The following is a 144,179-nucleotide window of genomic DNA, read 5'->3' on the forward strand; positions in this document are numbered from 1 at the left end:
ATTTAAATAGGCTGAATAAAATTTTCAGGAGTAAAGAGTTTGCCAAGTGATAGTGACAGAACAAGGAGTAGACCAATCCTTCTCCTGCCCTTGTGTGGCAAGGGGTAGGAAAGAAGAATCAAGTCGCCTTGCTGAAAGTTCCAAGAAATGGCATCTCTGGAAGAAAGTTAGGTTTTATCTGAGAATTTAGATATAGAAGGAATGTGAGAGAACAATCTAGAAACCTAGGACCAAAGCTTTCAGTCTGGAAGCATGTTCTGTAGTGATGTCAAAATCAAATAGAAACAGATCCTGGTCTGCCACATATTGACTTAAAAAAACCCCATAAATTAAAATATTCTATGTTGTATTGTATCTTTCCCTATTTTGTGAAACATTTTCTGATTACCTTCTAATCAAGTTCAAGCTACACCTGCAGGAAGCAAGTTTGACATTTCTATTCTAATCTAATCCCCTGTTTTATATAAAAGGAAACTGAGACTCAGAAAGGTTAGTTTACACGACAACCAAAATTATAGAACTAATAAATTGCAGAGCAAGAATTCCAATTCAGATCTGCCATCTCTAAATTTATCTGTCTTTCTACTTGACCCACTTTTGGTTGTTGTTGTTGTTGTTGTTCAATAGTTTCAGTCATCTCTGACTCTTCATGACCCCATTTGGAGTTTTCTTGGCTAAGAAACTAAAGATGGTTTTTACCATTTCCTTTTTCTAGTTCATTTTACAGATGAGGAAACTGAGGCAAACAGGTTAAATTAGTGTCTGAGACCAGATTTGAACTCAGAAATATGAGTCTTTCTGACTCTACGTCTGGCACTCTAAGCATTTTGGTGCCACCAAGCTGCCCTTTGACTTACAACAGGGGGCCTTAAATGACACTGAAAAGGAAAGGCAGAAAAGGAGAGGGGCCAGGGAAGGCTAGTGCTGTGCCTACTCTGTCCCAAGCTTAGAAGGACAGCACCATCTGTGAGGCTAGCTGAACTGGCAAGGCTGTTCCAGGTTGCATAGAACAGAATCAATTCAAACTTGCTTCAGACACCTACTAGCTATGTGCAAACTTTGTGCAAACTTTGTGTAAGCCATTCAACCTCTGTTAGCCTCAGTTTCTTCATCTGCAAAATGACCCTCATAAATACCACCTACCTTATGGATTTTTTTATGAGAATCAAAAGAGTTGATATATGTAAAATGCCTTGTAAACCTTTTTGTAACATTTAAAAGTTATTATAAGGAGCAGCTAGAGAGTACAATGGATAGAGTACTGGACTTAGAATTAGGAAGATCTGAGGCAAAAGATCTGAATTCAAATCCAGCCTCAGACATGTACTGTGTGACCCTAGGAAAGTCATTTAACCCAATTGCCTGTTTCCTCATCTGTTAAATGAGCTGTTAAAGAAAATGGCAAACCACTGCTTAATCCTTGTCAATAAAACTCCAAATGGGTTCATGCAGAGTAAGACACAAATACAATGACTGAACAACAAAATTATTAGGTGCTCGTGATCCTTAGCTTTGGTGAGTTCCACCTGATGTCCTCCAGACTTTGCCACATGCTCTGATTCTGGACTCTCAAAATCTTTGATATTGTTAGATGAATTATTTATAATACTAGGACCCTCAGATCTTTCTATTTTTCTCACAGATGAACTTTTATGTACCATCTCTTCCAATTAGAATGGAAGCCTTTTCAGAGCAAGGACTATTTCCCTTATTTCTATACATATCCCAAGAACCTATATAACATGATATTTAGCACAAGGTAAACACTGAAGACTTGATATTTATGCATTTTATTAGAGACTAAACAGTTTCCAAATTTTACTAATCCAGGACAGTAGAGGGTCATCAAATTTGATTCAATTCCCCCATTCATTCATTCATTCATTCAAAGAAATGTCCTCTTGGTGCCTATTCTGTATCTAAAATGACTATATCACTTTAGTCAGTATACATTTATTTTATTTTACCTTTTATTTTATGATTTTGGTTTATTTATTTTATATCATTACAATAATTTTATTATAAGAGTAAACATACCCCACCCCCCAGAGATGAGAAACCTCAAGAATAGAGAGAGAGAGAGAAAAAAATGTACTTCAGTATGTGTATCTGTGTTCAGATTCCAGATTTTTGTCTCTGGGGTGATTTGCATTCTTTATCCTAAGTCCACGAGAGAAGTTGCTTCAGTATTTTCTCACAGTTGCTATTACTAACTGTATTTCCCTCCACTCTGTTCCTCCCCACTCTCATTTTTTTCTATTCTCTCTCTCTCCTTTCATCCTGGCCCTGTCCAAAATTGTGCAGTATCTGAGTACCCTCTCCCACAATCTTCCCTCTCTTCTATTACCTATTTCCCTCCCTCCCCCCTCCCATTTCCTCCTATCTCATCCCTTTCTTCCCATTTTTCTCTAGGGTAAGCTAGATTTGTAAACCCTATCAAGTATGTATGTTATTTCCTCTCTGAGCCATTTCTGATGAGAATGACGGCTCACTCATTCCCCCCTTGCCTTCCCCTTTTCCACTCCATTGAAAAAGCTTTTTCTTGACTCTTAATGTGAAATTTCTTAGCTCCTTCTTCCTCTCCTTTCTCTTCCTCCCAGTACTTCCCTTTATTACCCATTGACTCATCTTTTTACTATATTATGCCATTATATTCCTCTCCTTCCTGTGCCCTGTCTATATATGTTCCTTCCAACAGCTCTTATAAATGAGAAAGTTCATATGAGTTATCACTATTTTCTTTCCATGCAGGAATACAAACAGTTCAACATCATTAAGTTCCTCATAGTTAGACCTTCTTGTCCACCCCCTGTATGGTTCACCAGAGTCCTGTACTTGGAGATCAAACTTTCTGTTCAGCTCTGGTTGTTTCAATAGGAAAGTCTGAAAGTCCACTGTTTCATTGAAAGTCCATCCCCCCACCCCCGCCAAAAGAGGATGTTCAGTTTTACTGGGTAGTTGATTCTTGGTTGTAAACCAAGATCTTTTGCCTTCTGGAATATCATATTCCAATCCCTACAAGTCCTTAATGTAGATGCTGCCAGATCCTGTGTAATCCTGACTATGGAGCCACAGTAGTTGAATTGTTTGTTTCTAGGAGCTTTTACTATTTTCTCTTTGACTTGGGAGTTTTGGAATTTGGCTATAATATTCCTGAAAGTTTTTCAGGAGGTGACCAGTAAATTCCCTCAATTTCTATTTTGCTCTCTGCTTCTAGGATCTCAGGGGAAATTTTGCTGTATTATTTCTTGAAAGATGAAGTCTAGGCTCTTTTCTTGGTCATGACTTTAAAGTAGCCTAATAATTATGAAATTATTTCTTCTGGATCTCTTTTCAAGATTGGTTGTTTTTCCAATGAGATATTTCACATTTTCTTCTAATTTTTGGCTTTTTTTGTAAAAGTTTTATTTCTTCCTGATTTCTGACAAAGTCATCAGCTTCCTTTGTTTCCATTCTGCATTTGAAGGAGTTATTTTCTTCAGAAAATTTTTTTAATCTCCTTTTCCAGCTGGCCAATTCTGCTTTTTAAGGCATTCTTCTCATTTGCCTTTTGGTTTGCTTTTTCCATTTGGCCCAAACTGGTTTTTAACATATTATTTTCTTCAGTATTTTTTGTATTTCTTTCACCAAGCTGCTGATTTGGTTTTTCATGATTTTTCTGCATTGCTCTCATTTCTCCTCCCAATTTTTCTTTTACCTCCCTTAATTGCTTTTCAAAGTCTTTTTTGAACTCATCCATAGTCTGAGCCCATTTTCTATTTCTCTTGGAGGTTTTAGATATGGAAGCTTCAATTTTGTCATCATCTGAGTATTTGTTTTGATCTTCCATGGGACTAAAGTAATTTTCTATGGTCAGATTCTCCTTTTTCTGTTGTTTACTCATTTTCTCACCCAAGTCTAATTTACAGGACTTCCAAGACTTTGGGGTTTTTTTGGGGGGGGGATACCCCCACTGGGACCTTTATGCTCTCTTGCCTGTGCTTTGATATGTAGATGACCACAGGCACTCCCCTCTGCCCTGGAGCTCTGAGGAGGGGTCCTGCTATCTTAGTATGGAAGGCCAAACTACAACCTGGATCTGAGTGTGCACAAACAGCACAGTCCTGCCCCAGGGATTTTTGCAGTCTTCCCTGACCCCCTTGCCATCTGTGGGCTGTGGTGTGGAAGTACAGGCTGGTTTCCCCCAATTCTTGCTGCAGGTTCTGTGGCCAGTGCTCCTCACTCCACACTCATTCTGATGTAGCAGAGTTCTCTCACAGTCCCTTCAAGCTATTCCCCATGATGCCTGGGCTGGGCTGGGTTAGGCTGTGGCAGAGCTTTTTTCCAATCCTGGCCCTGGTGAAACATACCTTTCCTGTAGAACTTCTAAGTTACCCTGGACTGGGAAAATGTATCACTCAGTCTTTCTGTGGGTTCTGCCCCCTCTAAATTTTGGCTAGAGCCATAATTTGATGACTTTTAGAGTTTTTTGGGGAAGGAGCTCCCAGGAAATGTTGCCTTCATGCAGCCATCTTGGCTCTGCCCTCAGTACACATTTCTTGTTGCAATTAGAATTACGATGCAGATTTGCACTTTGCCCATAGAAGGAGTAGACTATATTGACCACCACATGCCATAAACCCTAGTTTTAATCCTCTCTGTGTACACAAGGATAGAGAGTGAACTGCTGAAGGTTTTCCATTATCTTTAAATGTGAATCCACTCAGAACTTTGTTAAGAATCTATTTTCACTTCCCAGTGAAGAATGGAACCTGGGTTTCCATTTCTCTACCAATCACTCACTCATCCTTGGAAGGTACCATAGTTGGGCAACCTGGGGACATCATTGCTACAACAGTCTAGTTCTCAGTCTCTAGGGACTTCTGAGTTGAGTGCCATTAAAAGTCTTTGATCTATTTATTTTTGAGTTTTCCTCTGGACTTCAAAGAATGGTTTTGGAGAACAGCAAAGTTGTTTTCCATTACCCCTTTGGGGGAGGGACTCACTTTCTACTGACGATTTGGAACCTCACAGGAATCCTTCCTGAGAACTCAGTCCATTTCTCCAGACTGGTTGGCAAGATTTATAGATGGAAATGATACAAACTTCAAAGTCTAAGATATGCCCTACTCAGCAAAAACTGACCCCAGGGAGGCCTCAGCTGCTCCTCTGATGTTAACAGACACCTGGACAAACATAGAAGATGGATCATGTTGCTTTATTCCTTGTTCATCTTTCTGGAGCAAAAATTTGTCAGAGCAATTCTCCTCATTTTCAGATTATAGAGCTGCTTTTGTGTTGGGACCCAGGAAGAGAGTATGTGTGTAACATTCAAAGTTTCTTAAAATTGGAGTTTTTTCCCATTTAGAGTCACAGTCAGCCAACCCATCTGCCTTTGACTTCATTCTCCATTATGCTGGCACAAAAATGATCTCATAACCCCTTGACCCATAGCTCAGAGGCTGTACTCAAAGCTACTCCACCTGCCATGGGAAATTCTTAGCTGAGAGTCTGTGTTAACATCACAAGCATCTCTAGTATAGTGTATTATTCACTTCTTTCATGAGAAAATTCCCCCCTCCCCCATGTTTTCCCCTTGCAACCCAACCCATTTCCTATAGGATAAACTAGATTTGCTTTTTTAAGACTTCTAGGACTTAATCCTAGTCTACCTTTAGGTCCATCTTTAGCTTTACACAGCAATGGGCAGGCTGTACCAACACACACTGGGGGAACATTTCCTTCCTTCAGGGCAAAGTCAATAGGATTTCTCCTTGAGAGAGGGCCTGTACACCCAGCCCTTCCTTGAGCTCATGTTCGCATACGTCTCTTCACAAACATCCTCCTCTAGTTAGACTGTCTGTCCCCTCTATGCCACATTGTGATTTTTATCTATTTTATCGCTATTTAATTTGTATATACAGATATAAAAAATATTATAAAATATTATACATTATACAATACAATTATATTATGACCATTTATAATTAATTATCTATAATTATATAATTGATTACATTAGTCCCATATATGTATATATGTGCTACATCACCCTTCTACCTATTGTCCTATATCTTCCCCTTCCTTTCAAGGGTTCCTCTTGAGAAAGTCTCTGCTTACTCTCTTCTCATTCTTTTTTAAACCCTTTTCAATCTGGCTTTTGATTTTATCATATTACTGAAACTCCCCCCCCTCTATTACTAAATTGAATGACCTTTTTCTCTATCCCCATCCTTCTTGGTCTTTCTGAAGCCTTTTCTCTTGGATACTCACTTCTTTTTAGGATTTCACTCTTTTCTGATTCTCCTTCTCCTGTCAGATCACTTTGTCTTATTCTCCTTTGCTGCATCTTCCTCTGGATTATGACCATTAATCCTTTAGACATCTCTCAAACCTCTGTTATAGAATCTCTTTTGTTTTTATTACATGCCACTACTGCCAAACTCAAATAGAAATTTTTGTTATTGAATAGTTTCAGTAGTATCCAACTCTTCATGAACCCTTTTTGAATTTTTTTTTGGCAAAGATACTGGATTGACTTGAAATTTCATTTTTTCAGCTCATTTTACAGGCTATGAAACTGAGATAAACAGTTTACTCTGGAAAACTGAAGTTGTTCAGGCTCTCACAAGATAGTGAGTATCTGAGTTCAGATTTGAACTCAGGTCCTTCTGACTCCAGGCCAGTAGTCTATCCATGTATCTTCTAACTACCAATAATTCATACATAAAGATCTTTACAAGCTGCATATTGGCTTTGTTTTAAAATGTAAGACTATCTCTTTTATTATATTTTTATTTATTTTGTTAAATATTTTCTAATTACATTTCAATCTACCACCCTCAGTCTTATGGAAGTCAGTTGTTTGATATCTCTGCTCTATACTGTCTCAATGTCATCAGTTCCCATGTTTTCAATTATCACCTTAATGCAGGTGATTCCAAGATCTATATATCTGATCCTAATCTTCCTTTTGAGCCACAGTCACACACCACCAAATGCCTCTTGGACATACCAAATTGAATGTTCTGTAGGTATTTCCCTCTCAGTGTATTCAAAACAGAACTTATTATTCCCTCAAACTCTTCTTTTTTCCAAATTTTTTTTTTATTCTTGTTAAGATACACATATTCTCAGTCTTGGCCAATATGATTATTTGTTTTATGGACTATAAATATTTGCTACAAGTGATAGTATCTATCTAGAGCAGGGTAGAAAAAGTGGGTTTGTGGATACTGATAGATATGAAAAAGAATATCAGTAAAACCCTCAAAAATCACAAAACAAAAAGAAGTAAAGGAGGGACCACAAAAAGCAATTTTGTTATTATCTTATTAAACTATATGTATTTTTAAATGCTATGCAGCAAAAAAAAAATTACTTTTATAAATCTTTACCCTGTTCTTTTTTGTTGAAATGTTTTTATTTGTTAATGGTTATTGATATCAGGAGCCAGTACAAAAGTTGAACTTGGGGGTGGCTAGGTGGCATAGTGGATAAAGCACTGACCTTGGAGTCAGGAGTATCTGGGTTCAAATCTGGTCTCAGACACTTAATAATTACCTAGCTGTGTGGCCTTGGGCAAGCCACTTAACCCCATTAGCCTTGCCTAAAAAAAAAACAAAAAAAAAGTTGAACTTGGAGCAAAGTTCAGTGTCACAGAATTGATATTTTCAGATTTTGGTGTTGGAGAAGACTTTTGAGAGACTCTTGGACAAGAGGGGGAAAATTGGTTAATACTTAAATTAATTAAGGCTATTCATTGAAAGGTCACATAATGAGATAACAGGATTCATTGGAAAGACCCTAATGTTGGGAAAGACTGAAGGCAAAAGGAAAAGGGCAGAAGAGGAGATGGGTAGATCATGGAAACAATGAACATGAACTTGGACAGATTTAGGGAGGTAGAGGAGGTTGGAAAGGCCTGATGTTTTATTGTTCATAGGGTGAATGAATGAATGAACAACTTTAAAATCATAATTTAAAAAAATATTTTTTTAATGAGAAGTTTAGATTAGTTGGCCTCTAAGATATCTTCCAACTCTAAATTTTTTGACTTTGTGTAAAGATCTTTTTCCACTAGGAATTTCCCCAGAAGGGGATTTCCCCTGAAAAAATTTCCCCCACTGTCCCAAAGAGAAATTCCCAAAATTTATAGCCATTCATTGGGTCAAAGCACTGAATTCTGATTTATAATGAAAATATAGGATTCTAATATTGTTTTAGAGGGGTGATGCATTTAGCCATCATTAAACATTGATATTTTGGCAATGATTAGTTTACCAGATTGGCTTCAACAGAGTCCAGGACAATGGGACAGTGTGGTATTATGAAAAGAGCACTATATGAATACCATAAAAGCTATTTTAGGGTTCCTTAGATCCAACTCAAAAAGCAATCATTTACTAAGGACTGACTTTATGAAGAAACAACACCAGACTCTGGAGGAAATGTACAGCACACATTATAAATGCCTATAGTACAAAACAGACAATGACAATTATCTGAAACATATAAATTACTATCTAAAATAGCTGTATAATTTAGTCAATAACTGAATTCTAAACCTTTAATATAAATGCAGCCATTTGGAGAGCAAATTACTGAACAGTACAAAAGCAGTTCATTTTGGCTGGAGCATGACTTCTGAAGACTAGTTCCTTGTTCAGTCATGTCCAACTCTTTGTGACCCCATTTGGAGTTTTTTTGGCAAAGATACTGGAGTGGTTCTAAATTTCTTTCTCTAGGTTATTTTTTTCCCCTCTAGGTTATTTTACAGATGATGAAACTGAGGCCAAAAGGGTTAAGTGATTTATCCAGGGACATAACACCTAAAAGTGTCCGAGACCAGATTTAAACTATGAAGTCTTCCTAATTCCAGGTCTGTACTCTATCCACTGTCCCCTGAAGAGTAGCAGATATTATCAAAATAAATAGAAATGAGCAGAAATGTGGGGAAAAAAAACTTTACCGATCATAATGAAATCAAAATTATAATCAAAAGGGAAAATATAAACATATGGCACAGGTTTACAATGCAACTGAAATAATTTAATTCTAAAGAAAGAGAAAAATCATAGAAACAATAAGTTCTTATATTAAATAAAATGATAAGAAAATAAAATTTTTCAGATGCAATTAAAGCAGTTCTTATCAAAAAATTTATCTCTATGTTTATATATCAACAAAATAGAAAAAACAACTTAATTAGACATTAATTTACATAATTAGGAAATATTAATAACTCTCCCACAAGCATAAAAATAGATCAGAGTTTTAAAAATCAAAGAAGATTTAAAAATCAAAATGTAAGACAAAATAGGTTATAAAGATGATACATATGGACAAACCAATAATTAGGTAATTTTATTTTATTATTCAGAACTGTCAAGACTAATTTACTAAAACCTGTATCAGTAGCTCTTATTCCCAATAATATGCCAACAAAACTTATTTAAGAAATGGAACATATACAAAAGGGAAAAGAGAATATAAACTCAGAAAGAGAAATTGAACTGATCATTATGAACTCTCCCCAAATTCCCTGAAATCAGAGAGATTTATAGATGAATATTAGATTTTTGAGGAATAATCAACCCTTTGCTATATAAACTTCTCATAAAATTATTGAAATATCTTTTTTAAGACAAATGCAATCTTGACAACCAAAATAAGGATAGATTAAAGTAGAGAATGAAACTATAGACCAATTTCACTGAAATTTTTTTTTTGGTTCAGTCTTGTGATTTCATCAATGTAGCAAAATCCCTATAAGGAAACTTCTTCCAATGGTATAAATTGCCAACTTGTCTATAAATTATAAACTCAGAGAGTTTCCAGGGAGTCAAGAGGTTAAATAACTCACCCAGAATAACACAGCTAGAATGTTTTAGAGGCAACATTTGAACTTTGCTATTCCTGATTGCAAAACTGTCAGTCTATATTACTCGACTCTCACCACTAATGAATTGATGCAAAAATAATTAAATAAAATATTAGAAAAGTGGCTACCACAATAAATAAACTCAAACATATTTTGCATATAAATTTGTTTATTTATTTCTTTATGGATATGTACCAGGATTACATAAATAATTTAGTATATCTTTTAAAAAAACCTATTATTGGAAACTAGACTTATGATTTCATCCATACAGAGAACTTCCAGGATTGGAGCTTCCCCTTTGGGAAACTTAACTGTAACTCATCATCTTAGAGAGTGCCTCACTGAAAAGAAAGTTATTTATGCATAATCAAAGAGTTAGTTTAGGTCAGGAATGGAACTAGAACCCAGATTTTCCTGGCTCCATGGTTGGTCCTCTATTTACTATTCTATATCACTTCTCAGAAAGATCATATTTTATGGGAAATCTACAAAAATGTTATATTAATTACAAAAACAAATTTCACCACAAATTGATTTCAACAAAAGACTCAGAAAAAAAACCTTAGATAAAATCTATCACTGATTTATTTTAAAAAATTAAAAGGCATAGTAACAAAAAAACCTTGTTTAATATGATTAAAAACATCTATATAAATATTATTTGTCATGATAAATTATATTTATTTTACCAATATTTGTATTTATTGTATTTGTTGTACCAACAAAATATGAAAATAAATTGAAAGAATGAACATAGGCAAAGAGGAAGCTAAATTATTTTTATCTGAAGATTATATGATGATTTGCTTAAACAATTTTGGAGATTAAAAGAAAATAATTAACAAAGGTTATTATTTCAATGAATTAACAAGGTACAAGAGAAGCCCACAAATATCATCAATTTGTCTACATTTTACTAAGTAAACCTTGGAAGAAACATGTAAAAGAGATGACATTGAAAATGATTGGAAATACATAATGTAGTTGAATGTTTAGCTATTAAGATACCCATTATTTGTGTAAAAACAACTACAAAATGTTCTTTATAGGAAAAATGGAAGAGTTAAAGAATGGAACATTCATTATTCATGAATGGGTTAAACTAAGATTTTTTTAAATTATGATATCACCTAAATTAGTTGAGCTATTTCATTTTATACCAATCAGGCTATTTTGAAGAAGTAGACAAAATAATAAAATAAATCAGTTGGAAAAGCAAAAGAGAAATTCTCTTCAGAAGTAATAAAAATAAGAATGAAAGCCATCTTGGAACACTAGATATCAAACTATATTGTAAAATAGTAATCAAGAAAATTAGTTGATATAGGTTAAAATATAGAAAATAGGACAGACTAAGTAAGGCAGAACTAGATGCAATCATGCACAGTAGCCCAATATTTAAGTAGAACCAAAAAGCAGAAATGATTGGAATAACAAATATATTTGACAGTAATTGCAGGGAAAATTAGCAGTTTGGCAGAAATTAGGGATAGGATAGATTCTTAAAACTCCAGTAAATTCCAAATAGATATGTGACCATATCATATAAAGGCCACTTCGAGGAGGAAGTGTGTATTTCTCTGTCTCTCTGTCTCTGTCTCTCTGTTTCCTCTGTCTCTGTCTCTCTCTCTCTGTCTCTCTGTCTCTCTCTCCTGTGTGTGAGACAGAGACAGAGACAGAGAGACAGAGAGAGACACAGAGACAGTATAAAGAAGTGCCTTTGATATTTTTTTCTAGAATTCTTAAACAAACAAAGGACAAAGGCAGTAAAAAAATAGGAACCATTATCAAGAATAAAATTTTAAAAAGCTTTCACATAAAATCACTTTCTCTAAGATTAAAAAGAGAAACTCTCCAAGGGGGTTAGGGGTTGGTTGTGGGAATTCTCTGTATCAGAAAAAGTTAATATCGAAGATTCACATATGTGTGTGTATGTGTATATATATATATATATATATATATATGTGTGTGTGTGTGTGTGTGTGTGTGTGTGTGTGTGTGTGTGTGTGTGTGTATAGGGATTTGACCAAATGAAAAATTAGACCTCCTCAAAAGCTAGGTGGTTAAAGCCTATGAACAAATGGTTTTCAGGACAGGAAATGCAAATAATCAACAATCATTTTAAGTGCTTTCAATCACTAACAACAAATGCAATATAAATTAAAACAACTCTGAGGTTTCATCAGACACCTATTAAATTGGTGCAATAAAAGCAGGAAACAAACAGGGCTTGGGGGATCTGGGTGAGAAGACAAGGACATTAAAATAAACTGTTGGTGGAATTGGGAATCAGTCCAACTGTTCTGGAAAAGAATTTGACAAGAAATTATGGAACTGTTATATCCTCTGACCCAGAAAACCCAATCACTGGTCTTATGCCCCTAAGGTGGTAAATGACAGAAAAAGATCTTATATATAACAGCATATTCTTAGCACATGCTTTGTTGTAGCAAAAACCTAAGGGAGAGAAAGTGAATGTTTCACCTCCACCTCATCAAATTGGACAAGATGATTAAAAAAAAGTGAAAATAGTCAAAGTTAGAGGGATTCCAGTGCTTAGCACAGTGTTTGATACAAAGTAGATGCTTAATAAAGGGTTATTGACTGCAGAAAGTCAATCATTTAACATATTGTTGGTAGAACTTAGTCCTTCAAAAGGTAGAGCAACCAACAAGAAGAAATTCTCTTTCAAGAGTCAATATAGTAGAATATTCAGGTAGATTGTTGGAATCAGAAGGATTTGTGTTCAAATCCCATCTCAGAAACTTACTAATTGTGCAACCGTGGGCAACTTATGTAGCCCCTCTGTACCCTAGTTTCTTCCTCTGTAAAACAAAGAGGTTGAACTCTGCAACTTAAGTGTAATATAGAAAGATCTAATTAGGTCTAATAGATTTAAAAGTATGATCTGATTAAATAGGGAGATATAATCCCTCTGTATTCTGGGTGCCACCATTTGAGAAAGTATTATAAATTGGAGAGAATCTAGAGGAGATAATTGGGATGGTAAATGGCCATCATTTGAGGATTGCTTGAAGAAAGTGAAACTGATTAGCCTGGAAAAGAGAAGTTTCTAGTGGGACCTGTTATCTTTGTTTAGATATTGGAAGGGCTATTACAAGAAGAAGGGACCTGACTTCTCCTATTTGGCCCCAGAAAGCAGAAATAGGAGCAATGGGTGGATTAAGCAATTGAAGTTTAATGTCAGGGAAAACTTCTTTAGAGTTGTCCAAAAGTAGAACATATTCCTCTGGGCAATAGTGGGGTCCTCCCTCCTTGAAAGTCTTCAAGAAAAGTGATGACTATTCATCAAGTTATAGTTGGGGAATTCCTTTGGGAGATTAAGTTGGACTAGATTGTTGCTAAAGTCTCAACTCCAAAATTCTATGATTCCATAAGATATATCTTGGTCCAACCAATCTGGAAAGAAATGTGCAATTATGTGGTAAAAGTTCAAAGTTCAAAGTTCAAAAGCTGTTCAAAGACCTTGATTCAGGAACTCTATTCATGAACCTGTACTTTGTCTAAGTCAAGCAGTCATTCAACAAACATTTATTCACTATGTGTTACAAACTATATTAAGTACTGGGGTGCAAAGATAAACAACAACAACAAAAACAGTCCTTGCCCTCAAGGAGCTTACTTTCTAATGGGAGAAAAGAAGACACAAAAGCAGGGATGGTGAGAAAATTTGTCATCTTCCATCATTCTTATCGCATGGAAGGCTCTGGTAGGAGCCCACCAAGGTAAGAAGGGGATGGCAGGGCAGGGGGATGTTCAGGGTGAAAAAGTAGTTGAGGCTGCTTGCAAAGTCCATAAATAATAAACCCAGAGGAAGTAAAAGACAAAAACAATGATCCTATCCATACTTTTTGTGGTAACAAAATTGGAAACAGTTGTTTGAGAACAACTGTGTATAAACTTGTGTGAACAAATTGGATATATGGATATCATGGAATGCTACTGTGTATAAGAAATGACAAATAATCAAGAATTTGGAGAGACATGGAATGACTTGTATAAATTGACTCAGAAAGAAATCAGAACACTTAGGAGGGAAAATGTTGTTATTTTTGTTGAGACATTTCAGTCATATCTTATTCTCCATGATCCCATTTGGGGTTTTACTGGCAAAAACACTAGAGTGGTTTGCCATTTCCTTCCGTACTCATTTTACAGATAAGGAAATTAAGACAGGCAGTGTTAAATGTCCGGTTGAGAGTTACATAGCTGGATCTGAGGTTGGCTTTGAATAAAGGACCTGACTTCAGGGTCTGCACTCCATCTACTGTACCACCTCATTGCCCTAAGAAAACAATATACACAATGGCCATCATGATGTAAATGAAAATAAGACACAAAGATTACTACATTAAGGATAAATATCATCAGTGTCGAAACCAGAGTTAAGATGCCTAATATGTCAGACACCACTATATCCATTTGCTCTACTGGTCAGTTTTTTTTTAATCAGCTTTTATTTGTTACATGGCAGGGATTAGAGGTAGTGAGGGAGATACATACAAAAAAAGATTGTAATTTTTTAAAAAATCTAAACAGATATAACATTTTAAATCTTTTTAATTTATTTATTTTTCCAACAACATACAATAATTTTCATCAATTACTTTCTGCATTTTTCTTCCTCCCTCTTTTCCCTCCCCTTTTCCCTTGACAGAAAACAATCCAAAATAGGCTTTACATGTATAATTATGCTAAACATGGATTCATGCTAATCTTGTTGTGAAAGAAAAATCACCACCAAATGGAGAAAAAATTTAGAGGGGGGAAAACATAATATATGAGACAATTTTAAAAAAATTGAAAAATAGTAAGCTTTGGTCTGCATATAAACTAAACAGCTCCCTTTCTGGATATGGATGATATTTTTTTTTATCACCTGTCTTATCTTTGATTATTGTACTTCTGGAATGAACAAGTCAGTCATAATTGATCATCATCCAATGTTGTTATTAGTGTGTATAAGGTTCTTCTGGTTCTTCTCATTTCACTCAGCAATAGTTCCAGTTTTTTCTGAAATCCCATCCCTCATGATTTGTTATAGAACAATAGTATGCCATCACATTCGAATACCATAATTTGTTCAGCCATTCCCCAATTGATAGGCATTCCCTAAATTTCCAATTTTTCGCCACCATTAAGAGCTGCTATGAATATTTTTGTACATGTGGGATTTTTAGTCTTTGTCATGATCTCTTTGGGATACAGATCTAGTGGTGGTATAGCTGGGTCAAATGATATGCACAGTTTTATTGCCCTCTGGGCATAATTCCAAATTGCTCTCGAGAAAGGCTGAATCAGTTCACAGCTCCACTGACAATGCATTTGAGTCAGTTTTTCCTCATCCCCTCCCACATTGATAATTTTCCTTTTTTGGACATATACCTTAGAGTTGTTTTAATTTGCATTTCCCTAATCAATAAAGATTTAGAAATATTAATATCATTTTAAAAAGAAACAAAGTATATGCCAGTTGATTGGAAAAAGGCTGAGTAAATTGTGAGATGGCCATGCAATGGAATATTTCTGTGCCAAAGTTTCAATAAATATGAGAAATTCAGAGAAATATGGAAGATGTGTATGTATTGATTCATATTTAAGTAGGACCTAGTGAACAATATAGTTAGTGATTATAGTAGATTATGAAACCAACATTAAAAGGCAAGTTAGATTAAAGGAAATACATAATCTTAGTTGAAGAAAACTGAGAATGAAATGGATATTCTTCCTCTCCTAGAGGTGGCAGATAAAAGGCACAGAATGTTGCTTACAATCTCATTTTATCTGTTTTCTCAGTGTTGTCTAATTGAGTTTTTGTTTTTTTTACAGAGGAGGATTTAGTGGGCTGGACAACTACTCTGGGGAATAATTATGAGATCAGAAAAATAAACAAAAGCCATCAATGTTCTTAATCTCAAAAAATAAATAATTTTTATTCTTAAAGGCTAAGCAGGTGAAGAAGCTTTAGTATTTTGTTCAGAATTCTTTCTCCAAGGTCCTCCTCTATTTATAGTTAGCAGAAATAAGCAAGTGACATCAGGAGCCTAAGAGGGTCTGGGTTGGTCTGTCTAGACCCAGTGTGAATTGTGATTCCTTTTGAATCTGAATTACTCTTGTTCCATCAGCAAGGGAAAGTTCAGCATCCATTCAGGAGGGCAGCATTGAGCCCTATTTGTTTCAATGGTTCATTTATTTCAGTGGGGGGTTGGAGTTTTTAAGGGTTTTCTCTTTTTTTAATGCTCTTTTTTTAAGGGTCATAAAGAGCTTTAAGATGCCACGCATGAAAAGATCTGGATAAATGCAACTTGTACTGGATTGTAAAATACTGTATTGTAGGGAACTCAATTCCTCAGATGAGACTAGAATTAGTAATTTCCTTGACCAATGGCCTAGTGGAATGCCAACACATTGCAAATTGGAAACAGTGATGGTCCCCCCCAAGGGAGCTGTGCTGCCTGCAGTTTTAAATAAGGGCCCTGGGAATGTGTGCAGAGGCAAACCAGACATCTTTATGAGAAATTACATGTTTGATCCTGATTGAATTTTCCTGACTTTTGCATTAAGATGAAATTACATCATTTTTATGGAGAAACAACTCCCTCCCACCACTATAAAGTGGCACTTTGGGGGCCAGGACCACTATTTTCCTGGCTAGCTGTGTCAGTAAATCATGTAAAAGTACTTTTCTCTGAAAGCAAGGGCTCTGAATTCTCCAGATACCCTCCTTCCCTACCCTAGGCTATATGTGACCCTCCACATGTGCAAGAACTCAGGATGCCCTTTCCTCAAAGCAACCCTGGGAATTGACTGGTATAAGGATTATTATTCCCATTTTATGAATTAGGAAACAGACTTGATAAAGTTAAATAATAAGGTTAAGGTCATATAGGTAGCAGGTTGCAATTTGAATTGAGAGCATCAGCCTCCAAATCCGACACTTATGATTTGTCCTTCATACTCAAAGAGGACTAATGGTTTCATGATGTTAGGGTCAAGATACAGTGAGTTTGAGTTGAGATTGATCAGTCCAGTATGAGTTCAGAAGACCCCACCACAGATAAGGCACAAATAGTCCTTTTGAGCATATGGGATGGAGTTGTCTCTAGATTTGCCCATCTCTTGTTTCCTTAAAGTTTTGTTCAAAGTGATCCTGCTTTGCACAAGGAGCACAAACCTTTGTAGATGTGAGAATGCATAACCAGGTGATCTTGTGCCAGTGTCTCCTCTGTCTCATAATCACATTGCTTTGGGACTGAGAGAAGGTCTGTATATCAATTCACCTAGGATATCTTTCTCCTCACCATATGATCCCTCTCTAGCTCTCTTTCATGTAGGATCCCTCCATATTAGTGGGTTTCTAATGTCTAATTCTATTAGGCTGGTTAATCAACAAACATTTATCAAGTACTCACTAAGGAGAGGTCCAGCCCTACAGGTGGACCTGAGTTCAAATCTTGCCTCAGACACTATGTGATCCTGAGCAAATCACTTAACCCTACTTGCCTCAGTTTCCCCATCTATAAAATGGACTGGAGACAGAAAGAGCAAACCTCTCCAGAATCCTGGCCCAGAAAACCCCAAATGGAATCAGAAAGAGTCAGACAGGATGGAAAAATGACTGAACAACAACAAAAATGTGTCAGTTATAAAACCTGGGAATAGCAAGCAAGAAGGGCAAATACTATCTCTAATCTCAAGAACATCAAATTTGAACGGGAAGGGGGTGGGGAGTAGGGAGAGGGAATAGGTCTACAATTGTCCATATAAAATATACACAGTAAAAATAGAAGACACAAGAATTATGGGTAGGGGACCAGAAAAGATCTTCAGAAGGTGGTATGAGCTGAATTTTAAAGCAATCCAGGGAATGGAGACATCAGAAGTTAAAAGGTAAAGAGGAGAACCAGTGAAAACACCAAAGTGGCAGATGGAACATCTTTTGGAATGGACTGCTAGAAGACCAGTATCACTCAAAGAGAATGTGGAGGGGAGTGAAAAAAGAATGAAGTAAGAAAACTTGAAAGGCATGAAGTTGTAAAAACTTTAAATGGCAGAGGAATTTATATTTGATCCCAGAGATATTATAGAGATACTAGAGCTTTTTGAGTGACATGGTCAAATCTGACCCTTAGGAAAATCACTTTGGCAGCTAATGGGAGTGAATGAATTGAGTGAGAGAGATTTGAATCAGGGAAACCAATAAGGACACTGTTGGCTATGTGATTAGAGAGAGTCCTATTTCCTATTTGATCATGCAAGTCCCCCTACCTTGTTCCTTCCCTCTGCCTACCTAAATCCTCCTCAACCTTAAAGAACCTATGTCTTCTTCCATGTCCTCCATGAGACTTCTAATTAACTCCCCCTTCCTTCTACTAGACTTCAATTTAGCAAACACTCTAGAACTTACTTTTCCCCCTCAGTTTCTGTTTTGTGAATTTTGATAAACTAAGTAAGCTGTAAATATCCTGTGATAAGGAATATCCTTTTCTGCTCCTCACTTTCTCTCAGACATTTACTGGCTGTGTGACTTTGGACAAGTCATTTACCCTTGTTTGCCTCAGTTTCCTCATTTATAAAAGGAGCTGGAGAAGGATATGGCAATTCATCCCAGTATCTTTGTCAAGAAAACACTAAATGGGGACACAAAGAGTTGGACACAATTGAAAACAACTGAACAACAAATCCATCATAATATCTTGTCATCATGCTGAGTCCTTGTTGAGCTTCAATAAATAACTTCATTCATTCAGCAAAAATTCATTCAACAAATTCATTCAATAGACAAACATTTATTCAGCAAACATTTCATTCAATCATTCATTTAATTCACATTTGTCCATTAATAAGCATATCTGGACAGTCCAGATCAATCTGAGTATATAAGGTTATATAGTAATTTATTTATAAGCTTCTTATAACCAGGAAGGGAGGTGGGTAAGTGGGTGTGGTATCTAATTCTCTGGAACCATTTCCTGGAACCCTTACTCCACAGCAAATGCAATTGAAAAAGCATACTTGGATGAATTTGTTTTTAAAAACCTTTAGTTTTGTTTACTAGCATTGTCAGCAACTCAAATTTAAATTCTGGACCCCCCAAGAAAAGGCTTTCAAAATTATTTCCTTGCTTTCCAGTTACTGAAAGATCAACAACTATCTGAGGAGAGGAGGGTCTCCACTTTTGTATCTGACCTATATCTAGACAAATTCAGAGGCTGCTAGGACAGTTCAGACCCATAGCTACCATATTTCTTTCCTACTTATTCTGGCTCCATGAACACTTTGGGAGTTTCTTGGCTTGAGACTTTTCAGTGTCTTTTTTCTATGGACAGAAATAAGGATTTTTTAAAAATTCCTTGAAGTAAGAAAGAGCAAAAGGGTTCCTATTAAGAAAATGTTATTATTGCTTGGGACATTGTTATTGAAGTCAACTGTGACATTTTGCACTTGTTTGGAAAAGTTCTTTTTTTTGTCCCTCTCCCAACCCCCCAGCCTCCCCTCCCTTATGCTAGCCTTTTGTATGATTCTTTTGGTTTTTCTGATTCTCAGATGGACCCACATTTTAAATAACATTCCTTCTTGAATTTATGCATTCATTTCCTCAGCTTCTGTGCTTGGTTGGTTTCCAACTCCCATCCTTTTTCTTGCTAATGCTTTTTGCTCCCCCTTTCTTTGTTGACAGGCCAATATCCTGCCCCTTCCTCCCTTCACCCTTCATTCCCTCAGGCCTGGCTGATACACACTCCCCATGAGTGGGGGAAACAAGCTGCTATTTGGGCATGTAACACATCTTCATAAACCCAGGGGGAGAACTGCAATAGCCCCCTCTACTGACAATGAATTTTTATTAGGAAACAAAGTCACTTTTATCTACAGGAGTGTGAATTGAGGGGTTCCGGGAATGCCTCTAAACTCCAAAATATCTCCCTCACTGACCTGTGCCTGAAATTCTACCATTATAGCTTCCTTCCTTTAGGCTAAAGACAATGTCTATTATTTTGTTGTTAGTCTTTTTTTCTGTCAAATCTGAGTCCTTGTGATCCTCATTAGGATTTTCTTTGGCAAAGATACTGGAGAGGTTTGTCATTTCCTTCTCCAGCTCATTTTTACAAATGAGGAAGCTGAAGCAAACAGAATTAAGTGACTTGCCCAAGGTAATACAGGCCAGATTTGAACTCAGGAAGATGAGTTTTCCTCATTCTAGGCTCTCATTCTCTCCACTATACCACCTAGCAATCTATCATCTATTATACTTTGACACTTTAAATGGAACTGTGACTTTATCAGTGTGGTTGTCTCTTCACCAATGCTAATTATATCCTTTCTATGCCTTCTCATTCTGTGTAACCTTTTCCATAATTTCCCACAAAAACCATATTTAGGATATATTCATTAAACAGGGTTTTCTCTCATTCTCTTGGTATCTTGAGGGTGTCAGTATTACATCTCTGGTTGTATATTTATTATTTCATTCTAACTGTATTATCAGCCCATATCCCTTTCTAGATATTTGTGACTTTCTCATACCATGGTAGTATGCTTTAGACTGTCTATTCCACCATAAACCTTTTCTTGATCTTTTGTTGTTCAGTGATATCTGATTCTTTGTGACCCCATTTTAGGTTTTCTTGGCAAAGATATTGGATGGTTTTCCATTTCCTTTCCTGACAAGAAAATTGAGGCAAACATGGTTAATTGACTTGTCTAGGATCATATGGCTACTGTGTATGTGTATGAGACTGAATTTGAACTCAGTTCTTCCTGCCTTCAAGTTTGGTGCTCTGATGCTCTAGTTGCCTATAGCCTTTGGAGTCAATTACTTCTAAACTGATGGAAATTCATGACTTGAAGCCATTTGGCATGAATGAAAGATTCTTACTAGTAAAGATATGGCCTCTGCACAAGTGTATAATTTGGGTTCATTAAAAGAACAACACAATTTATGATGCAACTTGATCTTAGTGACTTTTGATCCAACTCAAGTTCATCTGCCTCAAGACATCCTTATTCATTTTTCATCTACTTTTTTCTCCAGTAAAAATGGCTAGACCAGTTTCATTTGGATTACTGTATATTCATTGAGGAGTTCTACAGTATAACAAGACCTGATTCAAAGAGTCCAAAGGTCTCTACAGATAGAGTATTTGAATTATCTCATCATCAACATGCAATGTTCTTTTGTTTGAACTTTTTGGGAGACTTTTTTTATGATACCAGGGAACACCATAGGCTGGCTAGGCTCCTTGACTAATCCAGTACTTGGCATTGTACCTGACCCGTAATATTATTAAATAAATATAAATATTATTAAAACATAAATATATAAATATAAAATATAAATAAAATAAATATTATTAAATGTTTTATTGATTAATGCTTCATTTAATACCAGTATTCAACAGATCTTGAAATATGTTATAGACATAAAACCTTTCATTGATAACTCCCCACCAAAAAGGCAAGTACCTCAGAAAGGGATAATACATTAAGCTGTCAGTTATTAAAGCACTACTGAAAATAATTTCATCAAAATCCTTTCAAAGAACAACTATGGAGCTGAAAGAGCTGAAAGCAAATGTGATACAAGAAGGTGAGAGGAGCAGGTCCTCAGCACAGGGCATTGCTGGGGAGTGAGATAGATGCTGAAATGAGGAACCCTGAACATGTGGATGGGGGGAATGACAACACAGTGAGGGAAAGAAAGGGAGGGAAAAGGTGGTGGGAAGATGTACAACTGTCCCATCACAATTGTCCTAGCAATAGTGTATCAAGCATAGGGAAAAAAGTGCTTATCTAAAATGAGGATGAAGGTTTTAATGGCATAGTTTACCCTATTAGATTAATTTATATTGTAAGCACCTCTCAGATATGGAGAAGAGAATACTGATAAGGAGAGAGATTCAGAGAAACCTAGAAGAAACATAATCAGGGGTCACTTTTTCAGTACCTACATTTCTGTAAGTAGCTACTTTTCTTAGAGGATATGCTTTTATAGAATAGATTCAGATTTTTGGAAATGTAGTCCAAACCCTTCACTTTACTTGTGTATACACACATATGTATATATATGCATATATGAATAACACATATGTTTCTGGATATGATAAAGAGCCTAAGGGATAGTATTAGGGAAAATGGGAATTCAATATGCACAGAAAACTCCTATTTCAATTGACTCCTTCTGCCATGGAGGCAACAGGAAGTGAGACACATTCATTTGAGAGGACTGAGTTCTTGGACAAAGTCACCACACAATATATAAATCATAATCTAGCATATGGCAAAGTGCAAAAGCTTTAAATAAACAAGGAGAGGAAAATGAGAGGCAATTAGACAAGTGGAAGTTTGGTCTTATTTAAAAGCACAGTTAGTCTTCAATTTGAATAATTACAAAGAAAAAAGGTGACAGTGAAGTGTTGGACCTGTGCAATAACATTTTAAAAAATATGGAAAAGGGTGGTCTTTTATGCAAAATGTAGCTCAGAAGTATCTATCTAGGGAGCCCTCTGACTATTGGAGCTACTAAGGCTAAAGTTTTGCTGGAACTCTAACTAGGGTGGGGTATTCAGAACTTTGTCCCAGGACATTGAAATTATAGGGTATTTCTTCAAACAACGGAGCTAAGTACCTACCTTATCATGAATAATTAATTAAAATGGGAAGTTATCTATTTGCACCAATCCAGCTCTTCTTGACTTGATTTCATCAAGTTCCTCCAGTATCCACAACAAGGAAGGCCTTTTGGTCTTCCCATTCTACCACTAATTTCTCCTCAACAAAGTATTGAGGGTGTGATTTATGCTATTTGCCCTGTGTTGAACTCATAATTTCTGAGAGTAACTCTGCCTTCACCAATTCTGTTCCTTTTATAGCTTCTATTGCCTTTTCTAGCTCTGGAGATCCTGCTACCAGAGCAAGAGGCAGGAGGGATTCATCAGTCTCAATACTTGCATTAAAAGGGTTTTATAAACCAGTTACCAAAGGGCCATTTATAATATTGTTCCTTTGGGAAAGTGCCTTTCAAGTTCATGGAGTAATAAACGTTTAAAACTGTAAGGAGCTTTAGAAATTACCTGACTCAACCCTCTCCTTTACATATGAGGAAACAGAATTGTTACTGAAGTATGGTAACTTGCTTTGGTCAAATAGAATTAGTTAATGGCAAAACTGGGATTCAACTCCAGGTCATTCACTATTAGCCTAAGATTCCTTGTACTATTCAATTCTAAAACAGCCAATTTTGAAAGGAGCACAATCTATTTGTACATTAGTTATTGACTGTAGTTCTATTGTTTTTTTAATTTTGAAGTATGTTTTTCATTTTGTTCATAGAGGATTTTAAAATTTAATCTCTAAAAATGAGTTCAATGAATTAATGGCACCATACCTGTGATGATCCAGTCAGGGGAATCATTGAGATTTCTTTCAAGAACTGTAAAACTAATACATCTAACTATTTTTGGAGATAAATATTTTCAACACAAATCATCTCTACACAATTATTTGATTAAACTTATAATTTTACCCTATGGATTTAAAACATCTCAAAGGTTTTGTTATGTTTTGATTTCATCTAATCTGAAAGAATGGATTGTTTTTTATTATTAAATTGCTTTAGAAAAAAATTAATCTCTAGCTTCTATGGGAGGTTGTGAGATAAAGAGAGAGAAAAGAGAGAAAAGACTGAGATAAAAAAAAGCAGCATTAGGAAATCACATGGGTTACTTTCAGGACTAAGGAAATAGGTCAGAGGTTGCCTTTGAGGAAGAGACATTTGACAGTATTGGGGAGAAATTGAAGAAATATGATTTCCAGACCCAGATATTGGTTCAGATTCCATTTCTTAATTGAAAAAGAAGCAGGATCAGAGACAATTAAGAAAGACATAAAAAGATTAAGAAAAAATCAAGCAGTATTGTGGAATTGAACCTGAAATGAAGACTCAAGAAGAAAAAGGAAAAGGTAATCAGTAAGGCAAGGAAAGAAAAAGTAACTTAGACAATTAGAGGATAAATTAAATGAACAGAATGTATTGGTGTCTGGGGAAAACTGGTAAAAGATATTGGTGTAAGGTTGAAGGAGAGGTGGGTGTGAGTGAGGAGTTGTTGAAACTGAAGAAAGTTGAGTAAGGCTGTCAAACTATTAAGAGGTGATAATAGGCTGTAAAAGCTTTAACCAAGTGGTTAGGATTAAGGTGTTTCCACCTGCAAATAGTTTTAAAAAAGAAACACCTGCAAATAGTTAAAAAAGCAAAGACTGAAAGTCTACACCAGTATGGAGAGTAGGAAAAATTGTACAGTGACTTGCATTGAGTGTGCAATGTTTCTATTTCTGCCACAGCCACAGAATACAGACTATTATCTGTAATAAAAACACAGGCTGATCTCCCCCCTGCAGGAGGTAAAGGGACTCTCCACACTTTATCTTGTTGGGGAGACTAAAGGGTTCCTAGAAGAAACACATGTGAGGGTTCAAAGTGGGAGAAAGAGATCTACGGCAGAAACTGGGAGACATGACCCTCATCAGAATGTTGAAGGAGAGAATAGTGTTATCATGGAAGAGAAAGGGAAGAAAAAAGTCAACTCTCTAATGAATTTAAATACAGATTTGAGATTTTTCTTGAAGATAAGGGACCTTACTCTGACCTTGTACATAGCCTCCAAAGAACTATATAGAAGCCACAGAGGGAGAAACCATCTAGTATTTGCCAAAGGAAGAGAAAGTATTATTTCTTGGTCATTCACTGTTAATGGGTTCTCAGTATTAATGCTTCTATTTGATATGATAATAATTCCCAGGGCATAACCAAGGAATAACAGAAAATATCTGAAAACTTATCAAAACAGATTACAACTATTCCTTCCTTGTTATTCATATGGACACAAACAATAGAGAAGCCAAAAAAGTCATTCATTCATTCATTCAGTCATCCAGTCAATAAATAATAAGTGCCTATTATGTGGCAGGTATTATGCTAAACACTAAGGGGTATGGGGAGAGGAGAGGGAATACTTGTTTGATCATTTCTGTCATGGGTCTATTCTTCATGACCCCATTTGGGGTAAAGAAACTAGAGAGATTTCCTATTTCCATCTGCAGCTCATTTTATAGATGAGAAAATTGGAGCAAACAGGGTTAACTGAGTTATCCAGATTCACACAGCTAGTAAGTGTCTAAGGTGAATTTGAATTCAGGTCTTCCTGATTCCAGAACCAGTAATCTCTATTCTGTTAAAAGCAAAAACAGGATCTGCTTTCAAGGAGATCACAGTCTAATGGGAGAGATATATAAAAACATTATGTTCAAGTAAGCTATATATAGGATAAATTTCCACAGTTATGAAGTCTTGGGCAAGAAACCAAAGAATATAGGAGTATAAGTTCCTCACTGTTGTCATTTGAAAGCAAATGACAGACTAGAACATTTTATTTGGAAAATAAATAGCTGGCTAAGAAGTTGATGTTTGAGAAGGGTATTTGGATTTTTGGTCCAAGATTTACAATATATAGTTGACAGATTGCTGGACAAATATGGAGTACACCTAACAAAAACTGGAAGAATTTATTTGCCAGTTATCTTACTAATGTAATCAAAAGGACTAAAAAAGAAGGAAGGAGAAGACTGCCTATGTATATCTCCCAAGATACAATAGATAGAAGCTACAAAAGAGAGGAAAACTAAGAGCCAATGTGTCCAGAAGTCTACAGGAGAAAACTTAAAAGAATGGGATAATGATAAAAATATATAACATCCATTTGAGAATGAAAAGAATTTAGGTAATAAAGATGAAGTCACAAAAAAGGGACAATTTGACCTTATATTAAGTATCACTAAAACTTAGAGGGCTAAAACCCATGACTGAACTCTGAAAAGGTCTATTCTAAAAAAAATGAGTTTTTTTTTTTCAAAAAGGGAGGTGGGGTAGAGGAGTATTGTATATTAAGAAGCTATATTCTTATTAGAAATTCTAGAAACCAGAGAGGGGAAGGCATAATGAGAATATTTGCATGGAAGTCAATGGAGAAAGAGGCTGAAGTGATTAGTAGTCTACAGACCACCTAGACAGAAAGAGACAAGGAGTTTGAGAAATAGATTACAAGAGGGGTGGTTAGGTGGCACAGTGGACAGAGCGCCAGTCCTGGAGTCAGGAGGACCTGAGTTCAAATCCAGCCTCAGACACTTAATAATTACCTAGCTGTGTGACCTTGGGCAAGCCACTTTACCCCATTGCCTTGCAAAAACCTAAAAAAAAAAAGAGAAAGAAATAGATTACAAGTCTTGAACTGAGGTATAATATGGGATTGGAGGGGGGCTTAATTTTATCCAGATATTTGCAAGAACTCTTTCACTTGAGAAGTAAGACAAGTAAAGTTTCTTTACACACTTTATTACAAACTTCATCCATCAAAAAATATAGGGAAAATTCTGTTCAAGATCCAATTCTGACTATCAGGAACAAACTGATTTGCTGAAAATGAATTAACTAGAACCTTGTGGGTAAGTGATCACTGCTTCTTTGATGAATGGGATTGTAAAAAAGATGGTAGTGGGCTAGAAAAGGATAATCCTAGATCTCCCCCTCAAAAAAAATCTCCCTCTGGGATTAGAAATACACCATTTGGATAAGAAATAAAAATAATCACTGCTAGATTCCCCAACTCAATCAAGAAGACACAAAGGTCCACCTGGGGTTCTGTAGAGATTCTGGGATCAACAAGTGAGGTAGGTCAAAAGCACAACCCAGAGGACATAATTCAGGCCTTACCTGGTTCCTTCTGGTTGATCCAGAATTCCCTGCCTGAGCCCCAAAATGTGCAATGCCTGAGCCTAACCTGAACCAGCCCCAAAGACCATCCCAGCAGGAGACCATGTGACAGAGGACCTCAGGAGAATTTGGGCTGTCCAAGATAATAATGGTTCATGTATGGTTATAAGAAAAAGATTCTAGTTAAAATGTATACTGTACAGTCCCTGAAGCTTCTTATGGCAAAGGCCCAATACAATAATGGTACCTGAGTTCAACAACAAGGCAAAGGACCCTAGGTAGAGCTTATACTTGGGAAAAGTTCTAGAGTTCTGTGAGAAGAATTTCTAGTCAGAATACCTGAGCAGCCACTGAGACCATTGATGGAAGGACCTAATATGGTTCACTATAATTAGGATCACTCAGACCCTGACCATACCAGTCAGTTTAGAAATCTAGATATTGAGGCATTTGAGATAAACAAATGAAAAAAGTGCTGAATACTGTGAGGAAATATTTTGATTTAAGAGGTGCTCAGGAATATAGTGACCACCAAAAGTCCAAGTAAAAGCTTAGAATTTAAAAAAAAAGTCCTGATCACAAGATTTCAAAAGAACCTAGAAGAAATGAAATACGAGATATAGAATGGAAAAACTAGAAAGAAAAGAATAGCAAAGAAAATAGATACCTCAAATTAAATGGCAGAAAATCTCACTCAAAGTAGAATAAGCCAACAGAAAATGAGCCAGTAAAACAATAAGAATTATTCAAATGAAACCAAAATATAGAAAAGAAGAACAAAATGTAAGATGGGTAATAGGAAAAGAACAATTGGCCTAGAAAATAGATCAAGAGATAATCTAGGAATTATTTGACTATCTGAAAACCATGAACAGAAAAATGTCTGTACATCCTATTTCAATAAATTATAAACTGAATTCTTAGAACCAGAGGAAAATGTAGAAATAAAAATAAAAATAAAACTCTACCAGTCACCTCTAGAGAAAAACTCCAAATAAAAACTCCCAGAAACATCATAGCCAAAATCCACAATTTCCAGGTGAAAGAAAAATACTACAAGCAGCTAAAAAAGAGTTCAAATAGTAAGTAATCTTTATAAGGATCTCACAACATTTATTATTTTCCTGACTGCAAAGAAAGAAAAGCTTGTAATAAAATATTCCAAAAGGCAGAAGATAAAGATTTACAACTATGGATTACCTTTCTGTCAAAATTAAGTATAGTACTAGGGAGAGGGAGGAATAGACCATAAGGAAGAGAGGCTTCCCTACCATTTCTGATGAAAAGACCAGAAGTGAGAAGACAATGTTAAATGGAAATGCAAGTGCAAAGAAAATAGAAAGGAATACTTTATTTTTTCCCATTGGAAGAGACTATATGGAATTGAATTATTTATATATTAATTGAGCAATTATTATTATATTAATTGGGGGATAAGAAACGAAAGTCTTCTCAGAACCTGAATATCTTTAAGATCATAAAGATAAAAATTATAGAAGTTTTATGGGTAGTTTTATTCTGTTCTAATGGTCTTAGGAGAAGAAAAAGCTGTGAGAGAAGAAACTATTTTGGGGAAGAAAGGAGGCAGAAGCAGTAGGGGGGGAGAGATACTATTATAGAATAGAGGTGCCTAAATTGAAGATTAGATAGACTTTCAAGGATGGAGGAGTAGGGGGAAAAAATCTATATTCTAGGCTATCTACTGTCATCCTGAGCCACGCCTTGCTTCTGGACTCCAATGACTAGAAAAGAGAGTAGGGTTTATGTCTTTGCACATCTCACTTAAATTCAATACATTTGCAAGCCAACATATGACCCTTTTAATGTCATTGGTCCCCTGAAAACAAAGGATGAACAACAATCTGTGAGTAGTAGAAGCTGCTCCCTAGGGGATCCACCAGGTCAGTTCCAGTTGGTCAATGCTGTTATTTCTTTCTCCTCCTCCTCCTTCTGTTCTGACCTGAAACTCCAAGGGTCTTCCCCTCCCTGATTGATTTTTTTGTGAAGGCAAAGTAGGCCATCTTTTACCTCAATTCTTACCTAGACTTTAACTACTGAATGGATGTTGTCTTCAAATTCATGTTTGTTGCTTCCATGACCCTAGCTATACATCTCATCTTCTGCCATCCCTTTCAATATTTCCCTATATCAGGGTCTTTTCCAATGAGTCCTGTCTTCTTATAACACAGCCAAAGTAGTTAAGCTTAAGTGTTTGTCTTTCCAATGAGTAGTCTAAATTAAGTTCTTTAAGTATTGACTAATTTGAGCTCCTAGCTGTTCAAGGGACTCTTGAAAGTCTTCTCTGGGACCAAAATTTGAAAGCATTGGTTTTGTGGCACTCCATTTTTCCTTATAGTCCAGTTCTCACAGTCATACTGGAAAAAATATGACCAGTTGATATCTACACTATTAAAGTAGGGGACTTTATTGTATTCCTTTCAGATCTAGATAAATCTAATCAAATGATAAACAAGAAAGAAGTTAGGACCTAAATATAACTTTAGTGAAATTAGAGAAGATAGATCTCAGAGAATTGAATGGGAATATCAATGAATTAATATGTATTTCGGAAGTACATGACATCAGAAGTCCAGGAGAATGAAGAAAATACATTATTATTCTTTGATCAATGAGGTAATAAACTTTAAATGAATAATTAAAAAATTCCTTTTTGGACATAGTCAATATGGGAATTTATTATGCTGTATTGTTTAGGGTTTTATTTTGAGGGATTAGTTTTTAATTTGCTCAGCAGAAAAGGGATATGCTTAATGGCAGAAGCATATTTGTTTTTTTAAAAAATGAGTTTACAATACAGAAATTCAGAGTATCTGGGCATAGGTTGTTATGTGACCCTGATTTTTGGGAAAACAAATTATAAAGTATATAGAAGAAAGACATGTAGGAGGATCCCATGGACTAAAATGGTACAGGTGAGGTCTGGTCAGGAGAGATAAGGCATTGTCTAAGAATGAAATTATGAAGATGCAGAGAAAAAAAAATTTCCAACAAGGCTGCCAAATAGGATTTTTTCATGATACTGATATGCCTAAGCTGGGAACAGCCAGCAAATTAGACTTGAAATGAAATGTATAATCCTTTGCAAATATGGTGGTGGTAGTAGTATCCCACAGGAGTGGAACATTGCATTTTGGGTCATATTTTTGCAATCTGTTGATTAATTTTTTGATATTTCCCCCATTCTCTCTTTTTATTTTCTTTAAAAATTTTTTATTATAAAGAATGGCTTTCTGGGAAGGGAGAGGAAGAAGGATACAGGCAAGATCTAAATAGTATAAAAACAAAAGATATCAATAAAATTCATTTTTTTGTTTTTTGCTTTTTTTTGGCAAGGCAATGGGGTGAAATGACTTGCCCAAGGTCCCACAGCTAGGTAATTATTTAGTGTCTGAATTCAGATTTGAACTCAGGTCCTCCTGACTCCAGGGGTGCTTTATCCATTGTGCTACCTAGCTGCCCCAATAAAATCCATTTTTAAAAGAAATTTACAAAAGATGGAAATAAGGACAATTAACAGAGGATAAATTAAAGAATGTGGCATGATCTGATTGAAAAAAAAGGTGTCAGTTTCTTCAGGGGCTTCTCATCAGCTAGTAGTTTATTTTTTACTGCTATGAAGCATTTAATATTGGAATTGTTATTGGTGAAAAAAGGATAAATATTGCAATATTGTTGTCTTTCTCTTCCTATTATGTTTTTATCATCATTATTATTTCATTAATGCTAAAACTATAAGTACAGTTATCATTTGGGCAGTCTATTTTTCTAAATAGAAGAAACTTTTCATTCCAAAAGTTCAACAAGTTTTTTTGTTTTGTTTTGTTTTCCGTTATTGTAATCTTGTGAAAGTTCAAGGAGAGGCTGGATCAGCATTTGTCAAGTATGTTATTGGGGGAATTTCTTTCAAGTATGTATTAGGATAAATGAGCAATAAGGTCCTTTCTAACTCAAATTCTGTGATTGTTTTACCATTTTCATTTGCTTCATGTACTACAAGCAAAATGAATAATTTCCTCATTTATGCATTTTTTAAAGGAACTGATATCTTGCCTGAGAAACATAGAAATCAAATTAAAGGCCCAAATGTCTTTTATTTTTTGTTCAACCACCTTGGTGGTTTTCTTACCCTGAATATACTTCTGCCAACTTAGCCTCCTTTTCCCCACTGATGAATTCCTTCTGGGGCCTTTGTTTTGTAGAGGACATCCTAAGCTGTCCAGTCTTTAGCGATTCTAGCTCTGCTTCTTTAGTTTTCCAGACTTCAAAATCATGTAACTAGCCCCACCCCAGATACTTTTATTACCCTCCCCTCCCCACAGCTTTTAAGCTCCCTTTTGTGTATTGTCTTTTATCATTAGAATATGTTACACGAACTGGTCTGGGAAGATCCAGTTCTACCTTGGAAGAGTCATTAAAGGACCTTTGGACTATGTCTAGATTGCCTAACATAGAATCCATATTTGTCCCTATCACAAGGGTGGGAATAGTTTTCTTCAAGCGACTTAACTCCATCTGTAAACTGACAAGGCTAAGCCATCTATTCAATATTTCCATTTATTTTTTCTGCTGTTTTCAGCAAATCTTATTTGCTATGTCTAAACTAGGATGAGGATTCATTTATCCACATCATGGGCACCACTAATTGAGTTAGTGAAAGGGAAAGGACCCTTCTGCTCCCTCCTTTTAATCCCAGTTCTGGATCCAAGAAATGTGTCCTGAGATGGTCTGTTTCTATTTTGTCCTTCTCAGTTTCAAGTGCTAGAGGGGACATGGGTAATATCAGTGAGGAAAGAGGTTCCCTTTTGTGACTTCCTTCAGTCTCTTCACTGTCTTCCTAGATGTCACAGTGGATAGAGGCTCTGAAGAACAGGAGGCCCTGAGTTCAAATATGGCCTGAGATGCTTGATACTTAATAGCTGTGTGACTTGGGGCAAATCACTTAACCCCAACTCCCCCCCGCTCCAATCCAGGGCCATCTCCAGTCCTGATTCATAGCTTGCCAGTGGATCTAGATAGCTCCAGACGAGAAAGGAAAACACTCCCTCACTCAAATCCAATTTATCATGGCATCACCTCCAGGTTGTGATGGTCTTTTTCCAAGAATGAAGGACAAACCACCTTATCATCATCAGTTCCAGTCTTTTCAGAATTCCTGAGTCTCCTCATGCTCTTTCATTTCTTTAGTCAATTTGTGGCTTCTGGTTTTCAACTTTGGGAGAGGAGATGGATCAGATTGCTGAAAGGAAAATAAAATTCTAGGAATAAACCAACATGAAGGGAAGTAGCAGTCTCCTCCATGTTGTAAAAGAAAGAAAACATAGACCTCCCCCGCCAAAACCCAAGGTTAAAAAAACAACATTTTCTAATGTTTCTATGTATTCAAACTCTATCAGTTCTTTTTCTAGGGATAGCATTTTTTTTATCATAAGTACTTCATAATTTTCTTGGATCATTATGTTGCTGAGAATGGCTAGCTCATTTACAATTAATCATTTTACTGATTTTGCTGTATAAGTTTCTGTGTAGAACATTTTCCCAGTCCTCCTCATTTTACGTAGCAGATAGATAAAATTCTCAAGCAATAGAATTCTATTTTTGAGAAGAACAGAGTGGCCAAGCTTCTTGCTGCAACCTCCTTCTTACCCTACTGGTGGCATTTTGCTTGGAGAAAAGTAATGGGATGAGATTTAATTGACTTCTTTTCTTATGCCCTCCTCACCCCATAGCATTACAGCAATTAGCATTTCAAAGTCAATGGGGTTCAGCTACTGGAGAGCTTCAATAGAATCTAAGGTTAGCATCTAGGCTACCTCCCATTTCAACTTCCAGTAAGACTTGTGTATGTTTTCCAACTGATAAGTTTCAGTATAGGACACTTCAATTAATGAGCTTTCAATTAAGGAATGCAAAATAGCTAATAAACCTATAAATTGCCATGAGAGCTCAGGGTTGGTACTAACTCTTAGAAGAAAAAATTGAATAATTGAGTCTTTCTTCATTTTAATTTACCTGATTTTATCCTAGAGAAATGAGTTATATGAAATTTATCTGTATGAAGTTCTATGCAGAACATTGTATATAATTCAAAGATTGCTAGGAGTACATTTGTAAAGAAAAAACACAATAGCAAATTGAGATTGGTAAGAAATAATATAATTTTTTCATAGTAATTAGTATTTTTAATATACCTCCAATTTATTCCTATTACAATTAAAGATCCTTTAGTCTCTTGGGCCAAAATATCATTATCGTTCCCATTAAGCCATATGTATCTCTATTTCTATCTCTATCTCTATCTCTATCTCTATCTCTATCTCTATCTCTATCTCTATGGACAGGACCTGTGATTTTAATGGCAAGGGATTCCACCATGTAAATTTCAACCCCATCTATGACTTAGTAGATAAGACTTATAGAGCTTCCTAAGACTCAGGGAGATTATATGAGTTATTCATATTCACACAATTAATAAATATCAGAGGCAAGATTTGAGTCCAAGTCTTCCCAACTCTGAGTCTAATACTTGGGTGAGTCAACAAGAATTTTTTTAAGCACTTACATTGTGGTAGGCACTATGCTAAGTACTGGGAATAAAAAAGCAAGAAGAAAACAATTTCCACCATTTTCTAATGGGAAAAGGCTACACAGACAAGGAAACTGAAGTAGGGGCTGGGGGTAGAATGAGAAGGTATCCATGAGGAGGAATAATGGAAAAAGTCCCCATTCCATCCTTTTTTCTTCCTTTCCCTCTCTCATTCTTCCCTCTCTTCATCTTTTCTTTCTAATGTAGTAAACAGAGCAAATACTTTTCCATATACTTTTCATAGCAAGACTTAGAAGATTGAGGTTCTAGTTTCCATTAAATATGAAAGATATAGAAATGGCAAAGCATATTCAGACAGGGAACCATACCATATGAGGCAGTGCAGTGTGATGAAGAGAATACCAGAGTTGGATGTGGAAGACCTGGGTTCAAATCCTACCTCAATTACTTATCAGTTGTGTTTTCTTGAGTAAATCACTCACTTTTTCTGGAAATCATTTTCCTCATCTATAAAATGAGGGCTTGAACTTAAAGACCTCTGCATCTCCTAGATTTAAGTTTCTTGTCCTATGGCTGAATCTCTGAACTCTATGGATGGTTAAATGAATTGGAGTGTATGACCTAGAAGAAGAAAGGATACCTTTGTTTAAGTATTTGAAGAACTATCAAGTGAAAGGATTGGATTTCTTTTTTATAAGTTCCAAAGGACAAACTAGGTACAATCTGAGAGAAGTTGTTAAGAGGAAGATATAGAAAGATGTATGGAAAAGCTTCTAAAGAATGTGAATGTTATCCAATAGTGAAATGGACTGATTTGGTTACCCATTTTTGAAGGTTTTCAAGTGGACTCTGGGTGATTGAATACTTGACAGAGATGTCATTGAGAGATTTACTCTTTAAGCCTGGGATATATATTCAGTACTCTTTTAAGCCCCCTCAAAGTCCAAGTTTCCATGAATTGGTGATTCCAGACTAGCCTTTTGGGATTGTTGTTCAATATTTCCAAAGAAAATTAGAGTACAGAATTTGCTACTATTTCCTAAGCCTTATCACACATCTAAAAGAAGGATGAAATTCAAAATTGAGAGCCTAACAGATTATTAGACAATAACTTTAAAATTTTTTAGGGAGGAAGGGATCATAGAAATAATTTAGTCAAGTATCTCATTTTATGTAGGAAAGAAATTGAATTCTGGAGGGCTGAATTCAGTAATCCAACAAAATTCAACAAAGAGAATCAAAAAGTATTTATTAAACATCTACTTTGTTTCAGGCATTTTGCTAGTCACTAAATGAAGTGACTTACCCAAGGTCACACAACTGATCTGCATCAGAGTCCAAGCTTCTGACTTCTATTCCATTGTTCTTTCTATAAAATCATATTATTCTTAACAACATTATACAGTATGGCTTTTCCTAGGAAACAGTTTTGGGGAACAAAATAGAAAAGTTCTTTCTTAGTTAAGAATGGCCTAATATCAACAAGAACAGCTGTGTAGATAAGTTAAAAAGAATGTCAGTCAGCTGAGTAAATAAGAGCATTTGGGTCATTACTAACTGTGTAACTCTTTGCTGAGCAACAGCTTGGCCTAATAGAGAACTAGAAATTTTTTCCAGTTGTGTCTGACAATTTGTGAACTCATTTGGGGTCTTCTCAGCAAACATACTGGAATGGATTGCCATTTCCTTCTGTGGCTCATTTTACAAAAGAGTAAACTGAGGCCAACAGAGTTAAGTGACTTGCCCAGGACCATATAGCTAGTAAGTATCTGAGGTCAGATTTGCACTTTTTCTAACTCTAGGTCCTGTGCTCAAGAATTCACTTGACTGGAGTAAAAAAGAATTGAGTTCAATTCCTGCCTCTGGATAAGAGTATGGTACCCTGGACAAGTCACCCAACACCTAACACCACTTTGTATCCCTTAGCAACTTTTTAAAATTATAAGTTAAAAAACTGATGCCGATCTCCATTGGTATTGTAGGTTTCATCAAAAGGGGGAAAAAACCCTCCTTGTTCAAAACCTTGTAATTATGGGAGTTAATAGGGGTGGGCAATCTTAAAAAGTTGTCAAGGGTACTAAGAAATTAAATAATTTGCTCAGGGTTATACAGTCAATAGATGACAGAAACAAGACTTGAACCCAAAGCTTAGAGCTGAGAGAAGGAAAGGTATAAAGTCAGAACGGTGAAAGCCCAGTTAAGGCTATTATAGCAATAATACTTGAATTTAGAGGAAGGATGAGTCTTGTTTTCCAAAGGTCAGGTAAAAATCAGGGGTCATCTAGTTTAATGGACTTTGCTTAGGGAATACTGATTCTAAATCTATGATCTATGACTTTATTGTGTCTATTGAATCTTTTCTATTTTTACCATCCTAGTCCTCTAATGGATTTCTCAAATGCATTGTACATCTTAGCATGAATCCCTTGGGGAAAGAGATAGAAGTTCCTTCTGCCTTCTTTGAGAGGAAATCTAAGCCAGTCACATCTCTTCCTTTGATAAAATCATAGTGTTTCCTTACTCACCAGGCTTGTTAATTGAAAAAATAGTTAGTGAAGAGGGCTATTGTGGAGCAGATTCACTGGCAAGAGCAAAATGCTGGGTAGCTTCTAATGTGTTGTAATTTTCTTAGCAAATGAGAAATGGATTCAGAGGAAGGAACTGGTGTTCTATAAGCTTAACACAAGGCAAAAATCATCTTCTACAGCTTTCTATTTAGTTTTGCTTCTCATCCTTTTTATAATTTCTCCTCCTAAAACACAGTCCCATATACGTCATTACATTTTTAGAAAGATTTTCTTTATTTCAAGTTTTGCAATTTTCTCCCCATTCTTGCTTACCTCCTCCCACCCCCACACAGAAGGCATTCTGTTAGTTTTTACATTGGTTCCATGTTATACATTGATCTCAGTTGAATGTGATGACAGAGAAATCATAACTTTAAGGAAGAAAAATAAAGTATGAGATAGTAAAATTACATAATAATATGGCAGGGTTTTTTTTCCCTGATTTGAAGGTAATAGTCTTTGGTCTTTGTTCAAAGTCCATAATTCTTTCTCTGGATACAAATGGTATTCTCCATTGCAGATAGCTCAGATTTGTCCCTGGTTGTTGCACTGATAGGATGAACAAATCCATCAATGTTGATCATCACCCCCATGTTGCTGTTAGGGTATACAATGTTTTTCTGGTTCTGCTCATCTCACTCAGCTTCAGTTCACGTAAATCTGTCCAGGCTTCTGTGAATTCCCATCCCTCCTGGTTTCTAATAGAGCAATAGTGTTCCATGTCATTATATTTTTTCACCTCTTCTTACACACAGAGATATTCTATATGGAACAGGAACAACAGAAATATAGAATAAAATATTATGGAGTGTATCAACTAAATAGTCTCTTCCTATTGTCATATAAAGGAATGGGAGGCTTTTAAATTCACTCTCAGAGCTAAAAGGGATTTTAGAGATCAACTAGTCCCCCTCTCTCATTTTACAGATAGAGAAACTGAGACCCAGGAAATGAAATGACTTACCCAAGATCATGAGGTATTTTGTAGTAAAATTAGGACTAGAACCCAGATCCCCTTACATTTGAAAAGTTGAAGTTAATTGGAGATGGTTAGCTTGGGAAAAAAAGAAGAGTTCAAGGGAATGAGAGGACCCTATTTAAATTTTTGAAGAGATGTCATGTGTGGAAGAAAGTTTAAATTGCAATAGGAACAACTGTGTAAGTTGAAGAGATTCAAATCTAGTCTTGAAATCAAGATAAATTTTCTAACAATTGTAGTTGTCCAAAAGTGGAATGAACAATCTGGGGAGGTAGTGAATTCCCCATCATATGAGTTCTCCAAGCAAAGTCTAGATGATGATTTGTTGGAGATGTTACAAAAGAAACTCTTGTTTGAGCATGGGTTGAACTAAATAGTCTCCAACTCCTCCCATCTCTTAGATTTTGTGAAAATTAATTAAAAGAATTATTTTTTTTCCAGGCAAAAGCCTTCCATTATTTCACCCTAAAGAAATGTTTTCTGCCATAAAAGAGGAACAAGTTCAAGTTGAGCAACCTTTCAAAGTTCATCATCTTTTCTTTAAAGGGTCAAAGATGCAATTTAATTCAATTCAATAAATCGTTCCTGGGTATATCCTACAAGCCCAGAACTGTACTAGGCAATAAAGGAAAGATCTGTGTGTTTCCAATGGTTACACTGATACTGATCATGACTTTTGCACTTTAGGAAGATAGTTTACAGGTCATGGTTCATTTATTAGTAATGAGCTTCTTTCAACTTTGAAAGGCCTGATCTTCAAAAGCACATAATGACAAGGTCTCTTTTAAAGCTTTTTCAGCATGGTGGAACATGCTTCAATGGAAAAAGCCTCTGAAAATGTTGAATTCCTACCATGCCAAAATAAGGTATAACCAAGGCTCCAGTGGAGGACAGAGATACCAGAAGAAAAATGCAGTCTTGCTCTTAAGGAACTTGAAATCTAGAAGATAACTGAAATATTTGATTATAAACAGTATTTTGTGGTCAAGTGCTATGGACTGTGAAACGTAAGTCCAATAACAATTCACAGAAAAGAAAAAGGTTATTGCATTTGGAATTTGGAGGAAAAGATTAGCCAGGATTTAAGCTGAACCTGGAAGAATTGGAATGATTTAAATAGATGGTGAGAAAGAGGAATTCTAGGTTAGCAATCATCACTTCTAAGTTTGCATTTGGGAAAGAGGTTTCCTTTGTAAAGTCATGTGAGAATTAATACCCATGAACCTAGTCATGCCCACACTTCCTGAATAAACTGATAATCACAGGCTAGAAATATTGAGCTTTTATGAATTGCATTATAAAATCTCTAGTATTCATGGGGAAAGTATCACAAGCAATAGCAAGTTAGTGGAAGACAGAAAAATAGCTGCTTTTTTTTTCTTAATTAGGAGAAGTTGTACTGACTTGAAGAGATCACTAGCCTTGAAGTCAGAATGACTGCTTTTGAGTCCCAGCTCTGCCACTTACTTCTTATTTGACCTTTAACAAGTTATAATATCCCTCAATCTCAGTTTCCTCCTTAAAAAAAAGACAAATGTGAAGGAGAACTAATAATAATAGTCCTAGCTACCTCAAGGGATTATCATGAGGAAAGTGCTACTTTATATAACTCAGCTGCCACTTATCCAGAAACAAGTACCACAGGAAAAGTCCCTAGAGGCATACTTTGGGGTTGAATTTAATTATTTATTGAGCAACAAGAGAGTGCATGGCCCCATGTTGGACACTGTAAATTGGTCCAAATCCAGAATTCATATGAGCCTTGCCTTTAAGTTGTTTACATTTCAAGCAGTACAGGATATAAAACAGACAAAGAACACAATTCAGATATATAAGAAAATGCACAGGGGAAAATGTCAATAAGTATTGACAATAGTTTTGCATAGTTATATGGTATTTTTATTGTTAATGATGTTAGAACCTTCCCTTTCTCACACAACTGTCTCCATCAGGAATGATCAGTTGTATGTACCAAAGATGGAGATGGTCTTTGGGTTTCTTCTTGGGAAGAAATATTATGTAAAAGAGAGTCACTAGGGTTTCTTGAACCCCATCAACTTTCCAAGAGTTCTAACATTCCTTTGCATCATATCCAGAATCCAGAAGATCCTGTTTCTTTCCCCAGGGATTTCATCTCTACTTTTCCAAATCTCTAAGCTTATTTGGGTCCCTTCACTTCAGAGAACTGCAAGGTATCTGTCTTCCTCTTGACTCCAAAAGATAATATCCTTCTCCACAAGAATATCCCCCATGTTCATTCCCCATTCACACTCAACCAGTCAGGAAACCTTGTTGAAGATGATCCAGTATGACTAAAAACTCACTGATTGATAGTGGTTTGGAGGTGATTGACTCATAGTTGTATAAGTAATGGGCAGGACTTTGAGACAACACCCTAGAAGAATGAATGTTAGCTAAATATTTGATTGATTGCAAAGTTTGAGGTTAATGTGTTACAAATAACAACAGAAATATTGCCAGGCAGTCATATTATGGAAGAGTATTCATCTAGGGAGATGGGATTAAGAGGAGAGACCATCTGACAACCAAGGTAAGACTTAAGTACTAAATTGAAAAATGAGTGAGTAAGTAGGACAGAAAGCCCAATATGATATTGTGACTGATATTCTTCTCCTGCTCTATAGAGAATCTTGTTTCATTGAATATTTTTATTTGAATTTTAGCTTTGGTTTTACTTAGCAAAAGAAACATCAATTTGGACTCATGAGCAATGGATTTCGGTAGATCATCCCCAACTACACCAGGGACCTTGGAGGTATTTGATAAAAGCACAAAAGACAGCATCACTTATAGTAAGTGTAGTGATCCCCTCACAACTCCTAGTCCCATTTTCTTGTCCATATCCCAACTTAGTCTCTCTGTTTCTCTGTCTCTCTGTCTTTCTCTGTCTCCCTCTCCTGTTTTTTTTTTTTGTTTCTGTGTTCAATCTCAAGTCACCCTACCCCTGGCTATCATTCATTTGCTTTCCTAATCAGACCTTCCTAGACAGATGATTTCCCTTTTCTTATTCTACCAGCAATATCCCACCATCTTTTTAAAAATTTGCATCCTGAAAGCTGTGAAATAGGAACACAAGTTTCTGGGGAATACAGATCCCCAAATTAAATGATGGTATACATCCCCTGGCTCTATTCACAATTGCTTAGCTAATTAAATATTTCTAACTTCTACTTGAAGAGAATAAAAAGGAATTTTTCCCAGAACCTCAAAAATATAATGAACCATCATTCAGACATTAAATGCAGGCAAACCAATCCATCATAGTCTCTGTGATTGGTATATCTTTATGAGTCAGGGTCAAAAAATATAGAAGTTGGAAAGGGGATCATAGATGTATTGTGCTTTTGCATTACTTAATCAAAAATAGATCTTTGCTAAAATAGTTTAAATTCTTTCATTTTTCTTTGCTTTATTTTCCTGTAAAGGAAATATCTAAATATCAAAGTTTCTTATCACAGGGTAATTTTTGAAGATGATTAAAGTCACCATGGTTCAGTGGTTAGAACACTGGACTTAGAGTCAAGTAGACCCGGATACAATACCACTGCAGTTGTAAAACCTCAGACATTTAGCCTGTCTATGCTTCATTTTCCTCATCAGAAAATAAGGAGTGGGGGGAGTAGACTCAATGACCCATATGATTCCTTCCTGCTTTAAAAATCCATAATCCAATAATCCTGCAAACTATTGAATCATACCATGGTTATCTAAGATATCTTTCTGTTTCCATCTAAGTCAATATCCAAACTATTCAAGATAAGGATGTGAATACTCTCTGCCCCCCCCATACATACATACATACACCATTTTAAAAAAAATAAGAGTGGAAAAAGGTAAATGATAGGATGAGTAATCTAATATCCATTTAATCAACCTCACAGCCAAGAAATAATGTCTCATCTCTACCTTAAGCTTGTTTCCTTTTGTTTAATTCTTTATGGAGATGGGGGAAAAAAGCTGGTCAACAGCCCAAGCAAGAAGGGATTCATCACATCTCACCCTCTCAAGGGCTGGTTGCTTTTTAAGGGGACTCAGTGTTTCCTCTGGCTCTATAGTAGCACTCAGGGGGAGGAGAATATTTCCTGGTTTAAAAAGGACCTGGAATGCCATTCAGTTGCATTCCATGGGAAAGAATGAAAACAATCTCACTGAAAACTATGATTAAGTCACTTCCTACTTCAGCTGAAACGTGTGGCATTTCACTTAAAACCTGAGTAACTTTCCATTAACTTGGTTGGAATCTATAGTATACTTTATCTTTCCTCTGTACTTGCTTCTTTTCTTCATTTCTGCTTCTAAGAGGTTGGAGGGGATTTAGAATCTGAGATGACCTTAAGTAACAGGTCAAATAATGAGTACACCATCAGGATTAGGAAAAAATAGCTCTAACTTCAATGTGAGAAACATTTATTAAGCATCTACAGTGTGAAAAGCATTGTGCTACACAGGAAAGACAAAGATGCAAAAATGTGTGTCCTGAGGATACACTAGCTTACAATGTAATAAGCTGATACAAGATACAAGTACATAATTATGCTACAAGTTAAAAGTGCAAAAGAGAGGTCCAAATAAAGGACTATAGACTGTGGTGATTCAACAAAGGAAATTTGAGGGGGTTTTATTTCTAAAGAAATTTGGTGTGGTTGATAGAGAGCTCAGCCTTTGAGCCAGAAAGATACAACATGAAGTCCCAACTCTACATGACTGTGTGATCCTGAGCAAATCATTTAACCTCTCTGGGCCCCTAGGCAACTTTCTAAGACTCTAAATTGTCAGGAAATGATTAGATCTGTGTTTTAGGAACACTAATTTGGCAGTTGAATAAAGAATGGGTTATAGATAGAAGAGACTGAGGACAGGGAGACAGTAAGGAGGTTTGATGAGATAATAAATGTAAAGTGCTGGGTTGTTTAATATAATTCAGTTTTTCTTAGTAAAGGTTGAAGGGATAACTGAATCAGTGCTGAAGAGTTCATTGTCTTGATAGGCAGTGCCTTCTACCACTGCATACTTCTATTAGAAAATTCGTTCTGAACTTGACCCAAAATCTGCCTGTGTAACTTTTACCTATTGACTGTAGTCCCATTCTCTGGACCAACATGGGATTAGTCTAGTTTTTACTCTTAGTCTACCTAAATGTCTAATACAAAGATGTCAAACCCAGGAAGGCAAAAACCAAAGGAGATTTAAATATAATTGGAAAATGTTTAACAAAATCAATAAAAATACAACAAAACATAGACAATATTAAATTGTGGCTTCCTAAGTCCACAGGAATCCATTTTTTTTTTAGGTTTTTGCAAGGCAAATGGGATTAAGTGATTTACCCAAGGCCACACAACTAGGTAATTATTAAGTGTCTGAGGGCAGATTTGAACTCAGGTACTCCTGACTCCAGGGCTGGTACTCTATCCACTGCGCCACCTAGCCACCCTAGGAATCTATTTCTATTTGTCACTAGTCTAGTGGACAAGGTATTCATTAACTTTGGAGGCTGAAGGATCTGAATTCAGATTTTACTTCAGGTTTTTACTTAATGTCTCTATGCCTCAGTTTCTTCATTTTCAAAATGGAATGAGATGTAGTATTTAATGACCTCGACATCTCTTCCAACTCTAAATGATTCCTTTGTTGGGAGTTCAGATATTTATTGGACTGGAGCTGTTATATTCTTTACTGCTTCTTTCCCATCCCCTAATTTCTTCAAGTCCTTTCACAAAATCAACATACCTCATTTTTAAGCCATTCATCATGGGGCAGAGTTTTCAGACACCTCAGAAAGTCCAAGTCTGGAAAAGGCAATCTAGAGAATTGGAAAAGGAGAACTTCCCTCTCAACAGCAGTTTCCTTTTTCCCCTGAATGGGAGTAGAATGGAAATGGGGTTGTTACAACATTAGGCAGGGCAAGTGATCTTTACTGGAATTTTGTCCAGAGCTGAAGCCAAAAATAAATAAGGAGGACCCAGGGCACAATACAATCAATGAATCAATCTGTGTTGCAAACATTAGAAATACAAATAAAATAGCAAAAATAGTCTCTACCCTGAAGGGTTTACTTTTTAAGGAGAGGTTGCCATATATTTAAATAAGTAAATGTATACAGAACAGAAGGAAATAAACAAAAGAGGAGAAAGCACAGTGGATGGGGGGGGATTAGGAAATACACAATCACTTTTTTGAAACATATTTTTAATGACAAAATTTTGTTCTTTATGGCACATATTTATTTGTTTTGTAATGTTAAAACAACCATATATGTACACACATGTGTATATGTATATATGTGTGTATAATATGTGTGTGTGTATTTATATGGTCTGACCAAAATTAGAAATACCTTGATGAACAGTAAAAAAGGAACAATTTTTAGATCCTGTATACTGAGCCACATTTTTCAAACTTTCCTGGGCCTGCCTTTCTCTTTTTGGGTCTGACAAAATTACTCAGAAGGGCACCATGATTTTGATTATTCTGCTTTCACCCTGATCTTAAAATAAGCCTTCTTTATGTGACCCTTTTAGTACCTGGAACAAGTGACAGCTAGTTATCCCTAGAAAAGGCATTTTGGTTCTAACTCACCTAAAGTGAATTCTGCATCCCAGTGTTAACAGAAAGGTCTGTGATTGCAATCTAATAAAAGACCTCCTTCTACTGCATCCATTCCTTGAGTGGCCTTCCATGACTTTCAACCTGACTGCTAGAATTACACAAGATGGTTTTATGGGTTGTTTTTCTGTCTTTTTAAAAAACTTAAAAAAAAATACCAATGTGGAAAACTTTCTTTCAACAGCAGTCCATAAACGCCACCTTCAGGAAGAAAATGTTTTTTCTTTATCCAATCAGATTCAGTGAACCTTCTTATCCTACATCAAGGCATATTGCTGCCTTTTATTCTGCTGTGGTTTACTTGGTATCTACCTTTTTTCCCTTCAAAATTAGACTTAACGAGTACTGAGAAAGAAAAAAAATTCTTGACAGAACTCAACATCTATCACACCTTTTTTTTTTTTTTTTTGCAAAGCAAATGGGGTTAAGTGGCTTGCTCAAGGCCACACAGCTAGGTAATTATTAAGTGTTTGAGACCGCATTTGAACCCAGGTACTCCTGACTCCAAGACCAATGCTTTATCCACTATGCCACTTAGCCACCCACCCCTTTCTTTTCTAAAGGAATTGGAATGATATGAGAAAAAAATTGTTAATGGTGCTTTAAATTGGTAGAGGACCACTCTCCCAGGGAAATGGTTTTTGGAAGTAAAAAGAATATCCTTTTGCCATCTCACCTTTATGTTACCTTTTTGTTTTTATTTTAAATTTTATTGATGCTATTTTCTTAGTTTTAAATCACAGTGATTTCTGGACATATCATCCCATATCTCCTCCTAGAGTTTTCCTTTTTTAACAAAAAAGAATAGTTAAACAAAATCGATCAATACAGAGACTACATCTGACAGTATTTACAACTTTATAGCTGTCAAAATAAATCAGTTGTATTTCATTATCTGTTCTCCTAGACCAAGATTGCTCATTGCAATTGTTCAGTGTACTTTTATTGTTATTGTTATTTATTTTTAAATATAATAGCATTTCTATTGTGCTTTAAGGTTTGCACAGCTTTTTATATATGTTATATTATCAGAAGTTCATAACAACTCTATGAAGTAGGTACAATTATTAACTATTTTACAGAAACTGAGACTATGAAATTAAGTGGTCTGCTTAGTGAGTGTCTTGAGCAAGATTCAAACTCAGATCTTCCTCACTTTGAGTTCAATGCTCTATTCATTAGTTCTTGTGAGTTGTGATTGTTTTCCTGTTCTACTTTCTTTACTACACATCATCAGTTTATGCAGCTCTTCCCCTGAATTCTTTATATTTGATCTGTCTTATGGCACAATGATGTTTTATTACATTTATATTCCATAATTTCTTGATCTGGCTTTTATTTTTTTATTATATTTCAAAGTCCTATCTGAATTTGTGCAGAACACATTACATTTTACTATGGTTTACATCATAAAGGTGAATCTGATTTGTTTCCTTGATTTATGGGGGGGATAAGACTGAAACCTTCTAGCTATAATTCTCTATAGTCAAACCTCTCTGATATAGCCTATTAATTATTCTATTCAAAATTTGCAGCAATTCCATATGTGTTAAACTTTTTATTTGCCCTATCTTTGAGGGAAATAGGTTTACAGATCAAGTCATCAGTGTACATGAAGGAATACTTAACTTACTCTGGAGTGAAAAGTTTGATGCTGTTTCCAAATATTTCTAAGGAAGAAAATCATTTAAGTTAAGTTTGATTAGTTCAGTACTTGGTTCTAAATGTAATAACAGTCAGAAAAAATGCAAAGCTGGGGCAATTGGACTTTTGACTCTGGCTACTACATTTAGAGATGTTCTATAGTACTTGCAGGTTATCAGTAGCAGAATAAAACTATTAAATACTAAGATAGAAACTGGAGGGCTGGTGAGCTCTTCCTCTGCCTTTTGCTGTTCCTCCCTCAATATGGAGACCTCTGAAGGAATAGTCCAGGATTTCAGAAAAGTATAATGGCATCTCCTAGATCATGTAGTTAGTGGCAGAGCCCAGAAGACAGTTCAGTCCTAGGAATTCTCCACACTATGTTGCCCTCTGGCATTTTGTTGGACTACAGTTAAATAATATTGAAAGGGGAGTAATAGGATCAGAGGTCTAAGTGCTGGCATAATAATTATAATGACTAGCCACTAGCACATAGATTATACTTTGTAAGGTTAAATGATTTGCTCAGGGGTCACATAATTAATTAAATGTATGAGGCAGAATTTGAACTCAGATCTTCCTGAATTCAAGTGTAATACTTCATTCACTATGCCACCAAGTTGTCAGAAGAAACTTCAGAGGACATGATATAGACCCGGAATGGGAAAACTATGACCTATTACCTGTTTTTTTTTTTTTTTTGCAAGGCAATGGGGTTAAGTGGCTTGCCCAAGTCCATGCAGCTAGGTAATTATTAAGTGTCTGAGGCGGGATCTGAACTCAGGTACTCCTGACTGCAGGGCTGGTGCTCTATCCACTGTGCCACCTAGCTGCCCCATTACCTGCTTTTTTAAGGTTCAGAAGTTAAGAATGGTTTCTGTATTTTTAATTACACTGCATTTAAACTTTATTAAATAAACATTTAAACATACCAAATTTCAAAATTTAAAAACCATTCTTAGCTCCTAGACTGTATAAAAACAAACTTCACAAATCATAGTTGCCTACCCCAATGTAGATTGTTTCTCCATTGATGAGGAATGCAAGACTCAGAAATAAGATGACTTGTTCAAGGTCATACAGAGGGTAAGTTTTAGAGTTGAAATTAAATGCCTAGGCCCCTAACTACAAATCCAGAGTTCTCTATATAAGCACCCCCCTTCCTCTCATTTATATAAAAATGACTATTGCTATCTTCCATAAGACCAGCGCTCTTCTTTACCAAATGGACTTGAAATGTGTGACCAGATGAGTCCTTAGGATGTTCTGTAGTACCTTTCCAACAGGGGCAGTGCTGTGGCAAACAGGAGCATGGACCTACAGTGAGCAGGGAGGCTACATCCCAAATGCCTAAATATCTCCTTTTGAAATTTAGACAGAAAAAAAAAATTAAAAAAAAAAAGAAATTTAGATAGGACAGGACTGGTCAAAAGGAGCATACTTGAAAAGAGAAACAGGAAATGCCCACAAGACTTTTTGTATTTGAGAACTTAACTGAATATTCTTTATGAACATGGCAAATACATTTGAGGCGTACACATCTCAGTATTTTATGCCTTGCTTTAAACTAGTTTTAAGCAAGGTCTAATGGTGATTCTGGCTCAGAATTAGGATACAATGAGACACTCATGGACCATAAAATACAATAAGAATTATTTAACTGATAATGAAGGTTAAAAAATTCAATTTCTAACATGATAAAGAAAGTAATTCAAATAAAATAGTCACTCTCCTCTGCCTTTGAATTTACCATGGCAACTGGTCTTGCTGCCATAGATCAAAAATGTTCTTCCCAAAGGATAGTGGGAATTTTGCTAAAAGCATTTAACACCAGCTCCTCATAGTCTGGGTTTTTTTTAGGTCTCTAGCAGCAAGTTAGTTGAATGGCTTCTCTGTCTTTTTTTGACCCTTTCCTTTTTCTTTGCAAGGCAATTGGGGTTAAATGACATTCCCAGGGTCACACAGCTAGTAAGTGTCAAGTGCCTGGGGCTGAATTTGAATTCATGTCCTCTTGACTTCAGGGGTAATGCTCCAGACACCTAGCTGCCCCTATTCCCTGCCTTCTTAAAGGATCTCCCCAGCCTATGTAAAACAAGCACTTTTTTTTTGTAACAATATTGATCATCAGAAGATTGTTGAACAAAAATTAATATGGTTGCATTATCAGAGAATCTTGTATGATATAAACATATGTATGGGAGGCACCTTGTTGGAGAGACTTTATATATCACACAAAAACTGATTTATTTCAAGTCTTTATAGACTTTTGGATTTAAATGTGACTTCTCCCAAAAGTCTGAATTTGGGGATAGAGGAAAGGGTCATTAATTTTGGGATAGGCACTTTTCCTTCTTGGAGACTCGTTTTTCTTCTCATAAAACAAAAAGCTTGAACTAGACTATCTCTAAGTTCTCTTCCAAGTCTATTCCTGCATGAAACTTTCAATAATTTATCAGTTTATTAAAAATAACATTAAGTATATATTGTATTAGAAGCAATGGATTGGGGAAGATTAAAAATATTGATAGAAGATCCCTTCATTTAGTTCTAAGAAGGAAGGAAACAGCATATATATATATACATATATATTAGTACCAACTAGTGTCAGGTGCCATAATAAACACTTTATAGCCATTGTCTCATTTGAACCTCCCAATAATTCTGGCAAGTATTATTTTTATCCCCATTTTACAACTAAGGAAATTAAGGTAGATGGAGGTGACTTTCTCAGGGTCACACAACTGAGGTTCAGGCCTTCCTCACTTTCAGTCCCCACTCTCTATACACTGTATCACCTATCACCTTGCCACCTCAATTCAACAAACATTTATTAAGTTTATTATGCAAGTACTTTGTGCTAGGTAGCAGGGTTACAAGTGCCCAGGTAACTTACATTCAAAGGGGCACCAATATGACTACAGAGAAGTATAAGTCTGGAGAGCAATGGAGAAATCTAAAAAGAAAACAAACAGAACAAAATGATCCAAGAAAATTGAATTGCAGAATGTACAGTGTAATAGGGAAATGAATCACATGCAAAGTGAAGTTCTGTATGAGTTGTTTTGGTTTGGTTTTGGAAGGCAATGAGGTTGAGTGACTTGCCCAAGGTCACACAGTTGGGTAATTATTAAGGCTGGATTTGAATTCAGGTCCTCCTGACTTCTGGGCTGGTGCTCTATCTCTGTGCTACCTTGTTACCCTGTTGTATGAGTTTTGAGAAAGGTGATTACTTCAATAATCAGAGTTATTAGAGAAGGTTTCATAATGGAAGTAACTGTCTCAGAAGCAAATGCCATTATAGACCTGCTTACATAGATCCTTAGTCTAGCTAAACAATCTTGCTATACAAATATTTATAATATACTCCATAAATATAGACCCTAAATTTTCTTGAAGTCTGAGCTCTTGTACTTGCCATTAGTGCATGCTTTGGTACAATTTCAATGAAATGGGATTTATTGTCACATTAGAATAACCAGAAAGCCTTGTACCAAATTTCTGGAAAGATCTTATGTTGAAAGTTAGATTGTCTCAGTTACCCATTGTTCCTAGCCAGTATTTGGGAAAGGAGGAGAAGGAGACACCAAGTATGTGGTTTTTTGTATTACCTACTCTTTATCATTAACCCTACCTGCAAATTGTTCCCTACTTACTATCTTAGAAAAGAACTGAGATTCAAGGACCTCACTGACTTTGCTGAGGTGGACCTATCTGGATTATCTTAAAACTAACTACCTATAAAAACTCTCTCTGCCTTGAAGTCACTACTGATTTCCAGGGATCAGTCTGTTAATATGTTGCCACCTAGATACACATATAATAAAATCCTTTTAATTCTCTTTGTCCTGAGTTTTGCCTTGTTAATCAGCTTGAAAGCCCAAATGAAGAATTTTCTGTTCAATTGGATTTATTGAACTTTTCCTTTTTGGGTCAATGATAGACCTAAGGGTAGAGCAGCTAGAGGCTTTTCCTTCAGTCAGTCAAGGAACAGAAATGAAAACAGTAATCAAGTGTAGGTTGATATTTCAGAACCTATCCAGGGAGAGCTAGTTATTGGGAATCACCAAGATTCTTTAAGATTGTATAGTCTAAGCTGAAATCCTCTGTACATTCTGAATTGAAGTTGTGGAGAAGCAATAAAGTTTGGCACAGTACTTCACAAGTAACTCAGCTATCTCCTCTAGCCTTCACTTCTTGTAACTTATTAGCTTACAAATCATAAAAAGTGACAATGGAAAGGAATGGGGACTAGACTCAAAATAACTAAATGGAGAAGTGGTTTGTTATAAGAATACAGAGGAGACTCATTATTTATATATATATATATATATATATATATATATATATATATATATATATATATATGTACATATACATCTAGAGGCTGTAGGTGGCACAGTGAGTAGAGCACCAGCCATGAAATTAGGAGGACCTAAGTTCAAATCCAGCCTCAGACACTTGAATAAGTTAACCCTGACTACTTCCCATTCAGTGTCATCTCCAATTGTTGTGATTCATATCTAGCCACTGGACCCAGATGACTCCAGAGGAGAAAGTGAGGCTGGTGACTTAGGATAGCGCCCTCCCTTACTCAAATCCAACTCACTTGCATGTTATAGTATCTCCTCCCTGAAGTCATGATCTTCTTTGAGAATGAAGGACAAACAATAACAACATACACACATATACTTATACATACGTGTGTGCATATATATGCACATGTGCATAATCATATATATCATGTATATAAAGTATGAGTATTTTGACATTTATTTTTGCTAAGCTAATAATTAAATGAATCTATTTTTTATTTTTTTATTTTATTTTTTAGATTTTTCAAGGCAATGGGGTTAAGTGGCTTGCCCAAGGCCACACAGCTAGGTAATTATTAAGTGTCTGAGGTTGGATTTGAACCCAGGTACTCCTGACTCCAAGGCCAGTGCTCTATTCACTGCACCACCTAGCTGCCCCCTAATCTATTTTTTTTTAAAAGAACGTGGTTGGGAATCTAGATGTGGCATTTACTTTATACTGACCCAAACTTGCTAGAAAGGGACTACATTTTTGAAGAAGATCATTAAAGGACTGGAAGGGACCTCAGACATTATCTAGTCTAATCCCCTTATTTTACAGATGAAGAAACTGAGACCTTCAGAAGTTAAGTAACTGGTAAAGATCACATAGTGCTGAAATTTATTCCCTGGTTGCTCTTATTCTTTTTTTGTTTTAAGATTTTTTTTTAAGATTCAAGGTAATTGGGTTAAGTGACTTGCCCAGGGCCACACAGCTAGCTAATTATATTAAGTATTTTAAGCTGGATTTGAACTCAGGTCTTCCTGACTCAAGGGCTGGTGCTCTATCCACTGCACCACCTAGTAGCCCATTGTTCTTATTCTAAATCTTACATTTTCCCACAACGCCATTGTTGGGTCTGAACAATGATATTCCAGCCTTTATAAACAACTATAATATACTTGGTCTGATACAATCATCAATTGTGTATTACACCTTTTATATATACAGGGATCTGAGATAGCTATTGGTAGTATAGTTTGAATGCTGAACTTGGAATCTAGAAGACGAGTTCAAAACTAGCCTCAGATACTTATATAACACTGAGCAAATCACTTAACTCTTGCTTGCCTCAGTTTCTCCAAGTATAAAATGGGGATAATAGCAACAGGGGTGTCATGAGGATAAAATAAGATAAAATCTGTAAAAATAAAAAAGTGCTCCTTATAGTATTTGGAACTCAATGGGTACCAGATGGGTACCATATAAATGATTATTCCCTTCCTCTTCCTTTATTCTGATCTTCTTATTCCTTTGTGAATATAGATTTTTCAATTCACTTCTAAGTCAAAATTGAGCTTGCTTTCAAAAAGTCCTAGTGACTTGAGCTCATACTCTTTTCTGATTGACAATATTTGAGTGAGGAGTCAAGGAAGAGAGAATTAGATCTATTCTCTCCACTAAGGTCAATGTGAAGCCACAAGCACATGCTTTCTTGGTCACCATAATCACACCCTACACCTCACATTCCCATTGTAACACCCAAGTGAATGGCAAGACCAGGGGACTGCAGATGAATTTTGAGAATTCAGGCAGCAGTAACTGATGAAGCACCATGATTGCTGTTGATTGATGCTCAATGTTCAACTTGGTCTAAGTTACTTCAGGTCCTACACCTTCACCTTCAATAACAAGATCAGTCTTCTTGTGCTAAGCTATTTCAGTTAGTTGTGTCTGACTTTTGGTGACTTTATTTTGGATTTTCTTGGCAAAGATCCTGGAAAGGTTTGCTATTTCCTTCTCCAGCTCATTTTACAGATGAGAAAACAGAGGTAAACAGAATGAAGTGACTTGCCTAGGATCATACAATTAGTGACTGAGATCAGATCCCAGATCTTAAAGATTGTAGTATTCTCCTGGGGAGGAATGAGCTGTTATTCTAATATTTTGTGTTCTCTATATTGGCCATAAGGAGGATGCTGCAAAGGCTATGAGATCCAGATCAGTTTTAGGCTGGATTCAAACCTTCTATCCCTGGAGGGTTGGGAAGAGGCCATTTGCTTGGGTATGCCCAGCTTTTGAGTGTATCTACTATTCATCCATTTTCTTGAAAGCATAGTATTATAAGTAGATTCTTTTTGTTCTTATAATGATATAAGGTTACATGATGAAAAATAGGGGTAGGGATAGGGGCTATACTAGTGATTGATATAAGGAATCCCTGGATAATTAAACCCCTTCTATAGATGTATGTTGGCATCTGATCTATAATTTATACTCTTAGAGGGTTGCTTAATTGCTCAGGTAACTCTTCATTCTCCATCAATCACTCTGGTTTTGATTCCAGGTAACACCATACCCCTAAGATAAACTGATTACTTGAAATCTCATCACCATGCTGATTGATTCAGTTTTTCATACTTAGGATCTTAGTTCTTTCAGTTGCCTCTCCCCTATGATTGAAGGACTGGATGGTACAAATGGGAAATTCCTTCTAAATTCTTCCTTTATAGAAGGCTCAGAACTTTCCAGGAAACTCCAGTTTTCAGAAGCTCTACTTAGTTTTGGCCCCACACTAAGTACCCTTTAGTGGTCATTCCATTCCTATTTTTTTGTGTGTTATCTTCCCCCATTGAACTGAAAGCTCCTTGAGAAGTTGTTTCCTTTCTTTTCTTTTCTTTCTTTCTTCGCAAGGGGATGGAGTTAAGTGACTTTCCCAAAGCTAGGTAATTATTAAGTGTCTGAAGTCACATTTGAGCTCAGGCCCTCCTGATTCTATCCACTGAGCGACTTAGCTGTCCTGAGGGGTTGCTTTTCTTTTTAATATTCATATCCTTAGCACTTATTAAAGTGCCTGGCACATAGTAGATGCTTAATATACATTTATTGAATTGAATTGCCTGGGGTATTGAGAGGTTTGGTGCTTGAAAAGTGCTGCTCAACTAATGGGTCAGTAGTAGGACTTGAATCCAAGTCTTCATATCTTTAGAGCTAGCTGCCTCTCAAGTTACATTAAGACTCATCCACACAGGGCAATCTGGTGGGTTAGGACCGAGAGTGTTATTGTGAGAAGTTGTAAACCTCTGTTACCCTTCAGAAGTACTCTATATTTATTTGCAATTTAATTTGCATTTCTTTACCAATGCAAATTTTGCCAATGCAGTACAATATATGCATTAGGGTCTGGAGAAGTTCCAGTGTGCCTCAGTCAAAAATGGTATAATATGTAGTTATTTTGCCTAAAGAGAGGGAAGATGGATTGCAAGCAACATATTTCAAAAAATAATAAAACTGGAAGGAATCTTAGAATCAATATTTACTACCACCCCAACAACCAAAATTTTTATATATGGAGAAATTGAAGGGAAAGCAGCAGCGTACTGAGGAAAGAGCACTAGCTCTGAAGTCAGAGCATCTATATTCCAATCCAGTGTCTAAAACTTCATATTTGTGGGCATTTCAGTAAGTTGTTTTAACTCCCTAGTCTTCAATTTTCTCATGTGAAAAACATTTGTGGGGATTGGAGTAGTTGGTCTCTGAGGTCACTTTTAGCTCTAGATTTAAGTTCTATGAATTCCAAAGAGGTTAACTGACTAGTCCAAAGTCATATATATAGTAAGGGACAAACCTTGAAATAAAACCCAGGTCTTCTGCCTTCTAATTATTCCATGCCACCAACACATGTATCAGAACTCATCCACATTTTTACATATCCAAATTGTGCCTTGGCATAATTGAATCCATAAATGAGGTTTATTGTATTTCATGCTAAAATCATTAGCCAAAGAGAAGTGGCAATAGGAGGGAAAGCAATAGATGCCACGGTGGCAGGGATAAGAGCTCCTAGCACTTGTGTTGCTAGCAAAAATCTGCCTGTTTAAAGCAAAGAGGAGCCAGCATAAGTGGCCTGTGATTTTAGACCAACCCCATCCTTGTGCAATCAGAGAGGACGTGTTTAAGTAGGACAGAAAAGGGAGCAGGGAAAAATCTCAAATAAAATCCAGTTAGTGCAGTCACAGGGGACATGGTGTTACTGAGCTGCCTCTCCTTGTGTGCCATTCTATGTACCCATCAAATAATGCTCGTGTAGATTCCCAAGATCATGTCTTGTCTATTCACATCTGCATTGCAGTCAACTCAGAGGTTTGGGGAACATGAACATCACAAGAGAATTGACTGATGACAAGTTGAATGTCCACAGACACAGCTGTCTGCTGTCTGCCTGATACATCCTTCCAAGGCCAATTCCCTTTCCTCTCTCTGGGTATGTCAGTGGCAGAGGCCAATGCCTTTGTCAATCTGACATTACCACAAAGAACATAATTTCTATTCTGAGGCATTTTCAAATAAACACTTACTAACACTTTATATTTCCTTACCTTCAATAATAACTAGAGGTGATAGGAGAAATATCTGTACTGAGGATTTGTTTGAGTTTGGGGTCAGGATAAACTCAGTTTAGAGAAAAAGTCTGTTTTGCTTGCTCCTTCATAGCAAAGAACTTGACATACAAAATAGAAGACTGAGTATTTTGAAACAATATAATGAAAGCATAGACATAGCACTTGCAGCTTTGCCCAGCCAACAATCATTGATTTTTCCTGCTTAATAACTAAAATCCACAATATTATAATGAAATCACACATTAACATCTTTCAATCAATCACCTGGGATGCAAATCATGTAGCCAATGGCTGTCCAAACAACCCCTCAAGCCTGATTATTCTCCTGAGCATCAATCTGCTTACTATTCCATTTATATTATTTCATTGGAACTAGCCATTCCCTGTGATATCGTTTCACCCAAAATCATGCTTTTGCAGAAACATTTAATGATGTTAGGCAGGGTGTGCCTGTGTAATAATAGAAAGAGAGCCAAACTTTCCAGATTTTCCTAATTACCCTTACCACTTTTTTTCTTACACACCCATCTTAAAAGGCAATTAAAAAAATAACATTTTGATCCATTATTCAGAACTCTTGGATCAGAAAGGAAAAAATGTTAGGGGACATCAGGTCAACATGTGGGCAATAAAGGCCCATTTTTCTATTGTTCTTAAGATTTCTATCCTCCTCTCTCTGTCTCTGTTTTCCTGAGGGACTTTAATAATGGATGCAAGTTTATTGTTCAGGCCAATACTTTACACTGAAAGAAACCCTGCAAGAATGCATAAACAAAATTTTGTCCTTTTTTTAGACAGCCCATTTCAGAATATAAAATAAGATTTGCTACACTAAACAAAAGAGGAGGACAATAAATACTTGTTAAATTGAACTGGAATATATTGAATTGATTTGAAAAATAAGGCAACACAGGAGAGTGGAAAGGCAATGAGCATCTATTAAGTGTCTACTGTATTCTAAGAACTATGGTAAATATTTTATAGATATCTCATTTGATCCTCACAACAACTCTGGGAGATGGATGCTATTAATATTCCAATTTTACAACTGAGGAAATTGAGGTACTCAAAGATTAAGTGACTTGCCCAGGGTGACACAGATGGTAGTACCTTCAAGGGAATTTGAACTCAGGTTTGTTCCTGACTCTAAGCTCTACCCATAGAGTCACCCAATTGCCTCTCAGACTATAGATCAAGTTTCAGTTGTGCCACTTACTACCTATAGCAATAAATCAACCAACATTAATCAAGCATGTATAATATGCCAAAAAGAGGCAAAATTTAGTCTTTACCATTTACAATTTAATGAGAGAGAAGACTAGCAAATAATCATATACAAACAAGTCACATGTAAGAGATATAGGAAGTACTAGAATTAATAAAGATGGGAAAGGCTTTTTTTAAGAGGTAAGATTTTAGTTGGGACTTAAAGAAAACTTAGAGAAAAAAATTGAGGAGGGAGACATTTCAGGCATGGTGGATAGCCAGAGAAAATGCCCAGAGCCAAGAAAAGGAATGTTTTGCTCAGGGAACAGCAAGGAACTCAGTATTATGGATCAATGAGCATGTGGAGGAGAACAAGCTATAAGATGACAGGAAAGGTAGGAGGGGGCTAGGTTAAGAAAAATTTGAGTGTCAAACAGAGCATTTTGTGTTTGATCCTGTAGGTGATAAGGAACCACTGGAGTTATTAAACAGGGGAATGACATTATCAGACCAGCACTTTAGGAAAATCTCTTTAAAAGCTGAACGGAAGATGGGTTGAGGCAGGGAGAGACTTGAGACTGGCAGATCTACCAGCAGGCTTTTGTAATAGTCCAAGTGATGGGGGCTCCCACTGGACTGGTGGCAGTATCAGAGTGAGATTACAAAGGTGAAGTTGACAGGTCTTGATAATGGACAGTGAAGGGAAAGGGAGAAAGAGTGAGGAGTCCAGGATGACTCCCAGGCTAAAAGTCTGAGGGCCTGGGAGAGTGGTGTTTCCCTCTTTGGGGATAGGGAAAGGAGTAGGTGAGGATAGAGGTCATTTGTCTCAATATGAAGACTGTAAAGAGGCAAGAAAAGATCTAAAAGAACTGCTACAGAATGAAGAAAGCAAAACCAGGAAAATATAATTACTATAACAATGTATATAGACAGAATAACAACCAAAAAATGAAAAGGAAGACTCTAATTATAATAAAACAAACTTGGCCAGGAAAAAAAAAAGATGAGAAAATGTTTCTCCCTCCCTTCATTACAGAGGCAAAGGAGTTATGGGTGCTGAATGGTGCATGTATTTTCAGACTCAGTTAATATAATGGTTAGTCTTATTAGACTTTTTTTCTTTTAAAAAGTCTTTATTATAGAGGATAGCTCTTTCAGTAGAAGAAAGGGAAGGGTTACATTCATAGATAAACGTGATATAAAAGAAGAGGATAGTAAAAATTTATTAATTGTTCATGAAGGAAGTAGAAAAACGTTTAAATTTAAGTGAATAAATTAGACATTTATAGATCAATGAGTAGGAGATAAGAAGTGGGAGTTTACAATAAGCAAGAATGAAAAAAGAAAAGTGAGGAGAGGACCAGACTCTTAGAATCATAAATTCTTCTCATAGCTGGAAGGAATCATCAAGATCCTCTAGTTTAGGGGGTTCTTATTTTATGTCAGGCATAGATATACTAGATATTCTAGTGAAGGTATAAACCCCTTCTCAGAATCCTGCTTTTATATAATTGGAGAAAATACCAAATTGCAGTTAGAGGTTAGTTGAACATAAAGATGTAGTTTTTCCCATCCAACTTCACAGATGTCATAAAATCTAGCCATGGATCCCCCTGAGATCTCTTGTGAGTCCCTATTGAATAATATAAGATGCAGTCCAATCCTTTCAGTTTGTAAATGAGGAAACTGGAACTCAAAGCATACCAATAGGGAAAAATCAGGTTTGGTGGTCTTTTAATCTGGCAATATAATGCTGATATCACATACCCTACAACTGTACCTCCATTTAGAGCATGAATAAGAGGAGAACCAGGGAAGGAGTGGCTAGACTTGAATTAGGGAAGAGAAAGAGTAGTAAAGAAAAGAAATAGATGAAACAGATGAGACTGGTAAAGAATAAAGAAGCACAAACTTCAGGAGCCAGAAGTCTCCTTCTTGGACCCTTGGACCCTTCAGATGGGTCCAAATCTATCACAAGCAAACATCATTTGGCCTTTGGTTACCTAAACTGAGGCCCTTGGCCTGTGTACTCTGGTCAGTGAGATTATCTTGAAGTTAGTCCTGGTCAACGAGCATTTATAAAAAATCATCAGCCTCTATGAGAAAGGACAGCTAGGTATCTCTGCCAGGGAGAATTTTTCTGAAGAGGCTTTGAGGTTATATATCACATTGATTTTTCTGATATTCCAAGCCACAAGATCAGGCAGTACTGTGGCACAGTGGATAGAGTGCTGGACTTGGAGTCAGGAAGATCTAAGTTCAAATCTAGCCTCAGATATTTACTAGCTGTATGACACTGGGCAAGTCACTTAATCCTGTTTACCACAGTTTCTGCAACTGTAAAATGAGCTGCAGAAAAAAAAAAAAAAGGCAAACCACTATAGGATCTAAAACCCCAAATGGGATCATGAAGATTCAGACACAGCTAAAAATGACTGAACAAACCATTATTTGTCATTGTGGGATATAGCAGAAGACACACTTTTTATACTTTGAAATAATTAATTAAATAAGACCAATTAATGAAAAGGAAACAATACAACTTAAATTATCTGAGATCTAATTAGAGACTTCCCAGGTTGGGAGTGGGGAGAATGAACAATTTCCTGAATACAGAAAAGTAAGTGTCCCACTCCCCAAGTATCTATAAATAATTTAAGGAAAACAGAAACGTTAGGTGGTGCAGTGGGTAGAGCACTGTATAAAAGAGAAACAGATTTTCCTGGAAAGCCATGTGTAAGACAGATTTTTATCAATGAAGTCTTCTAAATGCATCAAGGGAGCTTTGTGTTACGGAACTCTCTAGTCAGCATTACTTAAATCCGAAGATCTACCTACTATTCTATCCAAATAATTGGTCTTGTGGGAAATGGTTCAGTGCAGATAGTACTTACCACTTATTCAAACTCATTTCTCTACTATTGGATGATATACTATGTTTCTTATCAATCAATAAGCCTTTGTTAAGCATTATATGTCAATATAGTGTTAACTATATAATAATGTTAACTATATGCCAAACTTTATGCTAAAAGTTGTGTTTTTTTTAAACTAGAGGCTAGGTGGTAGATAGAGTAGATAGAGCTTCCCCCTGGAGTCAGTAGGACATGATCAAATCCAGCTACATAAGCTTAATAACTACTTAGCTGTATGACCTTGGTTAAAACCATTACTTAACTCCATTACTTTGCAAAAAAAAGAGATTAAAAATAATTCCCATTCTCAAACTGAGGAAGAAAAATGTGTAAATAATCATGTAAATAAAAGATCTATATTGTGTAAATAGGAATTAATCTCAGAAAGAAGGCACTAGGAAAGGCCTCTGATAGAAGGTGGAACTGAAGCAGAGACCTATAGGAAACCCAGGAAGCAGAGGAGAGGAGAGAAAACACTCCAAGTATAACGGATAGCCAAGCAAAAGGCATAGAATTAGGACATGGAGCAGTCCATGTGGAGTAAATGTGGAATTAATTCTCATGCTTGATGTCCCTCAGATCAGTGTCATAGAATTTTAAAATAAAGGAGAATTAAATATAAGAAAATCAGAAAGAGCAGAAAGGGTTTTTAAAAACATACAGGTTTAAAAAAGAGACAGACTATTTTTATATAATGTGCCTATAAGCTGTTTCCTGTGTAAATCTTGAGTTAACCTCAGAAAGAAGTGTGGAAATGGCTTACCCTGACCTTCCATGTTGTAAAGACTCTGGCCATGGAGTTCACCACAAAAGTCATAGATATTGACTTTTCACAATCGACCAGGCAGAGTTTAGACCTGACAGATATAACAAAACTGAAGCCCAGAATCAAACTCGATTTTTACTTTTTTAAAAATAGTTATTTGATAATTCTATTTGAAAAGAATCTTATTCATTCACTTTGAATCAATCCAATCTTGATCATGACAGACAGCCATATGCCTAACTTAGTAGGCAGTCATTCATGTGGTATAAAGTTGAGGCACTCCTAAAGATCTGTGTCAAACTATATCTCTTACTACTGGAACTGTAAGAAGACATTTTATCAGGCTGGAGGACTCTTACCTTCCATTTTTAGATTAGTACAGTACATTTGCTCCAAGAAGCCCCAGGATAATATCCTTAAAGACATTAAACTAGACAAGGTTTCTTCTTGTCCAGGAAGAGTTAGCTAGCTCACCTTTTCTCTTGCAACTGAAGAGTTTGCTTCATTTAGTCTGGATGGGTCTCAAGAAGAGAAAATTTTGATAAGAGGATAGGAGAGTTATTCCACCCCCCTCATCCTTGGCAAATAAGGGCACACCAAAAAATGAGCAAAGGGAATCAAAAAAGAGGAGTAGATAGAGGTTTAATCGAATCTTGAAGGAAGTTGGGGAAGGCAGGGGATGGAGATGAAAAGGGAGAGTTACCAGCATGGAAGATAGCCAGTGTAACCATTAAGAGTCAGGAGATGGAGCATTCTCTTAAAGTAATAGACAGAAAGCCTTCAAACCCTGACATGGAATACTTTTCCCCCCACTCTTTTTCCCCCAACTGTGAGGTTTGTGTTCATCTCTAGTTTCTGGCTTCCTTCACATATATCTAACACTTCTTTGTGGTGACTGACTAATAGGCAAAAGAAGTGGCATGTTAAGAATGATACTTACATACTATCCAGAAGGTGTCAGACTTGGATCTCTGAATGTTGAAAACCAAGTTTCCCCCATCTCTGAAAGAAAACTCTCGACTTATTTTAGAGGTATTTCATCAGTATGACTGGTGGATAGATGACCTGAAAACTGAAAATGAGGCAGAAAGTAGGAAATAAAAGTTTCCAAGAAGCAAATCGTGTATAGGTTAAGTAAATCTATTAATAAAGACATTCTGAAACAGAGAATGACTTGAACCAAAAACCTGTCCTAATAGGGCATGTGCTTTTGACAAACAGAATGGAGCGAGGCATTCTGGTATGGTAGGAAGTGTAATAAACTGGGAGATAAGGGACATGGATTCAAATCTAATATGACTTGCCCTAACTTCAGTTGATCATCTTTAAAACAAGGGGTTCAAACTAGATGACCTCCAAAGATCTAGCTCAAAATAAATGATTCTATATTTTGTTTTATTTTTCTGAAAGCATATCCTAGAAGACTCAGGTTTAAAGTTGATGATCCAACTTCTGAAAAACAAGAGATTTTATTACAGAAATCATATGAATCTAGCCTGCATGTAAGACTTTCTGAATACTGACTAGGGGTATGTATAATCTTTATTATTTCTTTGATCTGAGTTGTACCCTAAGTTGTACCCTAAGAATTCTCTGCTAATTATACTGTAAAGAGCATAGCTCTGTTGTGCTGGCCGTAACAAACACACTTTTATCTAAAAGACTAATTCATGGAGAACTCACACAAGGAATGCACTCACTGGAGGTCAGAAGAAACTTTATAAGAGCACTTCTATGAAGAATTTTATTATCAGTTGGGAGACATGGGAGACACTGTCACACAACTGCCCAGGATGGTGTGCCAGCATCAAAGAAAGGGCTATGAACAAAGGAGAATTGCAGTAGCACAAAGGAATGTGAAATGCGTGAATCTAGAGACAACTCCACTCCAAATATTGAAAAGAGTTATTTGTGCTGAACTTGCAGGAGAGTCTTCTGAGTTCTGTTAGACTGATCAGCCACAGTTGGACAAACTGTACCTCAACATCATGTTGCCATTGGTCCCTTTAAGTATGAAAGATGAACAGAAACAACATCCCTAAGAATTCTGAGAAGTCTTGACAAAGCTAGGATTTCATTGAAACCCAATTTAAAGAGCAAAGGATATTGCTTCTTGTAGTGTGCTAAATGTACTTTTAAAATAACTAATAAAATGATTTTCTTTTTTTCAATTAGCAAATTTATTTAAACAGGTCAAATAAAACATGTACCTCCTTGTCTCTGCATTTAGAAGAATGTAGTAGTAAAGTTCTGCTGATGATGCAGAACTCTGTAGAGTAAAGGGAACTTGATTTGGGGGTTGTGAAACTGCTATTAAAAAAATCTTTCAAAGAAATCTCTGCTATCCCCAGATCTTTAACTGCTTTTGCTACCTTCATGGCCATTGGAACAAATTGTTCTCATCCATCCATTCTACCACAAGAAGTCTTCATATGCTAGAGATAATCACATACCATCTCCCTTCACCCCCCAACTCACCAACGCTCTTTTTGTTAGTAAAGAACTAGAAGGAAAGTGGGGGAATGGGGAATAGAAAAGTATGGTACTGTATGTGAATGTTGCTCAGTCATTTCAGTCATGTCCTTTGTGATCCCATTTGTGGTTTCCTTGGCAGAAATGCTAGAATGGTTTGTCATCTCCTTATTCAACTCATTTTTCAGATGAGAAAAATGAAGCAAATAGAGTTCACTGACTTACTCAAGATCACACAGCTAGTAATTAATTGTCTGAGACCAGATTTGAACTCAATGATTTCCTGACTGGCACACTATCCATTGTGCCACCTAGCTGCCTGTATGTGAATATGATGAAATATTGTGCCCTGATATTACTCAACAAAATGGTGTGCCCTTATTTGCCAAGGTCTTAAATAAAATATTATATCCAAGATCAAATGTAAAGTCTTCTGTTTGACATTTAAAGCTCTTTACAACCTGGTCCCTTCCTGCCTCTCCAGTCTACTCACACTACACTTCTTCATAAACACTAAGATCCAGTTACATTGTTCTTGTTCCTCACATTGGACTGTCCATCTCCCATACCTTTGCACTGATAATCTTACTTTACTCTAGAATACTCTATATCCTCACCTCTGCCTTATTGTTAGCAAGGCATCCTTCAAGAATCAGCTCAAATCCTACCTGTTAATGAAAGGCCTTTACCCATACTTCCAATTACTAATACCTTTGTCTATGAGATCACCTTCATCTTTTCAGTCTATATCTAGACTTTACTTAATTCTTTACACATTATCTCCTCTATTAGAATGTGAGTGATTGGTTTATGCCTTTCTTTGTATTTTCCAGTTCTTAGCACAGTGCCATACAAACACTGAAAAATACTATTTGACTGAGTGATTGACTGGAATGACAAAGAATTCAAGAAAGACTGTATAAATGGATCCTGAGTGAAGTAAGCTGAATTAGGGAAAAAAAAATTTATTTTTCCAATACATGTTAGGAAAGTTTTTCAACATTCATTCACTTGCATATTAATGAATTAACATTTACACTTTCTATTCCCACTTCCCTCCTCTCAGTGGCAGTCTAGTAAAGGTTGTACATATACATTTGTGTTTAACATGTTTACTTATAAGTCATTTGTGTATAAGGAATTAAGGCCAAAAGAAAAAGAAAGAAAACCATGGGATAGGAAGGAAAAACAAGAGAAGTTTTTTTTTAATGAATATAATATCAATTAAGATTCTGTAAAAAAATATTTTTAATGACCACTGTAACATAAAGAAAAGCATGGAAAAGTTCCAGAAGTATGATCAAATGCAGTGACTAATTGTAATACAGAGGACTGACTGCTGTTGAAGCATGTTTCCCTCCTCTTGGTAGAGAAGAGGTATAATAAGCACAAAATGAAGCATACATTTATGACATGATCAATGAGTTAATTTGTTTTGTTTAACTATATTTCTTTATTATTGGGGAGGATCCTATTAGGGGAATGATGATGATGATAGTTGGGAAGTCACTTGAAATATTGCTAATATAAAAAACAAAGCATGTATCAATAAAACATTTATTGATAAGAAAATTCTTCGTTGATCTCTGAGATAGTCCACCAAAGTAAAACTCTCTTACTAAGGCTGCATACTTCATTCTACATACATTTATTTTGAGCCACTCTCTCTCTATCCTCATTACTATCTCCTGACTTTCTCAGCTGAAGTCCCACATTCTTCAAGAAGTCATTCTCAACCCCCCTTAATTTTGGTTCCTTCCTTCTTTTGATTATATCCAATTTATCTCATATATTTCTTGTTTCTACATAGTTTCTTACATACTGTCTGTGCCACTAGACTCTGAGTTTCTTGAGAATAGGGATTGTCCTATCTTTCTTTTCAAATTAGCACAGTATCTGGAAAACAGTAAGTGCTTAAAAGTTGACTGTGTACATAATCTAGTCCACTTGAAATCAGGGAATTATGAACTCAAGGTCTTAGAAATTCTGACATCCCCTTTTAAGACAGAAACTTGGGACATTGGACAACCAATATCCAAATTATCCAGAATCTTTTCCCTCTAAAATCCACTGCACTCTTGCTACCCTGGCAGCTGAATAGTTAGATGGAAAGATATTTAATTTCCTTTGCAAAAAGAACTTAAAATAGGGGTGGCTAGGTGGCACAGTAGATAGAGTGCTGGCCCTGGAGTCAGGAGTACCTGAGTTCAAATCCGACCTCAGACAAAAAAAAAAGAACTTAAAAATTTAGAAGGCTAAAGAAAAGAGAAACTACAAGATCTTATTTTCCTTTAAGATCAGCAAAGAACATATTCGCCTAGGAAAACCTAAAAACTTTAAAGTTTTTATAAATCTAGAAGGGACCATCAGATCTGGAATCCTGTATAAATTATGTCATTCTAGGAGACAAACTCCATTTTCTGTATAAGAAATGCTTAGGGTCTATTTTCAGTTCCTCTGAGAAGAGTGATACCCATATCTTCTCAATCACAAAAAAATTATAATGTGAGAAAGAGACTAGAAAAGCAGATAAACGTGTGTGTGTGTGTGTGTGTGTGTGTGTGTGTGTGTGTGTGTGTGTGTATTTATGGACAGACAGATAGACAAATAAACAGACCAGCTCAGAGAGATATGATTGACAGACAAAATGTATCAGACAGACAAATGGATAGATAGATAGATAGATAGATAGATAGATAGATAGATAGATATTCAGACTGATAGATATAAAGAGATAGACAGAGATAAATGGATAGATAAATAGAAAGACCAGTGCAAATGGATAGCTAGATATACAGACTGATAAACATAGATAATCAGAGATATTTCTTTATTATAAAGGAGGATCCTATTAGGGGAATGATGATGATGGTTGGGGAGTCACTTGAAATAATCACTAATGTAAAAAAACAAAACATGTATCAATAAAACATTTATTGATAAGAAAAGTCTTCATTAATCTCCGAGATAGTCCACCATGGTAAAACTCCCTTACCTGGCAGAAAGAGTATTTGATTAAATATTTCTAACAGGTGTTGGTTCAAACATTGGGGATACAGATATCAGAAAGTGAGATAGTCATGCCCTGAAGGAAATTACATTCATTCTATTGGGAGAAAACACATCAAAGGGTAATAGAAAATAGGAAAGGGAACGATACCCTCAGAGGAAGGGGTATTGGTAGGGAAGTTTGGAGACATCAGGAAGTAGCATAGTGGTCTGGGCCAGAAAAAGCAAAAGCAAAAATGCCACCTCTCTGAGCCCAAGTGCTAGATACAACAACAGGTGGTTATAAAATCTACATCTGCTCCCCACCCACAAGAAAAGAAACCCATTCACCAAGGAGAAGAACCCTGGGCTACTCAAGTAAATCTAGGATACAAGTGGATGAGAGAAGGAAATACTGATGAAAAAGGCCAAGGGAGGTCCAGATTGATTATAAGTAGTTTAATAATGAGAGTGGGATATTCACATTGGGACAATCTGGAACAGTAACTAGAGAAGATTTTGGAATTCTCATGACATGTTTGATTTCCCACAAAGATCTCCCCAAATCCGTATGGTAATTATAAAAATCATAAAAAGAAAGGAGGAGTTATAGAATGTGTTAGTGTAGATAGGCTGATATTTTAGGGTTCATTCTGCTCATCTCTGAGTTTGGGTCCTAGACACCTGGGAGCCTATCAGTTCTGCTTTGACTGGCATTCTGGGCATACAAATCTATGAACTGATCATGCCCTGGTCATGCTCTGGTCAGTATGATTTCTTTTGGCTTATATTAATCTTGGTTTACATTATTCCTAGGATTCATTGATAGAGATTATTATTATTATGATGATGATGATGATGACTTTTACTGATAGAAACTTTAATTGGGAACCCACATTATTCATGACCTTTCTTACTAGAATCTTTTCCTAGGAAATTCACTTCATGACTTTCACTACTTATGTCATTCACTACTTATGTCATTCTAGGAGACAAACTCCATTTTCTGTATAAGAAATGCTTAGGATCTATTTCCAGATCCTCTGAGAAGAGTGATACCCACATCATCTCAATCACAAAAAAATTATACACACACATGCTTAATAGGATCCACACAATTATGGCTTTTACAGTTTAAGGAGTCTACATTATGACTTTCATCAGTAGTGACCCCACACATGGGGGGGGGAGAAGAGGAGAGACAGAAAGAAACAAAGAAACAGAGCTTGAAGGAGAGACAGAGACAGGAGAGACAGAGAGAGAGGGAAAAAGGAAGGGAGAAAGAAAGGGGATGGGGTAGGGGGACAGCATGATAGTATAGAGACCAGCCTTTTCAAAGCCAACGAGACCTGGATCAAGACTTGCCTCTGATACATTCTGGCTATGAGACCCTCCCCAAGCTACTTGTGCTCTTAAAAACTCTTAACTTACAGAGGAACTGGCCTGCATCCATATGGAATGTTTCCTCTCTTGGGAGTTTTCTATTCAGACAGTTACTATTAAATATACATTTATAATATTATGTATAACATATATAATATTATATATCATGTAATATATAATAATATATCACATTAGATAATGATCACATATTGTATAATATTTCACATGTTATATAATATATAATATTATATATCTCTCATATGGTTGTATGACCCTGGGCATAGTGACTATTTGCTATTCCAAACCTCTAAACTTTTCCATTAAACTAGTTAGCTGCAGTTCAGTGAACCTACAGGAAGCTACCAGCTTTGGATATTGATCCTCTACTAGAAATCTCTAGAAGTCTGGGCAGGACAGTGGGCACAGAATGTATTCTGAAAGAGCCTCTTTGTTGTGATATCTGCAAAGGAATAACATAGATGACCTTTGAAACTTGGGGACTACCCAGTCTAGCATCAAACAATCCTATTACAAAAGCAAAGACATTTACACGGATTAGGAAGATTGTATAAGCAACCTAAATTGATTGTAACCAATGTTGCAATGAATGAGAAAGCCTTTTGAAAAGGTCCAGAAGAAAATGTGGTGAAATTATTGCCCACAGAGCAACAAAGCCACAAAAGCACATCTAGAAACTCCTCAAGGATTAGGCAATTGACACACTGAGGTCACCCAAGGCTTTCTTGCCTTTCTTATCTGGCCCTGTACCATTTGGGTTTTTTTTTTTTTTTTTGCATCTGAAATGGGAGATAAAAGGGTACCAATCATACTGGCTTAAAGATTCCCAGCAGACTAATATGACAAAGAAATAGGGAAGCAGACTTCCTAATAAGAAGAAATGCCTAGTACTTCAGTGGATAGAATACAGGAAGACCTCAGTTCTAATATTATCTCATATATTTACTAGCTGGATGACTGGGCAAGTCACTTAATGTCACCTCTGTTTCCTCATCTATAGAATGAGAATTAGTATGTTACTGCTAGGATCAAAGGAGATACTTGTAGAAAGTTCAGCACAGTGTCCAGAACCTGCTAAGTACTAAATAAATATAAGTTGTTTTGCTGTTCTTATCACAGAAGGTATTCAAGAAAATTCTGGATGACTCCTCATATTGTAGAATACATTCATAGTTCAGGCAGAGGTTAAAATAGATGAACTCTGATTCCTTCCACCTCTCAGAGTCCTAGTTTCTATGACAGCGCTCTTTTGTCTATACCAATACATTCTGTATCAGGGTTTAGAGATTTAAATTTATACAAACCAATGAGTTGTCACCTAACTGACAACTAGTTTGATAAGGAATCTCTTAAATTGTCAGTAATACTTTTATCTTGGGTCATGATTTCATCTCATATCTGGATAGATTCACAATTTCACTAATATGGTTATTCCCTAAAGAGAAGCTTTTATATTTATTTGAGTTCACAAACTCCCACAGATGTACTTCCCCCATTCATTATTAGTTGATTTCAGTGTCAGTCAATTAAATTTGCTTTTTAGAAATAAGTATTTACTATAATAGCATAGTTGTACAAAACACCACTCCATACACAAAATCTATGACAAACTTTTCTACCAGTATTTGTAGAATCTGAGAGAAAGTGGGCTCATACTAAGATCACACATATGAAATATGGGTGGCAAAATGTAATTCACAGTTCTTGAAAGTTCTTTTTATAAAAATCCTCAAACTGGGTTCCTATTGTTTATGTATGTTATTTTCCCCTTTGACAGTCTGGTGAAGCTCATAGATCCCTTCTCAGAAATATATTTGCTTCTTGTATTCATAATAAAAGGAAATGATAAATTTAAGTTAGAGGTTAGTGAAAATAAAAGTAAATTTTTTGTCCCTTTCAAATTCACAGAACCTCTGAAATCTACCCATGAATCCCTGGTTAAAGCCCCCGTTTTAGAACCTTGAAGATTCAAGGCAGATGCATTTCCTTAACAAAGCCTTTCCTCATCTATTGTAGATGCTACTATAAGATGTTCCAGGAATGCTTCTAGGACAAGATTGTCCAAAATCTTTTGGTTCTCCAAAATTATCAAAGCCCTTCTTTAGTAAAGATAAAATGAAGAGATAAGATAAACTAGTGCTGATGACAAATGTTCTTTTCCAAATAATTCCTTCTCAGAGATTTGGCCATCAGTTTCCACCACCAAGTTGGTTTGAATTCTTGTATCCTGAATTGGTCTGCTATTATATACAAAAATCCTTAACATTCCTGATGATACTTTCTATACAAAGTCACTCCAATTCAGGTGATAGCTTTCAAGGGTATCTCAGTTGCTCAGAACTTTTTGTATTTAGTCTAAAGTATCTGAATGACAGCCCCACCCTACACACCCTAGTCCCAGACTTAGCACAGTATCATTCCAACACCCATGAAACAATTAGTGGAAATTTCCAGTCTCATTCTGCTGTAATGGCTATCCATGCCTCTATAATTTCTGCAAGGCTTTATAGTGTAATTTACCTTACAGGTCCACGTATCAGCCTCCACCATGGGGAATTTGAACTTTCTTTGAGTCCAGTGTTTCTCCTGTACTGGAACTGTGCTGGAGCAGGGTCTTGATTTAACTCAATTCTTTAGAAGAAAGTACAAGAGAGAGCTAATACATAGCTCCAAATGATTAACTAAATCTATGCAGTTTGCAATGCTAGTGTTCCTAGCTATGAATGAATGAATAAAAACATTTATAAATAATTTATTATATGCCATATGACACAATTCCTGTTCTTAAGGAACTCACTATCTGAGACATACTTCACATAAAAGATGGAACATCTGCAAGGTGAATGGAAAGATCTTCTGGTCCTTAGAACAGAAGTGCCTAGGAATCTGGAGGACATTGCTACAGGATAGGTGGGAAGAAACCAATATAGTATGGGTTGGTCTATGGTCTTTATAGTATAGTGGCAGGGCAGATGGACAACCCCCAAATGTACATCCCCCTTCAGTATTACTTGAGATAGCATTAGTGGTTTTAATCCTAGCCCCATTAGTGGCAGCGCTAGCCCTGCAATCAAAGGAGCTGGAAGAGCTACTCATGATCAATGAGAAGAGGAGAGTGGGCTCAAGAATAAGAGTGGAACCAGGGTTCTGATTTCTCTCCCATAGGGTGAAGAATGTACAGATGGGAGGGAGAAAACAACATTTGTAAGGAAGTTATAGGTGGGGATGGGAGGGGCTTCCAACCATAATCCATTCACTGACCATGCCCCAGCATAGGATCCAATATGAATAAATCCTGCTGTCATTGGACCCTCCTGCTGCTCCTATTGGAATTAATACAATAGAAACATCCGACCCACCACCAGTAGAATGAAGCAAATATTCACAACCATTATTTGGATTTCTTTTCCAGTGTTCATTCTTTAATATCATTTGCATTTTGCTGCTCATTCTTTAATACCATTTGCATTTTGCTGCTCTTCAAGTAGCAAAGTGATCTAGTTTGCCAATGATCATTTGATTGTAACAGGTGCCTACTGCTACTTCTATTGTCACAGATAACTTATTCATCCTTGATCACAGGTGAATTGCAATGAGATAGGTGCATATGGTAACCTGACAACCAAGATATGGCACTAAACAAATGAGGGATCCACAGAGTCAGAGATTGATATTTATGGATTATTCCTGCTCCTGAATGACCAGAGAAGACAATGAACTTTCTCTCATACTACCTGGGTCCTCAAACAAATATTTGCCTCACAAATCAAAGTTCTCAGATTAGATTCCCACCCCCTGATTCACACAATTTCATTTCATTTTAACAAACATTTATTAAGAACTTTTTCATGGGTCACCATGCTCTGATCACTCTATCCCCCACCAAAAAACAAAACAAAACAAAACAACAAAATTATCAACTGGCAATCTTTTTTGTGATTTTTTTTAGTGTAACTGTGCAAGTTTTCACATGATAGAAACATAATCCACTGCTAGGTCAACATGGAAAGAAAGGCTTCCCATTTTGGTAGGCTCTGCATGAACCTGTATTCTTCTGAAAGAACTCCTTTCCTAGAACCCTCCCCCCATGTTTGCTTATTTATGACTTTGAGATTTACAAAGCTTGAAGTTTACATGCATCTGATTTGAGTTTCACAACATCCTCTGAGGTGAATACTCAAGATATTACTACTCCTCATTTTGTAAATGAAGAAATCGAGGTATCTGAAAAGGAGAAAATGAGGATCAACAATTTAGAGCTGGAAAGGACCTTAGAGGTTATGTAATCCTCATTTTGAGCTGCTAGGTAGTGCTGTGGATAGAGTGCCAGACCTGGGGTCAAAAAGACGCCTCTTCCTGAGTTCAAATCTGATCTCAGACACTGCTTAGCCATGTGACCCTAGGCAAGTCATGAACTCTGTTTGCCTCAGTTTCATCATGTGTAAAATGAACTGGAGAAGGAAATGGCAAACCATTCTCTTAACTTTGCCAAGAAAATTCAGATGGGCTCACAAAGAATCAGTCATAACTGAAAAATGACTGAACAATAACATGGATGGAATGCTGACTTGAGGTCAGGACCACCTGGTTTTAAAACATCTATCCGGCAGCTAGGTGGCAGAGTGGATAGAGCACCAGCCCTGGAGTTAGGAGTACCTGAGTTCAATTTGACCTCAGACACTTAATTACCTAGTTGTGTGGCCTTGGGCAAGCCACTTAACCCCATTGCCTTGCAAAAAAAAAACCCTAAAAAAAAAAAGATCTATCTTTGGTAAGTACTTACTAGCTGTGCGATCTCAGCAGGTCACTTAACCTTGTTGCCCCAGAAAATTCTTTCTAAAAGACTACACATAAATTTCAGTCAGTGTACTGTAAGACTTGGTACCAAAGGAAGTAATTTAGTCACTAACTCACTTTTTAACTTGTGAGCAAGTCAAAACCCCCCATTGGCCTTGGTTTACTCATCTCCTTTCCTAGTACCTTATATTTAACTGAAAACATATACAAAAAAATACAAAATAATTTATATTTTTATATCTATTCATTATATGCTTATAAATTTGTTTGATGTTTGCCCAGTTAGAATGTAAATTCTATAACTACAGAGATTGCTTCATTCTTTATATTATAGCTGGTGCTTAATAAATACTGATTTATGTGATTGATAACATACATAACATCCTACACTTGCATAGCTTTTGAAAGCACTTTCACACTTGGCATTTCATTTGATTCTCTCAAAAGTCCTATGAGAAAGGAAGGATAGGTATTTTTATCCACATTTTACATTTAAGAGAGCAGGGTGGAGCAATTAAATAAGTCAACCAAACTCTCCACCTTCACTCAAAGTAAATAAGATACCCTAGCCCACTTACTTTATTTAATGAATGAATCAATCTAAGGTTTTTAACTAAATGTGATCATTGTAGTTAATCAAGTGGAGAAACTTGGTCACATTCTGTGGGGCTCCTTTAAAAATGTCAAACTAGTTTAGAATTGGTTATTAAAGGGTCTGGCAGCATAGAGGAAAGAATTCCATTGCAGAGAAGAAATTCTGCCCCTTCCCTGCCCTCTCCTGGACCAGAAGAAGAATCTGAAAAATTTCAAAAAGTCCAGAAGAATTGGACTTTTTTAATCAACCTCTCACAGCATCAAGACCAGAACAGTTGATGGTGGTGGCTCCATTGGGAGACAAGAGCAAACTAGATATGCTAAGGAAAGGAAGCTTCAACACTCTATAAAGATCCTAAAAGAAAGCCACCCCATGCCTAAAGGAATCCCTGAGGTTTCCATGAAGGGAAGGGAAAAAACTTAGAAATCAGAAACTGCGATTTATCCTTTTCCCCAAAAATGTTCTCTTAAGTTTTAGCTCATTTCCCCCCTTGGACTTCGTATGTTCTTGTGGTTGAGTATGTGCCTAGTTTGGGAAAATGTTTTATACCAATTGATTTTACAAAACATGCCAATAAATACTCATTTCTAATACCTCAATTGTCATGTTTCCTATGACTTCTAAATATCAATTATATTGATATCAAATGATTATCGATGAATGAAGCACTTGTTGGAGGTGAAGGCAGTTCATAAAGGGTCCTTTAAATTCTGGTGGGGAGAAGTATCCAGTTGCCTCCTGGGGAACCAACTGGCCTTATATATTCTTATATTCTTATATCTAGTGATACTGGCTTTCCTGCTATTACACAAATAAGATACTATATATCTCCCTCCTCCAGGCATTTTCTGTGATTGTCCTTTATACATGAAAAGCTCTCCATCTTCAGACTTCCTTCAAATGCCAGGTAAAATTCCATATTCTATAGGAAGTGTTTCCCAGTTCCCCTTAATGTAGGCGATTCTGCTGAGTACTTTCAACTTATCTTTTATAGAGCTTGTTGGTAAATAATCATTTGCCTCTTGTTTCCCTCCAATAAATTGTGAGCGCCTGGAGAACACAGAATAATCATTTGTCTTTCTGACAAAGTACCTGATACGTAGTAGGTTGTTAACAAATGTTTGCTGACCGACTGATTGACTGACTGGGTGAATGTGGGTCAGGAAGTAGCCCCGCTGCTGTGCTACATTTAGGTAAAGAAATTGAGTGTCAGAGTGCTAAGTAACTTTGTACAATGCCACATTGTACAAAGGCATGCATTTCTTAGGACTTCAAGTTCTTTTCCCCGACTAGCCCATAAGCCTTCCTGCCACAGTTGTACTTAGACATAGTCCTTAGGCTCTCTCGAAACCTGTGGACATTCTAAGATTCTGTTACAGAGGAGCAGGGAACTTCTGGCCCTTGGGTCATTTTGGTCTGGCACTGCCAAGACAAACATAGGCAGGACTAGAAATTCAATAAACTAGCAGCATTTTAAGGGTGAACTAAGTAAATGTTTGACCCAATATAGACCAAAAATGATGTTATAAATTTCCAAATGGCCCTTAGCAGAAAAAAGGTCCCCCTCCCCTATTTACAGTCTACTTCTCTAGTACATCACTAAGACCTATGATCTTGTCATTAGATTATAATCTTGAAATCTAGGTCTATCTTTCATCTCTTTTCTATTGCCAGCACAGTCCCTGGAAAATTTTAGGCCTTAATAAATGTTTATTAGTTAAGGAGGTGAATGAATGAATGAGGCAGAAAATCATGAGTTTACAGATAAAGGGAGAGAAAAAAAATGCATCTATAATATATAGACCAATGGAAAAAGTATATTCATATAGAAGAAAACAATTCTAGCAATAGCTTTCAGGTTAAAGGCATGCAATGAATATTAAAGGGAAAATGCTTAATATTTTTCCCCTCATCTTGACCCCTCCCCCTAACACAATATAGATATTTCGGGAAATTGTACAGGGAACAGTTTATGGCAAAGAATATTTGTCATATTTTATTTCTTCTAAGATATTTTATAAATACATATTTTATTAATCATCACTTTTCAATGACTCTTCTTCCCTATGGCAATCTCCACAGTAGCAAGATGTATGGTTAAGCAAAACAAATCAACAGATATGCTTCATGCAGAACCTATAAGCCAAGAGGAAGAAGGGATCCTTCACCACCAGCCTCCCTGAAATCAAGAATAGTAATGACTGCATTACCTGTGCATAGGAAATATCTTTCCCCTGATAAATCTTAGGGGATTTGGATTGCAACCTGCTGCAGAAAATTGGGATAATTACAAGTGTATTAAATATGAAAAGCATAGCTGAAGCTGAGTTTTGCTATCACTTTTGCATTTCCTGACTGGTGCCAGTCAGAGAAAGGAGAATTCTAGACTAGGGTAAAGTGGAAAGTTACTGGTATGCTTAGAATAGCTTTGCACAATTATAGGCTGAGGTCAGGAACACTATAGACAGTACTTAATTTCTAGCATTTCCTTGATTGTGGGACAGCTAAACTCTGACCTATGTAAAGCATGTTGCCTGGAAAAAACCCAGATGATGGAAATTTTACATTATTTTACATTATCTTCTTACAGACGACTATTAAATTTTCAATCAGGGAAACATGTAGGAAGAATTTATTAATAATTGGGACCCTAAGATGTGTTTATGGGGCATGTTAAACTATTAGCAATTTGATGGGAAGAAATGTTCCAGTTGGATCCTCACTAATCCTACAAATAGGAAAATGCACCCCCACCAAACTCAAATGGAATTATAGTCCTATTGACATTCCTTCCTTTTACAAAACATTCTGGTCTACTAAGTGTTTCATATGAACCAAGATTTTCAAGAAACTACTCCTTCCTGGTTCCTAAAGGGGCAGCTATCTGGTTAGAACTATTCCATATCAGTCTAAATCCCTATTATGAATTCAGGAACGAACCCCTTGTGAGTGTAGGATAAGGGGCTGCTCTTCCAAATGCTAACCCAGATCTATCCTCTGGGCTGTAATAGTTTCCCATGACTTCTAAATAACCCTGGACAATTCACTGAGCCCTCTTTGCCTCAATTCCTAGCTATAAGATGAACTGGAGAAGGAAATGGCTAACTACTCCAATATCTTTGCTAAGAAAACCCCAGTTGGTGTCTATAAAAGATCAGAAGCTGATCAGAAACTGAAGCAACTGAACAACAATGATACTTTTGTTTTGGTTCTGGTTCTGAAGGTGGTGGTAAGGGGACATTAATCTGTTTAAGTAATTCCCATTGTGGAAGACTCCTCCATTGAAGTAGGTCAGCCACTTTTCTGTAACTCACAGCCTTAGGTGCCTGGAGCATAGAAAGGCTAAGTAGCTTAGGGTCATACAGGGTCATACAGATAGTAAGTGTCACAGACCTGCATTGCAGTAAGCTAATATAGACAAATAGGAAGGAAAGTATTTGGTGAAGAGGGGAGTGGAGTGGAGGAGGAAGAAAGATGTTATCAGTCATTCAAAGTCATGGGACCACAGACAGAGATTAGTTAATATATATAACTTCAGTTAATATTGTGATTATCTGATACAAATCATCAAACATTAAGCTTAACACTTCATTTTATTTTTTTATTTTTATTTTTTGTTATTATTTTTTTTTTTTGCAAGGCAACGGGGTTAAGTGGCTTGCCCAAGGCCACACAGCTAGGTAATTATTAAGTGTCTGAGGCTGGGTTTGAATTCAGGTACTCCTGACTTTAGGGCCAGTGCTCTATCCACTGCGCCCCCTAGCCATCCCCTAAGCTTAACACTTCAAAAGAATCAGTCTTGTGGCAACCCAGGGAGCAAGAGCAATGAATGCCATTTCTAAAGGGATTTCAAGATTAGCAGAGCTTTTTACATGTTATCTCTTTTGATCATCAGAACAAATCCATGTGGAAGGTAGAGTGAGGAAGGTCCCAGTCATACAGATAAGGACACCAAGGTTCAAGGAGCCTAGGTGATTTGTCTAAGGTCACTCAGTTTGTGAGTATTAGAATTAAGAATCAAATCCAGGGGCAGCTAGGTGGCACAGTGGATAGAGCACCGGCCCTGGAGTCAGGAGGATCTGAGTTCAAATGTGACTTCCCACACTTAATAATTACCTAGCTGCGTGGCCTTGGGCAAGCCACTTAACCTCATTACCTCATGAAAACAAAACAAAACAAAACAAAAAAAAAGAATCAAACCCAGTTACCTCCTGATATCAATTACAAACTTGCTGCCACTTTCTGAGGGACAGGGTTGACATCATGTTAAAGCTTTGTTGTTCCAGCACCAGGGTTATACAGTTATTCCTTCCATATGTCAGGGTTTAGGGGCATAGCAACTACCTTACCCCCATTGTAATTTGGAAAATGATCATAAAATTTTTTGCCTTTCCTTCATACAAAAGAAGTCTGAATTATTATAGTATTAAAAGATAAAATATGTTTATATTATACATATATTTTATGCATTTCTGAGTTTCTAAACTTTTTTTGATGTCATGTTAGCTGCAGCTTCTACAAAACTCCTAAAAATTCCTCTTTAATTTTTCTCTCTCTCTTTTTTTTTTTTGCAAAGCCATCAGAGTTAAGTGAATTGTTCAGGGTCATACAGCTAGTAAGTGCTAAATGTCTAAATCTGGGTTAAATTCAGGTCCTCCTGATTCTAGGACCAAGGCTCTATCCATTGCATCTCTTAGTGGACTCCTTCCCCTCCATTTAATTTTTTTTGCCAACCTGCAATATTTAAAAATTTCAATGGGGGAAATTCCCAATATGGTCTTTGTCTACAATTTGTTCACAGGGCCCTCAATATGGACAAATGGCACTTGATGACTTTTGAGTTTAGTTAAATTAAAATGAAATGAAATGATCTGGGTTGAGGGACTCTGAGTTCAATCTTAACTCCAACCTTAACACTAGTGCAATGTTAGGAAGTTGATCATCCTCTCGGGCCTTCAGGCTACTCCTCTTCAACTAATCTTGTATATCTAAACTAAGAGCCCATCACAGTGATCTCCAGAGTAAAGATCATGTCAGCTATCTCCTCATCCTTTAAAATGCTAACTAGAATAAGGTGCTGATGAAAATATCAGGGGAGTAAAATGAGGAGATTGAACTCCATGGTGTCTAAGGTCCTTCCCAGTTCAAGAGCTATGATGTTATGAATCTATGAATTTTCCAGAACTGTTATCACCCCATGGTCTAATTTAATAGGAAATAGGACTTTTAGTCTGCTGCAAGTCTTTAGCCTAATGAATATGGTCTCTCCTATATCAACTCACCAGAAACATGGGACAAAGAACCAGTATGTGATTTTCTGGAAACATATTGGCGACAATATGGTATATCTAAACCTGTCTCTTGATGATCTAATCATCAGTCTGGTCTTTTCCTCTTAGACCTACAACCAAACTCTCCCTAGAATCTAAAGACTTCGGTTTCCCAGAAGCTGCCTAGAGGGTCATGGGATCGATGTAGCTGGATTACTAGTCAGTATCATTTATGCTTGGATCATCTTAGAACCTCCAACTTTCATTCTTAATTAATGAAAACATTTTTGGCAAATGTTTTCACTCTGGTCCATCTTGGGGCCAGTTCAAGAATTTCACCTCAAGAGGCACAATCTGAATACCTTTGACTGTCCTTCTTAGTCATAACCCCAGTTCCAAAAACCAATAAAATAGACCCAAACACAGTAGCACCTTTCCCCACTCCAGCCAAGTTTCTGAATTGTTCATCCATCACCTTGACCTAAGGACTAGGAACATGTTGTTTTTAATATATATTTTGATAATTGTATTTTAATATATTTTTTCCTTTGTAATCCTAGATATTTAATTTTATATATTAAAAAACATTTTGAGAAAGGGTCTTTCTGTTTCACTAGACTGCCAAAGAGGTCCATGCCACATGCATAAAAAGTAAATCAACAATTATCTTTCCATAGCTCTGATCCTTTAGATAATATATGACAAAATATGCAAGAGCTGAAAAATGAATTTCTCTCCCCTTTCATGAATGCTCATGTTCCTTCTCTTGCATTTGTGCAGTGACATATAGAAATTAGTAATTAAATAATTAAAACATCACATTTATGAGAGAAGATAAGTAAAATCTTCAGTAGTGGAAATTAAAGAAACAAAAACATACTCTTTAAGGGTGAGGGAGGAGGAGGAGGAGGAAAAAGAGGAGGAGAAGAGGAAGTAGAGGAAGAAAGTAAGGGAGCAAATATGTCATAAGCTGTGCTAAGTGTTGGGAACACAAATCTAAGGAAAAAACATAGCTTATATTCTAATGAAATAAGATATAACACAAATAGGAGTTGATATGGGGTCTGGGATTGGGAGAATGAAGGTATCAGTAATGGAGGCAAAGTGAACAATGAAAACTGATCAGATTGGGACCCTCTTCAAAATGGTTACCTGGGCAAAACTCATAAACTGGAGAATGAATCTATTAAGGTGGATACATATTACTGGGAAAGAAGGCCCAAGGTGGCGAAGTTCTAGGAGGAGACTGCAGTTGTCCAGAAAATCTGGAGCATAATCAAAAGGGGAGGGGGAAGAAGAAATGAAGAAGTCACCCCTTGTGAGTCTGTAACTAGGGCTGAGATTCAGTGTCATAGAAATTCATCCTGATCCACTTCTTCCAATAATCTCCACACCCATGATCAATCTGAGAGTCTCTCTCCCCCTCCCCCTCTGCTTCCTCCTCTCCTTCTCTCCTTCCCCCCCCCCCCCCCCGTCACTTTCTCCCACCCTCTCTTTGTATCTCTATGTCTGTGTCTGTCTCTCTGTTTCTGTCTTGCTGTCTCTGTGTGTCTCTCTCTGTCTGTCTCTGTCTCTGTGCCTCTGTCTCTGTCTCTGTCTCTGTCTCTGTCTCTGTCTCTGTCTCTGTCTCTGTCGCTGTCTCTCTCGCTCTCTCTCTCTCTCTCCCCCACCCCCTCTGGTTCAGGTAGAATAATCATATCAGTGTTTGACCCTTAATCCCTTAAGGGTCTTTGTCTCTCTTCCCAAACCCATCCACAATTTGATTTAACTGTCCACACACCCTTAAACGGAGAGGGCAGTTCTAGGAGACATATTAGTCCCCTTCTACCACTTCTAGGGTTTCAGTAAATTCCTTAAAGGATTAAGAGGTAAGATACTGGAATGAGGTTTCTGCCAGAACCATCAGACATCATTTTCCAGCACTGTTTCCTCACTGATAAGTCTAACAATATCCTACTACAAAGGTAAAGGAAATAACATGTGATCATAATAATAGCTCCCTTCTATTTTAGCACTAAATTTAAGACTTTCATTTCAAGGACTATATCTTCTCATTGCTTCACTTGATATATATCCTCTAGATACAAAGATGACATTAGTGATCAAAGATCAATAAAACCACAATTAAAATTCTACCCTTGACAATTTATTAGTTATATGATCATAAAATTACTAATCCTCACTGAGTCTCAGTCTCACCATTTGTAAAGTGTGGCTATCAATACTTGTACCTATGTCCCAAGATTATTGTAAGAATTAAATGGGATGCTGCATGCAAAACTTTTTTATAGAAATAAAAAAAAGAAAAATAAAAGCACTTCATAGATGCTTGCTTGTTTCTTTGCTCTTGGTTTGGATCTATCATTTCAAAATTTTGATAGAGCATCCAGTGTGAAAACTCCCTTCACTGATACAAATAGGCAACTCTACAACTTAATGATAGCATTACCTGGGGAATTGAGAGATTAAATGGCTGACCCAGAAACACATAGTATGGCAAGAATGGCTAAATTATGACCTCTGAAATCCACTTAATGATATTTGGTTTACACTACTATGAACTTTCTTTTTTTTAGCACAGAATTTCACTTTAATTTTATTTTTAATTTATGGAATAAAACAATTATTTCCATAGCATAGTACAATAAAAAGGTTGATTGTACATGACACAGGCAAATCTATTATGCACAACAGGTTATTACTTTTATATATACAACAAAATTATGTCAAATTTTTTCTCTACCTTCCCTCTTGAGATGATATATATGTAAAATTATTCTATACATACAAGTAATTATTAGTTCTTTCTATGGATGCAGCTAGCATCTCTCTTTATATAACTTTTATTGTTGATTTGGGTATTTATAATATTCAAAATAACTAACTCAAAAGTCATTAATAACTCAATATTGCTGTTAATGTATATGTTTTCTTGGTTCACTTTTCATTATTTCATACAAGTTTTTCCATGTTTTTCTAAAACCATCATTTTTTACTAGCACAGAAGTATTCTATCACAAACATATACAACTTGTACAATCATTCCCCAATTGATAGACATTCCTGCAGTTTTCCATCACAAAGAAAGTTGTTATAAACATACTGGAAAATAGAGATTCTTTTCCTTTTCCCCAATCATCTTTGAAAAGAGATCAGATAGTAGTATTGCTGGGTTAAAGGGTATAGTTTAATAACTCTTTGAGTGTAATTCCAGGTTGCACTCCAAAATTTCACAATTCCACCAACACTATAATTGTTTCTCAATTTTTCTATATCCTCTCCAATACTTGTCACTTTCTCCTATCATTTTAGCCAATATGGTAGATATAAAATGATACTTCAAGATGGTTTAAACTGCATTTCTCTAAACATTAATGATTTAGAGTATTTTTATATGATATAAATTCTTTTGATTTATTCATTGTATAAATGCCTGATCATAGCCTTTGACTATTTATCAATCGGGGAATGATCATATTCTTATATATTTGACAAAGTTCTTTATATATTTTAGATATTTAGATACTTTATCTGATAAACTATAATTTTTCCCAGTTTCCTGCTTTTTCTTCTAATCTTATCTATAATCTTTTTATTTGTACAAAGACTTTTTTTTAAAGTTTTTGCAAGACAATGGAGTTAAGTGGCTTGCCCAAGGCCACACAGCTAGGTAATTACTAAGTGAATTGAGGCTGGATTTAACTGGTACTCCTGACTCCAGGGCTGGTGCCCTATCCACTGTGCCACCTAGCCACCCAGTACAAAGACTTTTTTATTTAATATAGATTCAGTATTGACATTATTTCATTATCTATGGTACCTCTTATCAAAATGTAGATACCCTGTTTATCTCTTTTAATTATGTGTGATTTAGCCATCACTTGGTCTGAGATTATAAATGCTACCCCTGACTTTTTTGCATCTGAAGTATAAAAAAATTCTACTCCAACCCTTCATTTTAATTGTGTATGTCTCTCATTTTCAAATATGTTTCTTGTAAACAACATACTGTTGCTTTCTAATAATGCACAGAATGTAATTACTAATAAAGGTTCTTTGTAACTGTATCACCCTCCATTTATTAATATAAATGAATTGATTTTGCTTGCTAGATAATATATATGTATATATATATATATATATATATATATATATATATATGTATTTATATAGAGTGCTGAACAGGGGATCAGCAAGAGTTGTGGTCAAATTCTATTTTTTACACATCAATTTTGTGGCCATAGGCAAATTACCTTCTCATCTGTAAAATGAGGGAATTAGATTTGATCTACTCAAAGGTCTCTTCTGACTCCAAATCCATAAACTTAACCAACACTGATAGTTGAAGCACTTCTTCTGATATTATGATCTCTTTTCAGTAAACATTTTTCAATCTTGTATACACCTCCTTATATAAATCTGCCCTTTCCTAGTTTCTCCAAAATCAAAATAGCATTCATATATGGAAACCCAAAGGGAAGTTTTAAGTGCCTGCAATTTTCTCTTGAGAAGTCCCAGGGAGGTCTTTCTCCAGGTAATGACAAAGCTATTTAAAAATAAAGAGAAATCACCCAGGATTACTGTGCCCATAAAAATTACTTATAATCTATAAACTGCCATTCCAAGCAAGCCTCTAGTTTCAGTCCACCTGAAGAGGTAGAATAGGGTAGTAGAGATAATACTAGTGGCAGAGAATCTGTTTGAATCCTTAACCATAGTTAAAATAGCTTACACTTTCTAGACCTCAGTTTCTTTACCTGTAAAATAGAAGGATTGAACCAAATGATCTTTAAGTTCCTTCCAGTTCTAAGTCTATGAGAAGTCTCTTCCATTTCTAAGTCTATGAGCTTCCATATGATAAACATAGTGACAACCATTTTGACCCCTTTCATCCACCTTCTGTTCTCTTCAGTACCATCAGACTCTTTCATGCCCTCTAAAACTAGCAGGTTTTCTAGATTTTATCATATTGCTTTGTCTTTCTATCAGTTCTTTCTTCTACCTGATCATTACCAGCATCTCTCAGCTTCTAAGTGGAGAAAAGACACTTCTTAATTATATTTACTTGGATTAGGTAAAACTTTTATTCACTTCTTTCTTTGGCCTCACTACCTCTTTCAAAGTCACCTTATTATATAGTAAGACGTTACCTGAAGACTTGCTCCAGCTTGAGGATGAAATCCAGTATCTTTGCAGGAATCACATCACCAAGACTAGGAGAATTCTAGACAAATCCTACATTTGTTGCTAAAAAAATGAGTTTCAGGGTTGTAGGAAGCAGCACTAGGGAACTATGAAAAGATTCCATCTTATTCCCCAAGTTTCCATGGGACTCAGAGCTCATAAATAACTGTGGGGGTATGATCATGTTTAGGTTAAAAGTTTACATTCCATGAAAAACGTGAACTCACCACCAATGAGGAGGAAATTAAAGTAATAATTCAAAATTATTTTGCCCAACTATATGCCAATAAATTTGATAATCTAAGTGAAATGGATGAATATTTACAAAAATATAAGTTGCCCAGGTTAAATGAGGAGGAAATTAAATACCTAAACAACCCTATCTCAGAAAAAGAAATTCAACAAGCCATCATTGAACTCCCTAAGAAAAAATCTCCAGGGCCTGATGGATTCACAAGTGAATTATACCAAACATTTAAGGAACAATTGCTTCCAATTCTATATAAACTCTTCAGAAAAATAGGGAAAGATGGAACTCTGCCTAACTCTTTCTATGAAACCAATATGGTGCTGTTACCTAAACCAGGAAGAGTTAAAACAGAGAAAGAAAATTATAGGCCTATCTCCCTGATGAATATAGATGCAAAAATCCTAAATAAAATCTTAGCAAAATGATTACAAGTTATCACTAGGATAATACATTATGATCAAGTAGGATTTAATCCCAGAAATGCAGGATTGGTTCAATATTAAGAAAACTGTTAGTATACTCAATTATATCAACAACAAACCTATCAGAAATTATATGATCATATCAATAGATGCTGAAAAAACTTTTGACAAAATACAGCATCCATTCCTACTAAAAACACTAGAGAGTGTAGGAATAAATGGACTGTTCCTTAGAATAATTAGCAGTATCTATTTGAAACCATCAACAAGCATTATATTCAGTGGGGAGAGGCTAGAGGCATACCCAATAAGATCAGGGGTGAAACAAGGGTGCCCATTATCACCACTACTATTCAATATCATATTAGGAATGTTAGCCTCAACAATTAGAAAAGAAAAAGAAATTGAAGGAATTAGAATTGGGAAGGAAGAGACAAAACTCTCACTCTTTGCAGATGACATGATGGTCTACCTAGAGAATCTCAAGAAATCATCCAAAAACTACTGGAAACAATTAGCAATTCTAGCAAAGTTGCAGGTTATAAAATAAACCCCCATAAATCCTCAAATTTCTATATATGTCTAGTAAGATACAGCAGGAAGAGCTAGAAAGAGAAATCCCATTCAAAGTAACTTCAGACAATATAAAATACCTGGGAGTCTATTTGCCAAGACAGACTCAGAAACTTTTTGAAAACAATTATAAAACACTTCTCACACAAAGTAAATCAGATTTAAATAAAGAGAAATCACCCAGGATTACTATGCCCATTACTGGGCAAATATCAACTGCTCATGGATAGGTAGAGCTAATATAATAAAAATGACAATTCTACCAAAAATTAAACTACCTGTTTAGTGCCCTACCAATCAAAATTCCAAAAAATTACTTTAATGAGTTAGAAAAAATTGTAAGTAAATTCATATGGAGAAAGAAAAACTCAAGAATTTCCAGGAACTTAATGAAAAAAAAGTGCAAAAGAATGGGGCTTAAGCCCTACCTGATCTAAAATTATATTATAAAGCATCAGTCATCAAAACTGTTTGGTATTGGCTAAGAAACAGAGTGGTGGACCAGTGGAATAGACTAGGTGCAAAAGCAGGACACGATTATAGTAATCTGCTGTTTGATAAACCCAAAGAGTCCAGCTATTGGGATAAAAACTGCTGGGAAAATTGGAAGTTAGTATGGAAGAAACTTAGATTAAACCAACACCTAACACCCTTTACCAAGATAAGATCCAAATGGTTACAGGATTTAGACATAAAAAACAATACTATAAGCAAATTAGAAGATCAAGGACTAATTTACCTGTCAGATCTATGGAAAAGGGAGCAGTTTATGACTAAGGAAGAGTTGGAGAACATCACCAAAAACCAACTAGATGATTTTGATTACATTAAATTAAAAAGCTTTCGCACAGATAAAACCACTGTAACCAAGATCAAAAGAAATGTAGTAAATTGGGAAACAATCTTTACAACTAATGATTCTGACAAAGGACTCATTTCTAAAATAAACAAAGAACTGAGTTACATTTTTGAAACAAAAAGCCATTCCCCAATTGACAAATGGTCAAAGGATATGCAAAGGAAATTTACAGATGAGGAGATCAAAGAAATCCATAGCCATATGAAAAATTGCTCTAAATCATTAATTATTAGAGAAATGCAAATTAAAGCTTCTCTGAGGTGCCACCTCACACCTCTCAGATTGGCCAATATGACCAGGAAGGATAATGATCATTGTTGGAAGGGTTGTTGGAAATCTGGGACACTATTACACTGTTGGTGGAGCTGTGAACTCATCCAACCCTTCTGGAGAGCTATTTGGAACTATGCCCAAAGGGCAACAAAAATGTGCATACCCTTTGACCCAGCAATACCACTACTGGGTCTATACCCTGAAGAGATGATGAAAAAGGGTAAAAACATTACTTGTACAAAAATATTTATAGTAGCCCTATTTGTGGTGGCAAAGAATTGGAAATCAAGTAAATGTCCTTCAATTGGGGAATGACTTAGTAAACTGTGGTATATGTATGTGATGGAACACGATTGTTCTATTAGAAACCAGGAGGGATGGGATTTCAGAGAAGCCTGGAGGGATTTGCATGAACTGATCCTGAGTGAGATGAGCAGAACCAGAAAAACACTGTATACCCTAACAGCAACATGGGGGTGATGTTCAACCTTGAAGGACTTGCTCATTCCATCAGTGCAACAATCGGGAACAATTTTGGGCTGTCTGCAAAGGAGAGTGCCATCTGTATCCAGAGAAAGAGCTGTGGAGTTTCAACAAAGTTCAAGGACTATTCCCTTTAATTTAGGAAAAAAACCTAGATATCTTATGGTCTGATCTTGTTATCTCTTAGACTTTTTGCCTGTTCCTTAAGGATATGATTTCTCTCTCATTACACTCAATTTGGATCAATGCACAACATGGAAACAAAGTAAAGACTGACACATTGCTTTCGGGGGGGGGGGGGTGAGGGGGAGGGAAGTAATATTAGGGGGGAAAATTCTAAAACTCAAATAATATCTTTAATTAAAAAAAAAAGAAAAAATTTACATTCCAGGGATGAAACAATGGAAAAGTCTGTCCTTCAGTGACTATCCATTCCTAAGCAACACTGTTTGGAGGTCCTCTTGAAATGGACTTTTAAACTTAGGTTTTGAAATAATTCCTTACCAGCCAGGGACCAAGATCTTTGGCTTTGTTTCTTCCCTTATGGAATCATTCAAGATGAAAGATGTCCAAATGAGAGAAAAAAATAATGCCATGAAACAGTATTGTGAAGTGCTCCTCCTCGTTAGAATTATTTAATTCCTAGAAATGGTTTTGAAGAGAGAAAAGTGGGCAAAAGAATTAGAAAAACGAAGCACATGAAAGGCACTTTTTGGGAAACATTAAGGCTTTCTCTCTAAATCTTAAATACAATTAGTCCTTCAACACTTGGTCTCACATTCTGAAGACATTGGAATAATGCATTTCCTAGTGGTGACATTTCACTTCCTCTCTGCTTTGGATTCTAAGGCTATTTAACTCATCTGATTAGATTATTCAGGAAAGGAGTGCTTTTTCACTTTTTCTTTAAAACTTCTAAGCCCTTGTTATTTTCACATTAAGTCCACATAGATGTTGTAAAAATTAATCACACACAAACACATTCTCACACACAAATCCCTAATAACAGTTCTTGAAAAATATAATTGACTATTCATTCAAAATTCTGCTCTTTGATTTTATAGAACCTTCTTCTAAATTATCAAATGGAAAGACTTCAGTAGGGATTTAAACTGGCAAGCCCTCAATAGCATCAAATTGTGCTTTACTGTATTTTTTAATGAACCCCAAATTGAATTGAACCCAAATATTCATTTTTTTGACCAAACCATTAATCTAAAGAGGTTTTTTGTTTGGTGGTTTATTTATTTAAAAAAAAACACAAGAACAACTAAGGAGGCAGTTTGGAATGAAATGAAATGGAATAGAATGGAATGGAATTGATATACAGAGTTGTAACCAAGGGCAGGCAATGTAAACAGCCTCTGTTCAGCTTTTAAAACCTTTCACAACCTGACTCCTTTCTATATTGTACTAGGATTGTTCACTATATTCCCCTTTCCCATTCCTTAAGTATAATGCCTCCTCCCTATACTCTGTGCCATTTTCATTGGCTGGAATGCTTCTTACTTCACTGGATTCTTTCAGGAACTAACTCAGATTTTACCTTCTGAAGGAAACCTTCCCCACCTTGTCCCCCACCCCCAACTCATAGTGTCTTATATATTGATATTTATATCAGCATAGATATTTATATACATGTGTAAAGTATATGGAAAGTAATGCTTTATGCATATGTATATATATATAAATAAAACATAATGTTCTATAAAGTAATATATAGTAAATGGAATGGAATCTGTATATATAAATCTCTTTATATACATAAACATCTTTACATAGGTATGTAAGTATATAGACATATACGTGTGTGTATGTACACATACATACACAGATATATAGTTATATATATGTGTGTGTGTGTGTGTGTGTGTGTGTGTGTATAATATCTGTGCCATTCTAATGGGTTTTGTTTGTAGAAATTCAAAACTGTTCAACTTATATTTCTCTAAGCACTAAATGTTGGAGGATGTGTGAAAAAATTGGCCTATCAATGCCCTATTGGTACAACTCTGAATAGGTATACTCTAGGAAATATTTTGGAATTATACACAAAAAATTACTAAATAATATGTGTACTTTGATCCAGGTATATAGGTTGTGCCCAGGTATGTGCCCAGGAGATCAAAGAAAGAGGAAAATATTCTTTATGTACAAAATATATTTATAGCAACTTTTTGTGGAGACAAAGAATTGGAAACTAAGGACAAGTCCATCATTTGGGGAATGACTGGATGAAGTGTGGTATATAACTGTGGAGTGCTGTTTTACTGTATTAAATGAGGAAATAAATTATTTCAAGAAGAAATATGTACTGATACAAAGTAAAGTAAGCAAAACAGAATGATTTATACTATGTACATCAATACCAATTAATAGAATACATACATATAGATCCTATAATTCTATACATACTGTTTATTTACTGAGGGAAGGCTGCAAGGGACCCAGTCAGGAATCTTCCATAAACTCCAAAACAATGACCTCCATCTCTGCTAATGCTAGATAACTTCCATCTCCAACTAGGAATGTACAGAACCTATACTGCAAAAAAGAACAACCTACCCTTTGACTTCAGGTTTTGCATCTCCTACTGTTCCTGTCCTTTGAGGGAAGAGAGAAAAGAACATTATTGGGGAATGGAATTTCTTTCTCCTGCTGTGCAGGCTCAACTTTAATCTCCATTTGTATTCTTTTCTTGACTAATCTCTAGTCTTTGGAGAGAAGAATAAACAAGCTGGACTTTTGGCTATTTGACCTGCTGCCTTGCAGTTCACCTTGTACTTGCCTCCAGCCCCAATCTCCAACATCCACTGGGAAAAGGAGTGGTGAGCTTTACTCTATGCTGAACATTCTTCTACCTAGTTGTAGTCTTCATTTCCCAGTGATTCTGAACTCCTCTAGATTTACACTCAAACCCCAATCCCCACTACACAATTCCGCATTCTCATCCCTCTCAACCCTCTCCAAAGTTTCAACCAAGCTCCATCGGCCCTTTCCTCTGTGTCCTCTTCTATAGACCAAAAATTTCCCATCATCTTTTCTTATCTTGTTCCTTCTATCTTCTAGCAATCACTGAAATCTGACTCCCTAGTAATGATACAGCCTCCTTGGCCACCCTTTCTAGTACTTGCTATACCTTTATTCATTCTCCTCAGTTTACTAATTGAGGCAGGGGCTAGTTAGACTATTTCATGCTCTTTATTTCCACTTCCAGGTTCCCCACCACCACAACCTTTATCAATCAGTAATCTTTGTTCAATTGAGCTTCATGCTATTCATCTCTACCACATAATCAAAATCTTGGCATCTATTATTTACAGATTCCCTTACTTTCTTAATAAATTCAGTACCAGACTCACAATTTTTTTTGTTCTCCCTAATTGCTCTCATACTAAGGGAATTCAACACACATATTGACTCTTCCTCAAATGCTCTAACCACTCAGTTCCCCAGCCTACTCAGTTAGCTACTCCCCAATCCCACCTCAGTCTTTCAGAAAGATGATTCTACCATTGATTTTGCCATCACTCACAAATGTCCCACTTCATGTTCAAGAATTATGAAATCCCCTTAACTATCCTCCCCCCCAACTCCTTCAGCCTTCCCTTACAAAACTTATGGTGAAGGTTATACCAAGACCTTTAATTCCTTGAGCCCTTAATTTTTTTCAGGCCATCTCTATTAGCCATCTACCATATCCTTTCTGTCTTCTTTTCTTCATCTTGACCCCTTGATGAACCAATGCAAGTATACACTCTTCTCTTGTGAATCCCTTGCCTCCTTATCATACTGCCATTTATGTCTACCCAAACCTCAGCTTTGGATCGCTCACATCATTTGCTGCCTTCACTCCCATACATGTACTGTTAAATGAAGAAGGATAAAAAATCATGAAAATATTCTGATTGTTTACACTACACTTTATGTTACACAATGTCAACTGGGGCTTCACTGCTGTTAGGCAATCTTACTACAGCTCTCACATCACCTCACTATCCCATTCTCCAGAGCAGCTCTTCCAAACCTTTCCATCCCTCCTCAATCCTCCCATGGTTCCCCCTAACACACTCTTTCAGTAGGTGATGGATTTAGGTTGCATAAAATATACATATATTTTTAAATACAGCCATTGAAGCAATTTGTTTTGCTTCACTGTGCATATTTGTTACAAGAAATTCAGTTTTCTTTTCTTTTCTTTTCCAATGGGGTGGAAGTGGATTTGGCTTCCCCCTCCATGAAAGTATCCAGGCATGGACTGGAACATCACCTGTTGGCATAGAAAGATAAAGGAACAAGCTGGGAACAAAAAAGGTCTGTAAGGTTGCTTCCAACTCTGAGAAAGATTTCTGATTCTGTGAGGTACATATTAGAGCTGTTGTTATCCTTATTTTACAGAGGAAGAAACAGGTTCTGAAAGGTTAAATGACATGCCCATAAAAAATAATAAGAATCAGAATATTCTTGACTTCAAATTATATTCCTTTTCTGGTGGGTGTAGACAATAGAATGCTTCAAAATTATCTAGCTTGGTCCTCAGGTGATAGATACACCTATCGGTACTGTTTGTTCCTGAAAATTTTTTTATTTGGTAGGAGCTGTTAGAGTTTAGACTACACTATAAGTATAGGCCTATGAAAGCACAGAGATCCTGATGCTCCGGTGAAGCATCAGAGTAGGTTGCTATTGGAAGCCTAATGGATAAATGTGTGTTTTTTTAAATGACTGAAATCTGAACAAAATTAAAACATTGAAACATTCTCTTCCTGGAAATCATCTCTCATTAAGTTCCAGTCCATAGACTTCAAGATGTAATGTGTTTGAAGGTTACCACAATACTAACAATGCAGTAAATAATGTTTTTCCTTCATTTCCAAAGAAGATCAAGACATTAGAGAGGTCATAACATGCAAGCACATGAATTGGATTTGAATGTGGGGATAACTCATCACTCTTACTTTTTCCTCCAGAGTCATCAGGGTCTAGTGGTCAGATAGCCCTGGATGGGAGGCAACCAGGGTTAAGTGACATACCAGAGGTCACACAGCTAGTAAATAATGGAGATCAGATTTGAATTTGGGTCTTCCTGATTTCAGGACTGGTGCTCTACTAATCCATATAGATGTCCTTTCAATGCAGTGAAACAAGGAATTAGACATGACTGACCCACCCTTACCTGGCAAATGGATAGAACCAACTTGATAGGCTTAAGTCTTCAAATGCCAAGTGGTATGCATATTCAAGTACACTATACAAGGACACTATGATTACAATAAATATATATCTTCTGAAGGTCTTGGTCCTGAGGAAGGAGCTCCAGTTTAGCATCAGGCTGGGAGGCATAAAGAGGTTTCAAAAGACACCATTTTTAACAGGAAGTCTAAAGCCTCTTCCTCTTGTCAAGGCAAGTAGTTGCAGAGTATCAGTCTGAATTATGCTACCAACTAATAATAATAATAATAATAATAATAATAATAATAACAATAATAATAATAGCTGATATTTTTAAGATACAAAGCCCATTATATATAAAATGTCCCCTATAGCTCTGTGAGGTACATATTAGAGCTATTGTCATCCTTATTTTACAGAGGAAAAAACAGGTTATGAAAGGTTAAATGACATGCCCACAACCAATCATCATCATCATCATCATCATCATCATCATCATCATCGTCATCATCATCATCAGAATTTGAACCTGGTTATTCCTGACTTCAAATCTAGCCATGTTGCTTCTCTAAGGGCATGTTTGAATCATAAGTCTCCTCAGAAATTATTCTAATTATAGTCTCATTTTTTGTCAAGATCATTGATTTCATGATTATGGGGAATTCTTAGTACAGAAATTCCCTCCACTGAAGAAAATCCAGAGCTCATCTGTAAATTGGTACCATAAAATAATTGTAAGGGAACCCAGAGACCATCTAGTACAACCAGTTAATTTCATAGCTAGGGAAACTGAGACCCATTGAAGTGAAATATTTTGCCTATAGTCACATAGTGTCAGAAATATGATTTGCATTCCAGTCTTCTTACTCAGAACCTATGATCATTATTCTGGACCAATATTGGGGGACTGAGAGTTTAAGTAACTAGCTCATGGTCACAAAATATATGTCTGAGGCAGAATTTGAACCCATGTCTTCTTTATTCTAAGACTAACCCTCAGACTACTACACCATGCTTTCTTTCCACAGCCTCAATATTGAAACTAAATAGCCCCCAAAGAGCAAATACTAAAAAGTCCATTAGAAGCATTGTCTCTGTGGTATAGGGAAGATAAACCTTAGAAGCAACTGCAAAGTGAACCATATGAATCATATAAAATCATCTTGAATCAATTTGAGCTTCCTAAGGGAACTCTTATACAGGGCTTTGGTTCCATGTAGGAAGAAAAGGGCATAACACTTTTGCAAAAAGGTCCCTTTAAATGCATTATTAAGAATGCAAAACCATTTTGTGTATTTACCATACAAGTGCTATGATATTATTACTTAGCCATGTCCAACCAAGTTTACAGTAATAAAGATTCAGCATCCTGGCTCAAAGCACCTCATTGCATCATAAGAAGGAGAGCAGTCACAAAGAAAAGAATTAATTTCCATGCTGAAAAATTATTTCTACAAACAAGCAGTGTGTATTCACAGGGATTCATCTGTTGACAGTGACTGGAGGCTCTCCTGAACCACATGAGAACAGATCAGAGACATCAAACTTCTTGTTAATGGGCTCAAGTCAAAGCATATTAAACCAAACTCATGTGGCACCATGAGTGCTTCTTGGAAAGAGCCAAGACTAGCATCTGACTTATTGCCTCATATGAAGGGAAAGATGCCTTTTAAAGCTAAGATAATTTTCCCTGGCTGGAAAAATCAGACCTCTGCTATCTAAAATACTTCAGTTCTACTTTTATAAATATGATTTATCCTTCCAATCTCAACTGGAATAGCAGCTAACGCATGAAAGAATCACTTGTCCCCACAATTAGACTTTCCTTCCTCCAGCTTCTCACCTTAATTAGTACTTCTTCACAGTGACCCTTAAATCGTTGTATATCTTCATGTTGATAAGGGTTTGAAAGTTGTATATAAAATCAACATCCTTAGAAATTCAAGATGATAATGTGAAACTGAATGAAAATATTTTTACTCTGAAAACTAAAGTTCTGAGGCAACATATACCATTATGCTGGTCATGAAAACTGGGCAAACACTGCTCATTTATAGTTTTTATTTTATAGAGATGCAATTCATCAATCAGTGAGATTGCTGCCTGCCTTGATAAAAACATGGCAATGAAGAGTCAGGAGAATGGCAAGAGCTGGGATGAGCAATGAAATGAATGGGAACACATCAGAGTTTTATGATTGCCACATGAGCCCAGATATCTCTATGATCCTAAACCCTTTCCATAGAACACTGCAACTTTGGAAGCAACATGCAGTTGAATCAAAAATGGTTTTTTAGAAAGTATAATTTTTGGGAGCCTTAATAGCATACCAAAGAAACCAGTTCTTTGCTTCATTCAAGAAAAAAGATAATTCACAGATAACTTGGCATGAAATTGCAAAGTCTCAGATACATAGGTTTGACAAGAAGTTCCTAGTGATGACTGACCAGTTTCAGTTTGTATCTGGAGCAGATGGAAAGGTGCTTCTAGTGTTCTCTGTTCCAGAGAAATTTGTAGAGAACTTCTATAAATATCACTGGCCACACAGTGAAGAAACTGCCTTCTAATATCAGAGACTTTCCAAAAGGTCTGAAGATGCCTGCTTTGGGACTCTCCAACAAATCTATTTTTCAGGGAGATATAACTTCTCAATAAGCTGATAAAGAAAAAAGACTTCAATCTTGGTGTAGGCTGTCAGTACCAGGAAATTTGCTTTAGCCCTTCAAACTTATTGAACGCCTTTCTGAGAACCATCTTTTGCAAAACACACTGTGATCTGAGGTTCAAAAACTACATGGATATGATTATGACATTTTTTTGAATTGCCTGTAACAATTTAAACACTATGATTGCCTCAGCATGTAAGGTGACCACAAAGAAGCATGCCTCTCTCATTCTCTGGAGTACTGCCTCCTAGAAAAAGCTACAATTGACTTTTCCATAATCTGAGTGTGACCCAGATGTCCTTCTCTCCAGATGATAAATTCCTACTAGTTGTTTCCAGAGACAAAAACTGGTCATTTTGGAAAAGACAGGAGGAATACTCATATCAACTGATGCATTCACAGGCAAAAAAAAAAATGTGCTTAGTAGAATCATGGTCCAGCCCTGATAGTAGGTATTTCTTCACAAGGAGTCAGGACAAAAAGGTTGTAGTCTGGGGTAAGTATGACTCTGTCAGTCCTACAGAAGAGAGTCACATCTGTGATATTGGTCTTGGTTCTTCAGTCTTGGATGTAGGAGATACAATCCCTGCCATCAGGATCAGTCTTGTGCTTGTTCTTGTCAGAAGATATATTGTTGCATTAGAAATAGTGTGCAAAGATCTGTTTGTATACATGGGAGAAGACTTAGCAGAATCCAACATCATCAGATTGGAATAAATGTATAGAAAAGGAATGGTAGTCAAAGTCACAAAGATTACTGTCAAGAAACTATGCTGGAGGAATTATCCTGGAAGAGCTGGACTTAATGACCCATATAGTAGTGAATGGTTACAGTTGGCAAGATATGGAAAGGATAATTGTGTCAAGATAGTGTTAAAAGAAATACATTTTCAGTGAAGTAGAAAAATACATTAAAAATTTAAATTTAAAATTTAAAAAGTTAAAAGTTGCCTGCTTGAGTTTCAAATTTTTCAAAATTTTCCATTATTTTAAAAAGATAATTATGTTTTTATACTAATTAAAATAAAGGCAAATAGATGACTCAGTGGATAGAGCACTGGACCTAGAATTAGGAAGATCTGCATTCATATAGCCTCAGATACTCATTAGCTGTGTGACCCTGGGCAAGTCCCTTAAACTCTATTTTTCTTAATCCACTGGAGAAGGAAATAGGAAACTCATTCCATTTTCCCAAGAAACCCCCATGTAGGGTCACAAAGAATAGGACATAATTGAACAAAAAATTAGCAGTAATGAACCGTAAAGATTAACTAGTTCCCCTTTTTTTTTACAGGTAAGAAAACTGAGGTCTGAAGAGGAAGTACCTTTCCAAAGTCAAAAAGATAACCATGGACAGGGTCAGAATTCAAACCCTAGTTTGTTATACTCTCATTGAAAATTAATTGTACTATAATTATTTGTTAATTTATCATTTTAAGTACTCATTTCTTTTTAAATGTTGAGTTCCTAATTCACTCCATTCCTCCCCATCCACTGAGAAGACAAGCAAAATGACATTAATTATACATGTGAAATCATGCAAAATATATTTCCACATCATAAAAAAGAAATAAAAAGAGACTGAGAAAATTATACTGCAATTTGCAACCAGAATTCATCAGTTTTTTCTTTGGAAGTGGATAACATTTTTTTTCAGCATATGTCCTTTGGAATTGTTTTGGATCACTGTATTGATCAGAGTAGCCAAGCCTTTCATTATGTTTGATCGTAATTATAACATTGCTATTATTTTGCTGGTTCCTCTGGACTGATTGGATAAATTCACAACTACACCAACAGTTCGTTAGTGCACCTACTTTCCTTCATCCCCTCCAGCATTTGCATTTCTGATATGTAAGAGATAGAATCTCAGAGTTGTTTTAATTTGTATTTCTCTAATAGATAGTGATTTAGAGCATTTTTAAATAACTTTGGATAGATTTGATTTCCTCCTTTGACCACTTCTTAATTGAGAAATGGCTTTGATTTTTTTTTGTAAATTTGACTATTCCATATGTATTTGAGAAATAAAACCCTTAGAGAAAATTGTCATAAAAATTTTTGATATTGCTTTATTGTCCATGGTACCTTTTAGAAAAATGTAGTTTCCCTGATTATCTCTTTTAGATATTTTTTTTTTACTTTGTCTGAAATTATGATTCTATCCCTGTCTTTTTACTTCAACTGAAACATAATAGAATCTGTTTCAGCTCTTCATTTTAACTCTGGCTGTTTTTCTGTTTAAAGTGTTTCTTTAGTGAACAACATGTTGTGGGATTCTGGTTTCTATTCCATTCTGCTATCCACTTTTGTTTTATGAGTGAGCTCATCTCATTCACACAGTTATAATTACCGTGTATATTTCTCCATTCTATTTTTTCTCTCTTTTTTTGTCCTGTCACTCTTCAAAAGATGATTTTGTTTCTGACCACTGCCTTCCTTGATCTGTCCTGCCTTTTATCTTTACCCCCTTTATAACTTTTATCCCCTTCCTATCTTATTTCTCCACTGGATAAGATAGATTTCTATACCCAGCTGAGTGTGTATATGTGTATAAACATATTATAGATGTGTATTTTCTTCCTTGTGCATTTGTTTTATGGGAGGAAAATTTTACCCATTCTATCACTACCTTGCCCTTTTTCCCAGTGAATTCTTTCTCGCTCATTCATTTTTTTAAATAAACACCCCTAGATAATCAAATCACATCTGTGCCCTCTGTCTTTGTAGATTCTTTCTAACTCTCCTATTAGAGTTAAAGTTCTTAGGACTCACATGTCTCATCTCTCCATATAAGAATGTAAACTTCTGGTTACTCTTTCATGTTTAGCTCTTTTATGCTTCTCTTGAGTTTTGTGTTTGAATGTCAAATTTTCTATTCAATTCTTGTCTTTTCAAAAATTTTAATCCAACTTCTTTGACTCCTTTAATACCACTACACAGACTCATGATTATACCCATTGAACCCTAGGTGTTGTACAAGGGAGTAGCTATATGTTCATGGAGCAGCCTGAGCTTTCCCAAGTGATTAGGGTATCACAAATGACTTGGGGATTCAATGTTCCTCAATATTGGGTTTGTTTTCTAAAACGTTGGTACTCAAGCATTTTTTTCTCATGGCACAATATTCTTTGCCACAAAAATACCATAGCACATCAAACCCTTAAGTTTGCAACACAACTTGAGTTATTCAAAAGATTCACATGCTCATTTTCCCTTCAGTAAGAGAAATTATTTGTATTGAGTTCTTTGTGATATGATGTTATAAACTTAGTGCATTAATGATATAAATGAGTTTTATTTATTTTTCCAAATACCTTTGTTATGGGATATTAGTCAATGGCACATCTAGTCCTTGGAGCTTTCTGTGTATAATACACCAGAAAGAGCAAACAAATACTAGCAAATTTGAGCATATTCCAAGGACTGAACCTTCATTGTTTGTCTCCTTCCTCTCCTCCTTCATTACTTGTACTTGTTGTACTAAATATGCTAGGCAAGTCAATTTATCTTAAAAATAAATTATACATTTTTATTTATATCTGGTATTATAAAAGTCAAAATTTCCAAGTATAACTAAAGAAACTTCACAGCACACCCTTTGAGAGCTTTTTAAACATCCAACAATGAAATGGTCAAATCAACAAAGAGATCAAAAGATACATGGCACTCTTCGCCCTAGGAAGCCTTGCTTCCCAGAGACCACAGCTGAACCAATAGAAATACATGAGCATGGCTTACAAGGGTTTGTGTTTGTGTACTCCATGTGCCTGTTGATAGGGATGATTTGCAAGAATTAAGTGACTGACCTAGGAATGGGTGAGAGAATCACATATAACCCTTTGATTTTAGGGAGTGTCCATATGACTAGGTCTCTAAACTTTGGTGTTCTTTAGAATCATGAAAAACATGGTTTGGGTCCAAGACAAAGAGGATTTTCATAAAATCCTCTCCAAAGGGATTTTTGCCTCTTCTGCTACTCCCCGAGTTTCCCTGCTTGGATGAGATCTGTGTTTTTCAAAATAAATGAACAGATATGCTCCTCTGAAAACAAGTCATTGGAGTGAGACAACAGCATTTACTAAATATCCCCTTGTGCAGAACACTATATCAGAAGGCAGAGCCAGGCTCTTTTTGAGGTTGTGTGAACATCTGAAACATCGAATAGCCTTTTGGTAAGTAATTATCAGTCAATGAAAAAGGAATGGAAAGAGATATTTTGAAGAGTGGCATTTATAAGAAAGCATCTCTTTCCTCATTTTAAGCAAATTCAATTCATCTTATATGGAAAATGACATATATTCATTTGACTCCTTTCAATTAACCTTATGGTAATAAATATTGGGACCTTAGAGATTTTTTTAATCCAACTCTCTTACTTTACAAATGGGGAAATGAGGTCCAGATAGGTTAGGTGACTTATCCAGAGTTATACAATTGTCAAAATTCAAATTTGAACCCAAGACCTTTGATTCCAGATCTGGCATTCTTTATCCACTATATTATCTTACCTCTCAGTCTCCATCATTGTGGACATTTCTTCCATTGGAAAGATCACAACTTCTTTCACTATAAAAATGTCCAAAATTCTTTCTGTTCATTTTTACAAAGCCAAGCAACAAGATTTGTTAAGCTTATACTTGCTATGCTTGGTCCTTGTAATGAAGATTACGAGTGAAAATACTGAGAATGAAACAATACCTTCTCTCAAAGAACTTACATCCTAAAAGAGGAGATAACCTGACTTCCAACCAAACATTTTGTGTATGATCACATATGTTTTTAGATTATTGGATTGGCTGAATCATCTGTATCCAGGAAGTCAACGAATATAGTATTCCTGATTAACTAAAACCTCATTTACACCATATACAAATAATCAACTTTATAAATAAGGTAAACACTCTTAACAGGAAACTTGAGAAAATGTAATTTAATCTTTCTTTTATGATTTCTTTTATATTTTTCATGGTTTGTTTATTTTATATTTTTACAATAATCTTGTTGTGAAAGTAACCATAAACCCTCATCCCCCCTCAAAAAAAGATAACTTCAAGAGAAGTGAAGTGAGAGGGGGAAAAAGTGTACTTCAGTCTGTTTAGACTCCATAGATGAGTTGCCTTCTTTATCATATGTTCACCAGAGAAGTTGTTTTGATATCTTTTCCCATAGTCGCTGTTACTAGCTATATTTCCCTCCATTCTTATCCTCTCCACTCTCATCTATTCCATCCTGCCCCTGCTCAGAAGTATGCTGTATCTGATTACCCTCTCCCATGATCTTCCCTCTCTTCAATCACCTACTCCCCCCTTTCCTCCCCCCATCTCCCTAACCCGTCCCTTTCCTCTCATATTTCTCTAGGGTAAGATTGATTTCTATAACCTATTAAGTGTGTATGTTATTTCTTCACTGAGTCATTTCTAATGACAATGAAGGCTCACTCCTTCCCCTTAGCCTTCCCCCCTTCCACTCCACTGCAAAAGCTTTTTCTTGACTCTTTTATGTGAAATATCTTAGACCATTTTTACCTCTCCTTTCCCTTCCTCCCAGTACTTTCCTTTATCACCCATTAACTCCAACTTTATACTATATTATACCATTATATTCAGTTCCCTCCAGTGCCTTATATATGCTCCTTCTAATTGCTCTTATAAATGAGAAGGTTCTGATGGATTATCAGTATCCTCTTCCCATGCAGGAATACATATAGTTCAGTATTATTAATTTCACCCTCTCTGTACTTGTATATCAAACTTTCTGTTCATCTCTGGTTGTTTCCAACAAGCAAGTTTGAAAGTGAAAGACCCCTGTTTCATAGAAAGTTCATCTTTTCCCCCAAAAGAGGATGTTCAGTTTTGCTGGGTAGTTGATTCTTTGGCATAAATCAAGATCTTTTGCTTTTCAGAATATCATATTCCTAGACCTATGAGCTCTTAATGTAGATGCTGCCAAATCCTGTGTAATCCTGACACTAGAGCCATGGTAGTTGAATTGTTTCTTTCTGGCAGCTTGTAGTATTTTCTCTTTGACTTGGGAGTTTTGGAATTAGGCCATAATATTCCTGGGAACTTTTCTTTTGGGATCTCTTCCAGGAAGTGATCAGTGAATGCCTCCAATTTCTATTTTTACCCTCTGTTTCTAGGATCTCAGAGCAGTTTTGCTGCATTATTTCTTGAAAGATGAAGCCTAGTCTCTTTTCCTGGTCATGACATTGGGGTAGCCAATAATTTTTATTTTAGTTTTTTAGTTTTTGCAAGGCAGTGGGTTAAGTGGCTTACCCAAGGTCACACAGCTAGGTAATTATTAAGTGTCTAAGGCTGGATTTGAACTTAGCTACTCCTGACTCCAGGGCCGGTGCTGTATCCATTGCACCACCTAGCTACCCCCAATAATTTTTAAATTATCTCTGCTGAATCTGTTTTCCAGGTCAGTTGTTTTTCCAATGAGATATTTCATATTTTCTTCTAATTTTTCATTCTTTTGGTTTTGTTTTATTGTTTCTTGATTTCTTGCAAAGTTATCAGCTTCCTTTAGCTCCATTCTACATTTGAAGTTATTTTCTTCAGAGAGCTTTTTCCCCCCTCCTTTTCCAGCTAGCCAATTCTGCTTTTTAAAGCATTTTCTCCTCATTTGCCTTTTGTGTTGCTTTTTTCCATTTGGCCCAAACTGGTTTTTAACATGTTATTTTCTTCAGTATAATTTTGTATTTCTTTCACCAAGCTGCTGACTTGATTTTCATAATTTATTTTCATTGCTCTCATTTCTCTTCCCAGTTTTTCCTCTACCTCCCTTATTTGTTTTTCAAAGTCTTTTTTGAGCTCTTCTATTGCCTGAGCCCATTTTCTATTTCTCTTGGAAGCTTTGGATACAGAAGCTTTGAGTATGTCATCTTTTGAGTGTATATTTTTATCTTCCATGGGACCAAAGTAATTTTTTTTATGGTCAGGTTCTTTTTTTTTCCTGTGGTTTGCTCATTTCCTCAGCCTATGACTGATTTACTGCACTTCCAAGACTGTGTGTGTGGGGGGGTAGTTTGAAAGATACCCCACAAGGATTTTAATTCCTCAAAAGTCTTATGAGAGGCTCTGACTACTCTCTTGCCTGTGCTCTGGTCTGTGAATGACCACAACCTTCCCCCTCTGCCCTGGAGATTTGAGGAAGGTTTCTGTTCTGCTATGGTAATATGGGGTTCCAGACTGCAAACTGGATCTGAGTGTGAGCAAACAGAGTCCTTCCCCAGGGATAGTAGAGAGACCACTGCAGTCTCTCCCCACCCACTTACTGTCTGTGGGCTGCCTGCTCTGGAAGTGCTTAGTGGCTCTGCAGGTTCCCACCACAGCTTCCTACTGCAGGGATACTCTAAGGCTGGCACTGGCCAGGACTCCATGTTCATTCTGGTGTGGCAGAGTTCTCTCATCACCCTTTCAAGACATCCCAGTGATCCCTGGGCCAAGAGGTCTGGAAACTGCTCCCTCTGTCATGGATACGGACACCCCAGGGACCCAGTGCCCTGCAAGTTGTTCCTGGAAGACTGGAGCACGTCTGCTTCCACCCGGCTGCACTACACAGATGCACTGCATCTCTTTCCAACCCCCAATCCCAGGGAAACAGACCTATCCTAAGGATCTTCTTAGTTGTCCTGGAATGGGAAATTGTATCACTCAGTCTTTCTATGAGGTCTGCCCCTCTAAATTTTGGCTAGAGTCATAACTTGCCGACTTTTGGAGTTTTGGGAGGGATGTTTCAGGGAATTCCTGCCCTCATACCACCATCTTGGCTCTGCTCCACCCCTTGATTTTAAAAGACAATTCAGAATACTCCAGAACCTCAGTTATCATGACCAGCATATGAATTGTATGTGTTATTCTGGTGAGAGAGAAGATTTTTAGTTGATAGAATGCTAGATGAACTAGCATTTTCTGTGTGATTTTCCAGCAGTTTCCTGATTGATAACAACACAGAGATCCAAAGTTAGCTTGCATGTGTATCAAATGCAACCAAGAAGCATTGGTAAGTTGTAATCCAGAAGGGACAGAAATTTTCTTGTGATTTTTTTCCTTTCATTTATGATGACTGTTCTAGGAGGGTAAAATAAGATCATTTCCTGGCCCAGTCAAGGAAATAAACATTATTGGTTTTCTTAGGGAAGATTGGGTAGGAGAGCTTAAATAGGTAGTTTATCTAAATATTCAGAGGTCCCAGACTCTCCCTGGAACTTAGGAATAAAGAGAGTTTCTACATCTCACAAATCCCATTCTTTCTAGGAAATGTCATCTTGAATTAGGCTTCTGGATCAAGATTTTTTTTCCCTGGGAGGAGGTGGGGTGGGGTGGTATTTCTAGCTCAGAATTGGGAGTTTTCCACCCCTTAAAGGACACTCCAACTTTTCCAAGACAGTCACTCAGAACAACTCTTCATTTGTTTTTTCAAAGGACAATACAATATTCTGTTCTGTCCCTTATTGAGTTCTCAAATGAAAAATGAAGGGGTTCATAGATTTAGACATGGAAAAAATCTTGAGGTTGTTCATTTTCTGCAAAAAACCTTAGTCAGTTTGTCCTTAATATTAGTGACTTCTTTCCTGTATATATTATTTATGTGTTATCTCCCCAATTAGATTGTGAGCTCCTTAAAGACAGGGACTCTTTTGCCTTTCTTTGAATGCCCAACACTTAATATAGTGCATGCCTGGCTCATAATTAGTAGCCAATTAATAAATGCTTATTGATGAGCTCTAGAGAGAATAAGAGATTTATCTGAGATTATACAGGGAATAAGGAGCAGAATATGGATTTGACCTCATGTCTTCTGACTCCAAATCCAGTACTCTTTCCATATCATAGGATGATTTCTAAGGTTCCTTTCAGCACTAAATCCTCTTATTCTTATGCCTCAATAGTTTTTATTTTTCTCTTGAAAAATAAATGCAAAAAGATATGGAGCTATATCTGGGTGATTCAGAAAACCTAGCCAAGAAGATGCCAGCAGCAGCTGGTCATAGGACACATACACTCCTATTCATTGCTGCTGCAAACCAAATAAAGACCACTAAGATGAGCAGAAGGGAAAAAAACTCAAGGGTAGATAGGTTTACACAGTAGGACATAGGGAACCACAAAATGATTCTGAACAGTAGCAAGAACAGTGGGATGGTGAATAGCCTGCTGTATTTCAAGTCAAGAAAACTAGGATTCAGATCCCACCTCTGATACTTACTAGCTGTGTGACCCTGGGAAGTCACCTAACCTCTCTAAATCTCAGTTTCTTCATCTTTAAAAAGGGGATGAGAAGAGGCTCATAGGGTTGTTGTGTGAGGATCAAATGAAGTCTGTTACATCAAATGCTCTACAGAACTTAAAGCACAATCTAATTGCTGTGGGGCAGAAGTAAATTGCTGAAAGGAGTATTAAAAATAGAAATAAACACTGTAGTTGTTCAATCATTTCAGTTGTTTCTGATTTTTTGTGACCCCATTTGGGGTTTTCTTTGCAAAGATACTGAGTGTTTTGCCATTTCTATCCTCAGCTCATCTTACAGATGGGGAAACTGAGGCCAAAAAAGGTTAAGTGACTTTTTCAGTAAGTATCTACCATGGCTAGTAAGTGTCTACCATGGCTAGTAAGTGTCTAAAGCCAGATTTGTACTCAGAAAGGTGAGACTTACTGGCTCCAAGCCCAGAACTCTTAATTACTGCACAACTTAGCTACCCTGTGTTGCCTATTAGGAGACTGGCTATTATTACATTAGTTTAGGCAGATATTCATGAAAACATGTGATAACTATGGGAGAAGAAGGTAAAGGAAGAGATTTATTAAATTTTGTGGATATGGAATCAATTAGAACCTGATATTGTTTAGAGTCTTGCACCAAAGACAAAAAATTCATCAGGTTTCTCCTGAGGCAGGATGGAAGTAGGAGAGGATTTGTAAAGGAGAAGCAGGTTGGAAGCAGCTGACCTCGACAACTACTAGATAAAGTTTCAAGATATATCTGCATACCCCTCTACTAATTGTAGACTTCTACTGAAAGTGGTGGGGGGGAAGAAATAGTAATGAAGTATTTGTTTATGTCATTGTAAACATTTATGTTCTGTGAAACAAAATGTCGTCTTTCATGGAGCATAAATTCATAAGCTTCCATCATATTCAAAGTGATTTATGTACTTTATGCACTAAGAAACACCTATTAAGCTTGAAAGCACTGAAAAAAGTGTTATGGAGGACACACAACAAGTAAAGATACAGTTTTTGTTGTCATAGTACTTGATCTAGAAGGGAAGGTAAAACATCTCCAAAATTTCATCTTGAAACTTGTAAAAGGTAAAAGAGTAAGGTGCTGCTAAAGCATTGTAGGAGTGCAGAGAAGGGAGAGACCACTTGTATTGGAGAGTGATTAAAGTAGACTGCATGAAAGTGGTCAGCTTGCTTTTGAAAGATGGGAGAACTCAGAGAAAAAATATTCTAGCAAAATAGAAAAAGAGAAGATTAAAAAACTGAACATGCAATTTAAAAGTTAGAAAATAAGTCTAAAATAAACACAAAAGAGGAAATAATGAAAATCAGAGAAAAAAATAAATTGGAAAACAAAAAGGTTAAATAAAAGTTGGTGATTATGACTAGAAATTATAGACCTTTAACTAAACTGATTAAAAAACAGAAAGAAGCAAATCAAATTGAAGAAGAAAGAATTATACAAGAACTTCTAGTAGAGAGTCTTTGGAAGAATTCATAAAATGAAGTTATCTCATTGCAATCAAATTCTCTTTATAGGTTTAGAAAGAAATAGTCACTTGTAGTCAAAATATACTTAGAGCAAATCAAAATGAACAATAAAACTTGACATACAAGTCCCAGTCCCACTTCCTTTGACAGACAAATCAAGAAGAAATATATCAATCATAGAATCAGATCATTTATGCTCCCTCCTACCTTTTGAAAAAAAAATCAAAACCAAAACTCTTTCCCCTGAGCAGTGAACCAACAATGGAAAATCCCCAGGGTAGAAGCAAACAGAGAAACTGTTGTAATAATTCACTAGTCACTGCCTGTGCCTTGAAGACATCAACAGATGTCTCAGACTATGGAGAGATTCAAGATTGAAAAACTTAGAAAGGCAAGGCTTGGATGCTTAGAGGATCAATTTAGTAATTATCTACCACGTGCTTAGCACTTAGTTAAGCACTTTAAAAATATCTTATTTGATCCTCAAAATAACCATGAGAAATTGGTGTTATTATTATCTTAATTCTACAGATGAGAAAACTGAGGCAAACAGAATCTAAGTAACTTGCACAGTTAGCAAATGTCTGAAGGTCATATTTGTACTATCTACCATGCTCAATAATTTAGATGTTCCCTTCAACAGTGTAAATCAAAATTCATCCAAGCCTGGAAATCATAAACAACTTTTCCCCATATCCTTCCATAAGTCTTCACAGGGTATTGTACCAAAGTACTAAAGGCTTTCTTATGATACCTTAAGTTTATGAGGCACATTATAAAATGTATCCTATTTGATAACAAAGACTTTTGTTTTATCCCCATTTTTTATAGACTAGAAAGTGAGATTTCAGAGACATGAAGGGACTTGTCTTTGGTTTCATGATGAACCAGTGGAATGGTAGGGACAAAAATCTAGGTGCTCTCCTTCCAGGTCCAGATTTATTTTCCACTACTATAGAGCACTGGCCTTAGAGTCAGGAGGACTGGAATTCAAATCCAGACTCAGACACTTAATCCTGATTGCCTTGCATCCAGAACCATCTCCAGTCATTCTGATTCATATCTGGCCACTGGACCCAGATAGCTCTGAAGGAGAAAGTGAGGCTGGTGACTTACCTCCCCGATGTTGTGATCTTTTTCAGGAATGAAGCTCGGACCCACTTGAGTTTACTTAATCAGTTTCTGAAGAGAAAACCCAATAGAACATGGAGTTGATTTTAGATTTTTTTTTACATTACAGGAATAATAGAATATTTGATTTTGAAGGGACTTCAGAGGTCAGCTAGTCCAATGGTATCTATTTGAATTTTAATGTGTTGAGATTTCTGTAGATCTGTAGGTCACACATTGACTCAGAAAACCACACATTTAAAGACAGACACACACACACACACACACACACACACACACTTTATTTACTTATTAAAATATCAACACATTAAAAGTAAATAGGAACTACATGTGAATCACAGTTTGGGCTGCATGCAGATACCACATCTTTGACATCTCTGATCTAGTTGAATTGTCAGCTGCAGCATGAAAGTATTCTAAGTTAGCTAATATGTGGCTAGACAGTCTAATTGCTTGGAAGTTTTTTCTTATATTGAGCCGCAATCTACTTCCCTGTAGTTTCTACCCACTGATCATAATTCCTTCTCTGGGGCTAAGCAGAACAAATCAAATCCCTCTTTCATATGACAGCTGTTCAGATATATGAAGATAGCAATCATATTCCTCTCCCCTCCTAATATTCCACCCCCAACCAGGTTTTCTCTTCTCCAATTTATGTGTTTTCTCTGATTTCACGAAGATTAGGCTATCTCTAAAGTCATACTTTAGTTTACCTCATTCTTTTATATATATAATTTATTTACCTTTTTTTTTGCAAGGCCCAAGGTCACACAGCTAGGCAATTATTGAGTGTCTGAGGCCACATTTGAACTCAGGTACTCCTGACTCCAAGGCCAGTGCTCTTCCCGCTGTGCCACCTAGCCACCCCCATACACACACACACACACACACACACACACACACACACACACACACACACACACATATATATTTAAATAACATCTCTGGAGTCTTTTATTAGGACTTTTTTACCCTTTGTTCTTCTAAGTTTTTTTTTTTTAATGTATTGGAAGGTAATAAAATCTCAGCATTAAAAATCATTTTGCAATTCAGAATGTAATATCAGTCTTCTATTCAATTAGTCTGAAAGAGTACAGTTTTACTTTAACAGCAATTTAAAAAAAAAATCCTACTTATGTTAACTTGCCCTGCCTCATTGATAGCAACTGATAACCCTTGTCACTAAAGATTTCCATAAGTCTTTACAATGTTTACACTCTTTAAATCTTTAAAATGATATAAGCATTTCCATAAATTTGTCTATGTAATTCCTTTGTACTAGGCATCAGTTCTCCTCGGGAAAACAATTTCTCTTTCTACAAAATTTGAAGGTTTACAGAGCACATTCCTCCCAAAAACCTTGTGAAATAGATGATATTATAATCCTTGTACAGATGAGAAAATTAATATTCAGAAAGGATAAAATACTTGTCTGTGACCATCTAGCTAAAAATTGTCAGAAATGAGATTTGAGCTGTTATATCATGGTCTCCTGGTTCCATGTCATGGACTCCTACTACAACTGATGTCAATGTTAAAATGAGTAAGTTTTCAAGTATCCCAACAGGGACAGATTTTATCATCTAGGAAATGTATCTTTTGTTTATCAATCAAAAGTCGTTTATAGTATAAGTGCTTGCCATCAGTCAGGAGCTATGCTAAGGTATCTCATCTGCTTCCAAGATCCGAGGATGCCAACATTCTGAGGAGGTTGTCATCACTTCAACCTGGATTACTGCAATAGCCTATCTCAAACCTCTCTTCCCTTTAAGCCATCCTCTATTCTGTCACTAAAGTGATTTTCCTAGAGTGTAGGTTTGACCATGTCTCCCTTCCTCTCCTCCTCTCCTTCCACCCCAATAAATTCCAGTGACTTCTGAGGGCTTCCAGGATCAAATTGAAAATCCTCAGTTTGGCAAAGTCCTTCATAACTCAATCTTTGCTGATCTTTCCAAACGCCTCATATCTTAGTCTCCACTATACATTCTTCAGTCCAATGACCCTGGCTTCGTTCTTGTTGCTTAACAAGACTCTTGCTCAGTTTTCTCTTTCTTTCTTTTCTTTCTTTTCTTTCTTTTCTTTCTTTCTTTCTTTCTTTCTTTCTTTCTTTCTTTCTTTCTTTCTTTCTTTCTTTCTTTCTTTCTTTCTTTCTTTCTCCCTTGGAGGCATCTTGGTTTAGTGACTTGTCTAGGGTCAAACATCTAGTGAGGGTCTGAGGTCAGACTTGAATTCAGATCCTCCTGCCTCCATGATTAGTACTCTATCCACTGTGCCACTTAGTGACCCCTAGTTTCAGGCATTTTCTCTGGTTGTCCCATCCATGCCTGGAATGTTCTTTCTCCTCATCTCTACCTACTGCCTTCCCTGATTTCCCCAGCAAAAATCCCACCTTTTTAGAGCAAGCCATCCCCAGCCCCTCTTAATTCTAATGCTATTCCTCTTAATTATTTCCTATTCTTAATAGGAATTAATTATTCCTATTTGCATATATTTGCTTGCTTGTTGTTTCCCCCTTTAGAATGTAAATTCCTCAAGGTCAGGGACAGTCTGTATTTTTCTGTATTTGGAACAGTGACAACACATAGTAGAAATTTAAAAATTGTTTCCTCACTTATTGACATTATTTATTATATCTAGAATGTCCTCCCTGTCTCTCCAATCCTCTTGAATTCCTGCATAACCTTTACTAGTCAACTTAAAAGTCATCTCCAGGGGTGGCTAGGTGGCGCAGTGGATAGAGCACTGGCCCTGGAGTCAGGAGTACCTGAGTTCAAATCTGGCCTCAGACACTTAATAATTACCTAGCTGTGTGGCCTTGGGCAAGCCACTTAACCCCATTGCCTTGCAAAAAAAAAGTCATCTTCAGAAAGCTCTCCCTAAAGCCTCATCTGTACTGTTTCCCCATCATGTCCACCTCCAATGGCATTTCCCTCTAAATTGCCCCTATCTTATGAACTTAATATCATAATTATGGCAATGATCTGCTGACTTAGTGCCCCCTAGGTCCACTACATTTTCATGCTAATATAATCCCCACTAGTCTCATGTTAACTTAATCTGAAAATTTGGATTCTACTCCTGGTTGTCTTATTTTTCAGGGTCCAATCTCCTCACTAGGCTCCCAAAAAGGTAATCATCACTTTCATTTCTCATTCCCTCCCATCACTTTTCAACAGCATTTTATATAATGTTGAGTGTATGAGTTATTTTTCTTCCTTGTATTGATAAATGTGGTGCTTCAAACAGGTCCTGGGAATAAATTAAATTGCTAATAAATGTATTTTTTTCTATTTATCATCCAGTCACAAAGCAAAAGCTCATACTTTCTTGACTGACTCTCAAGTTGATATTACACAGCAGTTGAGTCAGATCTTCCTCCCTCTCTGAATCTCTTCATGTCCTCCATCTCATTTTCTGTCTGCTGATATCTTTGTTTGTTAATTTACTTTGGATATAGAGTCCATTAAATATAAACTCCCTCTTCTCCCTTGTTCTATACTTCTAAATATCCTTTTCTTTGACCCTTCTCTTTGCCAAGGTCAATCCTGATCTATGGCTTCAAAGTAGCTTGCCTTTGGATAACTTCTCAGTCCCATCTCTCTGTTCAATCCCTTGAGCAGAACTACTCTCTCTGAATGTAACCATCTTTTAACTGCTAGATCTAGAAGTGTTTTTGATTTCTTTTTGTTTGTTTTTCATAGTCTTCATCCTTTTTCACATCTATGAACCTTTTGGTATTATTGACCACCCTCTCTTAGGCACTCTCTTCCCATGGCTATCATGATACTGCTTTCTTCTGGTCAATCTCCTACTTGTCTGACCAGATCACCCTCTAGGTCCTTCTCCCTTATTACAGGTATTCCCTGGGAGCTCTGTCATAGTCTTCTTCCTTTCATTCTCTTCACTCTCTTCCTGATGTTTCATCAACATCCTTGGATCCAAGTATTTTCACCATGAATATAACTCCAAAACTGATATACCTAGTCACAGTTTCTCTTCTACCATATCATCAAATAATCATGCTGACATACTTCTTTAATGCTGGCTAAGGGGGAGGTTGGGGCTGGTGGATCACTTGACTTTAGGAGTTCTGAATATTTCTATTTTTGTTGAGGAAAAAAGAAATCACCATCATTACAGTCACCCAGTTTCACGCTTGATGCTTCCTTTTCTTCTCCCTAACTCCATATTTGAATATTTACATGGATTTGGAATTTAGATTTAGAAGAAAAGATCATCTAGTACAATCCCTTAATTTTAGTGTTGAGGTCAAATGACTTACCTAACATGCACACAAATGCAGAGTTAGCATTTGAACCTGTTTGAATCTTGTCTCTGCTCATTTCTACTGCGCCACAGGGAACCAGAGGAACTTAGTCCAGATACAGGTTCTATGATCTATAGACTACCTGTGCATCTTTAAGAAAGTCACTTGAGGGGTGGCTAGGCACAGTGAATAGAGCGCTGGCCTTGGAGTCAGGAGTACCTGGGTTCAAATCTGACCTCAGACACTTAATAATTACCTAGCTGTGTGGCCTTGGGCAAGCCACTTAACCCCATTGCCTTGAAAAATCTAAAAAAAAAGTCACTTGGGTTAGTTAGGTGACCCAATGGATTGAACACTACTCTTGGAATCAAGAGGACTTGAATCGTGAACTCAGATCCTTACTAGCTTTGTGACACTGGGCAAGTCATTTAACCCTAATTGCCTCTTTTAAAAAAAAAGTCACTTAACTTTTTTTGTACCTCTTTCCTCCCTCGTAAGATTACAAGAGAAAACTAGATGACCTCTAAGATCCCTTCCAGACCTAAATCTATACTTCAGTGATCCTTGATTCTTACTGTACAACATTGCTCTCATCTTTTCCCTTATCCCCATTGCCACAACTTAAGGCCTCACTAATGCAATGGTTTCCTAAAAAAGTTTCCTTGTATCTAGTTTCTTCTCTCAAATTGAGTCCACACACAGCAAGGCAAAAATAATCTTGCCAATGCACAATTTTAACTGTCTCAATCAACTGCTCAAATTTCCTCCTGAGTCCTTCAGTGTATCCTTATAAAATACAAACTGCATAAAGCCTAGCATTCAGGGCCTTGATTCAACTTGGCTCCCACAGATCTTTATAGCCTTACTTCATACTATTCCCTCCCACAAACTCTTCCAACCAAACAGAACTGCCAACTATTCCCCTGACTCACCTTTATGCATTTGCCAGTGCTCTGTTGCCTCCTCTTCTCCTCTTTGAATCCTTGACTTCTTCCAAGACTCACGAACAGTCACATCCATGAGATCTTCCCTGATTTCTCAAGTTTGTCGTGTTCTTCCTATCTCAATTCTCCCTGTACTATATTAACTGGGGTCCATGTGGTATCTCCCCAGGAGAATAGAAGCATTTCAAGAATAAAAACTATTTCTGTTTTTAATCAATGTAGGTCCAATGCCAGGATAGTTCCTAGCATAGTTGCAACAGAAATTTAATAAATGTTTGCTGGATTAAATAGAATAGTACTGAACTGAATAATTATATATTTTGTATTCCTCTATTAGACTGTAGGTTCCCTGAAGAAATGACCACAAACTTTTCCTGAACTTTATATCTCTCCTAATACACAATGCATTGACACACAGTAGGCACTTAAATTATTTATTGAGCCAATCTGAATGGAAGAATATTGAATTTCAGTAGAGATGCTTGAAAAGTGGAAAGAAAGCCTTAGATCTGCAACATGAGCCTTGATATGGATTCTGACCTAAGAAAGACAAGTTGAGGAGCAGTGAGGTCATGCAGTGGATAGAGCACTGACCCTGGAATTGGGAGAACCTGAGTTCAAATCTGATCTCAGACATTTGATACTTACTAGCTGTGAGACCTTGGGCAAGTCACTTAACCACATCACCCTAACCCCCCCCAAAAAAGAAAGACAAGTTGAGTGACTTGCCTGAAGTTTTACAGTATGTGAATTGAGAAAATAAAAATCCACCTTCCATTTGGCTTTGTCATTGAGTTTCTTGGTCACTTAGGTCAAAAGGATAGGACCTCAGGAGTGGAACCTACTGACCAAAGTCAGCAGCTGGTAAGAGCTCAACTGACAAACCAAGGTAAAAAGAAAAAACCAAACATGAGAAGGGAGTGGAGAAAGGGAAAAATGCCAGACAGTAAATTGCCCATTTTCCAATCCATGCCAGAAAGCTTCTCAGGGAAATGATTTAGGGTAGGTGAGTGGCCAAATCAAAATAGAAATGCCTGTGGTAAAAACATTTGGTATCTCTTCATGGTGTTTATAACATGCCCCTACACACAGGAGACATCTCTCAAGTGTTTGCTCAACAACTCCTAGGCTTTTTTTCTATAATTCTGATGTAGAATCTATCATGAAGTCTTACTAGGAAAATAATATTCAAGGAAACCCATCCCTGGCCAAACCATGTCTATTAAAGAGGAAGCCAACAGCCTGCAGCCCATTACCAACACTCAGACAATCATCCCACTCAAATCTGTCTTGGTCTCTGACCATGCAGCTATCCTCTCCACTGGGAATTTCATAAAAGCCAGTGGTACCAAGCAGAAGTGAAATGGAGACTCATGCATTTTTTTAAAAAAATGAATTCTCCCAAAAGTACTTTGAAAACCCTTAGAGCAGAAGTTCCTTACTTCTTCTGTACTGTGAATTCTTCTGGTAGTCTGCTGAAGTCTATGGCTACCTTCTCAGAAGGTTTTTAAATTCTAGGAATAAAATATATAGCATTACATCAGAAATAAACATTATTGAAGTAGTTTTTACCTCTTCCAATTTCGAGAACTATCTAAAATCTATTCACAGACCCCTTGACCCCAGGATAAGAGCTTCTCCCTTAAGACCTTCTATAATTTAATTTCTATGATAATTATTATTAGGACATGTAAATTCATTAGGTATAGGGAGTTCCTAATGAGGAAACTTCTTTTATCAGTATAGATGATATTGTAAAAATGACACAGATTAATTATTCTGTAATTTGCAGTATTTTTGGAAGTGATCAGGAGCTCTGAAAGGTTGTCACTTACCCAGGATCACATAGCAGGATTATGAACTCAGTTCTTCCTGAATCTAATGCCAAACCTTTAACAACCATGCTATGATTATTATGATTATTAACTATAAGCAAAAGTCAGAAACTAGGTGGTGCAGTGAATAGAACACTGACTCTGGAATCAGGAAGACCTGAATTTAAATCCAGCCTCAGACACTTTCTAGTTGTGTGACACTGGGCAAGTCACTTGATTCTGTTTCCTTCAATTTCCTTATCTACAAAATGAAGTGACAAACCACTCTAGTATCCTTGCCAAGCAAACCCCAGAAAGGATCATGGAGAATCAGTCACAACTAGTATGATTCAACAACAATATAAGCAGAAGTAGGAAGCACCAGCTGGCTTTACCATTTTTTCCAAAATGACACTTTAAGACCTGAAATTTCTCCATGATTTTTGAAGAAATTTCCCTGCTTGCCAACATGCCCATGGGCAACATCTAATTGATTTGATTCTAATAGCCTGTTTGCTTTGGGACAATAGAGATTTCAAAATGGAAATATGCAAGTTTCCTTATAAGTCAATCATTACAATATCCCATGAGGAAAAAAAAATGTAAGGAATTTTCCCATTATTTTTCTTTTTTGAGGGGAACTCTGATTCAGCTGACAAAATGTGTGAAAAATCACAAGGCAAAAAGAAATGGGCTTTTCTCTTTGGAACCTACATATTGAACACTAAGGATTGGAATTTCTGACTTGAGGAAACAGTGAAATCATTTCTGCCTCTAGTAGATGAATAAATATTCTTTGTCCTCTTTAGAAAGAGTAATTCATTAAGCTCACACACAGACTGATGACAATTGATTGGCTAAATTCTTAAGGAAGAGAGGATTCTATGCAATGTCTTGTCTTTCAGGGGAACAGTGGAAATAATTAATTGTTTTTAATTAGAGTAATTGAAGAAAACTCAGCAGAGTCAAGTTATGTGAACTATGAGGCAAACCATCCTGTGACTTTTCCCCTTTTCCCCTTCCATTAAAGAGACCCATCTGGAAAATTATATAAGTGCACTTTCCATTGGTTGTAGACTTTAAATGTCAAATATTCTATCTCTTCCCATTAACCCAAATGCTTTCTTACCAGGAAAAGATGAACTGCTTGGAGAAATGAAAACTCTTCTATTTGAAAAAGAAGAATGAGGAGGAAGGAGAACAAGAAGGAGGAGGAGAGGAGGAGAAAGAGGAGAAAAAAGATGAAAAAGAAGAAAAAAATATAGCACGGTCCCCTGGATCCTAAGGAATAACAGATTTGTTTCTATTTAAACAGATCTTGGAAGGAAGAAAAGAAGCACAAAAACTGATTCAAATATTGATTCTTTTTTTGTTGTTGTTTTTTAAATTTTATTTTTTCCAATTACTTGGAAAGATAGTTTTTCAGCATTCATTCTTTTGCAAGTTTTTGAGTTCCACAAATTTCTAGCACTCTCCCTTCCCTTTCTCCTCTTCATGGCAGTGAACAATATACTATAGGTTGTACATTTATGATCATATTTAACATATATCCATTTTATTCATGATGTGAAGGAAGAATTAGAACTGAGGGGAAAAATCAAAAGAAAAAAGAAAGAAACAACATAAAAGAAGTTTAAAAAACAGAACATTGTATGTTTTTCTCTCATTCAAATATTATAGTTTTTTCTCTGGATGTGGATGGCACTTTCCATAATAGGTTTCTCAGGATTGTTCTTTACTGAAATGTTGAGAGCAATTGCATTCATTGTAGTTTATCATCTCACAATGTTGCTGTTAATGTGTATAATGTTCTCCTCATTCTACTCACTTCACTCAGCATCAGTTCATGCAAGTCCTTGCAGGCTTTCCTGAAGTCCAACTGCTCATGATTTCTTATGGAACAACATTCATATACCATAACTTTTCCAGCCGTTCCCCAATTGATGGACATCCCCTCAATTTCCAATTCTTTGCAACAACAAAAAAGAGCTGCAATAAATATTTTTGAATATGTGGGCCTTTTTCCTTTTTATGATCTCTTTGGGATATAGACCTAGTAGTGGTATTGTTGTATCAAAGCACAGCTTTAATACCCTTTGATCATAGCTCCAAAAATCTCTCCAGAATGGTTGGATCAGTTCACAACTCCCAGTTTTCCCACATCCTCTCCAACACTGATCATTTTCCTTTATTGTCATTTTAACCAATCTGATAGGTGTGAGATGGTACCTCAGAGTTGTTTTAATTTGCATTTCCCTAATCAATAATGATTTTTGAGTATTTTTATATGACTATGATAGACTTTGATATGATATATCATACATATGACAGTCATGATGGATTACATAGCTTTAATTTCTTTATCTTAATACTATCCGTTTATATCTTTTGACCATTTATCAATTGAGGAATGATTTGTATTCTTATAAATTTGATTCAATTATATGTATGCACACACACACACACACACACACACACACATACATATATATCAGAAACACTAACTGTGAAAAATATTGCCCAGCTTTCTGTATTCCTTCTAATCTTGGTTGAAATAGTTTTATTTGTGCAACAACTTTTTTAATTTAATGTAGTTGAAATTATTCATTTTGCAATTCAGAATTTTCTCTATCTCTTATTTGATCATAAACTACTTCCCTCTCCATAAATCAGACAGATAGACTATTCCTTATTCTTCTAATTGACTTATGATATCACCTTTTAAATCTAAATTCTATACCCATTTCAATCTTATCTTGGTAGAGGCTATGAGCTGTTGGTCTTTACTTAGTTTCTGTCATACTATTTTCCAGCTCACCTAGCCATTTTTTTCAAATAGTGAGTTCTTATCCAAAAAAGCTAGTCTTTGGGTTTATCAAACAGTAAATTACTATAGTCATTTACTCCTGTTTCTTTTGTACTTAATCTGTTCCACTTATCCACTTTTTGATTTCTTAGCCAGTAACAAACATTTCTGATGATTGCTGCTAAATAATACAGTTTTAGATCTTGACTGGCTAGGTTACCTTTCTTTATATTTTTTCATTAATTTCCTCGATATTCTTGATTTTTTTGTTCCTCCAGCTGAATTTTGTCATGTTTTTTTCTAGCTCTGTAAAGTAATTTTTTAGTACTTTGATTAGAATAGTACTATTGAATAAGTCATTTTAAATTTCTTTTAAATTTAAAATTGTTATTTTTATTATTTTAGTTCAGTCAAGCCATGAGCAATTGCCATTTTCCTAGTCATTTAGATCTGATTTTATTTGTGCAAAAAGTGTTGTGTTCATGTAATTTCTGGGTTTGTCTAGCTGGGTAGCTTTCAAATATTTTATGTTATCTACACCTACTTTAAATGGAATTTCTCTTTTTTATCTCTTGATATTGAGCTTTGTTTGTAATTTATAGAAATGCTGATGACTTATGTAGGTTTCTTTTATATCCTACTATTTTGCTAAAGTTAATTGTTCCAAGTAGTTTTTTTTGATTTTCTAGAGTTCTCTAAGTATATCAACATATCATCTGCAAAGAATGAGAACTTTGTTTCCTCATTACCTATTCTAATTCTTTCAATATTTTTTCTTCTCATTTCAAGAGCTAACATTTTTAATACATATTGAATAACAGTGGTGATTACAGGTATTCTTGTTTCACCCCTTATCTTATTAGAAATACTTCTAGTTTATCCCCATTACAGATAGTTTGATGTTTAAAATAGATACTGTTTATCATTTTAAGGAAAACTCCATTTAGTCCTATGCTCTCTAATATTTTTAATAGGAATAGGTGCTATATTGTGTCAAAAGCTTTTTCAGCATCTATTGAGATAATCATATGATTTCTGCTCATTTTGTCAGTGATATGGCCAATTATGCTGATTGTTTTTCCCAATATTGAATCATCTCTGCATACCTAGTATATACCCTACCCTATCATAATGTATTGTTCTAGTGAAACCTTGCTTTAATCTCTTTGCTAAAATTTTATTTAAGGTTTTTGAATCAATATTCATTAGGAAGATTGATCTATAATTTTCTTTGCTGTTTTGATTCTTTCAAGTTTAGAGATCAGGACTATGTTAGTGTCATAAAAATGTCATAAAAGGAATTTGGCTCAATTCCTTATTCACCTATTTTTCAAATAGTTTATTTAGAATTGGAATTAGTTGTTCTTTAAATATTTGGGAGAATTCACTTGTAAATTCATCCAGCCCTGTAGATTTTTTCTTAGGGAGCTAATAGATGGCTTGTTCAATTTCTTTTTCTGAAATGGGAATATTAAAATATTTTATTTACTCTTCTGTTAATCTGTCAATTTATATTTTTTTTGTAAAGACTCATGCATTTAATTTATATTATCAGATTTGTTGGCATACAGTTGGATAAAGTATCTATGAATTATTACTTTAATTTCCTCCTCATTGATGGTGAGAGCAATCTTTTCATCTTTAATACTGTTGATTTAGTTTTTCTTCTTTCATTTCTTAAATGAGATTAACTAAAGGTTCACCTATTTTATTAATTTTTTATAAAACCAACTCTAGGTTTTATCTATCAGTTCAATAGTTTTCTTACTTTCAATTTTATTAATTTCTCCTTTGATTTTCAGAATTTCTAATTTGGTATTTAATTGGGAGTTTTAATTTGTTCTTTAACTTTTTAGTTGCTTGCCCAGTTTCTCTATTTTATTCATGGAAGTACTTAGAGATATAAAATTTCCTCTAATAACTGCTTTGGCTGCATCCCTCAAGTTTTGTAATGTCTCATTGTCATTGTCTTGGACAAAAATAATTAATTATTTCTATGATTTATTGTTTGATTCACTTATTCTTTAAAATCAGATTATTTAGTTTCCAATTAATTTTAGTCATCTTTCCATGACTTTTTATTACACATGATTTTTATTGCATCATGATCTGAAAATGATGCATTTAACATTTCTGCCTTTCTACATTTGGTTGTGAGGGTTTCTGTGTCTTAATACATAGTCAGTTTTTGTATAGGTGCCATGTACTACTAAAAAGAAATAAGATTTACTCCTTTTTAATCCCCATTCAATTTTTCTCCAGCGGTCTATCATATCTAACTTTGCTAAAATTCTATCTACCTTCTTAAATTCTCTCTTGTTTATTTTGTGGTTAGATTTATCTAATTCTGAGAGAGGGAGGCTGAGATCCTATACTAATAAAGACATAGACAATGTCTTCCTGCAATTCTTTTAGATTCTCCTCTAAGAATCTGGATACTCAACCACTTGGTGCATAATATTTATATTTCTTAATTTATTATTTATGTTAATATTTAATATTTATATTACTTCATTGCCTATGGTACAGTTTCAGAAGATTAATTTCTTTCCTTATTCCTTTTAATTAGTTCTATTTTTGCTTTTCTTTTTTCTGAGATTGCTACCAGTCTCTTTGCCTTTAACCTATGTATTTCTCTGATCAGGGCAGCTAGATGGTGCAGTGAATAGAGCACTAGTTTTGAATTCAGAAGGACAGGAGTTTGAATCTAGCCTCAGACAATTGCCGCTTACTAACTCTGTGATCTTGGGCAAGTCACTTAGCCCTGATTGTTCCACATCTAGGACCATCTCCAGTTGTTCTGATTCATCTCTGGCCCCTGGACCCAGATGACTCCAGAGGAGAAAGTGAGGCTGATGACTTAGCACAACACCCCCCCTCACTCAAATCCAATTCATGTATTTGTCATGGCAACACCTCCCTAATGTCATGGTCTTCTTTGAAAATGAAGAACAAATATTATTATATTATTATTATTATTATCATTGTTATTATTATCATCTCAGTTCAAATGTGTTTCCAATAAATAACATATTGTAGGATTTTAGTTTTTAATTCACTCTATTTTCTTCCATTTTATAAGAATTAATCCCATTCATATTCACAGTTATGATTGCTAACTCTGCTTTTCCTTCCATCCTCTTTCTCCTGTTTGTACTTTTCTTTATCCTTTCTCCTTATCCTGCCTCACCAATGTTTTGCTTCTCTCAATCTGTCTCTCTCAATCTTCCCTCCCTTCTATAAGACCCCTTTCTTTTTCTTCTACCTTCCCCCTTTTGCTTTTTAAAAAAATTTACTTTTCCCTTCCCTTTTATTAACCCTTCCCCCCCCCCTTTCTTTCCCCTTCCCTTCCAACTTGCCTGAAGGGTAGCCCAATTGGGAATTTATATTATTCCCTCTTTGAGCCAAATCTGTTGAGACTAAGATTTACTCAATGCTCACACCATCTCTTCATTCGCTCTACTATACTAGGTCCTTTGTGCCTTTTTTTGTGGTTATTTATACTCTAATTTCTCAACCTTTTCTCCCAGTATAATCCTTTTTTTAATGTCTTAATTTGTCTTATACCTGTCTTGTACACATACCCTCTATCAAAGTATACTCCTTTCAACTGTTCCGATAGAAGTAAAATTCTCAAGGGTTATAAACTTCATCACTTCATGATCAATTTATAGCACACCCTCTATCCAAATATGTTCCCTCCAACTATACCAACAGAAATACAGACCTCATGAGTTAAAGTATCATCACTTCATGATCAAGTGCTCAAGAGTTTCAATTATTTAGGGATGTAGACAGTTTAGTCATATTAAGTCTTATAATTTTTTCCCATTTACCTTTTTTATACATCTCTTCAGTCTTGTATTTGAAGAACAAACTTTCTGTTCAGTTCTGGTCTTTTTATCATGTAAGTCTGAAAGTTCTCTACTTCATTGAAATCTTTTCCCCCGAAAGAATGTGTTGAATTTTGCAGGATAGCTGATTCTTGGTTATAATCCAGACTTCTTTATCCTCTGGAATATTAAATTCCAGGTCCTCTAATCCTTTAATGTTAAAATTTTAAATTGATAAGTTCTGTGTAATTCTGATTGTGACTCCCTGGTACTTAAATTGCTTCTTTTTTGGTAACTTGTAGTATTTTCTCCTTTAGCTCAGCATTCCGATATTTAGTTATAATATTCCTTAGAGTTTTTATTTTGAGATCTCCTTGTGAGGGTGATTCTTTTCAAGGATATTAAGGCAATTTCCATAATAATTTCCTGAAAACATAGTGTCCAGGCTCTTTTCCTAATAAATTATTTCTCCTGGATCTAATTTCCAATTCAGGAATTTTTTCCTAAGAAGTACTTTAGATGTTCTTCTAATTTTTCAGCCTGTTGGTTTTGGTTGATGGGATTTTGGTATCTCATTGAGTCAATAGTTTCTATTTGTCCAATCCTAATTTTTAGGATTTTATTTTCTTCAGTTAGTTTTATTTTTCCTTTTCTAGTTGGTTGATTTTTCTTTTAGATGAGTTGTTTTTCTTTCCCAGTTTGTTACTTTTACTTTTGGATGAGTTGTTTCCTTTTCCAGTTGATCAATTTTACTTTTAAAGGAATTGATTTCTTTTTCCTCTTGACCAATTAATTCTCCTGCACGATTCCCATTTCTTTTATCAATTTTTCTTCTTTCTCTCTTCTGTTTTTAAAATACTTTTTGAGCTCTTCCAAGAGGTCTTTTGGGATTTGAGATCACTGAGCCAGGACCTGAGTTGCACTATAACTAAGAACCTTTCACTAACTTCCCAGATCTCCTGCCTACATTGGGCTGCCCTCACCTTTTACTCATTTGAGTTGGCCTTTACTGAAGTTGTTGAAGATATCTTGAGTTGAAAAGTTGCTTTTTATTTTTGTGTATGTGTGTGGGTGGATGGGTGGATTCTGTTACTTTAGGGTCTAAAGAGATTTCATTTAAAGTTGTTTCAGGAAAAGCTTTGGGAGTTTCCTAGCTTCATACTGCCATCTTGGCTCCCTCAAACATAGATCCTAATGATAATTCTAATGATAACCAATGAAGGGATTAGGCTAGCTGAGCTCTATTCAATTCCCAAGGATAGACCTAGACCTTGAAGTACTATGAGTGATTCTAACCCAAGTGCAATATATTTATTTTTAAGTGATTTAACTCATTGAAGGATTAAGTAGCTTAATATGGAAAGAATAAAAGATTTGAACAGATCTTTTATATCTCTTCCGCATCTGAATACTAGATTTATTTGAGGTCTAAAAGTTGGTAAATGCCTTTTCATATAGTTTCTCAATTAAAGCTTACAACAACCCTGTGAGGTAGGTTCTACAAATATAATCATCTCTCTTTTACAGATAATAAGGTTGAATCTCAGAGATAATGAGCACTTACTTACCCATGGTTATACAGTTAGTGTCAGAAGGTGGATTTGAACACAGGTTTTTCAGCAAGCTCCGGTACCCATTAGATGCCATTTTGTCAGTCAGTATGAATCAACTAGCCTATATTAAGTGCTTAATATATATGCCAGACACCGTACTAATGGTTAGAAAAACAAAGACAAAACACAGTCTTTGTCTCTTGGAACTCATAATCTAACATGGAGAGACAAAATGCAAACTTCTAAGGACATATATAAGCTTATATGTGTATATGTGTATATTATATATTCATATGATATACCTGCAGAATAGATAGAAAGCAATCTCAGGAGGAAGTAATTAAAAGGATGGGGCAAGTAGACTGCAAAGACTTCCTATAGAAGTCTTGTGGGAAGCCTAGGAAGTCAATGGGTTTAGGTGGGAAGAAAGAAAAGAAAGAAAGAAGGAAAGAAAGAAAGAAAAAGAGAAAGAGAAAAGGAAGGAAGAAGGAAGGAAGGAAGGAAGGAAGGAAGGAAGGAAGGAAGGAAGGAAGGAAGGAAGGAAGGAAGGAAAGGAGGGAAGGAAAGAAGGGAGGGAGGAAGGGAGGAAGGGAAGAAAGGAGGGAGGAAGGAAGATCATCAATACAACAGTTTTAAAGATGCGCTGTTCCTCTTAGCCAAGATACTCCAGAATAGAGAGGTCAAACATTCAGTGGCTATAGCTGTGGCCTATGCAATCTCAAATGTCCTCCACATGATTAAAATATAATTGGGGAATATTTAACAAAATAAATAAAATAGAATAAAACATGGTAACACTGCATTTTAAAAAAACTAAATAGATATGTGGCCCTTGGGGATTCTTTTGGTGGTCTTCATTTTCATTTGAGTTTGATGCTATTACTGTAAAGTGCCTGAAAATATACTGATACTAAGAAGGTTTGGTTTTAACAAAACACTGGCAATTAGAAAAAGTTTGTAAATTTGATTTGTAAGGAGTTCACCAGTGAGCCTTGAGCTAGCATTTCATTACTAGAATGGAGATAAAAGTCAGATTTTAAGGAGTTAAGGAGGATGTGTGTAAAGAAGGAAGGAGCCAGAGTTTACATGCTACCTGTTAGCTAGGGAGATAATGAAATGAAGGAAAGCTGTAATAGAATTCAAGAGGGAGAGAGGAAAACAATAGAGACAAGAAAGAGGTTTTTCAAGATAAGGGAGGACTATACATTTTATTTTTTTGCAGAGGATTCCATAGAAAGGAAAGAACACAATGCTGAAAGAGGGTGGGAACAAGTTCTCTGATGTGTCTTGTAGCTAAAGAGGCAGGTGGTGATGCTGCCAAGATAGAGTATAGAGTCTGGAGTCAGGATGACCCAAGCTCAAATGTGACCTCAGACCCCTAACAGTTGTATAATCCTGTTTGCCCCAGTCTGGAGACAATAATAGAACCTGCTTCAGAGCATTATGGCTCTGAAGAGCAAATGGGATAATATACATAAAAGCACGTAGTCCAGTCCCTAGCACATAGTTGGTGCTGTATAAATGCTTTTTCCTTCACCACCTTCTTTTCCTACAGTGGTGAAAAAGAGAGGAGCTTTTTCCTAATGTCATTAGTATCTCAAAGTAAGAGTATCATCACCTTTTGTCTATTTTGATGAATCCATAATTTTTCTGCTCTTTGAACTATCACAACCTACCATTGACCTACAGTCTTAGTGAATTATTTGGGTCTCAGAGAGCTTAAATGACTTGCATTTCGTCACATTGCTAATAAGTATGAAGAGTTAATGTTTTTACCTATGTCTTTCTGACTCCAAGTCCAACACTGAATCCACTATGCCACATTGTCTCTGGTAGGACATCAAAATAAAGATTATGTATGAAGATAGAAAAGTAGGTTAGAAGATAAAAAAATTATGAATCCATAATAAAAATTTTGGAAATCATATGCATAAAGTTGAAACCAGGGGAAAACCATTCAAGGAAGAAAGTATAGAGAAGAGAAAATAAGATGTAGCTCTGGTGAAGGTTTATATTTTGTGGGTAAGAGGAAGAAGATTAGGCATAAAAAAAGAGGCAGAGCAAGAACAGAATATAGGAAGAGAACCATAAGGGTAAAGTCACAAAGGATCAGACAAGAGAAAAAATGAGTTGTTAGCAGCTTCTGCAGTTACAGAAATGATAAGGAAAAGGACTAAGGCTTGAAATAACCAAACTTAGATCTGATAATTAGGAAGATTTGGGTTTAGGACACTGATCACTTTTGAGAAAGCAATTTCAGTAGCTCATTGGCATAGAATTCAGATTGCAAGATTGAAGAGTGGTAACAACCTGAGTAGAGCAGCAGAAACACAGAATATAGGTGTCTAGATTCACCCAATCTTTCTAATATTGCATAGTGAAGCTCCAAGGTAATTTGCATGGCTCTAACAAAAGCATTTTGACTGAAGTTGAAAACAGTTAATTCACCAAAACCCAAATTTCAAACAAGTCTGAAGAAACTTGTGCTGAGGGAGAAAAAATGTTATTGAGACAGAGAATGAGACTTTGATTTGAGTGACTCTTTGATGATCCACAGCTATGGGTACAACTCACAAAAGAACTGATAATGCAGATTAGTAGCACCAGCTGTTCACTGGAGCTGCAGTTGAAAACAGCAACTCAGTGAACAATGTACTGTATCAAATAGCAAGCAGCTCTATGGGGAAGCAAGTCGCAGTTTAAAAATAAGAGGTGTTCCAAGATTCAACCTAACAATGTGTACCATCTGTTAAGGATTATTAGATAAAAACAGTGGCTTGAAATTTTGTAGAATATTAGACTCCTGTATTTGTGGGGAAACTTTTTTCATTGTTATTTATTTTGATATTCTCTCTAATTAACTTGCTAATTCTATAATATGTTGGATAGAATTTTGTTCTAGGAATGAGGAAGAATTGAGTACAATCTACCTTTAACACTTACTGGGCAATTCATTTAATTTTGTGAATGGGAATAATAATAGCTTCTACCTCACAGGCTCCAATGAGATTAAGTATGTAATCTTTAAAGTACTATATAAATGTAAACTATTTTTATTAAATTCTCACTTATTCAGTTTTTATGTTATTTCATTTATTATGTAATCTGCTCTGGCATGGTCAGAGCTAAAACTAGAACAGGGTGTCAAGGGTTATGCAAGTGGAGACATCAATAGGGGCATTTTCTACCCCTTGCAGAATGCTTGCTACCATATGGCACCATTTCTTTGCCATGTTTCCTGACCTTCAGATTTATTATACACATTGTTAAATAAAAGAATTATCCGCACAAACTTAACCATCCAAATTCATAGATTGCATATTTATTGACCATCAACTTTGTTTAAGATCTTACTCCTACTTATAATTCAGTAGAGGAAATAACAGGCACAGAGCTACTAAAGACAAGGATGCCTTTCATAGATACTTCTTGAGGAAATTAGTTTGGTTCTCATATTATTTAATATAGAGAGCCAGACCAAGAACCCAAGTGTCCTGTGTCTGCCCAGTGTCATAACTAGATAAGATAAACCAAGTGACCATCCCAGGGCTCAGTTTTTTCATATTAAAATCAAGGGGAATGGGCTAAACAACTTCTGTGATACCTTCCAACTCAGTTTTATGAATGGGTTCGATTACTAGATTATCTTTTCATCTGTTTCTAATTTGCAAGATTATTGACTGTTACATATGAAACTGGAATACTTTTCTTCTAATTATCCATGTATTATTTAATATTTTTATAAGTACTGTTCCCTAGAGCTAAAGTGGAACTGGATGCTGGTTTACCATGATCTATTAATCTCACATTTATATGACACATTACAATTTTTAAAAATTCTTTCCTCTTTACTACCTTCTGAAGCTGATAGTCTCTATTTTATAAAAGAATAAGTTTGTTTTAGGAGCATAATGAGAGAGGTTGACAATGGAGAAGGTCTTCTGACCTTCACATCTCTCTCAAGATAGCCTCACTTGGTTTTGGGATCCACTTCACAATAGGACACCCCAGATCACTGGGAATCACTCATCAGAATGGAGAAGGTAATCAGTGCCTTGTTGGCAGATGAAAAGAAGTTCCCCATTGGCAACCTCTCTCATGGGTTCTTGTCCTGGCTCTACATTTTAAATAATGTGAGAACCAAACTAATTTCCTCAAGAAGCATCTATGAAAGGTATCGTTGTCTTTAGTAGTTTTGTGCCTGTTATTTCCTCTACTGAATTATAAGCAGGAGTAAGGTGTTAAACATAGTTGATGGTCAATAAGTATCTGATCTATGAATTTGGATGTTTAAGAATTGTATGGATAACTTATATAATAAATTAGAAACAAAGAAAATCGTCCTTCTATTACCAGTAATTGAAATTTACAGAAACATTACCAAGTCCTAATAGTATATTGTTAGAGAATACAGAATGAAACTGGTCTCTTCTTGCTGTATGTTATCAGAAAACACTCATCAAGTACTGGAGTTGTAGGTGTGGTAGTATTTCAGGTTTAGGGTTGATCATGGTCTCCTTTAATCTAACTCTGTTTTCCTCCCCTTTTTATTATTATAATTTTCCTAAAATTGTGTTCATCATTAAGCTACTTAGATGAGGAATAAAAAGTTTTATCCAAGTCAATGAATAATAGGAAATAATAAGGGTTTATTAGAAGGAATATTTATTTCAATACCTGAAGGATCTACAATTTTATCAATGAGAGTCCAGCTAGGCCTTGATTAGTGAATGAATCCCATGAAGTGATTACATTACTTGAATTTCTATTAATTATGCCCTAGCTATATTGACTCTACTGGTTCTGCTCATAAGTTCTTTCCTGAGATAGTCTTAGAGAGTTATTTATCATCCTGTGACCAGGTTGATCTCAGGTCTCTCTAAGCTCAGCTAGAGTGGTCCAGGAACAGCAGAAATCCAGTCTAATATGGTGCTGCTAAAGAAATCCTCCTCTGTGTTGAAGGTGACATGAGGTTCTTGAAGATTTTGCAAGTAGAATTCAAGCCTTGATAGGACCAACAAAACTGTAAATGGTTCGGATATGAACCTATAGAAGGAATATCTGATGTTTTTATCGTCTAAAATTCTGATGTGTAGTAAATCAAGCATCACCAAGAAAATTATATTCACAATATCTATAACAATATCAATGTAAAAAACAAAAAGAGAGAGATCAGAGAGAGATAAAGGGAACTTCCTTATCTCTGAGCAGTTTTTTTCTTTCTGCTCTTAGGTGAATGAATGTTGGAGATGGAATGGATTAGGCTATAAACATGAAATCTTAAGAGTTCCAGGTGTTGTGCTCCATAACAGCATTTGCTAGCAGCTGTGTCCAGTGAAAAGCAACCTTTAATAGCCATCCCAGCAGTGAATTGGATCCAGTAGTCAAATCTAATAAAAGAAAAAGACAGAGAAAAAAGTCAGTAAAAACAAATCACTTCACTGAAAAAGTTTGAAAATATATGTAGCAGGTCATATCCTTGGATCTTCTACCTCTTCAAAAGATTCAGGGAAATTATCTTCTTGTCTCATTTCTTTGGCACAAGCTTGTTCTGCATAATTCTGCTACATTCATTTTTAATTGTTTTATGGTTGTTGTTGAAAGTAATTGCTTTTTCTAAGAATAGGGAAATTTTTAAGAAGAATTGAAGACCTGAGCAAGTTTGTAGATAGAAAAACAAGATAGCGAATTAACTATGTTGAACAGGGTAAAAGGGAAAAGATGAGTCCACCATAACCACCATCATAATCCTATGACCCACACAATGATTATAATATATATATAGATCAACCACTGGCTCCAGTTAAGGTTGTATATGGAAAGCTCATTTAAACAGAGATGGAAAATCTAAAGTCGGCATTTAACTCAGTGATCAAATTTTTGAGGGGAGCTAAGCAAATGGGATTAAGAGTGTTGGAGAAAAGTATATGGGTTCAAAGTAATGAAACAATTCTTTGACTGAGTCAATCTTGTGCCTTAAGTCAAACTAAGTCAAACTTGCTCATTTTTTTCAACAGGTTCATAAGCTAACTTCCTGTCCCATATTCTTTTTAAAAAGCAATTTAATATAAATATAAATTTATATATAATTTAATATAAATTTAAACTTTTTATATTTTTATTAAGTTTTTATTAATAATTAGTTATCCCAAATGTCCCCTTTTCCTTCCAAAAACCATCTTATATAACAAATAGTATTCTATTATCTCTTGGCTAATGGAGCCATATTGATTAGTGATAGGGTCATGATCCCAGAGAGATGGGCTGAATCCTTCTCAATAGATTGTCATCAACTCAGAAACAATTGACCACTTACCTCATGTTGAAATCAAGTTCCAACTGAGACCATTTAACTCACATTGAAATCAAGTTCCAACTGAAGAAGAGGTTTTGAATGTCAATAGACTCCTTTCATATGGTAAAGCACATGGTGCAGATTCTATTCCAGCTAAGATTTATAGGGTGTGTATATTGGGGGGGGGTCAATTGCTCATACAAAAGCTGCCTGAAATTTTCCAGGTTATATGACATGAGGAGGTTATCCCCCAGGAATTTAAGGATTCCTCCATTGTTCATCTTTTTTTGGGAAATAAAACCAAAAAATTACTTAAAAGTTAACATAGGAAGGGATTGGGGAGAGAGAGAGAGACAGAGAGAGAGAGAGAGAGAGAGAGAGAGAGAGAGAGAGACAGAGAGAGACAGAGAGAGACAGAGAGACAGACAGAGAGACAGAGACACAGAGAGACAGAAAGACAGAAGGACAGAGACAGAGAGAAACAGTCAAGCATCATTGGCTGTGCCAGCAGATCAGAGAAGACTGCAACCCATCTCTTTAAAGGTAAAAGAAATAGACTGTCCTATGACAGGGTGTTTCTCTCTCAGTCACTGCTGGCAGGATTCCTGCCAGAATCTTCATTAATAGATTGATTCTTCTCCTGAAAGATGATCACCTGAGAGCTAATGTCAAGAAATAATTGATATAGAGTTTGCTGACTGACAACTCCAGGAAAAATGCCAGGAGCATCTGTATATAACATTTGTATATCTGATTGAGATCTTTAAGATTTATGGAAAATTATGTCAAAATTTGGCCCGGAGAAGTTCATCAGTATTGTACATCAGTTTCATGACCGCATGCATGCCCGGGTTCTGAATAGTGGATGATGTTCTTCAGATTTCCCAGTCACCAGTGGAGTGAAACAATGATGTGTCCTTGCTCCCCTGCTTTTTGACATGATGTTTTCAACCATGTTATCAAATGCTTTCATGTCCTTATCACTAATCGATACGGCTCCATTAGCAAGAGATAATGGAATACTATTTGTTATATAAGATGGTTTTGGGAAGAGAAAGGAGAGACATTTGGGAATAACTAGTTATCAATAAAAATACGGAATCAAAGTCAGCTACCACACTGATGGCAAATTCTTCATCTTAAAAAGGCTACAAGCTAAGACCAAAGCGGAGGGAGTGTTGATGCGTGATCTTCTGTTTGTAGATGATTGTGCACTCAATATAGCCTCTGAAGCTGTGAAGTAACAAAGTATGGATCGATTTTCTGCTGCCTAGCAGTTAACATCAAGAAAAAAAATCTGGGGGCGGCTAGGTGGCATAGTGGATAAAGCACCGGCCTTGGAGTCAGGAGTACCTGGGTTCAAATCCGATCTCAGACACTTAATAATTACCTAGCTGTGTGGCCTTGGGCAAGCCACTTAACCCCGTTTTTCTTGCAAAAACCTAAAAAGAAAAAGAAAACAAAGAAAACAAATCTGCTCCATCAGTCAGTCCCACACCACCTATATGATTTGGTTACAGCAAATGGGGAAGGCTTTGAATACTATGGACAAGCTCCCTGTCCTTGGCAGGGAGGCACACATTGATAATGAATTTGGCATACACATTGCCAGAGCTAGTTCAGCCTTTGGGAGGTTTTAAAAGAAAATGTGAGAGAGAAGAAATATTAGATTGACTACCAAACTGAGTGCCTACCCAACCATTATGCTGATTTTATTGTTGTATGCCTGTGAAAAATTGAATCATCTACTGATGCCATACAAGGAAATGGAATCACTTCTATTTAAATTGTTTTAAGAAGATTCTGTAGATCATAGGGAAGGGTAATGATGATGATGCTTATCCTTTGTTCTCAAAGACTATGACATCAGGAAAGTGATACCATGACATGCATGTGAATTGGATTTGAGTGAGGGGGATGTGGTGCTAAGTCGCCAGTCTCACTTTCTCATGTGGAATCTCTAAGTCCAGTGACCAGACATGAATCAGAACAACTAGAGATAGCCCTGGATGTGAGACAATTAGTGTTAAGTGATTTGCCCAAGTTCACACAGTAAGTTTCTGAGGCTGAATTTGAATTTAGAACCTCCTGGCTTCAGTTTCAGAGCTCTATCCACTATACCATCTAGTTGTCTTAAGATACCAGACACTCAGGTCCTTTTTCCATATAAACTGCCAAGCATTTAAACCTTACTACAGAGAGAGCAATATCTTGGGCAGGGGGAGAGGTGAAAAGTTAGAGAAAAATGAAATAAGAACCCTCTCAAGGTCTCTCTTATGAATTTTGGAGTTGTTAGGAGACACTGACCCAGGACCACTGACCCAGCATGCCGTGCCCTCATCAGAGATGGTGCTGTGCTCTATGAGCAAGGCAGAATTGGAGCAGTTCAAAGGAAACGTGAGATGCGCAAGCTTAAAGAATCCACCCCAGGTGTCCAACCTGTGGTAGAGCATTCCGAGCTTATACCGATCTAATCAATCACAGTCAACACATTGTAACGTGTCTCTAACATGTCATTTTGATCCACTTAAAGAACAAAAGATCACAACAAACCAGGAACCATTTCATTATCTCTTTTTATTTTTGCAAGGCAATGGGGTTAAGTGGCTTGTCCAAGGCCACACAACTAGGTAATTATTAAGAGTCTGAGGTCGGATTTGAACTCAGTTACTCCTGACTCCAGGGCCGGCGCTCTATCCACGGCGCCACCTAGCCGCCCCTCATTCCATTATCTCTTGACGAATTATAGTACCAGGCAATTTCATTCTGAACATCTCTGGTTCCAGTAAACCTTTATCTACACTGCTGAGATGGGGGCAGCTAGATGGTGCAGTGGTTAGAGTACTAGCAATGTTGTCAGGACGACCTGAGTTGTGTGACCTTGGACAAGTCACTTAACCCCAATTTCCTTAAATAAATAAAAATTTAAAAATAAAAAACATACTGCTGAGGTAATGCATATACAAATGCCATGGTGTTTCAATCTTTAGTATGTTAGGTAAAGGTATTGTAAAGGCATGGAGAGATATCTTTGCCATTTGCTGTCTGTCAAACCCAGTTCCATTTCTAGGGAACAGAGTGATGAAGAGACTGGCATAGTTATTCTAGAGAATAATTTGAAACTATAACCAAGGGACCCCAAACTGGCATACCATTTGACCCAGCCCAGCAGTACTACCTTAATCTGACAACATCAAAGAAAAAAAAAGGATCTGTATTACAAAACTATTTTTATGGCAGCTCTTTTTGTGGTGGCAAAGAACTGGAAACTGAGGAGATACTAAGAGTTGAGAAAAGATTGAACAAGTTAGGTATATACATATGATGGAATACTATTATATTGTAAGAAATGATGACTATTTCAGAAGAATCCGGGGAAACCTAAATGAATTGATACAAAGTGAAATGAACAAAACTAGGATGACAATGTCCACAGAAACAGCAATAATGTAAATATAATGAACTGGGAAAAACTTAGCAACTGTGAATAATTCAAGGGTCTACCACAGCACCACCTCAGACAGAGAACTGATAGACTCCGAATATAGACTTTAGTATATTTTTATTTCTTTTTTTGTTTTTTTCTTACTTTTGTCTTTAACATGACTAATGCAGAAATGTTTTGCATTTCTTCGTTTGTAAAAGTGATATCATATTTTTTTTTATCTTCTCAATGGATGAAGAAGGTGGTGGGAGGGAGGGAATTTAGAACTAGAAATAAAAATATAACTTGAAAATAAAAAAGAGAATAGAAAAGAGAATTGCCTATACCAGCCATTTCACAGCATTATTGACTTGACACAGCTTAGTTGCTATAGGGGGGCAATTCAGGACTCACATCTCAATTAAAAGACAGCAAGTTGTGGAAGAAAGGACATGGCTTAAAGTCACAGGCAGTTAAGACTGGAATTAACTAAGGGGGTTTCAGTTAAAATCAACTTTTTTTAGTCACCCCTAAAGGAAAACAAAGAAGGAAACAAGCTTTTATTAAATACCCACTACATGCTGAGCATTGTGTTAAGCATATCTCTTTTGATTCTCACAACAAATCTGAGCAATAGATGATTTTATTATCCCCATTTTACAAATGAGGAAACAAAGGCAAATTGAGTTTAAGTGACTTGCCCTGAATTTCATAGCTAGTAAAGTGTCTGAGGCTGTATTTGAAGAACCTCTACTCTATCCACTATACCACCAAAGGACAAGTCAACTGGAAAGTGTGTCCTAAGACGACTGTGCTTTGCTTTAGGTTACACCTGGGAGCTCGATCCAAATTCAACAAGAGAGATCCAAAAAATATGAGCTTGTAATTAATGCCAAGTAAATAAATGCTTGAGGAAGCAATTGCACTGGGAATAAGGCAGCTAAATCAGAGGAACCGAGACAGCCTTAGAAATAAGAAATGAGTTAACAAATCAAATAATCACAGGACTTAAGTTCTAATTGCTAGTGGCATATTTGCATTTTTCACTTACCACTGCACAATAAAAATGTTTTATTGCCCTCCATTCCAATGCACAAGTTTTCACATTTCCTTTCTAGACTTCTTTAGATCCTCTGTATCTTCCAGAAAGGTCCAAAGTACAAGTAGGACTTAATTAATGACTAATTCTTGTTATATATTTTGGGATATTTAATCTTTAGCCTTAATTATAAACAAAATTCCCTGTTCTCAATTTTTCCCCTCCTCTTTCATTAACTTTAATTTCTATACCATCACAGTTGATTCTGTAATGATAAGAATGATAGTTACTTGCTAGGTTCTTATTCAAAACTTAGCCTATCAATCCAGGAATTGCATGACTGCATTTCACTGTAAAGGAAAAGTTCCTTTAAGAGGTAGTCAGGAGGCAGCTAGATGGTGCAGTGGACGGATCACCGACCTTGGAGTCAGGAGGACCCAAATTCAAATTCAGCCTCAGATATATAATAATTATCTAGTTGTGTGACCCTGGGCAAGTCACTTAACCCCACTGCCTTGCAAAAACCTTAAAAAAAGAGGTAGTCAGAAATTTGAAACAAAAGATATAAATGTTTATTATCCCAAATGTTTATTATCATCAAAATATTCAGAATTTGGGAATCTAATAATCTGAAAAGAAAATGTTGTTCTAAGCAACATACAGAAAGTTCTAAGAAAAAAACTGGAAACATAGTAGTCACTTATGTCCAAAGTGAACAGTGTCTTCAACTGGATCTATTCTTCTTCCATGCTGTCTAGTGACTTTTAATCTAATAAAAAACAAAATGCCTGGTCCCAACAGTGAAATTAAATCTATGAATACAGGTTTTAAAGGGAGAAGTATTAGCTAAACAGTTACACAAAAACACATGGATAAGTTAGACAAATGGAATCGACCAAAGAAATCTTATTTGAATGTCTAAGACAACTTTAAAGTAGAATTAGAAAAAGAGCCAATATAAAAGTTTTCTCTACCTAGTTATGTGCCATGCAACAAAAGCAAGAAGTAGAAGAATTATCTAAATGTCTCAGCTTGGAAGTAAACTTATGAGTTAGTTCATCAGCAGTCAAAGTCCTCACTAGGAAGGTGTGTGTGAGAAACTGTTCAGATGAAATGAGAACTGACAACATTTTTTAAGGTCTGCAGAACTTAAGCTACCTACCCTTTCCAGTTCACCACCAAACATCACTTTTTATCTTCATGAATCCCTTTACTTCATGGACCTGGCTGGCAGCCAGAGATGAAATATTTGAGAACAAGGTTGTTCCTTGATATTTGTGGTCTAACCTAAGTAGAAGGCAGTGGCAGTAAATTTCAGGACTAAAGCTTATAGTTCTTCAGACTCTGTGGCTTAAGTTCCAACACTGTTGAGTTTGGCTACTAGCTCAAAATCAGTAACAGGCATGCGACTGAAAGAAATATATAACTGAATTGGCTTAAAGTAATTATAAAACTGGAACTATGTATTTAAAGCAATAGGGAAAACATTGGATAAAAGAATATTTTACTCTAAAGGCATTCATTAACTATAAAGACTATTGTTCAACTGTCTAATTTTAGCTGAGAAAAACCTATCATGGTGTTAAGAAAATCTAAGAACATATATATATATATATATATATATATATATATATATATATATATTTCATGTAGATTTTCTACTATTAGTGATTTTTTCTCTAAATCTAAAATCTAAAATTTGCTTTATGTCCATTTCTTTTCAGCATCTCTAGAATTTGGCCACAACTCCTCAAACATCAAAAATCAGAATATACTTTCCATTCTGATCAATGAGAGTATTTTGTTCCTGATCAGAATTTGACCCAAATAGAAAAGAAAGTTTAAAGCAAAGTCAAAATCAAGGGGAGATGATGAGGATTTTGATTCAGGAAACTGAAATCTAGAGAGCATAAAAATTTGACAAATGCACTCTTACAACATAATGCCACTATAATGAAGAAAATTAGGAGGCAAAATGGATAGAGTATTGAACCTAGAGACAGGAAAATTTGAGTTCAAATCCAATTTCATACATGTTCTAGCTATTATTCTCAGTAATCACTCAATTACTTTCTGCTTCCATTTCCTCAACTGCAAAAATGGGGATAATAATAACACCAACCTCCCAGGGTTATTGTGAGAATAAAATGAGTTAATTTTTTTAAAGCATTTCATACCTGTTTCATAATTGACTTTAATATAAAAGCTTACTTCCTTTCAAGAAGAAATTTCCCTTCTCACTTAGCTGAATTTGCTTTAATTGCTTCTTAATAGTTTCATTTTCATATTTACATTTATAATAAATTAAATGTTATAAATTTAATTTAAAGGCATATTTTATTCTGCTTGTCCCAGATGAAAAATATTATGGCTCTGCCCTATTGTTTCAAAAATAATCTAACCCCCTTCTAAAAAAAAAAAACACTTGCAAGACTGTCACTGTAGATTGCTTCCCCTTCCTAAATCATTATGATTTCTAACATCTTTTTCCTGAATATAGTTAGTTTTTAAACGTGATCAAATACAGTGGTACATTGATACCAGTTGGCTTCATAACTGGTCAAACCTGTTATCTGAGGAGAAAATGCTTCAACCACTCCTTCCTTGTTTGAGACTTGCCATAACTGTCTCTTGCTCACCACTGGCCGTTTCCCCCCTTAGAAAAAAAAAGAGGTCGCTCTATTCTCATGGAGTTCACAAACAGTGCAGAACCCCAGGTTAAGCTCATTAATTGGACTTTGATTGGTTCAGAGTGAATGTAAATATCATTGTAAATATTGTTTCTGTTTTGGCCAGAAACTTGAGGGGCTCCCCTCCCAGATTGATTTTTTTTGACTATGAAAAAGAGGCTACTCTTTTCTTCATTTTTTTAGTTTTTTGTTTTTTGTTTTTTTTGCAAGGCAATGGGGTTAAGTGTCTTGCCCAAGGCCGCACAGGTAATTATTAAGTGTCTGAGACTGGATTTGAACTCAGGTACTCCTGACTCCAGGGCTGGTGCTCTATCCACTGCACCACCTAGCCTCCCCTTTTCTTCATTTCTTACATACACACCTACCATAATCTCTGAGAAATCCTGGAAGTTTTGCCCTCCCAGTTTTTTTAATTTTTGTTGGGTTTTATTTATTTTTTGGGGGGGGGGTGGAACTATCAAAAAATGACCATTCTTGGCCGCTTGGTTTCATCTTTCTTTTATCTAGCCTTAATCACCAAATGGGCTTTGCCTCAATTAACTGTGACCTGGGGAAGTCCTTAGCTTTAAAAAGGCCCAAGTCTCCCATTTCATCCAGGCCATCTCCAGTTGTCCTAATCCATATCTGGACTTGGATGACTCCAGAGGAGAAAGTGAGGCTGGTGACTTAGCACAGCAACCCTTCACATAAATCCAAGGACAAAAACCAACCCAATATTCCAGAATTCCTCTCAGTACAAGTAAGGTAAAGTTAAATTTCATTTTATTTTATTTTATTTTTATGTAATGAATTGCTTTTTTATCTATGTCTATTTAGTTTTAAGCTTCCATATTATAAAACAACCTCATTACTTAATTTTAATGCTGTTAAATGTGAAAGTTCTGGGGAAATTTCATAAATTATTTCAATTACATAATTTCTTATGGAAAATAAAAATGTGTCCCCCTATTGTCAGTTTCATCACTTGTCAAGAGTCCTGGAACAAATTAACAGTGAGCACCAAGGTACATTGAAGTTCAGAAGGAATATATGTACTATATTAGGCCCTCAGTTATATTAGCATTTATGCTTAAATGGTACATCAAAGCACAATTCTGGTAAGACCCAATATATCAAAGAAGAATCAACCAACAAATATTTGCTAAACACCTAATACCTAAATAATGTATGTACAACATTGTGCAAGGTCATGATGTTCCTTATGAATAGCTAAATAAGGAATAAGAGTATATGTTTTAATGTTTCACACCTCTTTGTCTCTCCTATCTTAGCATAAGAGAGACATGGAAGGTCAAGAATGAGTGAAGGTGGGGGGGGCAACCAGGTAGTGTAATGGTTAGAGCACTGGAGTCAGGAAGACGTGAGTTCAAAGTGGCCTCAGATATTTAATACTTACTTAGCTGTGTAACCTTGAGCAAGTCACTTAACTGCATTGCCTTGCCAAAAAAAAAGAATGAGTGGAAGGCATTCCCCCTGGTGTTCACCTTTAGCTCACCTTGGCATTATAGCATGCAGTAAGATAGCATAGAATATATAGAGGCCCAATCGATGCTTTCTGCACTTAGAATGTTTATTTATCTTTTTATACCTGAAACATATTCTAATTTGATTGAGTTATAGATTGAACATAACTTTCCCAAGGAAATTCATTATTCTAAAACATTTGTATTGGCCCATACCTTAAATATGACTCAAAGCTTCCATAAGGACTTTCCATGCCTGGTTCAAATCAACTCAATAAATCTAAAACCAATTGAAACTTTATAACTAGAAATATTGCATGACCTATTAAGCAACCTAAATGAAAATCACTCATTGTTCAGCATACAATTTGCCTTTTCACCAAAAGAAGCTCTTGACTTAAGTGAAAAGGGGGAAAAGTTACTGAAAATAGTAACTGGTTAACTCTCCCATAGATAAATGATAAAAAGATATGGAAGGTTATTTCCAAAGGAAATCTATCAACAACTCTATGAAAAGTTAATTCAAATAATTAGTAACTAAATAAATTAAAACAACTCAGATCTATCACCTTACTTAACACCTATCAGATTGATCACAATGACCAAAAAAGGAAAATGGCAAGTATTAGAAAAACAGGTTAACTAATACATTTTGGTATAATTGTGAATTGGTATTACCATTGTGGAAAGCAATTTGAACTATGCCCCAAAGTTTCTAAATTCTATGTATCACTTTGACATAGCAATAACATTAACCAGACCAAAGATATAAAATAATGAGAAGAAATCATAACAACAAAATTAATCTGGTGTGAGAAGTTGTTTCATTTAACATGCATATTTCTTTCTTCCCTTTTTTGTTTTTCTTTTTTGCTTAATAGATGAGGAGTGAGAAAGAAAATAAAAGTTTATTAATTTTAACAAATAGATATGTTTTAAAAGAAGTGATTCATCACAGTTTCAGAATATCAACAATAAAGCATGCTATATACCTCCTTCAGAGATGAAGGACTTAAGATGCAAATTAAGTTTTATTTTGGGACATAGCATGGGAATTTATTTTGCTTCAGTTCACATATTTGTTATAAGGATTTTGTTTTTCTTTTTTTCAATTGGCAATAGGAAGGAAACAATAGCTAGGAATAGGGTTCCCCACAATCACCATTATCAAAGAGAAGAGAAAAGAGGAAAGTCAGAAAAAAAATCACAAACAGGACAGCTTTGAAGGTTGCATGTTGAATTTATTATTTACTTAAAGAATAAAGTAACCTCTGCATAACTGAAATTTACAGTTTCATGTATAATCCTTTCCTTCTGTTCTATAACATTTGGAAATGCTCATCTTATTTTGTGTTTAAGATCAGAATAGTGAATCATTAACTTTTTAATGTTGAGAGTTTAAGTTTTGACATTTCAATAGATTTATGTCCTTATCAAATTAAGTATTAGAACTCATTCGTTCTGCCCAAAAAAGAGGTCTTTCTCCAGGTCTTTTTATATTTTACATGCTGAGGAAATCCATGGGGTATTTGTACAATCTATGTTATTCCTTGATAATTTAGCATGGCTGATCTTCCTTTCCCAATCATAAATGACCTCAATGATATTTCTTATGCCACTTATTTGAGAATGTGTCACCAGTAGAATTTTATAAGTAGTAGCTTTTTTTTTCCTACTAGTGACCTATTCTCAACAAGTCCCCCAAGGCATTTTTCCATTGCCCATTAGGTCATCCCAAACTTAAATTCCTCAGAGGTTATGATGTTTCAAGATTTGTACTATAAAGCATTCCGGGAGAATGATTATACTGAAAAGGTGGACTTTTGTAGCAAAAAGCTTGGCCTCATTAAAAGCATTTCACAGTCTCACAAATCTATTCCACCTTCTGTGGGTGGGAGCCTGTCTCAAATATGCATTCTGATATACTAACTAGGTGGACTGACCATCCAACTTCATGTTATAACTTGAATAGGCATTTTTTAATCCATTTAGTTTTTCTCATATGAGTTATTAAGTTGATTCTCTTTGAATATATATCAGTATCATTGACAGTGGAGAGTCACTTTGATAATTACACATTACCTTTGATAATCAGAGAAATATTGAATGATTTATTGTGTGATTGCATTCATCAAGAAATTTTATAGGATCTAAAATATACTTGAGAGATTATTTTTTGGCAAGACAGTGGAGTTAAGTGACTTGTCCAAGATCACACAGCTAGGTAATTATTATGTGGCTAAGACCAGATTTTAACTCAGCTTCTCCTTACTTCAGGGCTAGTGCTCTATCTGTTGAATCTCTGTTCAGGCACCAGTATGTTGAGTCCCTTTTCCAAGGTCTTATGTCAAACTCCTTCAGTCTTCCCCAGGCAAGTGTTGGAGGGGTGGAAGACAAGGAAGACAAGTATGAAAAGTTCTCCAAGATCCCCAAGTACTCCATTTATTGAACCAAATACCTGTGCTTAAATATCCTTTCCAGTCTCTAAGCTACATCCACTCCCACTCCCATGGCACTTAGTAAAACAAGTCTCTGGTGCTCAATTAAACCAGGTGTTGATAGTTTACAGTATTCCCACATACAATAATCCCTAACACTGTCCACCATGCTACCTAGATGCCCCTACTTGAGAGATTATTATGAGAGATCCCTTTATGCTGCATTTTACATTACCAATTCAAATGCTTTTTAAATATTTTGGGGGGAATTAACTAATAATAAATAGAGGAGTTGCACCTTTTGGCTAATTGTATTATGGGAAAGATGTGGTCTGCTTTGAAGAATGATTAGTGAAAACTACCTATTCTCATATTTTCACTGAGGATAACTTCTATATGCATGAAACTCAATCATATAACTACCAAATTAACTTTCTAAAGTATAAATTTGACTATATTCTGCTCAATTTGACAATCAAGCCCAAAAAATCTTGAGCATTGCCCCCAAGTGAAACTCCACACTTCAGAGCCTGGAATTTAAAGTTCTCAATGATCTGCCTTCAATCTAAATTTCCAGACCTATTTGATATTATTTCCCTTTATACATATTACATAAGTCAAATTAGTTTATTAGCTATTCCTCCAAACTATCAATAAACAAGCATTTATAAAGCCCTTATTATGAATCAGGCACTGGTTGGGGATTCAAAAAAAAATTCCCTGCCTTCAAGGAGCTTATAGTCTATCAAGGAAAATATACACAAAGAAGTAAATATAAAATATATACAAAGTAAATACAAGGTTATGGGGAGAGCAGTTGGAAGGAATCATAGTGCTTGAGTTAAAGTTAGAAAGAAGCTGCGGACAGAGAACAACTAAAGGAAGAAGCCATTTCCTTTAGGTTATTGAGTGGACTATTCCTAGTTCTGTGATCTATTCTCTCTGAGGCAGTCTCCTCCCTCTGTGCCTTTCTCAGGATAATGATGATTGTCTTTCATTCTTGAGGAAGACCATGACCTCAGGGAGGTGATGCCATGACATGCATGTGAATTGGATTTGAGGTGCTATGCTAAGTCACCAACCTTACTTTATCCTCTGAAGCTATCTCTGGGTCCAGTGGCCAGATATGGCTCAGGATGACTGGAGATGGCCCTGGATGCTAGGTAATCACAGTTAAGTGACTTGATCAAGGAAACACAACAAATAAGTATCTGAGATCCAATAGGAATATAGGTCCTCCTGATTTCAGGGTCAACACTCTACCCATTGTTCCATCTAATTGCTATCCCACTATTGCTCAGGAAAATAGTGGGATGGTGAAGACTATCTAAAAGTTTACTGTAGTATCCCTACAGAAAGGAGTCAGGCTCCCTTTCTCAAATTCTCTTTCTTTCCATTCTAGAAAATTAGGAAGAATCACAAAAGCTTAGTTAGTTTTGTCTTATATCTAGACTGGATCCGCAAAATGGTGAAGTAGAAAAGGGCTCAGTATGCAATATAAATCAGGTATAGATCAACTATTTCTTTCTTCCAGACAAATGAAATGTTTAACTTTCAAAAGACTGACAGGTACACTGTTTAAAAAATTAAGTTGCAATATATAACTACTGTAGAGACTTAAAACACAAAGCAATTTAAAGCACTGATGAGTCAGAATTTTACCTTCACTTCCCAACTTTTGCTAAGTCAGCAAAGGGAATGTGCTTATATTATAAGAGCTGTGGGAATTGCTGAGGTCTCCTCTCAAAGTTCATCCAGCACCAATTAAGAACCCAAGAGCTCCCAAATTCTAAAATTCATGATGTTGCTTCCTGGTCATCTTGTGATCACCACTGTTAAGTCCCCTAGGCTCAGGAAAGAAACAAAAGCAAACAAGACAACAAGGACTTAGGATCCCATCTCAAGCTCATCCAGACCAGTTATTTTGGCTGCTATGTGTGAGCAGTTCAACAAAATTTCTCTTCGCCACTTCTTCTAGGGAAAAATTCACAGTTCCGACTTGCTCTACAGATGGGTCAGAGAACAGCAGAGGGAGGAACTCATACCACTGCCCAGTGAACTCTCCTAGCTCAGTGGCCAGTCCTCTCAGATACAGCCTCCTCCTTCTGCACTTTTCACAGGGCAATAGTGGAATGATGGAAAATAAGAAACTACCAAAGTTTACTAGATTATATCCAAACCATTCAATGTTAAACTTCCTGGGAGTCTGCTCTTTACTCTCCATTGTTGTTGTTCAGTCATTTCAGTCACATGTAGTTCTTCATGACCCCATCTGGGTTTTTTTTGGGCCAAGTGGTTTACCATTTCCTTCTCCAGTACATTTTTACAGATGAAGAAACTGAGGCAAACAGAATGAAGTGACTTGTCCAATGGTCACACAGCTTGTAAGTATTTGAATCTAGATTTGAACCCATGCCTTCCTGACTTCAAGAATTCAAGTCCACTGTGCCACCAAGCTGCTTTTTTACTCTTCATTAATCAGTATTCCTTCATTTTAAATTTCCCTACAAACACTTAACACATATCTTTGTACTTTCTCCCTTGTGGGCATAAGTGATTACTATCACTTTGACCAGTCAAGAAAGGAGCAGAATATTGAATCAGTTGTACAATATAAGTACCAACTATTGACCTACCTGCCAATTTTCATACACATACCGTTTCCTACCTCCTTTCCTTGTACAGGCTGCCTCCCATTCAGTGGAAGGAACCCATGCCTTCCTTGACTGCCTCTTAGAGGACTTATTTCCATTAAAGGTTCAATTCAAGTGCCATATCCTACATTAGTCATTTAATGATCCTCCAAATTGTTTGCATTCTCCTACTCTACCCTGCCCTAAATAAATATGAAATTACTTTGAGTTTACTAGAGATAGAAAAGCAGCTTTGACAAAATATAATGGAATTTTTGAGCTTGTGGGTTTTTTATAATATTTTAAATTGAATTTCAACATAATTCTTTGTAATAATATGATTATATATATGATTACAATATAGTTTATATATTTAAAACATGACCCCCAAAAAAGTCAAAAATTCTTGGCAAAGTAGATAGACAACTAATATCTCTGATACACACTGGCTATATGACCCTGGGAAGATCCCCTAACTTCCTAGTGCTCTGGCAATTCTCTAAGACTAGAAATTGAACCTACTTTGGTAAAGGAAGTTTCCTTATGTGAAAGTTCTCTATAACAATTAAATCACAGGTCATGCTTATATTTTATGTGTGTTTTGTATGTATATTATTTGTGCATATACTATTTCTGGTGGCAGAACTTATTGGTGGTAGTATATTTACTGGGGCACAAACATTCTTATTGTCTTGTATCACCAGTAGCAAATATAGTTCCTAGCACAGAGTAAATTTAGCTAATAGAATCAAAGGGAATTGAATTAATTAGTTAAGACTTGGTATGGCTTCCAAAATTGTAGATTATGTTAATAATAAAGGGATCTAATTGAAAGATATAGAGCTGAAAGGCCCTTAGAGGTCATCAGTTCAATCCCCTCATTTTACAGATAAATAACCAAAGAGGTTAAATTATTTGCCTCAGGTCACTTATGTAATAAGGGATAGAGATAGGATTTGAACTCAGGTAAGCTAATTCTAATAACAGAATTCTTTCCATAATAATTCCAAAAGTTATGAGTTTTTCCATTAAGGAAACTTAATCTAGACTTACATATATTGCTTTCTTCCTAAGCATTGTGGTTTGAATTAGGATAACTGGAAATTCATACCATTCTATTCACTGATGACAGAAGGATTGTTTACATTACTCTATAGCCACTAACAAAGAAAGTAGGAGGGGGAAAAGTCAAGTCAAGGGGAGAGGAAGGAAAAAAACCATAAAAACTGTTGGTATATTTTTAAACTTGGTTTCAAACACTGTTCCTGTTAAAATTGAATTCATTTTAATATAGGTTCTCTTCAGTGGTCTAAGATTCAATTTCTATACTCCTCTGGGAAGAATAGTTCAAAATCTAACTGTAATTTCCCAGGAGACTTTAACATAAAAACTAATTATTTAACAAAAGGTCTTGTTTTTATAGTTTTTTGTCTCAGCCTCCTAAAAGCTCATATCTTTTTTTTTTCATTTTGTCTGTAGGGGATGTAGACAAGGCATCAAGAAAATCTCTTTCTATCCCCACCTTTTTTTTAACCCCTTATTCAACTTCCTGAACCCTTAAACATTATTTTCAAGGTTGCAAGTAGAAATAACTTCTTGACTCAAACTATCCATTGCTTTTAACATATGTAACCTCCCAGATTCTGTTGTATTCAGTTTGTTCTGGAAAGATAACTGATGCATGGGCTTAAGGATAGAGAGAGAGGAGACAGATCAGGTATTTGTTATTGCTTTCTCATTGGGTCTCTTTCAACAACCAACCCCCCCCCCCCAAAAAAAAAAATAAGACCTAACTGGAAAATAAGCCTTGGCATGATTTTCTTCAAGATACTTGTAATTATATAAGACCCAAAATAAGCCCCAGCTAAAATCGTAAGTCAGATGGATACATTTAGTATGTCCATTGCAACTTGTGATGGACATATTGAATTATAAAATAATAGTGTTAATATATTATTAAATATAACTAAATAATATTATTGCCATTAATAATTAAAATAAATGATAACATGAATTATAATTATTGTAAATATCCAAGTGGGGGCCCTTGGAAGAGAGGTAAACACCTATGTAAATGCATGAACTCAAAACTTATTGCCAAATGACCAGAGTACAGACACAACTCACAAATAACATGGGCACTTGAAAACATCTGGATGGAAAGAAAGTCCCACCTGTAATCACCACTAAGGGCAAGAAAGATAAGACTTTCAGGCATTTATGTTCTTGAAACTGAAAAAGAAAGTGGGGTCAATTTAATTCAGACACTTGTTTTGCGAGGTAGACAAAGAGGTCTGTTAGTCTGGGATTCAGCCAGCACTCACTAGGTTAAAGATGTGAAGAATGTTTTTGCAGAAAGAATAGATCAAATGATGATTCCCACAAGAATGATGACCTACGTCCAGATTCTTGATATAGCAATAAAAAAGTCATTCAAAGACCATTTGTGCATTGAAATCAATGATGACATTGAAAATAGAATGGAGAGAAATCAACATGGAAATTTTGTGAAGCCGAGCCTATAAGAGTCATTATTTGGGTAAAGAATTCATGGGATAGGGGTGGCTAGGTGGCATAGTGGATAAAGCACCTGCCTTGGAGTCAGGAGTACCTGGGTTCAAATCCGGTCTCAGACACTTAATAATTATCTAGCTGTGTGGCCTTGGGCAAGACATTTAAACCCCATTTGCCTTGCAAAAAAAACACCTAAAAAAAGAGAATTCATGGGATAAAGTCACTGACAGCTGTCTTGTCAATGCACTATGAGCATGTTACATGGATAAGAAATGCTCATTTAAGGAGAGCTCTTTTGCTGGACATGAGAGATTGGGAACAATAGTTCTACAGGAAATGGAGACTAAAGAAATTCAGGGTGGAATTTGAGGCTTGGAGAGTTATGATGATGTTTCAGAAGAAGATAGTATGACTGTGTTCAAATAAATATAAAATTTTGTATATGAATAAATGAACAGATGTAGATTGTAGTACATGAAAATAAATAAGGCATCCTCTGAAAAGAAACCCTTAGGGGCAGCTAGGTGGCGCAGTGGATAGAGCACCAGCCCTGTAGTCAGGAGGACCTGAGTTCAAAAGTGACCTCAGACATTTAATAATTACATAGCTGTGTGACCTTAGGCAAGCCACTTAACTCCATTGCCTTGCAAAAGCTAAAAAAAGAAAGAAAAAAAAAGAAAAGGAACCCTTAAATGCATCTTTTGGAGCAAAAATTAATATAAGACCTGTAAGGATCTGTTGTGTATGGGAGCATTGTAAACTATCGTCACCTGGTGTCCTTGAGCACCAGAGTCTTATTTTACTAAGTGCCACAGGAGTAGGAGTGGATTAGGGTTTGGGAAGGATATTTAAGCACTTGTATTCTGGTGAATAAACAGAGCACTTGGAGATCTTGATGGAGTACTTTTCTCCTTTGTCATCCTTGTCTCCCGCCCCTCCAATGCTGGCCTGGGGAAGATTGAGGGAGTCCAGAAGTGGGACTCAACAAAGACCCAGTCTTATTTTAGAGGAAATACAGAATTTCTTAACTGGTCTCCCTGTTTCCAGTCTTTACACTTATCAAGACATTGATTCATCCACTCTTTCCACTTATCAAGACATTGATTCACATTGACTCAAGACATTTAGCCACCAAATGTACAGTCCTAAAACACAGATCTGGCTGTTACTCTCAAACCCACAAGCATTCAGTGGATCCTCTTTGTTACTAGTATCAAATACAAAATCTTCAGCCCTAGCACTAAGCCGTTCACAGTCCAGCTCCCACCAACCTTTTCCATTCTTAGTTCATATTACTTGTCTTTACATATTTTCTATTCTAGTCAAACTGGTCTGCTAACTTTGATATACACAACATTCCATCTCTCGCCTCCATGACTTTGCATGAATGGTCCCCCATGTCTTGGATGTTCTCTTTCCTCACTTCTGCTTTTAGAAATCCTTACTTCCTTCAAAACACAGCTCAGGTGCCAACTCCTGCAAAAGGCTTTCCCTACTCCCTGAGTTGTTGGTGCCCTCTCCTTGAAATTTCTTTATATTAAGTTACATGACTGGGGGGGGGGGTGTTCATCTTCCTGAGTTCAAATCTGGCTTTAGACACTTAGTAGCGATGTGACCCTGGGTGAGTCACTTAACCCTGTTTGCCTCAGTTTCCTCATCTGTAAAACAAACTGGAATAGCAAATAAACCACTTAGTATCTTTTGCCAAGAAAATCTCAGATGGGATTATTGGACATTGAAAAATGACTGAACAACAACAATAATATTATATATATATATATATATACATATATATATATATATATATATATATATATATATATACACACACATACATAGGCAGTTAGGTGGCATAGTGGATAGATCACCAGAAGATCTGAGTTCAAATCCAGCCTCAGATACCTATTAGTTGTGTGATCCTGGACAAGTAATTTAACAACTGTCTGCTTCAGTTCCCTCATCTGTAAAATGGTGATAATAACAACTATTTCACAGGGATGTCGGAAGACTCAAATAAGATGATATATGCAAAATACAAACATTAAAATGTTATACATTTGTCAAATAGCTAACAACAGACCTGTAGTGTACAAGATATAATAATTACTAGTGTTATCAATTGTTATTTATATATCTATGTATATGTTGTATCATCCTTATTAAAAGGGGAAATACTAAGTCCTTGACCCTTTTATCCTCATTTATCTTTAAATTCTATCCTTTGGAAATTTCATTCATTTAATAATTCATTTATTTGATAAATATATATTAAATAATTATGTGCCACAGGTAATACACTGAACCAGACTGGTATTATAAAGGCAAAAAGTAAAACAATCCCCACCTTCAAAAAAAACTTATGTTCTAATTAGAAGAA

General features: G+C 36.0%; 1 long non-coding RNA gene and 1 pseudogene across 1 annotated transcript; one reads left to right on the forward strand and one right to left on the reverse strand.

Moving 5' to 3' along the window:
* Positions 1-35,706: 35,706 nt before the first annotated feature.
* LOC141501989 (uncharacterized) lies at positions 35,707-109,386 on the reverse strand. The gene is made up of 4 exons (XR_012472356.1): positions 109,289-109,386; positions 104,075-104,140; positions 42,511-42,636; positions 35,707-36,542 (listed from the first exon to the last, which is right to left on the reverse strand). It is a non-coding gene; the product is annotated as an uncharacterized LOC141501989 (long non-coding RNA).
* Positions 91,728-93,134, forward strand: LOC141503438 (elongator complex protein 2 pseudogene; annotated as a pseudogene).
* Positions 109,387-144,179: the final 34,793 nt, after the last annotated feature.

Source organism: Macrotis lagotis, chromosome X (assembly GCF_037893015.1).
Source record: "Macrotis lagotis isolate mMagLag1 chromosome X, bilby.v1.9.chrom.fasta, whole genome shotgun sequence".
Classification (NCBI taxonomy): Eukaryota; Metazoa; Chordata; class Mammalia; order Peramelemorphia; family Peramelidae; genus Macrotis; species Macrotis lagotis.